This window comes from Equus quagga, chromosome 17, assembly GCF_021613505.1.
Source record: "Equus quagga isolate Etosha38 chromosome 17, UCLA_HA_Equagga_1.0, whole genome shotgun sequence".
Taxonomy (NCBI): Eukaryota; Metazoa; Chordata; class Mammalia; order Perissodactyla; family Equidae; genus Equus; species Equus quagga.
This window is the reverse complement of record NC_060283.1, coordinates 12,844,694-12,988,872: the sequence shown is the minus strand read 5'-3', so window position 1 is coordinate 12,988,872 and position 144,179 is coordinate 12,844,694. Positions and strand designations below refer to the sequence as shown.

Sequence of the window (144,179 nt, the reverse complement as noted above, 5' to 3'; positions counted from 1 at the left end):
AACCTCTTCAAGCTCCATTAATATCACCCATAAAATGGGCTTATAGTATCAGCTACTTTATAGAGTAGTTCTTCGTAGAATCAATTAGATAATCCTTATAAAGCACTGAGAGTGTGAAGTACGTGGCATGACTTCTATTAAAAGTAGGTTTAATTCATGTGTTCTGAATTGGAGTTCTTTACAACATATTATGCTGCATTACTAATCCTTCATTAAAAATATCTGCTTAAGATGATTCCCACAAAATTTTGGTTTTGTTTTTTGGGTTTTGTTTTTCCCTTTTTTTTCAGATGGAGCTCATCTACCCTGCCATTACTAGGGAAACACCTGATTTAGGAAGTTCTCATTCATGATTTGATCTGCTTCTGCTAATCCTACTTCTAGAGAGAAAAGGATGGATGGGATAAGGAGTTAATTATTCAGTTTAACACTTGCTAATTGGTCAGTAGTTATATAGTCACTCTGATAAGAATTGTAAAAAATTAATATTTTAAAAGGAACAGATTCTTAAGATAGTTTTAAAGCTATAACATCAAATGTACAGAAATTTGGCACCATGGACAAGTAGCAGTAGAAATGTTTCTGGTTAGTAAGAACCATTTTGTTCCATACATGACACTTTGTGAGCTTCAAGAAGAATTGTTGCTACCCTGGGAAGAATGTGGCAGACCTCAGTATGACCAAAGGTTTTATCTGTAAATGGGTCTAATTTATCCCCTGCCAACTGAACATGGTAAGAGAAAAAAATCAAACCTATGCAATGTAACTATGTAAAGTGTAAAATATTGTGTAAATAGTGACATAGTATATGTAAAGCTCAGTCCACAACTCATGCATGAGAAAACATCTCTTTTCAAAATTTTCTTTAAATTATACCAGCTGGACCCTGAGTCTCCATGGTACCCCACATCTGATTGCTCTGCTGCTCTCTGGTCAACTTAAGGCCTTGAAATTCCATGCGCTTAGATCTCTGAGATTCAGACTCTGCCTTCCTAGACATACCATGACAGCCTTCATTTCTGAGTCTGGCATGGTCTCTGGGAGGCTACCACAGAACATGCTTCAGGCCACGTATGCCCGGAAATTGATGACTTTGACTTCTTTCTAGCCTGTGAGAATCTCCCCAACTCTTGACCTTAAAATTGCCCCTTCTTTCTACCATTCCCTTCTCCCATCTGTTTTTCACAATTCAATTCACAAGGAGTTTCAAGGAATAAGATAGAAGGAACAATGTTATTTGGGAATAAAGCCAGAACACTATTTTTTTCTCTTTTCCTTTAGTTTCCTCTCCTGCTTTCTCCTCCTTCCCCTCCCCTTCCCTCTGTACCCATTTTTTCTGCTCTCTCTCTCTCTCTGTTTTTCTCCCTCTTTCCAATTTTCTGATTCTGTGCCATCTCTCTCACACTAGATTTCTTTCACTCTCTTTGGAATTAATAAGATAAAGTATTCACTTTTAAATTATTTTTAACATTCACATATGCAATTTTATACATTCTTTTTAAAAATTTTATTGAAGTACAAATAAATTCTCAACAATTGAAAATATATAAAAGAAAAAATCAATGAGGAAAGAACTGTCTGTGTGGCTTCCTAGATTCTTATCATTTCTCTACATGAAATATATATCAGAACTTCTATTCTCAAAGTGTAGGGTTTTATCGACCTGGGTCTAATCATGGATACACGCTTTATAAACTGAATTCAATGGTGGTGACACTGCCTCAAATAGATCACTTGATGGTGACAGCTAAACATAATGGCACCAGGAATCAAGGAGCCAGGTTTTCATTCCATCTCTCTACCTAGCTATTCTTGTGACCTACAAAGGGTCACACGTCTTCTTACTCTTGTGTTCCTCATAGGGGAAATAACAGCTGCAAAAATATTGTTCTCACTGAGGTAAATGTATTAGCCTCTTTACCACCCTCTTCAGGGCCTCTTTGAAAGCCCTTTTCCTCAAACTATAGATAAGAGGATTTAACATGGGTATAAAGATAACATAGAACACTAACAGCACGTTGTCCTGCTTGTTGGAGTGGCTAGAGCTGGGAAGTAGGCACACAGAGAGGCTTGTGCCATAGAAGATTGTCACAACTACCAGGTGAGAGGCACAGGTATTGCAAGCTTTGGCACTACCTTTGACAGAAGATATTTTCAGAATGGAAGGTGAAACGAAAACATAGGATAAGCTGATAACTAAGAAAGAACTGAACCCAACAAAAATACATACGAGAAAAAGAATGGTATGGCTGATGAAGGGATTAGAACAAGACAAGAAAATAATTTGGATTATGTCAAGGAAGAAATTTGAACTGATATTGGGCCCATGGTAACAGAGATGAAACCAAGTGGCATAGTAATAGCGATGACAGCAAGGAAACCACTCCCATAGGCCCCAGCAACCATCTTCTGACAGAGGCTGGGAGCCATGATGGCTGAGTACTGCAGAGGCCTACCAATAGCAATATATCTGTCATAGGCCATGGCAGCCAAGAGGCAGCATTCAGTCAGACAAATCTAGGACTCAACAAAATACTGGGTGGCACAGGAAATGAGCAAAATCATTTTTTGTATCTTTTAAGAAGTCCGAAAGCATCCTTGGGCTGGTGGAAGAAGAAGAACAGATGTCTGTAAAGGACAGGAAACTGAGAAAAATGTACGTGGGTGTGTGCAGATGGGAGTCCATCCTGATTAGGATGATGAGACCCAGTTTCCAAATTAGGATCACAAGGTAGATCCCTAGGAAGAGTGGAGAGAGGATAAGCTTCACCTTTTTTTCATCGAAGAGTCCCAGGAGAACAAACACGACTTCAGAGGTTGATTTCTATCTCCTTCCAGGGACCTGGTTGGTACCATCTGCAGGGAAAAAGATGGGACAAGGAAATTATTTCATTTTCAAAAGACAAAAAGAAATACTCTTAATTTCTTTCCACTCTGCAGCTGGCTACACATATATCTTAATCATCAACTTTGAGTTAATCAGTGTCTTCCATTTATAATTACCAAACTCAACTTAAAAAATTCTCTTGCGTAAATACTGTAATTCTCTTTGGGGACAAAGACAATAAATGGACATCATTAGTACATTATCTTCTAAAATGCCTTAATTTCATATTTTCCCAATCCATAGTTTACGAACGTATGAGGATTGGAAACAAAGTAATTAAGGAAAATACTCTCATCTCTTTATATGGTAAAAGAGAAAGAATCTGATCAGTCATGGCTCTGAAATTAATTAAGTGCTTGAAAAAGCCCCTGAATTATGCTGGACCATAGTTAAATGAGGATGGTGAAGTAGGTGCTCTTTAAAATCCCCTTGGGAACTAATACTCAATTAATTTGTAATCAGGGAGGGTGGAAAGTTCTGTAACTGCCTTTCTGCTTTCACAAAGCCAAGAGAGATATAAGAAAAATATAATGAAATGGTAGAAAGAGTCACACGCCAAGACACAGCTTAGAAATGGATGTGACTTACCCAACTTAATGACACCAAGAAGGCTCCTGAGGAGCTAGAAAAGATCAAGTTGTAAGAGCCATTATCCACCCATCCTTGCAGGTACAGATTTTTATTTCCTCTAATCAGAGATACTTATGAATTAAACTGTCTAAGACAGTGATTCTTGATCTTCTTTGGTCAGTGATACTTTCAAAAGTCTATTGGAAACTCTGGACCCTCTACCCAGCAAACTGCAACCTCTTATCACTTTTGCATATGGTTTTATTGGATTCTCAATCACCCTTGGTTCTATTCATTGTTCTTATGTTCAAGGCTTCTCCTACAAAGTAGAGTGACTTGAATCATGAAAAGGTTACGATGCTTAGGCAATGGACACAGGGATGGGAAACTTAGGCAGGGTTTCTGGAAGTTCTTTCTCTTTTTGTTCTTTGGAGCCAGTCCAGGGAAGGAAAGCACTAGACCTTCAGGCCAAATGCTAAATAACCAAAGAATATTTTTCATCAGGCACGGTAAGCCTTCTTCAAGATAGCTGTCATCTTTCCAGATGGTCACAGAACATCTCCCATCAAAAACACATTTTTATTCAGATAATCTCAAAATAGAAAGCAAACCATGGGAAGCCATGAAAAGTAGAAAACAGATGTCAAATGTAGCCTGGCAGTCATGTATATGGGTAATAGTAGAAGTCATGGAGATTTCCCTGGAAAAGGGCTGTGTCTTTAATGGAATAAACTTTGTCTATGGGCTGCAATCATTGGTCAGCATTAGGCATCCCGAACTTCTTCCTACTTCCTAAACATTTCCCATTCTCCTTGTTCCAAAGATGAATGAAAAGAGAAAATCCTTATAGAAGCATAAGGTATAGCCTGATAAATAAGGTAAAAGGGTTCCTTTCCCCAAATATGGATGCAGCTAGGAATTCCTTGCTCTCTAGAGATACTTAGACTACTGAGGCAGATAGACCATGAGCAGAGGGAGAAGGGAGATCAGGTTAAAAGGCAGATAGGAATATCAGAGAGAATTAGAGGAATGCAAGGGCTCATGATTTCAGCAGGAAGTCCTCCCATGAGGCCCCAGGAGTACCTCACCAGAGGATTACCCCACCACATCCACAGGAATGCCCAAAACTCCAGTGCCAAACCCACACTTCTCTCCACTCTGCAACTGGCTCCTTGTGCACATTCCTGAATCTGGCAAACAGACTGCTCTCAGAAAAACAGAACTGGCCTTTGTACAAGGGAGAAACTGCAAACATGAGCTAGAGCACCACCTTCTGGAACAGAAAAGAGGTTTCCAGTAGCCAGCCTAGTGAGTGGTAACAACCAAAGACACAATAACTTAAGAATTCAGCCGCAAGAGGGAACAAGAAGAGTGAACCAGGAGTACCCAAAGAAAGGCAGAGCAAACTCTAGATCCCTTACTCACAAAACTCACAAAACTTAACTTGCAATGAACTAAAGATTTAAACATAAGACCTAAAACCATAAAATAGAAGAAAAAATAGAGGAAAACTCCTTGACATTGATCTTGCAATGATTTTTTCTGTATGACACCAAAAGCACAAGAAACACATGCAAAAATCAACAAGTGGGACTAGATCAAACTACAAAGCTTCTACAGAGCAAAAGAAACAATCAAAAAAATTAAATGCAGCCAACAGAATGGAAGAAAATATTTGCAATCCATATATCAGATAAGGGCTTATTATATTCTATATTTAAAGAACTCCTACAACTTAATAACAAATAATCTGATTAAAAATGACATTGAAAATAAATAGACATTCTTTCTATAGAAGACATTCAACTGCCAAAAGGAACATAAAAGATGGTTGATATCACTAATCATCAGAGAAATGAAAATGAAAACCATGAGATATGACGTCACACCTGTTAGAATGGTCGTCATCAAGAAGACAAGAGAGAACAAGTGTTGGCGAGAATGTGGAGATAAGGGAACTCTCATATGTTGCCTTGGAATGTAAACTGGTCCAGCCACTAAGGAAAAAAGTATGGAGATTCCTCAAAAAATTAAGAATATAACTATCATATGATCCAGTAATTCTACTTCTGGGTATATATCCAAAGGAAATGAAAAAAGGATATCAAAAAGATCTCTTCATTCTCATGTTTATTGCAACATTATTCACAATAGCCATGATATGGAAACAACCTAAGTGACTTTCAATGCATTAATAGATAAAGAAGATGTCACACACACACACACACACACACACACACACACACACACACACAGTGGAATATTACTCAGACAAGAGAAAGAAGGAAATTCTGCCATTTGCAGCAACATGGATGGACAGTGAGGGCATTACACTAAGTGAGATAAGTCAGACAGAGTAAGACAGAACTATATGATAGTAACATGTGGATTCTAAAAATGCCGAACTTGTAAAAACAAATGGAATGGAAGTTACTAGAGACTGGGGTTAAGGGAATTGGAGATATGTTGTTTAATGGTACAAACTTTTAACTCTCAGATAAATCCTAGAGACCTAATGCACAGTATAGTGATTACAGACAGCAATATTCTATCTTAAACTTCAAAGTTCCTAAGAAACTAGATATTTTATTTATTTATTGAGGTGACATTGGTTTATAACGTTATATAAATTTCAGAGGTACATCAGTATATTTCAAAATCTGTATAGGCTAGATCTTAATTGTCCCCACCACAAAATAATAAATATAATTATGTGATATGATAGAGGTGTTAGCTAATGCTAGAGTGGTAAGTGCATTGCAATATGTAAATGTATCAACACATCAAACACCTTAAACTTACACAATGTCATATGTCAATATTATCTCAATAAAAATAAATTTTAAAAACAGAATTATCAAGGAAGACTCTTTTACTTTTTCTCTTTCTCTCAAACCAAAGCTGAGGGAGGTGTGCTTATCACTGTCTCATTTTGTGCATAGTTTTTTCTTTTTTCTAATAGTTTGCCTTCTGAGAATGTCACTCCTGGAGAGTCCCTGTTTTCAGTGGCATTGAGGGGAAAGGGTGTTGTCTCTAAGTCAATCTCACACATTGTCTTTTTCTCCTAACTCTTATATATTTGCTCATTAAAACCCATAATGAGGCTACCAGAGATTAGCAGATCCTCTGGGGAAAATACTGGCCCCAGCTCACTACCTCTGAGGTTTGTGCTTTTTCTTCTCATTTCTGAATCTTTATAAGTTTATTTGCTTTCTCACTGACTCAGCCTTTAAAAAATTCTTTTAAATTTTATCTGGCATTACTAGTTTCCTTGAATATATAGTCCACAGTACTAACAGTAACATCTTTACAAATAATATTTCTGTGAAAGAGTTGAATACTGCAGCTTACTCCTGGCCATTTTTTTTCTAAAACGCAAAGCTACTTGATTTGCTTCATTTTTTTCTGCTTCTAATATGATTGAATTTGCCAGAAGATCAAGTATATTTTTAGGTAGCTAATATTTATTGAGTATGTACTATGTTCCAGGTGCTATCCTGAATACTTCTACGTTTTATCTTATTTTAGTTTTCAACTAAAATTTATGAGATATGTGCACTTGTTATTGCCATTTTACAAATGAGAAGACCTTGGGTCAGAGCAGCAAAGAACTTAAAGGACACACAACCCATGAAAGGCCAAACTGGGATTCAAATCCTGGCAGTCTAACTCCAGAGCCACGTTTTAAATATCTGCACTAAAACTGCACACTAAAATATGTTAATTGCTGCATTAATCTTGTTTCTAAACACTGGAGAGTGTAAAGGACTATACTTGGTGCGTTGGATGATGTAAACGATCCAATACGGAGCTTATAGCCCAGGAAGAGAGATAAGAAATGTACCCATAGAGACATAGCACAAAACGAGAGATGATGTGTGGCATGGGAAAGACAGAGATAAATCCTTGTAGGTGATCACTGACAGGATGTGGGCAAGAGATTAGAGATTGGGGAATGCCCCCGCATAGTCATTGCAAGAATTTCTCACAAAAGATCTCTAGAATGACAGACACCATTTCAGATGCATTATTATAAAAATGGACAGGGCAATGAAAATGTAATTGAGCATGCTTTCAATAACATGATCACCACATCTTTTCACATAGATGCACTTTCAGGAAATGAACAGAAAGGCTGTAATGGTGACTGCTTGCCAAGTCAGTGAGATAAACTGAAGGAGAATTTACCTTCTTTCAGGAAGAAGAAATAAGGGGATATTAAAATGTTTTGCAATACGTGCTGGTATAACTGCCAGAAAGGGAAATCTCAGGTTTAGACGGTGAACACTGCAAAGCTTGTACCCACAGATGTCTAAGATAAAATTACCGAGGCCAATTGTACCACACACAGAGAACTATGTCAGACTAGTGATGCTATTCTTTATCCCAGAGCACCTTTTAATTGCCACATTGCTTTTCTCAACCAGCCCAGATTCTATCATTTCTAATTAAACCTTACTTTTAGTTTCCTCTTCTTTATTAAGGACTCCTAAGCTTTCTACTTTGTTTTGGATAAAGTTTATCTTGGGATAAAGCTTATGTGGATTCTCTTCCTTCAATTTTTCTCAAGTCATTTCTGACATCAGATAGTCCCCCTCCACATACTGACCTCCATTTTACTCTGCTTAGTAAATTAAAAAAAAAACAAAGGAAATGGAAGGAGACTATTAAAAAGTGGCCCATTTGACAAGCTCTGCTTCTTTAAGATATTTCATCAATAATCCTTCCTAATATTTAGTTAGCTGACTTTGGAAAAGTTCACCATATTTGTAGAGCAGGAAACAAAATCTGAAGAGCTTTGTTTATCAGGAACAATATGGGCAGGATCACTGTCAGAAAACCAAGCATTGCATTTATTCTCAACTGGTGGTCCCTCACTTCCTCAAGAACTGACCTGTTCATCAAAGTTGAACTGAGTCCACTCAGTTAGGGAGACTTCTGTAGAATGCTCAAATTTGACTTGTTAGTGGAACAAATCAGGAAGTATAGGCCTCTCAATAATTACCCACACCTTTTCTTCTGGCTCTTTGTTTTCTCCTTTTAAATATGAACAATAGTCTCAGAGGGGTTCCAGCTCCCCATTTTATGCCAAAGTGTATTGACACAGCCTATAAATTTAGATCATCCCTCTACAGATTTGTCTTTTCAGGCTAAATGAGCCACCATAGAAGAAGACTCCTTATAAAAATTAGACTTGAAGTACAATGATATTGAGTTGTTTGAAAACCTTTGAGATTCTTCCTGGGTCCTAGGCCTTCATATTCCTTAGAGCAGAGTCCCTAATTACTTACGTAAGAGTGCTGTAAAGATTTACTCTTCTTTTTATTGTGTGTGGTGTACCCAGGTATTCAGAAAGAGCCCACACATATTTCAACTTCCAGGTTCTGTGAGTATCCTACTCCATCACTACTCTGAGATGAGCGCATGGTCTTTTGTTAGTAAGGTTTGACTCACTCAGCCTCCCTCAAGAATGATCCAGCTGTGGGGGAAGAGGACCTTAAAAGCTTATGAGGTTTCTCTCACATCTAAAAGAGGACTTGGGAACACAGCTTGCAATAAAAAAGGAGCAATTAAAATCATGCAAGCTGTAAATAACCTCCCTCCTGGGTGATAGAGGGGAGACCAACTCTGTTAATGGGTTCCTTTTTTAGGCTCCGAGATCTTGCTTCAGGGTGTTCAAATTTTGAGACATGTTTATGTCAAGGAACCCTCCATTCACCCTGGAAGAATCATGGAGTTCATTTAGAGATCACTTCCATCCTACGCCCAAAGCATAGGAACAATCATCAGAGACCTCTGTCTGGGAAACATGCCAGGAAGTAGTGAACCTCCAGCAATGCTGAGTCAGACTCTCTGTGGTATAGGGAATCTCAGCTCTCTACTTTCTTGTTTTGGACCTTTTTTTTGTTTTTACTTTTAGATGGGACTTCTTGGGAGGGTTATATTCAGAAAGACCTTCCAGAGATTTGGAGTATGGAAGTAGAAACATAAATGATTCTCTTCTTCTCTCCCATGGCTTTGACTGCTTGTTTTAAAGGAAGAAGTGAGTAGAAGAGTGAGAATGAGAGAAGAAGAAAATTATTTTATGGAGAATGGCAGAGACAGGGAGGAAAAGAGGAATAATGGGGTAAAGTATGTATAATATTTCACCTAACATTTCCTTCCCCACATCTCTGATCATTCCTTTTTCTCAAGTACGTAAGTTATTAGGTTCTCAAGCTTCAGAGAAGGGATGTGGCAGTGAAAAGAAATCGAAGCAGAGATGATGTGGCCAAAAACATAAGTAAGTCTCAGAATGGCTTAGAGACAGCACAACTATCAAATAACTTTAGAGACACCAAAAACAGAGGGACCCTAACCAAAAGATTGTTAGGGCCTGAGTTGGCAGGCCAAAACTTAAGAAAATGTGGTCATGGGAGTCCAGGGAGATAGCAACTGGGCACTGAGGGCTTACACTCTACAGAATTTTCTGTGCCGTAGTCAAAGATGGGAGCAACAGAACAATTCCCATTTAACCAAGACTCGCTGTGAGCAGCAGAATCATCAGATCTTACAAGTCTTTAGGATGAGGATAAATGGAATTCAGTAGCAATTCATTTGTGATTTGACAGCTGAGGATCTGTTGAGGTAACATATTTCACAAGATGCTGCTATGGAGGGAAGTCAAGGACCCGATTCCCCTGTTGCTGTGGTATTATTCAGCCCTCTAGAACTTAGACACAAATGTAGAGAAAAGAAGAAACGATCCTTTAATTGACTAAGCTTTTTTCACAGAGGAGAAATAAGAAGAGTGCAAAGTAGGAATAGTGTGATGGAAACATAATGAAAATTGTATTTCTTGAATTCCTGATTTTGTAGATTGATTTTCAAAACCTGTCACATGCATCATAAGTATTATTTTCCTTCATGTGTATTATAATAGATCAATTCATTATATCCTAATGTATTTAACCTTTTTCTTCATGTAGCATATGGGTTATTTCCAAGTTGTCAATGAATATTTTTGAATATATCTACTCTGAAGCATTTCTACCATCCGAGTCCCTCCAAAATGGTTCCCAATGACCCTAGCTTCCTGGTATTCATAGGCTTGTGTATAACCCTACAATATTTAATAGGGCTATCCCATGTAACCAAGAATATTGGCCTCCTGTCATAAGCCAGCTCCAACTTGACAGCTATGTGAGAGATCTACTTTGGAAGTGGACCTGTCAGCCTTGATCTAGCTTCAAAGGACTTCAGCTTTGACCAACTACTTGAATGGAACCACATGAGGCTCCCTAAGCCAGAATTACACAGCCAGGTTGCCCCTGAATTCCTGACCCACAGAAAATATATGAGGTAATAAATGAATATTTTTGTTTGAAACCACAAAGTTTTGTAGTAATTTGTTGTGCATCAATAGATAACTAATATACTACAGGAAGAGACCAGTTACTCAAGGAGAGTCACATTTTTGTGATTCTTGGTATAAATTATAACATTTTTTTCAGAATTAGGAATCTTTCATGTTTAATGACAAAAGAAAAGAACTGAAACTGGTTAAAACAATCAAGTGAATCTATTAGCTCATAAAATTGAAGTCGTCAGAGAAAATTTGATCCTGTGGCTCAAACAATATTATAAATAAATGTCCAATTTCTTCCACAATATCTTCTTTAACTGAGTGTTTTAATTTTGGAGTTTTAGTTTTTTGAATACCCTAATGCTCCCTGCATCACCTTTGTGTCCTCTGAATTCTTTTCCTTTTATTACTCTTTGTTTATTTTAGAGCCTCTGTGTGGTTGTTCTTTGCTGTCCTTTCCCATTGCAAAGTGAGGCACTAAAAAGCAACATTTCAAGCATGGTTTTTCTGGCCAGATATTGTCCTCTGGTGGGGTTTCTGCTGGGCAATCTGGGGAGGACTTCACAATTGCTTTGATGGGCCCCAGCTTTAAGCATCAGGAGATATATATTTTATCTTGGGCGGGTCTTTCTCCAGAAAGGAATTCTCCAGTCTCCTGCCAAAGAGAAATCATCCCAGCTGGGAGTGTTCTGAGAGTTGAATGAGTGAATGCAGTAGGTGTGTGGTGGAAGGAGGGGCTCAAGCAGGGAGAATCTCCTTTTTCACTGTGCGTTTATTATCTTAATTCCTCTGTTTTTAGCATCCCCCCTTAGATATGTGTGATGACTCTAAGCCCATACTTCTTGGTTCAATTCTCCAGAGAATAAACCTTCAGTCTTCTGTTAGAGCAAGGGAAGGATTAGGAGGGAGGGACAGGAGTTTCTTGGATGCAAAAGCGGGGGAAGGCCTTGTCTAGTAGTCTAATTGTTCTTAGCAGATTTTTTTCAACCAAATATCCAGTTTTAAGCCCCACTCACTGTGCAGGTCCATAATGCCTTCAATTACTGATCCTTATTGAGGTCTTACAAGGGGAAACAACTTGTTGCTTCTTGTTTTTTGCTCTCCACTCTACCCAGGACCCATGGCTTCCTGATTTCTAGAATCTGAGTTGGTTATTCTTCATAAATCTGCCTCGCAGTTTCCAACCTTTGTTGTCACATTTCCTGTTATCCATATCTTCATGACTTTATAGGTTTTTTCTAAAAAACTTTTATTATCATTTTAGGTGGCCTCCAAGAATGAGCAAGACAAACATTTGGATTCAGCCCACAAGGTTTAACCAAATATCACAACCACATTTTCAAATTTCTTAAACCATTTAATATTTCCACCAGAAATAAGTTACAACATACTATTGCTCATTGTATTGTCCCCAGCATTCATATACTGTAATATTTAAATTATTTCAACATTTATTTTTTACTGATATTTCATTAGGTAGAAAAATTGATTTAACTTCCCTTTATTACCTTTGATATGAAACTTTTTGTATTTATGTTTATATATTTTTAATCATATTTATTTTCATCCTAATTTCTATTTATCTTATCTACTCATAAAAATGTAATTAGTTTATGCTATTATCTTACTACTGTCTATAACCTACTGATTATTCACTATCATATTTTCTAATGTTCCTAAGGCCTTATATCTGAGTAATAAATATATATACATATAAAAATGTATGTTATTTAATATATGATAAAAGCACATTTTGCTGTCATTCAGAAACTATAATTAGGCCATAGTTTTAAAACTTAAATTGCAGTATGTCAGGGTTGACTGAAAAACTGAGAAATTCTGTATCCCATGAATAAAGTAAAAAATAAATAATTTTACTTACGTATTTTAATAGATCTGAAAAACAGTTTTGTTGAATCACAATTTTGATTAATTTTACTATAAAAGGTCAGTTATTTTTGTTTTTTTTTTTTTGAGGAAGATAGCCCTGAGCTAACTGCTGCCAATCCTCCTCTTTTTGCTGAGGAAGACTGGCCCTGATCTAACATCCATGCCCATCTTCCTCTACTTCATATGTGGGATGCCTACCACAGTAGGGCATGCCACGTGGTGCCATGTCAGCACCCAGGATCTGAACCAGCGAACCCCAGGGCACCAAAATGGAATGTGGGCACTTAACTGCTGTGCCACCGGGATGACCTCATAGGTCAGTTATTTTTAAAACAAAAAAGTAAAGCATATTGTCACAATATAATATAGTCTAATATTTAAATAGTCATGATCTCCATGTTTCTCTCAGAAGAAGTCTACTGAGAACTTATCTGTAATGTGAATTATTCATTTTATTTTTGTTAAACACTTTCAGAAACTTTGTTGAAGGTTGGTTCTTAAATTGTTGTACTGTACTTACTGACTTAGTAAGAACCAAAATGTTAAGATTTGTGCTAAGACACAAGGTTAATTCATTTGACAAATATTGATTAGGGGCATACAATCTACCAGGAATTATTCAGATACTGGAATATTGAGGGTTCTGGTAAGTGTAAGTGATAGAAGCCAAGATAACTAAGAGTGTGCTGTGAACTAATCTTCCCCTCTTTCTTAAGAACCCAAAACAGACAGGTAGATAATGTCACAGAAAGTTTTATTGAAGCAAGTCTCCTCCATATCCTACTCTGAACTCATAACAACTCCTAGAAGAGGCAGGCTACCCTTTGAGGGTGGAGAAAAGATATTGTCAAACACAACTTTAAAGAAACATGCTCAGGACATTCAAATGGTCAACAGGTGCATGAAAAGATGTTTGTCATCACTAATCATCACGGAAATGCAAATCAAAACCACAATGAGATATCACCACACCTGTTAGAATGGCTATCATCAAGAAGAGAAGAGATAACAACTGTTGGTGAAGATATGGAGAAAAGGGAACCCTTGTACACTGTTGATAGGAATGTCAATTGGTTCATTCACTAAGGAAAACAATAAAGAGGTTCCTCAAAAAATTAAGAAATAGAACTAAAAGATTATCCATCAATCCTACTTCTGAATATATACCCAAAGGAGAGGAAAATAGGATATCATAAATATATATGCACTCCCATGTTTATTGCACCATTATTTGCAATAGCTGAAATACGGAATCACTGTAAGTGCCCATCAGTGGATGAATGGATAAAGAAGAAGTGATACACACACACACACACACACACACAATATTATTCTGCTATGAAAAAGAAGGAAATCCTTCCATTTGAGACAACATTGAAAGACTTTGAGTACATTATACTAAGAGAGAGAACACACACAGAGAAAGATAAACCCTATATGATATCACTTATATGTGGAATCTAAAAAAGCTAAACTTGTAAAAACAAAGAGGAAAATAGTGGATACCAGGGCCTTGGTTGTGGGGGAATATGAGAGAAGTTGTTTAAGGGTACAAATTTGCAACTAGTAGTAAATACGTCCTAGAGATCTAATGAAAAGTACAGTGACTATAGACAACAATATTGCCTTATAATATTCAAACTTAAGAGATTAGATCTTAATTATTCCAAACACATATTAGACATGATAATTATGTGACGTGATAGAGGTGCTAATTATCACTACAAATGCAATAATATCACAATATAGAAACATATCAAATCAACATGTTGTAGAATTTAATTTAACACTTGTATATCAAATATATTTTGATTTAAATTTTGTTTTTATTTTGAAAACAGACACAAGCTGAATATCAAAAAACAAAAGGATAAGAAATTAATGGTGAGTTGCCCCCAATTGTAATTGTAAAATAAAAGTAAATGAAATGCAATGACATCATCATCATGGCAGAGTAAGTTATTCTCTTTGTCTTTGCTTTCTAAGTTACAAACCATTGGAGTACCATTGACCAACAGAAGATCCCCTACACAGCATCACAGGAAAAATAACAGATCCCATACCTATATACAACTGAAGGCAGCTGGCCTGGACCCACAGGAGGCAATGGAACCAGAGTAGCAACACCCTCCTCCTCCTTTGGTATCAGTAATCCAGGGAATGGACCCCAGGATGGAAAGTGTAGGATCTCAAATACAATAAGAAGCAGATCAAAACCAAAGTAATCCAAGCTATACCCAATTAAGAATGGTAGTACTATCACAAGTGCCCCAGCAGAGACTTAACTCACCAAATACTGTGAATAACTACAGTAACATGGTACAAGAGAATGAGAAGGAAAACTCTCCAGAAACCAAATTTGAAGTCACAGAAGAATATAATCTAACTGAAAGAGAATTCACAATAGCTCTTCCACAGTAAATCAATGAGTTACAAGAAAACTCAGAAATATCGTTCAATGAGCTCAGGATTAAAAAAATAAAAAAAAACCAAACAAATGTTGGAGATGAAGAACACAATTATGAGATTAAAAATAAGTAAGAAAGCATTAAAGATAGAGCAGAACATATGGAGGGGAGAATTAGTGACCTCAAAGATAGAAGCTTAGAATTGATTCAGGTGGAGGACGAGAGAGAATGAAGATTTTAAAAAGTGAAGAAATTCTTCAAGAAATATCTGACTCAATTAGGAAAAGTAACATAAGGATAATAGATATCCCAGGAGGAGAAGAGAGGGGAAAAGGAGAAGAGAGCTTATTCAAAAGAACAGTAGCTGAGATCTTCACAAACCTGAGGAAGTAACTGGACTTACAATTACTTGAAACCAATAGAACTCCTAATTACATCAAGGCAAAAAGATCTTATCCAAGGCATATAATACCAAAGCTGTCAAAATTCAATGACAAAGAAAAAATATTAAGGGCCACAAGACAGAAGAAAATAACCTACAAAGGAATATTTATCAGGCTTTCAGCAAATTTACAAGTAGAAATCCTACAGGCTAGGAAAGAGTGGAATGATATATTCAAAATACTGAAGGACAAAAACTATCTGCCAAGAATACTCTGTCCAGCAAAATTATCCTTCAGATATGATAGGAAAATAAAAATTTCCCAAACAAGATCTGAGGGAGTTCATCATCACTAGGCCTATTGTAGAAGAAATGATGAAAGGGACCCTCCTACCTGAAACGAAAAGGAAAAATTATACAAAGCTTTGTGCAAAGAGATAAATAGAGAGAAAGAATCAAAATATTGCAGTTCTATATCAGAATAGGTTTGTATAAACAATTATAACACAAAAAATAAAGGGAAAGAAAGCATCAAAAAACAACTATCGATACTTCAATTTGGTCACAAACTCACAACACAGAAAAGAATAACTCATGACAAAAAAAAAAAACATAGGAAGGTAAGAGGAAAAGGGCTGAACCTGCATAGGCTAATAGAGATAAGAGGCTATCAGAAAAAAGTACTATCTCAATTATGAGATCTTTTATACAAATCTCATGGTAACCACAAAACAAAAAATCAGAGTCACAATTCAGAAATAAAGAGGAAACTGAGAAAGACATCACAGAAAAGCACCAAACTGAAACGGCAGAGAGAAATACAAGTAAAAAGAAACAACTTAAACATAAAACAACCAGAAAACAAAAACAAAAGATAAAATGACAGCAGTAAGCCCTCATAAGGCAATAATCCCTCTAAATGAAAATGAATTGATTCACCAATCAAAAAATGCAGAGTGGCTGGATGGATTACAAAAGAAGACCCAACAATATGGTGTCTCCAGGAAACACATCTCAGCTCTAAAGACAAACATAGACTCAGTGTGAAGGGATGGAAGATGATATGCCAAACAAATGGCAAGCAAAATAAAGTGGACAGAGTCATTCTTATATCAGACAAAACAAACATCAAGACAAAAAATATAACAAAAGACAAAGATTGGGATAATATAATGATAAAAGGGACATTCCACCAAGAATACATAACACTTATTAACATAAATGCACTTAACAAAGGAGCACCAAAGTACATAAAGCAACTGCTAACAGTCTGAAAGGGAGAACTTGACAGCAACACAGTAATGGTAGAGGATCTTAACACTCCACTTATTTCATTGGATAGGTCATCCAGACAGAAAGTCAACAAGGAAACAATGGCCTCAAATGAAACTCTAGGTCATATGGACTTAATAGATTTATATAGAACATCCCATTCAAAAACAGCAGAATACACATTTTTCTCAAGTGCATATGGAATATTCTCAAAGATAGACCATATGTTGGAAAACAAAGCAAGCCTCAGTGACTTTAAGAAGAATTAAATTGTATCAAAAGCCTTTTCTGACCACAATGCTATGAAATTAGAAATCAAGTACAAAAAAGGCCAGAAGTCACAAATATGTGGAAACAAGCAACATGCTACTGAATAACTGTTGAATCAATGAAGAAATCAAAAAATACCTCAGGAGAAATGACAGTAAAACACAGTGTACCAAACCTTATGGGATGCTGTGAAAGCAATACTAAGAGGGAAGTTTACATAACTACAAGCTTATTTCAAGAAACATGAAAAATATAAAATAAATAATTTCAAACTATACCTAAAAGAACTAGGAAAAGAACAAATGAAGCCCAAAGTCAGTAGAAGAAAGGAAATAATAAAAATCAGAGCAGAAATAAATGAAATAGAGACTAAAAAAATCAATAGAAAGGATCAATGAAACTAAGATCTGGTTCTTTGAAAAGTTAAACAGAATTAATAAGCCCTTATCCAGACTCAGTAAGGAAAATAGACAGAAGGCTCAAATAAATAAAATCAGAAATAAAAGTGGAGAAATTCCAATGGACACCACAGAAATACAGATTATAAGAGAATACTATGAAAAGCTATGTGCCCACAAAACTGGGTAATCTAGAAGAAAGGAATACATTCTTAGAAACATGCAGCCTCCTAAAACTGAATAAAGAAGAAATAGAGAATCTGAATAGAGCAATCACAAATAAAGAGATTGAAACAGTAATAAAAAATCTCCCAAGGAACAAAAGTCCAATACAAGGAAGTTTTACTGGTGAATTCTACCAAACATTGAAACAAGATTTAATACCTATCCTCAAACTCTTCCAAAAACTTGAAGAAGACAGGATGTATCCTAGCTCATTTTATGAGGCCAAAATTATTCTGATTCCAAAATCAGACAAGGAAAACGAAAAAGGGAACATTACAGGCCAATATTGCTGATGAACATAGATGCAAATCTCCTGAACAAATGTTAGCAAATCAAATACAACAATACATTGGAAGGATCATACAGCACTATCAAGTGAGATTTATTCCAGGGACACAGGGATGGGTCAACATCTGAAAATCAATTAATGTGATACACCATATAAACAAAGAAGAACAAGAATCACATGATCATCTCAGTAGATGCAGAGATAGCATTTGACAAGATTCAAAATACATTTATAATAAAAAAACTATGAATAAAATGGGTATAGAAGGAAAATAACTCAACATACTAAAGGCCATATATGACATACCCATAGCTATCACCATAGTTAATGGTGAAAAACTCAAAGCTATTTCTCAGAGGACAGTAACAGGAAAAGGATGTGCACTCTTGCCACTCATTCAACATATTAATGGAAGTTTTGGCCAGAGCAATTAGGTAAGAAAAAATAATAAAAAACATCCAAATTGGAGAGCAAGGTGCAAAACTGTCATTATTTGCTGATGACATAAATCAATATATAGAAAACCCTAGCAAATCCACCAAGAATCTATAAAAAACAATCAACAAATACAATAAAGTTGCAGGGCAAAACATCAACATAGAAAAATCAGTCACATTTCAATATGCTAACAGTGAACTGTCAGAAAGAAAAATCAAGACTACAATAGCAATAAAATATCTAGGAATAAATTTAACCCAGGAAGTAAAAGACCAATACGCTGAAAGCTATAAGACATTATTGAAAGAAATCAAAGAAGATATAAAGAAATGGAAAGATATTCCATGTACTTTGAGTGGAAGAGTAAACATAGTAAAAATATCCATATTACCTAAAGCAATCTACAAATTCATTGCAATTCCAATCAGAAACCCAATGACACTCCTCATGGGAATAGAGTAAATAATCCTAAAATCTATATTGAACAAGAAAGGACCCTAAATAGCCAATGCAATCCTAAGAAAAAAGAACAAAGTCAGAGGTATCACACTCACTGAATTCAAAATGTATTGCAAAGCTAGTAATCAAAAGAGCATGGTATTGGCACAAAAACAGATACACAGATCAATGGAAGAGAATTGAGGGCCCAGAAATAAAACCACACAACTACGGACAGCTAATCTTCAACAAAGGAGTAAAGAATGTGCAATGGAGAACATAAAGTCTCTTCAATGAATTGCATTGGAAAAGCTGGACAACAAAATGCAAAGGAATGTAAGCAGGCCATCATATTACACCATATCCAAACATTAACTCAAAATGGATTAAAGACTTCAATACAAGACCTAAAACCATAAAAGTCCTAGAGGAAAATATAGGCAGTAAGCTCTTTGAAATCGGTATTAGCAGTGCCTTTTTGAATACCATGTCTACTCAGGCAAAGGAGACAAAAGCAAGAATAAACAAATGGGACTGATCAGACTGAAAAACTGCATTGCAAAGAAATTACCAACAAAAGGAAAATATAACTCACCAACTGGGAGAAAATATTTGCAAATCATGTATGAGACAAGGGGGTAATCTGCAAAATATGCAAAAGAACACATACAACTCACCAACTTGGATACAATATTTGCAAATCATGTATGAGACAAGAGGGTAATATGCAAAATATATGAAAGAACGCATACAACTCAACAACAAAAATACAAACAAGCTAATCAAATAATGTGCAGAGGATATGAACGGACATTTTTTTCAAAGAGGATATATGGATGACCAACAGGTATATGAAATGATGTTCAATATCACTAATCATAAGGGAAATGCAAATCAAAACTACAATAAGATATCACCTTACTCCTGTCAGACTATCTATAATTACCAAGACAAAAATAACAAATGTTGGAGAGGATGTGGAGAAAAGGGAACCTCATACGTTGCGAGTGGAAATGCAAACTGGTACAGCCATTATGGAAAACAGTATAGAGATTTCTCAAATAATTAAAAATAGAAATACCATATGATCCAAATAGTCCAATCCCGGGTATATATCCAAAGAACATAAGAACACTAATTCAAAAAGATATATGCACCCATATGTTCATTGCAGCATTATACACAAAAGCCAAGACATAGAAGCAACCTAAGTGCCTATCAGTGGATGAATGGATAAAGAAGATGCAGCATATATACACAATGGAACACTACTCAGCTATTAAAGAAGATGAAATTTTACCATTTGCGACAAGATGGATGGACCTTGACTATATTATGTAAGCAAAAAGTCAGACAGAGAAAGTCAAATATCGTAAGGTTTCACTCATAAGTGGAAGATACAAGCAGTAACAACAATAAACAAACACAGGGAAATACAGATTAGATCAGCTGTTACCAAAGGGGATGGGTTGTGGGGCAAGGGGTGAAAAGAGTAAAAGGGCACATGAGTACAATGACAAATGGTAACTATTCTTTGGGGGGTGAACATGATGTAGTCTACATATAATTTGAAATGTAATGATGTATACCTGAAATTGATATAATGTTCTAAATCAGCATTACCTCAAAAAAATATATAAATAACAAGCCAAAAATAAGAATTCAATGAAACTCTAAGAATAACATGTAAATGTAATGACATGTTTTGTACCAGTTTGTTCAAGTCAGAGCAATCTCGAAAGTCAACATTCAGTGTTGCTACACATCTTTTTTTTAACCTGACCACAACTTTCTCTCCTACTTCACACAGCAAAAACTGTTCAGAGTTGAGAACCTTGCTTGTACCACCATCTATCTCCTTTCCTGGCCCTTGAAGTTTGCTGGAAATATCAGCATTAGAGTAACACAAACCATTCTACTTCATCTATAATATCACCCCAAAAAACCATAAATCTCTAAGACATAAAATGTTGAACAAAATGATAGGAAAGAAAGTATATCAATTTTCCATATTTGCTCTTTGTCTTTGCAATACTGAATATTCAGTAATTCTGTTATTATGACGAGCTGTCACATGTATTCTCACACCAAATAGTTTCAGATGTTTGAGATATGAAAAATGATTTGGTAGTGTGATCCCATTGGCTATGTGAACCAAGGGTAAATTTTCCAGATTGGATGGGGTAGAAAAAGGGAGAGTTGAGTCCCACAATATCAGAAATTGCTATTGGCTGTGACATGGATTTTGAATATCATCTCCCATCAGAAATCCCCACTGGACACTATGTGCAAAAATTAACTCATCAGATTCATAAATAAACGGCATTGAAGGGACAAGATACTTCCTTCCATTCCTTTTATGATTCAAATCACCTCCTCCTTCCTTAGACTATAGGTGGTATAGACTAGGATGTAATCAAAAATTTATTAGATGATTAGCATTGAAAGAGGCCTTAGACAAACACTAGCTAGGTAAGATTGGTCTTTGCAGTAGGCACAACCAGACCAATTGCACAGGATTGTTTCTGTCCAAAGTCACATCCTTGCTCTTTGTTCCTTCCTATTCTGGTCAGAAACACAAAACAAACATTGGTCACTTCTGTGTCTTAGTCATGCTGCTGCATCAAAATATTTGAGTGACAAAGTTTCTATATCCAAGAGGACCTCTGTCTGTTACCTTTCCTTTCATGTCAGAGTCCTGCAATTGGGCAGGGTTCAATCTCAGAAACTAAAGGAAGCAACAAGCTTTTAAACCTGATGTTTCATAAATGATGGAAAGATTGATATATAAATAAATGATCAATCTACTCCTCATGTAAGCTGATGTTCATGAACCTCTAGGACTTAAAGATATTGTGTTTGCATGGCATTGAGTCACCTATTGGTCCATTTTGGCATATTATTTGTGTCAAATTAAGTCTTCTTTTTCCAAAGGCAGTATGAATTTTGTTATAGTGCATTCTTGTGCATATTATTGTGGGTTAAGGTGATTCTGATAGGATAAATATGTCAAAAATCTCATAATCTGTGACCTCAGCAATACTTTCTCTTCTTTTGCAACCTCTTCAAGGCGTCTTTGATTTCTTTGTTCCTCAGACTATAAATCAAGGGATTCAACATGGGAATCACCACAGTGTAGAAGACTGATGCAAATCTGTCAAAGCTGGAGGAACCGCCAGAGCTGGAACTCAAGTAGACAAAGATACTTGAGGAATAGAAGAGGATCACTGCTGTCAGGTGAGAAGCACAGGTGTTGAAAGCCTTGGACCTGCCTTTAGCTGAAGTGATCTTCATAATGGAGATGACAATACAGCCATAAGATATCATGATAATTGAGACATTTATTATCCCAAAGATCACTATTAATACCGCAGTCATGAGTTGTACAAAGAAAGTGTCAGTGCAGGACAGGACTAACAGTTGTGGCATGTCACAGAAGAAGTGGTTGATGACATTAGGCCCACAGAATTGGAGCTGAAGCATGGCACACAATTGGGATATAGAACCAGAGAATCCTGCCATATAGGACCCAAGCACCATTTGAACACACAGAGTGGGTGACATGATGGATGAATAGAGAAGTGGGTTACAAATGGCAGCATATCGATCATAAGCCATGGCTGTCATGAGACAAGACTCACTCAGTCCCATGGTTGAAAAGATGAAGTATTGAACAGCACAACCCACAAGGGTGATGGTTTGCTGCTCCTGGAAAAAGTTGGAGAGCATCTTGGGGACTGTGGAGGTCACGTAGCAGATATCAATGAAGGACAGATTATGGAGGAAGAAGTACATGGGTGTGTGGAGATGGAAATCCATCCTTATTAAGATGATGAGAAACAGGTTCCAAATCAGAGTCAAAATGTACACCAACAGGAATACAACAAAGAGCACTGCTCTGATTCTGGGGAAATCTGAGAATCCCAAGAGGAGGAAATGGGTGATAGCTGTAATATTTCCTCCTTGAGTCATTGGCTTGGTGCTCCTAAAATGAGAAAAGAGTCAAAAGAATGCATTACTGACTCACGTGAAATGACAACATTATAATTCTCACATCTGCCATTTTCTTCCCTTCACTGAGCACTGAAAAATGGAAAACGCTTTACCATCCTAGAAGAAAGACTACAGTTTCCATCTAATTGTCAAATAGGACCTTCTCAGTGTTTCACGTTCCCAATTACCTGATGAGGTCTCAGAAAAATTAAAAGACATATTTTAAAAATATTAAATATTTATTAAATTAAATATTTAATATAGGACCCCAGAACCATCTGAACACACAGAGTGGGTGACATGATGGATGAATAGAGAAGTGGGTTACAAATGGCAGCATATCAATCATAAACCATGGCTGTCATGAGACAAGACTCATTCAGTCCCACGTTTGGAAGGGTGAAGTATTGAACAGCACAACCCACAAGGGTGATAGTTTGCTACTCCTGGAAGAAATTGGAGAGTATCTTGGGGGCTGTGGAGGTCACGTAGCAGATATCAATGAAGGACAGATTATGGAGGAAGAAGTACATGTGTATGTGGAGATGAAATATTAAATATTTTAAAATTTTTCTAAAAAGCAATAGAAACTCTATAATTATATGGGAGAGATCATTGTAAAACTGTAAGATTTTATAGGAATTTTGAAAATTCAATACATAACTGCTGCTTAATAATAGTGAGGTAAAACTGGCATCATTCCAGAATAAACTTGAAATAGCTCTTCTCTCCAAGATCTCATCTAGGTAGATTTTTAAAATTTTCTTCTTTTACACATAAGAAAAATTACCCTGTTTATAATAACTTCTCAAACTTTTTACAAATATATTTAATACAACACCTTCAACATGGCCTGGAAAATTATATCATAATTTATAATCCTGATATTTTCTTGGGGGATAGCATGTATGCCCAATAAAGTTATGAAGTAAGTCTTCTTAGGGAAGTCTTCATATGAACTATTCCTAAGGGAGGCTGGTACAAATATTAGCCCCAACTACTGTATCAATTGTAGGATATTTTGCATCTTAGGAAACAGCATAGTACTGTGGTTAAGGGTTCAGGCTTTAGAGTTTTTATTCTGAATGACGTCATCAAGATGGCAAAATAGGTCATTCACTTTGTCACTCTTGCCAGAAAAAATTAGCAACTACTCGTAACAACACATCATTTTGAAAATCCTAGAACACGGGGATGAGGCTGAAATATCCCCATGGGCCACAGAGAATGAGAAGAATCCTGTTAGAAAGTTAGAGGAACAGCTACACTCTGACTCCATGGTCCCTCCCCCTGCCAGCACTGATACCAAAGCCAGATAAGGACATTAGAAGAAAAGAAAACTGCAGGTCAATGTCCTTGACCTGTTGAATACAGATTCTAAATTTTCAAAAAAAAATCCTAACAAACAGAATTCAGCAGCATACTAAAAGGATCATACTCCACTATCAAGTAGGAGTCATTCTGAGGATGCACAGATGGTTTAGTATACAAAAATTAACAAAAGTGATAGTCACGTTAATAAAATGAAATATAAAAATCATATAATTCTCCATAGATGCACAAAAAGCATTTGACAAAATTCAACATACATTCCTGATAAAAATTCTCAATAAATTAGGTATAAAAGGAACTAAATTGAGCTTAATAAAGGCCATATTTAACAAAGTGACATCTAACATCATACTCAATGGTAAATGGTTGTAAGATTTTTTTCTAAGACCAGGAAGAAGACAAAGATGGCCATTCTCTTCATTCCTAAAACATGACAATAAGTCCTAGCCAACACAATAAAGTCAAAATAATAATAATAATAAAGCCTCATAAATGGAAATAAAAGATTGAAATTGTGTCTATTTGCAGATGACATGATTTTACGTATAGAAAATCCTAAAATCTTCACTAAAAACTGTTAGATCTAATCAAATAATTCACTAAAGTCCTGGGATACAAAATAAGCATTCTATATACTAACACAAATTGTCTGAAAAAGACATAAAGAACCAATCCCATTTACAATAGCATCAAAAACAATAAGATGTGTAGAAAAAAATTAAACAGGAAGGTGAAAGATCTCTTCACTGAAGACTATAAGTCACTGACCAAAGAAATTGAAAAAGGTACAAGTAAATTGAAAGGTATCCCATGTACATGGATTGGAAGAATTAATATTATTAAAAAGTCTATGCTACACAAATCTGCCAATAGACTCAATGCAATCTGCATCAAAATTCCAATGGCATTTTTCACAGAAATAGAACAAACAATCCTAAAATCCCTGTAGAACCACAAAAGACTTTGTATAGACAAAGCAATCCTGAGAAAGAAGAATAAAGCAGGCAAATGTTTCAAACTATGTTACAAAGCCATAGAAATAAAAACAGTATGCCACTGGCATAGAAACAGACACAAAGACCAATGGAACAGGATCAAGACCCCAGAAATAAAACTGTGTATATATGGTCAACTAACATTTGACAAGAGAGCCTAAAATACTCAATGGAAAAAAACAGTTTCTTCAATAAACGATGATGGGAAAATTGGATATTCACATGCAAAAGAATGAAACTAGACCCTGATCTTACCTCACTCACAAAAATAAACTCAAAATGAATGAAGACTTAAGTGTAAGACCTGTAATCATAAGACTCCTTGAGGAAAACATAGGGAAAAAACTTCTGAACATGGATTGGAAATGATGTTTTGGATATCACACCTAAAGCACAAGCGAAATTAAATAATTAAATAAATAAATACATAAGATGGATTATATCAAACTAACAGGCTTCTGCACAGCAAAGAAAATGATAAGCAAAATGAAAAGGTAACCAACAGAATAGCAGAAAATATTAGCACATCACATCTCTGATAAGGAGTTAATATCTAAAATATATAGGAACACATACAACTCCGTAGCAAGAAAATAAATAATCCAATTCAAATTTTTCATAGGACCTGAATAGATAGTTTTCCAAAGAAGACATATAAAATGCCAACAGGTACATAAATATTTGCTCAACATCATAATCATCAGGGAATTGCAAATCAAAATCGCAGTGAGATACCAACTCACAACTGTTAGAATGGCTATAATCAAAAAGGAGACAACAACTCCTGGCCAGAATGTGGAGAAAAGGGAAACGTGCACTGCTATGAGAATTTAAATTGGTATAGTGACTATGGAAAACAGTATAGAGTTTTTTCAAAAAATTAAAAATAGACCTACCATATGATCCAGCAATTCCATATCTTGCATATATATATATACACAAAGGAAATGGTATCACTGCCCCTAAAACAAACCTGTATCCCAATGTTCATTGCAGGATTATTTATTATAGCCAGAGTATTGAAACAATCTAAGCAACCACCAACAGATAAATGGATAAAAAGTCAAATTATATATTTATAAATATAAATAACACATGTATAAATAACATAAATAATAGGATGTATCATAAAGGAATATTGTTCAGGCATAAAAAAGAAGGATATCCTGGAATTTGTGACAATATGGATAGACCATCAGGATATTATGCTGAGTAAGATCAATCAGACAGAGAAAGGCAAGCACATTATGGTCTCACTGTATGTGGAATCTAAAATGAAACAAACTCATAGAAACAAAGATCAGATTTGTGGTGGCCAGAGGCAAGGAGTGGAAGGTAGGGGAATTGGGTGAAGGTGGTCAGAAAGTAAAACATTTCCAGTTATAAGGTAAATAAGATCTGTGAATATAATGTACAGCATGATGAGTATAGTTAACAATACTGTATCATATATTTAAAAGTTGCTAAGAGACTAGATCTCAAAAGTTCTCATCACAAGGAAGAATACTGTAATTATGTGAGGTGATGAAGATTAATCTTACTGTGGTAATCATTTTATTATATATATATATATATATAGTAAATTATGTTGTACACCTTGAACTTATACAATGTTGTATATCAACCGTATATCAATACAAATGGAAAAAAATAATTTTAGTTTTGATACTCTCTCATGCTCTGAACTTACCCTGGTGGTTTTAACACACTAGAAATGATTTACTCATAACAAAGTGAGGACAAGAGCCCCTTAACTGTAAGGTTAATGGGAGGGTTTTATGAGGAAATTCATGACACTGCTCAGCACACAATCCAGGACACATTAATTGTTCAATAGATGTTGGCTATTACTATCATTGATTACTTACAGATAACTATGAATGACAGCTGTACCTGTAAAAAGGAATGCCAGGGGTGCTAGAATTTATGGGTTAACTTGGGGAAATTCCTGAGACATCATCAGTTCTGTAGACAGCTAGGCATCATTACTTCTGGGCAGGTGTAGATTCAGACCTAGCATCCAGACAAATCAAACCACCTGAAGTCATAAAGACACAAATCACAGAAATGATCTTCTGTTTAGTTTGCTTCAGTTCATGCACACTTGAGTCAACAGATAACCAGCATCAAGCTATGATGAGCATTGATGTCGAGAAAGAGTCAAAGCAACTGTTTCAATTCCCAAATACAACAAAAGTATATTTCATATGTTTCTTGATACATTCAGTGTGTTATAGCTCACTAATAGATTCATAGCAGATAACAACAACTGGCTATGTTCCATATCCAAAGTGATCTTCCTTGAGTTGAAAGAGTAAATCAATATTAATGACCAAGAAAATTTTGAAAAAAGATTAATAATTAAAAAGACTTGGAGATTCAGAGTTTAAAAAATAATATAAACATTAACAATTCCTTATTCTTGTAAAAATAGACATGTCAAAAGAAGAAATAGAATTTAACAAGTAAATTTTAACATTGGTAAGAATTTAACATACGATATAGGTAGTATTTTAAACTGATAGAAAAAGGATAATCTCTGCCCGAAGTGATCGCTTAAACCTGGCTCACTATCAGTAAAAAGCATTAGAGGGATTAATAGATATGCATTTATATAATCTTAGGATGGGAAAGAAATTTCTAAACTATAACATGAAGCCAGAAACTATGAGAAAAAATATGATATAACAATTTAAACTTGGCTATGGGTGAAAAACCTACTTATATAAATACAATTGATAAACTGTAAATTGGGGAGAATAGAATCATCTATAATATAATGAGACAATATCTATAAAGGTTAACACATTGTCGATATCAAGCAGTTAATTTTGCACATTCCGCTTTGGTGGCCTGGGGTTTGCTGGTTTGGTTCCCAGGTGCAGACATGGGACCGCTCATCAAGCCATGCTGAGGCAGCTGCCCCACATATAAAGTACAGGAAGATGGGGACGGATGTTAGCTCAGGGCCAGTCTTTCTCAGCAAAAAAGAGGTGGATTGGCAGCAGATGTTAGCTCAGGGCTAATCTTCCTCAAAAAAAATAAAATAAAAATTTTAAAAAAGGCAGTGGACTGTCTAAAGTTGGGAAACACAGACAAGCATATTTTATCTTAGTTAATCCTGAAATTCAGCAAGTTATTATTTTGATTCAGTGCTCAATTATTAATATCTACAATGTGTTAGCCTTTATACATATTGTCTCATTATATTATAGATGATTCTATTATCCCCAATTTACAGGTGAAAAACAGAAATTAACAGCGTTTGAGATCATACACTTAGGAAATTGAGAACCAGTACTCAACATCCATGCCTGACAGTTTAGTTTAGAAATTATTCTTTTCACTGTATACCATAGAATTTGGGTAAGGTGAAAGAAAACCTGAAGAAGAGATATAAGTGCAGGGTGTGGAAGTGAGAAAGAGGGGAGAGTTGAAGAATGAATGAGATTGAGGACCATAACCCATGCCTCATGTACTTCCTCTTCCTACTAGAAGAATCACACAGCAATTGAGATAGCATAGAATTCACTGTTTTCTATAAATCTTGCTCTCTGACCTTGACCCAGATCCTCCAGGAAGACAAGCTTCTTGCCAAAGGTTGAAATTGCTTATTTCTTTTCCAAAGGAATTTTACAACTGGACCCTATTACACTCCAAGATGTGTGATTTTGGCCATGAAATTGGCTGTCCACTCACAGCCAAAGAGATGCGCATATCTGGAGTCCTCTTAAATATGTTATTAGGACAGAGGTGAAAGGAGAAAAGACAATTACAGGGAGAAAACTCTCCATGCACTTGCTCTCTTGAGACATAGAGTTCTTTTCCTGATAATTTCATGTCCCACTTTCTCATGTCCCTTCTGATTCAATTCCCCACTTCCCCATGGTCCTATTATGATCTCATGATTATAGCTTTTCTTTTAATACAGTTGGAGTCACTGAAGTTGGAAAGCACCTAGAGATCATCTAGTCCGATACCGTGAATTTCCTGGTGAGGATCTGAAGCCAGTGGAGCTAAGAGATTTCCCCAAGATGACACATCTGGTTGATGATACAGCCTGATAACAATAAATTAGATATGTAGACACTTACTTGTTTACAGAGTACTTTCATTTTAAGTACACTTTCTCAACTAGCTGACCTAAATCAATCATCACAGCAGCAATGTGAGGCAGATAGGGCTGATTTCCTATGCACAAATGAGGAAAACAAGTCAATAAGGAATACAGTAGAACTTATTTATTACAAAATCATAACTTATCATGGTTACAACCATGGGCATTGATATCAGCCAATCTGGTTTGAATGCCAGTTTTCCACTAGCTGATTGAGTGAACTTCAGCAAATTAAGCTCTTCAAGCCTCAGAATTTTCACCTATAAAATAAGGCTGATAGTGGTAGCTCCTTGATAGAGTAGTTTGTCATACAGAGAATCAAATTAGTTAAATGCTTATAAAGCACTGAGACTGTGTAGTACACAGTATGCCTTCTATTAATAGGTTTAATTTTGTGTTCTAAATTGGAGTTCTTTTCCACATATTATGCTGCATTACTGGGAAGAAGGCATCAAGATTGAGGTGTAGGTGGACTCTAAACTCCCCCCCTCCCATGGACACAACAAATTTACAACTACTCTTGGAAGAATTACCTCTTGGAGATCACTGAAAAGTGAATAAAAAGAACACTGGCAACAAGGGACAGTGCTGGCAGAGCTAGAAGAGGTAGAAATTCCTTACTGGAGAGAAAAAAAGCCACCTTCAAGCTATGACACTTCTCAGCTGGGAGGGAATGATCCTAAGGTACGAAGCCATTTCTGGAGGATTGGGCTGTCTGAGTAGGGGAAGATTACTGCCATAAGCAACTTTTAGATTCAACACAAATGAGATAGGTGTCATAATTTTTGGCTTTGCTGGCTATTAACTACAATAAGGAATACCCCCCAAAAGCTATCAGACATAAGGGGAACAAAAGCCTACTCTTAAAGAGCCCATGTGCAAATTCACCCATTTTGGAAAGCAACCTAAAATCACCAGAAAGAAAAGTGTACAGTCCTTTGGTGAAAAGAGAATCACTTGATAGGCTCTGGGTGGATCTCGCTGAGAAGTGAGACATCCACAGGGACTGAGACATTGGCAGTGGGCATTATTATGATCTAGTACAGGCAAGCTGACACAGAAGCTGCCAAATGCCATTGGAATTCTTCCTCTGGCCTGCCAGCACAGGGGTCTGCGCCCCCCCCCCCCCACTAGAGCACTGATTTAATCCAGTTCAGCCAGGACAGACAGCGTGCCCTTGGGACTGGCACCATCTAACAGCAAACCCGTGGACAACTTGTGGTTCCACAGATGTGGGGTGCTTGGAACCTCTGCTGCCAGGTGAGTGGGTCTATCTCTGTGGGGCAGGGCATGCATGAGGAGCAGGTCTGCATTGGCAGAGTGTGTGGAGCCTCTGCAGTGATGCAACTGTGTCCGCTTAAGTGGGTGGGGGCATGCGCACATGGCAAGACTGTGTTGATGATGTATGTGGCCCTGTGGGTGGTGGGTTTTGTCAGCTGCAGCAGACTTGTGCTTATCAAACAACCACATAGGGGATCGGCCCCATCTTCCAAAGCCTGAATAAATTGGATGCTCCCATGCCTGGGGCTGGCCCAACTCAGCTGCAATCCTGAGAGAGCTGGCAATAGCCTTGCAAGTCATAGGCCTATAGCTGTTGTCAGTCCCTCAGTCTAGCAACCAGCCACACAAGGGGAACTACTCACTTAACAGAAAAAGTGCAATAGGGACATGATATGAGACCTTTCAATCAACTGTTCTGGGGCTCCCCACACTTGATAAACTGACTAAGGTGACCATAGCAGCAACATGAAACTGAACCTTACAACCAGCCAGCCAGGGGGACAGCCTAGCCTCCCCAGGCACCTGCAGCAAGAGCAACCCTGCCACAACAGAACACATGTAGCCCCCACAGGGGACACTCCTGAAACATTTGGAACTAGTCACAAGAGGGAAAAAGACTGATGGACCTCAAGGCATCTCTTAAATAAAGCCACCTGTCTAAGATTGGGAGATGTAGGTGACCTACCTAATACACAGATATAAGCACAGAGAAAGAAGCAAAATGAGGAGACAAAGGAATATGTTCCAAATAAGGGAAAAGGACAAAACCCAGAAAAAGAGCTAAATGAAACAGACATAAACAATCTACCTGACAAAGAGTACAAACTAATAGTCATAAGGGTGCTCACTGATCTTGGGAGAAGAAGGGATGAACTCAGTGAGAACTTCAACAAAGAATTGGAAAATATAAAAAATAATCAATCAGATGTGAAGAATACAATACTGGAAATGAAAAATTCATTAGAGGGACTCAATAGCAGAGTAGGTGATACATAAGAATATATCAATGAGCTGGGTGAAAGTGTAGAGAAAATCGCTCAAGCTGAACATAAAAGAAAAAAAGAATTAAAAAGAACTAGGACAGTCTAAGGGACCTCTGGGACAACATCAAGCACACTAATATCCATATTATATTTGTCCCAGAAGGAGAAGAGAAAGAAAAAGTGGGAGAGAATCTATTTGAAAAAATTATAGCTGAAAACTTTCCTAACCTAAGGAAAGAAATAGACATCCAGGTACAGGAAGCACAGAGAACACCAAACAAGGTAAACTGAAAGAGGTCCACATTATAATTAAAATGTTAAGAATTAAAGATAAAGAGACAGTCTTAAAAGCTGCAAGAGAAAGACAACAAGTTACATACAAAGGAAACCACATAAGACTATTGGCTTACTTCTCAGCAGAAATTTTACAGGAGTCAAATCACTTGTAATGGCAAATATACAATAGAGATAGCAGATCAATAAAAAGGACATAAGACAAAAGTACTACAGTTATCTATTTCCATGATGAGGGTAACAGATACACATGCAAAAAGAAAAGAGATTAGGATGTCAAAAACATAAAATATGGGAAGAGAGGAAGAAAAGAGTAGCATTTTCAGCAAGAGGTCAAACTAAAGGGTTCATCAACTTAATATAGATTGCTATATACATAGGTTACTGTATGTGAACCTCATCATAATCACAAACCAGAAACCTATAATAAATACACAAAAAAGAGAGAAAGGAACTGAAACATAATGCTCAAGAAAGACATTGAACCACAGGGGAAGATTCAAGAGAAGAAGAAAGGAACAGAGACAAACAATTAAAACATTGAGAAAAACAGTTAGAAAATGGCAATAAGTACACTCTTATCAATAGATACATTAAATATTCATAAGCTAAATGTTCTAATAAAAAGGCATAAGGTGGCCAACTGAACAAAAAAAAGAAGATCTATATATATGCTACACACAAGAGACACACTTCAGACCTAAAGACACTCACAAGCTGAAAGTGAAAGGATGGAAAAAGAATCTCCATGCAATGACAATGAAAAGAAGGCTCTGGTAGAAATATTTGTATCAGAAAAAAATGGACTGTAAAACAAAACTGTTAACAAGAGGCAAAGAAGGGCACTGCATAATCACAAAAGGAACAATCCAATAAGATGATATAACACTTCTAATTATCTATTCACCCAACATCGAAACACCTAAATACATAAAGCCATTATTAACAGACATAAAAGGAGAAATAGGCAATAACATAATAATAGCAAGGGACTGTAACACTCCACTTAACACTCCACCAATGGGTATATCATCCAAACAGAAGATCGATAAGGAAACATTAGCCTTAAATGACATGTTAGACCAGATGGACTTAGTAGATATATATAGAACATTCCAAACAAAAGCTGCAGAATACACACTCTTCTCAAATGCACATGAAACATTCTCCTGGGTAGATCACATATTAAGCCACAAAACAAGTCTCAATAAATTTAAGAAGACCGAAATTACACAAAGCATCTTCTCTGGCCACAATTGTATGAAACTAGAAATCAACTACAGAATGCAAATTGGAAGAGCCACAAATATGTGGAGATTAAACAAAAGGTTACTGAACAATGATTAGGTCAATGAAGAAATCAAAGGAGAGATCAAAAAATACCTGGAGAGAAATGAAAATGAAAATAGGACATGCCAAAATTCATGGGATACAGCAAAAGTGGTTCTAACAGGGAAGTTTACAACAATACAGGCCTACCTCAACAAACAAGAAGAATCTCAAATAAACAATCTAACAGTATACTTAAAGGAACTGCAAAAAGAAGAATGAACCAAGCCCCAAATCAGCAGAAGAAAGGAAAGAATAAAAATCAGAGCAGAAACAAATCAAATAGAGACAACAAAAACAATATAAAAAACTGATGTAACCAAGAGCTGTTTCTTTGAAAAGATAAATAAAATAGACAAAACTTTAGAAAGACTCAACAAGATAAAAAAGACAGAAGGCTCAAATAAAAAAAATCAGAAGTAAAAGAGGAGAAATTGCAATGGACACCTCAGAAATACAAAAGATTATAAGAGAATACTATGAAAAGCTATATGCCAATAAATTGGATAATCTAGAAGAAATGGACAAATTCTCAGAATCATACAACCTTCCAAAATGTAATCAAGAAAAAATAGAAATTTGAATAGACTAATCACCAGTAAGGAGATCAAAACAGTAATCAAAAACCTCCCCAAAAACAAAAGTCCAAGACTATATGGCTTCCCTAGTGAATTTGACCAAACACTCAATGAAGATTTAATACCTAGTCTTCTCAAACTCTTCCAAAAAAGTCAAGAGGAATGAAAGCTTCCTAACTCATTCTGGAAGCCAATATTATCCTGATAACAAAACAAGACAAGGACAACACGGAAAAGCAAAATCACAGGCCAGTATCACTGATGAATATTGATGCAAAAATATTCAATAAAATGCCAGCAAATTGAATACAATTCATCAAAAAGACCAAGTGGGATTTATTCCAGGGATGCAGGGATGGTTCAACCTCCACAAATCAATCAATGTGATACACCATATAGACAAAAGGAAGAATAAAAACCATATGATTATCTCAATAGATACAGAGAAAGGATTTGACAAGATACAGCATCTATTTATGATAAAAATTCTAAATAAAATGGGTATAGAAGGAAAGTATCTCAACATCATAAAGGCCACATATGAAAATCTCACAGCTAATATAATTCTCAATGCAGAAAAACTGAAAACTATTCCTCTAAGAACAGGAACCAGAGAAGGATGCCCACTTTTGCCACTTTCATTTAACATAGCAGTGGAAGTTCTAGCCAGTGCAATCAGGCAAGAAACAGAAATAAAATGGATGCAAATTGGAAATAAAGAAGTGAAACTGTCACTATTTTCACATGACATTATTTTATATATAGAAAACCCTAAATAATTGCACAAAAAACTTTAGAAACAATAAATGAATACACTAAAGTTGCAGAATACAAAATCAACATACAAAAATCAGTTGGGTTTCTATACATTAACAACCAAGTAGCATAAAGAGAAATTAAGAATGCAATCCCATTTACAAGTGCAACAAAAAGAATAAAATACCTAGGAATAAACTTAACCAAAGAGGTGAAAGACTTGTAGACTGAAAACTATAAAATATTGTTGAAAGAAATAGGACACAAAGAAATGGAAAGATATTCCATGCTCTTGGATTGGAAGAATTAATGTAGTTAAAATGTCTATACTTCCTAAAGCAGTATACAGATCAATGCAATTCCTATCAAAGTTCCAAAGACATTTTAAACAGAAAAAGAACAAAGAATCCTGAAATTTATATGGAACAAAAAAGACTCCAAACAGCCAGAGGAATCCTGAGAAAAAGGAAAAAACCTGGAAGTATCACACTCTCTGTTTTCAAAATATGCTACAAAGCTATAGTAACCAAAACAGCATGGTACTGGCACAAAAACAGACACACACATCAATGCAACAGAATCGAGAACTCAGAAATAAACCCACACGTCTACGGGCTGGCCCCTATGAGCAGCTAATTTTTCACAAGGGGACCAAAAACATACAATCGAGAAAGGAAAGTCTCTTCAATAAGTGGTGTTTGGAAAACTGGACAGCCACACGCAAAAGAATGAAAATAGACCACTATCTTACACCATACACAAAAATTAACTCTAAATGGATTAAAGATTTGAATGTAAGATCTGGAACCATTAAACTTCTAGAATAAAAGATAGGCAATACACTCTTTGACATTGGTCTTAGCAGCATATTTTCAAGTACCATCTCTTACCAGGCAAGGGAAACAATAATCAGATGGGACTACATCAAACTAAAAAGCTTCTGCACAGCAGAAGAAATCATCAACAAGATGAAAAGACGACCTAATAATTGGGAGAATATGTTTGCAAACCATATATCTGATAAGGGGTTAATATCCAAAATATATAAAGAACTCATGCATCTCAACAACAAAAAATCCAACAACCCAATTAAAAAATGGGCAAAAAATCTGAACAGACATTTCTGCAAATAAGTTATACAGATAGCCAACAGGCACATGAAAAGATATTCAACATCACTAATTATCAGGGAAATACAAATCAAAACTACAACAAGGTATCACCTCATACCTGTCAGAATGGCTATATTTAACAAGACAGGAAATAGCAAGTGTTGGAGAGGATTTGGAGAAAAGGAAACTCTCAAACATTGCTGGTGAGAGTGCAAACTGGTGCAGCCACTATGGAAAAAAGTATGTAGATTCCTCAAAAAATCATGATCTCATAATTACAGCTTTTCTTTTATAAAACTTGGACTCATTTGAACAGCAATGGACCTAGAGATCATCTAGTCCAATAACATCAACTTCCAGGTGACTACCCAAAGCCAGTGAAGCTAAGAGATTTGCCCAATATGACACACCTGGGTGCTAATATGGCATGATAGCAATAAATTAGATATGTGGACCCTTCCCTGTTTACAAACCACTTCTATTTTAGATACATACATTTCCTCAACCACCTGACCTGAATCAATTATCACAGCAATCCTATGAGGTCAACATGGCATGATTCCATGTGCATAAGTGAGGAAATTGAAGCAATAAGAATACAATAAAACTAATTTATGGCACAGCCACGTATCATTGTAGTTAATACCACGGGCATTGGTATTAGCCAGTATGGGTAGAATTCCAGGTTTCCAAATGCTGTTTGTGTGAACTTGAGCAAATTAAACTCTTTAAATCTCTTTGTTATCACCTTTAAAGTGGTGTCGACAGTAGTAGTTGTTTCACAGATAGATTTTCATACAGTGAATCGAATTATATAATGATTACAAAGCTCTTATAAGAGTGTGAAGTACAGAGAATGCCTTCTATTAACAGTAGATTTAATTTGTGTTCTGAATTGGAGTTCTTTCCAACATATTATGCTGCATTACTAATCCTTTATTAAAAATATCTACTTAAGTTGATTCCTGAAAACTTTTTTTTCTTGTTTTTTGTATTATTTTTTTAAGATGGAAACATCTACCCTGCCATTACTAGGGATACAGCAATGCTTTAGGAAGGTCCCAATCACGGTTTGATCTACTTCAGGCAATTTTAATTTTAGAGAGAAAGGCATGGATGTGGCAATGAGTTAATTTGATTTAACACTTTCTATTTGGTTTGGAGTCATATGTTCCCCCTGATAAAAAACTGTATAGAATCTGCATACCACTGGCAAGCAATGGTAGTCATGTCTCTGGTCAGTAATAACCCATCTGTGTCCCACAAATCATGCTTTGTGAAACTCAAGATGGATTGTTGCTATGCTGGGAAGAATATAGCAGACGTCAATATGCCTAAAGGTTCTACCTGTAAAATGGGGACAATTTCTCATCTGCTAGCTTTTCATGGTAATTGAGCCAAATCACACCTATGCAATGTAACTATATGAAGTATAAAATGCTGTATAAACACTAATGTAATATGTAAGTAAATTAGTCCATAAACTCTTGCCTGAAAAATATCTCTTTTCAAATTTTCCTGAAATTCTCCTGGTTGTGCTCTGGCTTTCCATGGTACCCCCCGACATTAGCTGGCTCTGCTGCACCCTGGTAAAACTTAAGGCCTTGTAATCCCTGGGACTTTCAGATCTATGGGCTTCCGACGCTGCCTCCCAAGACACATCACACCAGCCTTAATTTCTGAGGTCTCTTGGAAGCTACCATGGAGCATGTCCCAGGCCACCTATGCCCAGAAATTGATGACTTTGATTTCTTTCCAGCCTCTGAGAATCTCCCCAAATCTTAACCTCAAAAGTGTGCCTTCTTTCTACCATTATGTTTTCCCATCTCTTTTTCACAATTCACTACACAAGGAGTCTCGAGGAGTAAGTTGGAGGAAATAACAATGTTATTTTTAAATATGCCACACCAGTCTTTCCCCTCTCCTTGCCTCTTGTCTCCTCCCCTCCCATCTCCTTTCCTCTACTTCCTTTCTCATTCTCATCATCTCTTTCTGTCTTTGTACTTTTGTTTCTATCTCTCTCTTTTTGTGTCTCTCCCTGTCACACACTCTTTCTCTTTCTCTCACTTTCTCTATTCATGAATAAGACGATAAAGTATACATTCGTAAATTATTTTCAATTTAACATATTTAATTTTGCACATCATTTTATTTTTATTCAAATATATATGAATGCTTAATATTTGAAAATAAATAAAAGACATTTTAAAAATCCTAGAGAAAAGAAGCATCTATGTGTCTTTGTATGTTCTTGGCATTTCTCTACATATACTATCAAAACCTGTATTCACAAAACAGAGAGTTTTATCTAAGTGAGTCTAATCATGGAAAAAGGCTTTGTAAACTGAATTCAGTGTTTATGATGTTGCCTCAAACGGATCACATGGTCATAGTAGCTAAACATAATGGCACCAGGAATCAAGAAAACCAGATTTTAATTTCTGCTTTTGACATAGATATTCTTGTGACATACAAAAGGTCACTTAAATATTCTAAACCCTGTCTTCATTATAGGGGAAATAGTACCTGCACAAATATTGTTCCTAGTGAAGTAAATTTTTTGTCCTCTTTACCATCCTCTTGACAGCCGCTTTGATCTCCTTGCTACTCAGACTATAGATAAGAGGATTTGACATGGGGATAAGGGTAGGATAGAATACTCACAGTACCTTGTCCTGCTTTTCAGAGTGTCTAGGGCTAGGATGCAGGTACACAGAGAAGCCTGTGCCGTAGGAGACTGTTACACCTGCCAGGTGGGAGGCAAAGGTATTGAAGGCCTTGGCAATAGATTTTATGGAGGATATTTTCAGGATGGAAGCTGCAATGGGTGGAAACCATGGATTAAGAGGATAAAGAGAAAAGAACCAAGGGCAGTAAAACAACTAGCAGAATATCAGTCTTTTGGATGATGAAAGGATTGGAGTGAGGCAAGGAAATAATCTGAGCTATATCACAGAAGAAATGTGGAATTTTATTGAGTCCACAGTAGTAGATATGAAAGCTAGGGACTGTTTGAACTAAGCTACTAGGGAAAGCACTGCCATAGGCCCCAGGAACCATCTTCTGACAAAGGCCAGAATCTATGATAGCTGAGTACTGCAGAGACCTACTGATAGCAACATATCTGTCATAGCTCATCATGGTTAAGGAGAAGGACTCAGTGAGACATATCCAGCACCCAGTAAAATACTGGGTGGCACAAACAATGAAGGAAATCATTTTTTCACCCTTTAAGACGTCTCAAAGCATCCTTGGTTTGGTGGAAGAAGAATAGCAGATATCTATAAATGACAGGAAACCGAGAATAAAGTATATAGATGTGCGCAGGTGGGAGTCCATCCTGATTAGGATGATGAGACCCAGGTTCCAGAGGAGGGTCACAAGGTAGATCCCCAAGAAGACTGGAAAGAGGGTAAGCTGCAGGCCTTTTTCATCTGAGAGTCCCAGGAGAACAAGCAGCCACAGAGGTGTGATTTCTCTTTCCTTCCGTCTTCCTACTTGGTGACATTTGCTAAGGAAATGGATTCATTCTCAAAAAACAAAAATCTATACTCTTCATTTCTTCGCAGTCATGCATCTGACTAAATATACATCTTAAGTCGTCAAAGTTGATTTAATCTGTGTCTTCTACCTAGAATCACCAACCTTAACTGAAAAATGTTCTTGCATAAATACTACCATTCTCTTTGGGGAAAAAAGAGAGTAAATGGACATCATTAGTACCTCGTCTCCTAAAGTCTTAATTTCATGTTTTCCCATTCCAATTTTACAAATATATGAGAATTTGAAATTGACTAAATTAGGAAAATGCTGTCATCTCTCTGTAGAGTGAAACAGAATGATTCTGATACAGCACAGCTCTGAAATTAATTCGGTGCTTGAATAAGTCCATGCTGAACCTTATAGTTAAATGAGGATGGTGAAGTAAGTTCTTTTATAATCCCCTTGGGAACTAGTATTCAATTAATCTGTAACCAGGGAAGTTGGACAATTCTGTAACTTCCTTTCTACCTTCATAAAGTCAGGACAGATTTGAGAATAATGTAATGAGTTGGTGGTAAGAGTCACACACCAAGAAGTAGCTTGGAAATCCATGTGACTTAAATTGATGACTCTAGGAAGGCCCCTGAGAAGTTAGATAAGACCAGGTCGTAGGAGACAATATGCCCCCATCCATACAGGTACAGATTTTTCTTTCCTCAACTCAGAGATATTTATGAGTTAAACTGCTTGTGACAGTGATTCTTGATCTTATTTTGGCAAGTGATAATTTCAAAAATGATGGAAATTCTGGAACCCCTACCCAGCAAACTGCAATGACTTACCACCTTCGCATATGGTTTTATTGGATTCTCAATCAAACACAAGTCTATTCGTGGTTCCCAGGTTAAAGACTTCTCCTACAAAGTAGAGTGGCTTGATCTCATAAAGGAGTTAGGATGCTTAGGCAATGAATACGGACATTAGGAAAATGAGGCAAAATTTCTGAAAGTCTTTCTCTTTTTCTTCTTTGGAGCCAGTCCAGAGAAGGCAAGGACTAAGACTTCATGCCAAATGCTAAATAACCAAAAGAATATTTTTGCATCAGGCACTATGTGCCCTCTTTAAGATGCAACAGCTGTTGTCTCTCCAGATAATTATTAGAACATCTACCAACACAAGCACATTTTAATTCAGATGAATTCAATATAGAGATAAACCCATGGGAGGCTGTGAAAGGTCAAAAATAGATGTTAAATATTTCCTGGAAGTTGTGTACATGGGTGAAATTAGAAGTCTTCGAGGTTTCCCGGGAGAAAGGCTGTGACATTAACAGAATAAGCTATGTCTATGAACTATAAATATTTGTCAGCATTAGACATCTGGGAATATCTTCCTTCTCCACAATTATTTCCCAGCCTCCTAGTTCCAAAAATTAATGAAAGAGAAAATGCCCATAGAAGCATAAAGTTATTTCCTGAGGGGTAACATAGAACGGTTTATTTCTCAAAATCACATCAATCATTGCTTCATGGTGCACTGTTTTGAGAAAAAAATTTGAAGGAAAGAAGAGATTATATAGAAAAGAAAATCAAGATGTTTTCCTTCAGCATGGAAGGAGAAATGATAGCAGAATATGTAATTACCAACCCATACATAGTTGTGGTTCTTTCCACAGGGATAATGAGTGGAGGGAGAATTTCATGAGAATACAGCAGAAAATTGCATTCTTCTTCATCATCACCATCACCATCTTAACCAACAGTCATAACAAAAAGGTTATTAGGGTAGCTACAATACATACTGTTCTTCTACTTCTACTCATGGACACATTCACAGCTTCCTCTAATGTCCATTCATTCAATATGGTAACCTTAAGCCTCACATGCTGTCTCCTAAACACAGATAATACTCAGAAAACTGCCTCTATATTTGTATTATATCCTTCAGGAAACTCAATTAGATGTGTGCCGAAACTTCTTCCTCTACTTTCCACATTACTGAAACATCTATTATTTATATTTCTCTGCTGTATTTTGTTTAATTTTTACAGATCTCTCTTCCAGTAAATTCATTCTATCATAAGTTGTGCAAATTGCCTGTTTAAGTGATCCATTCAACTTCAAAATTCAACCATAATATTTTGTTTTCTCTCTAGAGGTACCGTTTTCTTCGTTACCCAAATGGTCAGCTTTTTTTTTTTTTAAAGATTGGCGCCTGAGGTAACATCTGTTGCCAATCTTATTTTTTTATTTTTTTTCTTCTTCTTCTCCCCAAAGCCCCCCAGTACATAGCTGAATATTCCAGTTGTGAGTACCTCTGGTTGTGCCAGGTGGGATGCTGCCTCAGCATGGCCTGATGAGCAGTGCCATGTCTGCGTCCAGGATCCAAACCAGTGAAACCCCAGGCCACCGAAGCACAGCACATGAACTTAGCCACTTGGACATGAGGCCGGCCCCCAAATCGTCAGCTTTGATAGCTTCTTATTCTTTCATCATACTTTCCATAATATCTTTTATTTAAACGTTTGAAATGTACTCATTTAAATTATTTTCTAATAATAGAAATACATAGTTTTGCATGCCTCATTCTATAGTTGGATGTCATTGCTGACTCTACCTCAGGTGCCCTGCTTATTTGTATGTTTAGTGATTTTTATATCTTAGGTTCACTTTTCTTTGAAATTTATCTGTGGGAATCATTGATGCTTGGATTTAAAATGTATTCCTTTAGATATGATTTATGTTACTTCTATCAAATACTTTGAAGTGTTTTGACTTGTTATTTTGGGGGTAACAATCATTATAATATCTAGGCAGCATATTTCCGTAAGTAGATAGATGAGATTAAAATGATCAAATAAAAGGAGTGGCACCAGCATTTTAGCAGAGAAAGACATTCCCTGTTTTTGTAACAACGAATTGTAACAGTGAATTGGGTATCCATCCACAAACAAAAGTACCTTTGTGAATTATGGTATCCAGCATCATACACCAAGGGACACAGGAGGAATCTTGCCAACCTATGCATACAGTAATAGGCAGACAGACCTCAGTATAGGCTACAGAGCCAGCAGGATCCAGAGAGATATTCCTAACCTATCTTGGCCACAGTCAAGTAAAGCCTGAAGAGTGCTGACTTTGGCAGACAACTATGAATGAGAGAGACTTTGTGGAAGCCTAGCTAACTGAATTTATATGTTCTTTTTGTACTCTGCAATTTTACAGGTGAAAACAGAATTTAACAGAGTTCAAAAACACATCATTAAGAAATTGCAGAACTAGAACTCAACGTCTGCCCTTCATCCCACAGTAATTACTGACATTTTAGATTAGAGATTATTCTTTTCACTGAAGGTCAGAGAATTTGAGTGAGGATAAAGAGAATCTGAGGAAGAGCCCTAAGTGGAGGGAATGGAAGTGAGAAAGAGGGAAGAGTTAAAGAGTGGTAAATACTGAAGACCATAAACTTTGCTCCACTTAGGGCCTATTGGAAGAATCACATGGATATTGAGAAAGCACAGACCACTGTTTTCTATAAATCTTGCCCTGTCCTTTGCTCAGACCCTTCAGGGATAAATACTTCTTGCCAAAGATTGAAATTTCTTAATTCTTTTTCAGAGGATTTTTCCAAGTGTTCCTTTTACACTCCAAGAAGGATGCTTTTGGCCATGAAGTTGTCTGTCCACTCACACCCAGACAGATACCCACAACTGAGGATCCTCTTAAATGTGTTATTAAGGCAGAGGTGGAAGGATAAAGGACAATTAGAGGAAGAAAATTCTCCAGGTTCTGTAGTCATTGTTGTCATGGAGTATTTTCCCTGCTAATTTCACACCCGACTTTACCATGTCCTTTCTTATTCAATTTCCCACTTCCCCATGGTCCCATTATAATCTCATGATTATATCTTTTCCTTTTATAAACTTGGAGTCATTTGAGCTGGAAAGGAGCTAGAGATTATTTTTAAGACGAGGAACTTGAAGCCAGTGGGGCTAAAATAATTGTCAAAGATGACAAAGCTGACTGGTAATATAGCTTGATAACAACAAATTAGATATGTGGGCTCTTCCCTGTTTACAAAGCACTTTCACTTTAGATAAATACATACATACATCTTCTTAAATCCCTGATCTGAATCAATCATCACATGCCTCCCTGTGAGGCAGCTATGGTCTGATTTCCTATGTGGCTAGGGCCGCAGGTTCTCATTGCCAGTGCTGGTGTGTGTGCTGGTGGTGTCCTCTGAAACTTCTATTCAGGGCATCCCACTTCTGCCTGGGAAATTCACACCTTTGATGTTGCCCCCACTGCTGGAAATACTAGCAATAAAATAATTTCAAAAAATTATTTTCAATTTTCACATGTAAAATTTTAATGACTATTTTATTCTATCCTTGCTGAAATATAAATAAATGCATATCAATTAAAAATAAACTTTAAAAAATAGAATAAATGAAGAATCATCTGTGTGGCTTCCAAGATTCTTGTCATTTCCCTACGTATAACATCCACCAGAACCTCTGTTCTCAAAACGTAGAGTTTTATCTACCTGAGTGTAATCATAGACACAGGGTTTTTAAACTAAATTCAATGGTGATGACACTGTTTTAGACAGATAACTTGGTTGTGGCAGCTAAACATTACGACACCAGGAATCAAGGACGCAGGTTTTAACCCCTTCTCTCTACCTAGCTATCTTATGACCTAAAAAAGGCCACTTGCATCTTCTTACCCTGTCTTTCTTAAGAGGAAATAACAGCTGCACAAATATTATTCCTAGTGAGGTAAATATGTTAGCCACTTTAACACTCTCTGAGGGCCTCTTTGACCTCCTTGTTCCTCAGATTATTGATAAGAAGATTTAACATGGGGATAAAGATAACACAGAACACTGACAGCACCTTGTCCTTCTTGTTGGAGTGGCTAGAGTTTGGAAGTAGATATACAGAGAGGCTTGTGTCTTAGAATAGTCTCATAACTGCCAGGTGGGAGGCATGGGTATTGAAGGTCATGGCATTACCTTTGACAGAAGATATTTTCAGGATGGAAGCTACTATAAAAACCTACAATAAGATGATAACTAGGAAATAAAAACCTAACAAAAACACATATCAGAAAAAGAATCAAGTGGCCGAGGAAGGAATTGGAACAAGACAAGGTAATAATCTGGGCTGTGTCACAGAAGAAATCTAGAATGATAGTGGACCCACAGTATTAGAGAAGAAAGCAAGTGACTGTTTGAAGTAAACTATCAAGGAAACCACTCCCATAGGCCCCAGCAACCATCTTCTGACAGAAGTAAGGAGCGATGATGGCTGAGTACTGCAGAGGCCTACTTATAGCAACATATCTGTCATAGCTCATCATGGTTAAGGAGAAGGACTCAGTGAGACATATCCAGCACCCAGTAAAATACTGGGTGGCACAAACAATGAAGGAAATCATTTTTTCACCCTTTAAGACATCTCAAAGCATCCTTGGTTTGGTGGAAGAAGAATAGCAGATGTCTATAAATGACAGGAAACCGAGAATAAAGTATATAGATGTGCGCAGGTGGGAGTCCATCCTGATCAGGATGATGAGACCCAGGTTCCAGAGGAGGGTCACAAGGTAGATCCCCAAGAAGACTGGAAAGAGGGTAATCAATGTTTCTCATGTACAATCAGCAACCTTAACTGAAAAAATCCTCTATGATTAATATTGCCATTCTCTTTGGGAACAGAATGAGCAATAGGCATCATTAGTACATTATCCCCTAAAGTATCTTAATTTCCTGTTTTCCCATTCCAGAGTTTACACATATATGAGAATTGGAAATAGACTACATTAGGAAAATAGTGCCATTTCTCAATATGGTGAAAAAGAATGATTCTTCTAAGGTTTGGCTCTGATATAAATTCAGTGCTTGAGGAAGTCCCCAAATCATGCTGGACCTCATATGCAAGATGAGATTGGTGAAGTAGGTACTCTTTGAAATCTCCTTGGGAACTAATATTCCATTAATCTCTAATGAGGGAAGGTGGACAATTCTGTAACTCTCTACTTTCATAAACCCTGGATAAATATAGGAGCAATGTAATGGGATCATGGGAAGAGTTACACACCCAGAGCAGCTTGGAAATGGATATGACTTACCCAAGTTAACGACACTAGGAAGGCTCCTGAGAAGTTAGAAAAGACAGGGTTGTAATAACCATTATGCTCTCTTTGTTAAAAGGGCAGATTCTTTTTTTTTTGAGGAAGATTAGCCCTGAGCTAACTACTGCCAATCCTCCTCTTTTTGCTGAAGAAAACTGGCCCTGAGCTAACACCCATGCCCATCTTCCTCTATACATGGGACGCCTACCACAGCATGGCTTTTGCCAAGTGGTGCCATGTCTGCACCCGGGATCCAAACTGGCCAACCCTGGGCTGCCGAAGTGGAATGTGGGCACTTAACTGCTGCGCTACTGGTCCAGCCCTGCAAAATGTATTTAATGAAATAATCCTGAGAACTTCCAAAACCTGAGGAGATATTTAAACATCCAACTTCATAAAGCTAACAGATCATCCTATTATATCATGCCAAAGCACCTTCTCCATACACTTTATATTAAAAATGTCAAAAACAAAGAAAATGAGAATACTAGAAATAATCCAGGTCAAAAGATTATATCCTACAAATGAATCCCCTTTAAGCTTTCAGCAATTTTCTCAGCAGACATTCTACAAGCCAGGAGAGAGTGAATGACATGTTCATTGTTGAAGGATAAAATGGCCAGTCAAGAATACTCTCTCTCACAAAGTTGTACTTCAAATATGAAAGAGAAATAAAGACTTTCCTAGAAACACAAAAGCTGAGGTTGTTCATCACCACAAGACCTGCCTGGCAGGAAATACTAAAAGGAGTTGTTTAAGCTGAAAGAAAAAGACACTAATCAGGGACATGAAAACATACGAAAGTATAGAAAAGAGTGATAAAGGTAAATATACAGTTACATATAACAACCCCTAATTCTGTAACAGCATGGTGTGTTAATCACTTCACTATAGTATAAAAGTGAAAAGTGAAAAGTATTAAAAATAATTATAGCTACTATAATTTGTTCAAGAATATACAATATAAAGGTAAAAAATTACATAAAAATATAAAAGATGAGAGTAAAACAGTACAGTTTTTTTAATGAGGAAGATTCACCCTGAACTAACATCTGTTGCCAATCTTCCTCTTTTGTTGTTTGAGGAAGATTAGCCCTAAGGTAATATCTATGCCAATATTCCTACATTTCTGCCCGACATTCAGGGCACTGAGGCAGAGCATGATGAACTTAACCACTATACCAGGATGCTGGCCCCAAAAGGGGACAGTTTTTGTAGACAATTGAAGTTAAGCTGGTATCAGCATAAAATGGACTGTTTTCTCTATGAGATGTTTATGCAAACCTCATGGTAACCACAAAGCAAAAATTGAGAGTAGATTCAAAAAGTGGAAGAAAGAGGAAAAAGAGCATACCACCTCAAAAAATCACCATTGTACAAATGTAGGCAGAAACAGATGAAAAAAAGAAAGAAGGGAATTAAAAGACAACCAGAAAGCAGTGAATAAGATGGCATTAGAAAGTTCTCGTGAATGAGTAATCACTGTAAATGTAAATGGATTGAATTCAGCAACAAAAGGCAGAGGACTGGGGATGCATAGAAAAACAAGACCCAACTATATGCCACCTACAAGAGAATCACTATAGCTTTAGGGCACACATAAGTTCAAAGTAAAGGAATGGAAAAGATATTCCATGCAAGTAGAAACAAGAACAAAGCAGACATTTTATATCAGACAAAATAGACATTAAGCAAAATATGGAAATAGGAGACAAAGAAGTTCATTATATAGTGATAATGGGGTCAATTCATAAGAAGATAAAATAAGTGTAAATATAAAAACACCAAAAATCAGAGCACATAAATATATTAAGCAAATACTCACAGATCTGAAGGGAGAAATAGGTAACAATACAATAACCATAAGGACTTTAATAGTCCACTTTCAGCAATGGATACATCATCCAGACAGAAAATTAACAAGGAAATGTTGGACTTGAAACATACATTAGACCAAATGGACCTAACAGACATTTATGGAACACTGCCTTCAATAGCAGTAGAATGCACATTCTCCTCAAGAGTAAACAAAAATATCCAGGATAGATTATACAACAGGACACAGAAGATTCTTACAAAATTTAAGATCAAAATAATACAAAGTACCTGTTTTGACAAAATAGGTGAAACTAGAAATCCACAAGAGGAAAGCTGGAAAACCTAAAAATATGTGGAAACTAAACAACACACTCCTGAACAACAAATGAGTCAAATCAGAAATCAAAGGGAAAAGAACAAATTAAGCTCAAAATGAGTAGAAGGAAGGAAATAACAAAGATCAGAGCAGAAATAAATGAAATGGAGAGCAGAAAAACAATAGAAAAAAATCGACAAAGAGCTGGGTTTTTTGAAAAGATAAACAAAACTGACAAACCTTCAGCTAGACTAAGAATAAAAGTTAGAAGACTCAACTAAATGAAACCAGAAATGAAAGAGGAGACATCACAAGTGATAGTACAGAAATATATAAGATCATAAGAGACTATTATGAGGGATAATATGCCAACAAATTGAATAATCTAGGAGAAATGAATGATTTACTCCAAATATACGTCCTATTAAGACTGAATCAGGGGCAGATGTCATCAAGATGGCGGCATAGGCAGACTCTGAACTCATCTCCTCCCATGAACAGAACCAGGTTACATTCATTTTTGGAAAAATTACCCTGGATAGAAAACTGAAAACTGGATAAAAAGAACCCTCACAACAAGGGACAGTCCTGACTAAGGCAGAAGGGGCAGAAATTCCTGCTGGAGAGGAAAAAAGCCACCTTCAGAAGCAGCAGAGTTTCTCATCCAGCCAGGCAGAAGCCACCCTAAGGTAGGCAGCCCTCCCTGGAAGAGTGATGTCTGGAGCGGGGGCCTGATACTGCTATAAGCATCCTTCAGACTCAGCACAACTGAGATGAGGGTCTTACTATCTGGCTTTGCCGGATATTAACTGCCGCAGGGAATACCCCCAGAAAAGCTATTGGATGAAAGCTGAAAAGACCCAGGTCTTAAAGGGCCCATGCACAAACTCACTCTTCTCAGCAACCTAAAACCACCAGAGAGAAGGGTGACAGACCTTTGGTGAAAAGAGACTCACCTGGTGGGCTCTGGAGGCATCTCAGTGAGAGGAGAAATCTCTCCAGATACTGAGACATTAGTGGTGGCCATTGTTGTCACCTATAAGTATCAGAGATACTTAAGAGTTAAATTATCTAAGGCCATGATCCATGATATTCTTTGGGTCAGTGATACTTTTGAAATCTCTTGTAAACTTTGGGATCTCTTCCCAGCAAAATGCAACCACTTTCCACCTTCACGAATGGCTTATTGGATTCTTAATCACCCGCAATTCTATTCATGGTTCCTAGATTCAAGATTTATCCTACAAAATAGAGTGACTTGAACTCATGTAAGTGTTAAGACGCTTAGGCAATGGACATGGGGATTATGAAACTGAGGCTGCATTTCTGGAAGTTCTCTCTCTTTTTCTCATTGGGGCCAGTCCAAGGAAGACAATCACTAAGTCTTTAAGACAAAGGGTAAATAACCAAAGCAATATTTTTGCATCAGGCATTGTGTCTCCTCTTCTAGATGCAATAGCTGTCATCTCTTCAAATGGTTGTTACAACATCTCCCAACACAAACACTTTTTTATTCAGATGAACTCAAACTAAAAAAAATATCCTTGGAAGCCATGAAAGTAGAAAATAAGTGTGAAAATTAACCTGGGAATTGTGTATGGGTAAAACTAAAAGTCTTAGAAATTTCTCTGGAGAAAGGCTGTGACATTAATGGAATAATCCCTGTCTATGAACTACAAAAGATTTGTCACCATTAGCCATGGAGAATATCTTCCTTCTCCCCAGCCATTTCCCAGCCTCCTAGTTTCAAAAATATGTGAAAGAGAAAATCCCCATAGAAGCGTAAGGATATAGCCTGAGAAGGAATGTCGAAGGGTTCATTTCCCAAAATCAGATCAGTCATTGCTTCATAGTGCACTCTTTTGAGAATAACTCTGAAGGAATGAAGAGATGAATTAGAAAAGAATATTAAGCTGTTTGCCATCAACATGGAAGGAGAACTAGTCACAGACAGACTACGTATTTATCATCCCACACTTTGATGTGGTTCTGTCCACAATGAGACTGAATGGAGGGAGAATTTTGTGAGAACAGAGCAGGAAATTCCATTCTTTATCATCACTGCCATCATCATTATAATAAACAATCATGGCAACGAAAAGATTTATTGAGTAGCTACAATATATACTGAATTCTACTCATGGAAATATTCCCAGGTTTCTTTAACGTCTATTTGTTTGGTATGGTAACCTCAAGCATGCTGTGATGTCTGCTAAACACAGAGAGTACTCTAAAAATTGCCTCTATATGTCTATTATATGCCCATGGAATTCCAGTTAGATGTATGTTGAATCTTCAAGCTCTACCCTCTACATCACTGAAACATCCATTATTTGTGTTTATCTACTTTGTTTTGTTTAATTTTTCAGATCCTTCTTGCAGTAAATCAGAAGTTGTGCTAATTGGGTGTTTAACCCACACATTGAATTTCAAATTTCAATCATAATATTTTGTTTTTTTTCTAATATTCTTTTTGTTCTTTTCCCAAATATTCAGTTTTGATAGTCTCAATGTTTTTCATAATTTCTATAGTATCTTTTACTTAAACATATTCAACATGCTTGTTGAAATTATTGTTATTTAATGATGTAAATGCATAGTTTTGCAAGTCTGACTCTCTAATTTAATGTTATTGCTTACTCTTACTCAAGGTGCCCTGTTTGTGTGTTTAGTGATTATTTTTATCTTAAGTTCATGTTTCTTTAAAAGTTATCTATGGGAACCACTGACACTTGAGTTTAAAATTTGTTTCTTCAGTAACGATTTATATTATATTGTGAGATGCCTTGGGGGCGGAACCAGCCCACAATCCCTTTAAACAAAAATTTTGATTTTCTTTTAGTGTCAAAATAGTGAAAATATTTAGGCTGCATATTTACAGATGCAGATATATAAAAATAAAAACTACCAGAGGAATGAATTACATCAGTGTCATTGTGATGAAAGACAGTCCTCCTTTTTGTCCCCCTTTTGTAACAATGAATTGAACATCCATCCATGAAGAAAAGAGCTTTTGTGCTATCTAGCATGATATGCCAAGGGATGTGGAAGGAATCTCACCCCACCTGTGCATCCAATAATAGGCAGACAGACCCTAGCATGGGCTACAGAGCCAGCAGGAGACAGAAAAATAGCCCCAACCCGTCTTGGTCAGAGTCCTGTAAAGCATGGAGAGGGCTGACTTGGGCAGACACCCATGAAGGAGAGAGACTTTGTGGAAGTCCAGTCTTCCTGAGAAGGTATTCCAGTGTACTGCTGGAGTAGAAAAATAGGTGTGAGATTGGTCACAGTGGAGACAGTGAAAGGAGCTTTCCTAGCACCAACCACTTCAAGGTACACTGCAGAAGCTGAAGCATTTAGCAGTGGCAAACTCTTCTGGTGAGGAAAAAGATCAGTGAGTTAGTACCCACCTACCCCAGGGGTGCTGGAGGCAGCTAGAAAATCCATTTCTCTCTAGAAGTACAGAGATTACTGTGGTGAGTAGACCACGACCAGAAAAAGAAGGGAGATCAGGAAAGAGGCAGTTGAGAATATTAAAGGGGCACACAGGCTCAGGATTTCAGGAGGAAGTCCATCCATGAGCATTGAGGAGTAGCTCACCAGAGAATCTCCCCACCAGGTCCACCAGAGCCCTCAACCTCCCAGTGCTAAACAAACACCTCTTACCCCTCTGCAACTGGCTCCTTATGCACATTCCTGAGTGTAGCAATAAGAGCAAATCTGGTAAACTGAGTCTCAGAAAAACAGACCTGGTCTGTGGACAAGGCAGAAACACAAATGTGAGCTCTAGTGCCACCTTCTGTAAAATGGAAACACAGGGTTCCAGGAGCCAGCATGGTGAGTGACATAAACCAGAGGAGACACAATAGCTTAAGAAGGCGCAGCAAAGGAAACCATCAACAAAATGAAAAGACAACCTAACAACTGGGAGAAGATATTTGCAAACCATATATCTGATAAGGGGTTAATATCCAAAGTATACAAAGAACTCATACAGCTCAACTGCAAAAAGACCAACAGCTCAATTAAAAAACAGGCAAAAGATCTGAACAGAGATTTCTCAAAAGAAGATATACGGATGGCCAACAGGCATATGAAAAGATGCTCAACATCATTAGCTATCAGGGAAATGCAAATCAAAACTACAATGAGGTGTCACCTCACTCCAGTCAGAATGGCTATAACTAACAAGACAGGAAACAACAAATGTTGGAGAGGGTGTGGAGAGAAGGGAACCCTAGTACGCTGCTGGTGGGAGCACAAACTTGTGCAACCACTATGGAGAGCAGTATGGAGTTTCCTCAGAAAATTAAGAATAGATCTACCATATGATCTAGCTGTCCCACTGCTGGGTATTTATCCGAAGAACTTGAAAACACAAAGGCATAAAGATACCTTCGCCCCTATGTTCACTGCAGCATTACTCACAATAGCCAAGACTTGGAAGCAACTTATGTGCCCATCAAGGGACGAATGGATAAAGAAGATGTGGTATTTATACACAATGGAATACTACTCAGCCATAAGAAATGATGAAATACGGCCATTTGTGACAACACGGATGGGACTTGAGGGGATTATGCTGAGTGAAATTAGTCAGAGGGAGAGAGTCAAATAACATATGATCTCACTCATAAGTAGAAGATAAGAACAACGACAAACAAACACATAGAAGTGGAGACAGGAGTGGTGGTTACCAGAGATGAAAAGGGGGAACGCAAAAGGGGTGATGAGGCTCACATGTGAGGGGATGGACTATAATTAGCTTTTGGGTGGTGAACATGATGTAATCTACGCAGAATTTGAAATATATTATGATGTACATCTGAAAGCTATATAATGTTATAATCCAATGTTACTGCAATTAAAAAAATAGATATGAAAAATTTTAGATACTTAATTTAAAAAGTAGACAGTACTTTCTTTAAAAAAGCCATGTTGAAAAGTGTATTAAAAAAATCACTATTTATCTGAAAAAAATAAAAGAATTCAGCCACAAGAGGGAGCAAGCAGAGTGGAGCATGTGTACCCATACAAAGGCAGAGAAAACTCCAGACCCCTTACTTAAACTACTCATGAAACTTAACTCGAAGTGAATTAAAGATTTAAACATAGACATAAAACCATAAAACTCTTAGAATGAAACCTAGAGGAAAAACTTGTTGACATTGACCTTGGCAATGAGTTTTTGGATATGACATCAAAAGCACAAGTAACATCAGCAAAAATCAACAAGCGGGACTACACCAAACTAAAATGCTTCTACACAGCAAAAGAAACAATCAAAAAAAATTAAAGGCAACCTACAGAATGGGAGAAAATATTTGCCATCCATACATAGGATAAGGGTTTATAATCCCATGTATTTAAAGAACTCACACAACTCAGTAACAAATATCAAAAATTTGATGTAAAGAAATGGGCAGTAGAACTAACTAGACATTTTTCCAAAGAAGACATTCAATGTCCAAAAGGAACACAAAAATATACTCAATATCACTAATCATTAGGGGAATGCAAATCAAAATCACAATGAGATATCTTCTCACACCTGTTAGAATGGCTATCATCAAGAAGACAAGAGAGAACAAGTTTGGCAAGGATATGGAGATAAAGGATCCCTCATTCACTATCAGGGGATTACAAATTACTTCAGCCACTATGGAAAAAAGTAAGAAGTTTCCTCAAAAAAATAACAATAGAATAACAATATTGTCCAGCAATTCCACTTCTGGCTATTTGTCCAAATGAAATGAAAAAAGGATATCAAAAAGATATTGCACTCCTATGTTTCTTGCAACATTATTCACAATGGCCAAGATATGGAAACAGCCAAAATATCTGTCAATGAATGAATGGGTAAAGACGATGTTATACACACATACACACACGGTGGAATATCAGTGAGTCACAAGAAAGAAGAAAATCCTGCCATTTGCAGCAACATGGATGGATCTTGAGGGCATTACATTAAGTGAGATAAGTCAGATAGAGTAAGACAAGGCTGTATAATATCACTTATATGCGGGTTCTAAAACAGTCAAGTTCATAAAAACAGCAAACAAACTGGGGCTTATCAGAGACTGGGGATGCAGGAATTGGAGATATTTTGTTTAACGGTACACACTTGCAACTCCCAGATAAATCCTACAGATCTAATGCCAAGCATAGTGATTATAGACTACAATACTCTGTTATAAACTTCAATATTCATAAGAATAGATCTATTTCCATTATTGAGGTAACATTGGTTTATAAGATTATATAAATTGCAAATGTACATCACTATATTTCAAAATCTGTACAGGCTGGATCTTAATTGTTCCAACCACAAAAAAAGAAATCTACCTATGTGACATGACAGAAGTGTTAGCTAATGCTAGCATGGTAAGTATGTTGCAATATGTAAAAGTTTCAAATCAACACGCTGACTCTCTTAAACTTACACACTGTGATATGTGAATTTTATCTCAATAAAAATAAATTTTACAAAAAGAATTATCAGGGAAGTCTTTTTTACTTTTTTTTTAAGAGTGGCAGCTGAGGTAACAGCTGTTGCCAATCTTCTTTTTTTTTTTTCTTCTCCCAAAGACCCCCAGAATATAGTTTTATATTCTAGTTGTGAGTGCCTCTGGTTGTGTTGTGTGGGATGCTGCCCCAGCATGGCCTGACGAGTAGTGCCATGTCCGCGCCTGTGATCTGAACCTGCAAAACCCCGGGTCGTCAGAAGTGCAGTGCACAAACTTCACCACTCAGCCACAGGGTCAGCCCCAAGGCTTTTTTACTTTTTGTCTTTCTTTCACAATAAAGCTGAGAGAGGTGTGCATATCACTATCTCATTTTGAATGTAGGTTTTTCCTAGTTTGACAACTGAGAATGTTACCCTTTGAGAGTCCATGTTTTCAGCGGCAGTGGGGGAATGAGGTGTCTCTAAGCGAAGCTCACACATTGTCTTTTTCTCCTACCCTTCATACATTGGCTTATCAAAACCCAGGACTGAGCATACCAGAGATTAATAGATACTCATGGGAAAATAATGGCCCCATCTTACTGCCCTCTGAAGTTTGTGCTTTTTCTTGTCATTTGAGTACGTTGATAAATTTATTTGCTTTCTCACTGGCTTCTGCATGAAAAAGCATATTTTATCTACTGTTAGTAATTTCTTTGAACATATGATCCACCATATTACCAGAAACACTTTTACAAAGAATACTTCTATGAAGTTTTGGTTACTCTAGCTTATCACTGGCCATTTGTTTTTCTAAAACCCCAAGCTACTTGATTTGCTTTTTTTTTTTTTTTGGCTTCTAAAGTGATTGCATTTGCCTGAAAATTAAGGTGTGGTATTAGTTAGCTAATATTTATTGAGTGTGTACTATGTTCCAAGAGCTATTCTGAATACTTTCATGTTTTATCATATTTTAATTTTCAACAACTTTATGAGGTATGTGTTCTTACTAGTCCCATTTTTCAGATGAAGAGACTGTGGGTTAGAGTAGTAAATAGCTGAAGGTCACACAACTCACAAAGAGCAGAACTGGGATTCAAACCCAGGCAATATAGCTCCAAAGCCACATCTTAAATATCTGCACTGAACTGCACATCAACATGTGTTCATTGCTGCATTAATCTTATTTCTAAACACTGTAAAGCACTATCTTTGTGTTTTGGATGATGTAAATCATCCAATAAGGAGCCTACAGCCCAGGAAGACAGGTGATAAATGGACCCATAGAGACATAATGTAAAACAAGAGATGATGTGTGGCATGAGAAAGATGGAGATAAATTCTTGTGGGTGATCACCAGCTGGATGTGGTAAGAAGTCAGAGACCAGGGAAGGCCCATACATATTCTTTGACATACCTCTCTTCTTTAAGATATTTCATCAATAATCCTTCCTAATATTTACACAGTTGACTTTGGAAAAATTCAACATATTTATAGGACAGGAAACAAAATATGCAGAGCTTTATTTATCAGGAGATATGGACAGGGTCAGTCTCAGAAGACCAAGTATTACAGTTTTTCTTGACGGGTGGTCCTCCAATTCCTCAAGACCCAAAATGTTCATCAAAGGTGCATTGAAATCACTCAATTTGGGAGTCTTCTGTAGACTGCTCAAATGTGACTTTTATATGGAACAAACCAAGTAGCATAGGCCCCTCAAAAATTACCCACAACTTTTCCTTTGGGTCTGTGTTTTCTCCTTTTAAACATTAATCAAAGGTGTCAGAGGTTTTCCAGCTCCCCATTTTGTACCAAAGTATATTGACACAGCCTACATATTTAGATCTCCCTCTCCAGAATGCTTTTCAGGCTAAATGAGTTGCGATGGAAGAGGGACTCATAAAACTTAGACTTCAAGGACAATGATATTGAGCTATTTGTAAAACTATGAAATTTTTCCTGGGTCCCAGGCCCTCACATTCCTCAGAGCAGAGCCCCTAATGACTCACCTAAGAGTTCTGTAAAGCTTTACTCTCCTCTGTTCTAACTCTTTCTTCTTTGTGGTTTACCCAAGTATTCAGAAATAGCCAAAAAATATTTCAGCTTCCAGCTTCTGAGAGTATCCCACTCTATCAGAATTCTGAGATGAGTTCATGATTTTTATTAGTAATGTTTTGCTCACTCAGCCTCCCTCAGAAATGATCTAGCTGTGGGAGAAGAGGACCTTGAAAGCTTATGAGGCTTCTTTCACATCTAAGAGAGGACTTTGGAGCACAGATCCCAACAATGAAGGAGCAATTAAAATCATGCAAGTTGTAAATAACCTCCCTCCTGGGTGATAGAGGGGAGACCAACTCTCTTAATTGGTCCCTTGTTTATTTTCCAAGTTCTTCCTTCGGCATGCTCATCTTTTGAGACATTTTTATGTCAAGGAAAGCTCCATTCACCCTGGAAGGATAATGGGGATAATTTAAAAAACACTTCCAACCTTGTTCTCTGTAAAATAAATTATGTCTTCAAAGCATATGGACAATCATCAGAAACCTCTATCTGGGAAAGACACCAAGAAGTGGTGAATCTCCAACAATGCTGAGTCAGACCCTGCAATAGAGGGAATCTCAGCTCTCTACCTTCTTATTTTGGACCAGTTTTTTGTTTTCTTTTACTTTTGTTTTGTTTTGGTTTTTTACCTTTAGATGGGACCCAAGCATGGGTCACATTCAGGAAGACCTTCCAGAAGTTTGGAGTAGGGAAGAAGAAACAGAAATTGATCTCTTCTTCTCTTCCATGGCTCCATCTTCTTATTTTAAATGGAGAAATAAGTAGAAGAGAGAAAATGAGAGGAGACAACAATTGTATGAAGAATGGTAGAGACAAGGAGGAAAAGAGGAAGAACTGGGCAAAGAGCATAAGGAACTTTGAAAAGAGAAATAACATTCAGTCTTCCCAAAACATGCACCAAAAAGGAACTCTTGCATCTCCCTCCACCCTACTTTGCTATCACCTCTCACCAAATGTACAAGAAGCAATTCTTTATTTGGGGTGTTTTTTAAAAAATTTATTTTATTGGGGTCTCATTGGTTGATAACATCATATAAATTTCATTTGTACATCACTGTATTTTGATTTCTGTATAGACTACATTTTCTTCCCCACCAGAAGGCTAGCTCACCATATTTATGTGCCCCTTTACCCCTTTCTCTCTTCCACTCTGTTAACCACCTATCTGTTCTCCATATCTATGTGTTTGTTTGGTTATCTTCCACATATGAGTGAAGTCATACAGAAATTGCCTTTCTATGTCTGACTTATTTCACTTAGCATAATACCCTCAAGATCTACCCATGTTGTCAGACATGGCACAATATCATCTTTTTATGACTGAGTAGTATTCCATTATTTATATATCTCTATGTGTGTGTATATATATATATATATATATATATATATATATATATATGTACACACACACCACATCTTCTTTATACATTCATTCACTGAGAGAAGCAATTCTTGTTTTGCACCCAAGACACTAAACCCTTGTCCTCTGGTCCTCAAGGTCTGAGTTTTCCTTCTCCATATGCTACATGGAAAGAATAACTTAGAGGAGATAGAAGAGGCCATGCTATGGAGAATGTCAAGCAGTCAGTGACAATATGTTAGAAAATAAGGTCTGTTCATGCCTCTAATATGTCTTTAGTATCTTGTCAAATCCCCATCCAACCTTCCTTTTTAAATTTTTCACTTAGCTGTATGTAACAGCTAATAGAAAATATTTTTGTAATAATATTTAGCTTTTTACTTAATATTTCCTTCCTCCTATCTCTGACCATTCCTCTCTTTCAGTCAGGCAAGTTGTTATGTTCTCAAGCCTCAGAGAAAGGATGTGACAGCAAAAAGAATTTGAAACAGAGATCATGTGCCCAAAAACATGAGTGAGTCTCCAGAATGGCTTTGAGATACCACAACTATCAAATAAGTTTAGACACACCAAGAACAGAAGAGCCATACCAAAAGATGGTTAGGGCCTGTTTTGGCAGACAGAAACTTCAGAAAATGTTTTCATGGAGGTCCAGGGAGACAGCCACTGGGCACTTAGGGCTTGAGCTCTACAGAATTTCCTGTGCCAGAGTATAGGATGGGAATAACAGAACAATTCCCATTCGACTAAGACCGTTCATGAGTAGCAGAGTCACCAGACCTAACAGTCTTTAGGATGCGGATAAATGGAATTCAGCAGTAACCCAATTATGATTTGACATCTTGGGATCTGTTGAGGCAATAGATATCTCAGGAGATGCTGCTGTGGAGAGAGATCAAGAGCCCAATAGCTCCTTTGCCCTGACATCATTCAGTCCTCTAGAACTTAGACACAAATGTAGGGAAAAGACAGAAGGACTCACAAATTGACTAAGTTTCTTCCCAGTGAAGAAATAGAGAGTGCAAAGTAGAAATTGTGTTATGGAAAGTTAATGAAAATAGTGTTTCCTGAATACCTGAATTTGTAGATTGATTGTCAAAATCTTGTGCCTGCAGTGTAAGTGTTACTTTCTGGCATGTGTATTTTAATGAGCCAACTGGCTATATCTCACTGTATTTAACTATTCTTTTCATGTAGCATAGAAGTTGTTTCCAAGTTTTCAATGAAAGTTTTTGAATATATTTACTCTGAAGCATTTCTAACAGCTGAGGGTGATAGGCAGCCTTGAAGATCGTCTCCAATGACCCTGGCCTTCTGGTCTTCATGGGCTTGTGCAGAACCCTCCTACATTTAATAGGCCTAACCCATGTAAGAAGTATATTACCCTCCTTCCATCAAACAGCACCAAATTGCCAGCAATGCGAGGCATCCATTTTAGAAGTAGATCCTCCCACCTTGATCTAGCTTCAGAGGACTCCAGCCCTGACCAATGACTTGAGTGCAACCTCATCAGACCTCTTAAGCCAGAACCACACAGCCAAGTTGCACTTGAATTTCTGACCCACAAAAACTATAAAAGGTAATAAATATCTATTTTTGTTTGAAACCACAAAGTTTTGTACCAATTTGTTGTACAAAAATAGGCAAATAATATACAAATAATAGAGAACACATTCAAAAAATCACATTTTTGTTATTCTTGGTATATATTACAAAATGATTTTCAGTAGGAATCTTTCATCTTTTATGACAGAAAAAGTATGAAACTGGTCAAACAATCAAGTGAATCTGTTAGCTCATAGAACAGAAGTAATCAGAGAAAATTTGATCCAGTGGCTGAAACAATATTATAAATGTCCAGTTTTTTCTTTTTTGTTTAATATGCTGTGGAGACTAATTGTTCTATCCTATGGATAATTTCTCTTATGGTAGAAAAATTGTATAAATTCTAGAGATCACAGTCTTACTTCACACCATCTAAAAGAAGAGAGTATCTCTTCTGGTAGCTTCCACAGAAGAGAAAAAGATTTTCTTTCCCAGAAGCCCCAGAAAACATCTTCTTGCATCTTTCTTGCATTAATTTGTTCATATCCCTCACTTCTACCCTAAGCTAGTTGCAATAGCTATTGGATATTTTCTAAGTGTCTTAAACCAATCTGGGTTCAACCCTGAAACCCAGAGTTGGGACGAATCTACTGAAACAATGATGTTTAACAACAGAAAAATCATCCTCTCCATATATATATATATTTCAGTATATTTCTCAGAGAAAGAATGATTATGAATGTTAGAGAGCAAGAAATAAGCCACCACTTTTTGTAATTTAACTATTAATGTAATAAATTATACATAGTTATAAACAGTTCCATACATATATGCAATATACGTGTAACAAATGCTTATAATGGAAATATATTTATAATGGAAATTTTTGTATTTTGTATAAAAGTATATTTATAAAAATTTGAAATCTGTATGATTTCACCTGGAAGTGGAAGATAAAAACCATAACAACCAACAAAATCATAGAAATAGATATTACAGTGGTGATTACCAGAGGTGATGGGATTTGGGGGGAGGGTGAAAAAAGTAAAGGGCACACGTGTATAGTGATAGATGGTAATTAGTCTTTGCGTGGGGAACATGATGTTTTTTACATAGAAATCAAAATATCACGGTGTACACCTAAAATTGATATAATGATGTAAATCAATGTTACCTCAATAAAAAAAAATAGAAGCAAAATAAAAAAGAATCCAATGACTCTTCAAGGATAATATGTAAATGTAATTATATCTTTTTTACATTAGTTTATTCAAGTCTGAGAAATCTGGTAAATCAACAGTCAGTGTTGTTAGGCATCTTGATCTATTTTTTAACTATACCACAAGGACCACAACTTTATGTCTTACTTCAGACAGTGAAAACTGGTCAGAGTTGAGAACCCTGCCTATCCCACTATCTATTATCACTCCTGGCCCTTGAGGTTTCCCAGAAAATACGAGCATTAAAGTCACTCAAACTGTTCTACTCCATCCATTATATCACCCCAAACAATCGCCAATCTCTAGGACTTAAAATGTTGAACACAAACAGTAGGAAGGAATGTAGACAAGTTTTCCATATTTCCTCTTTGTCCCTGCAATACTGAATATTCAGTAACTCTATTATTATAATGAACTCTCACACAAGTCTTCTTACCTAACATGTTCAGATGCTTTAAATATCAGAAATGATTTGGTAGTGTGATCCCATTGTCTATGTTAACCAAGGACAAACTTTCTAGATTGAATGGAGGATAGAAAGAGAGGTTTGCATTTCATAATATCAGAAACTGCTATTGGCTGTGACATGGATTTTTAATATCATTTCCCAGCAGAAATTCCAACTGGACACTAGATGCAAGAAACTAATTCATCAGAATCATAAATAAATGGCACTGAGTGGAACAGATGCTTCATTGATTCCTTTTATCATTTAAATCACCTCATTCCTTAGACCAAAGCTGGTGGAGACTAGGATGTAACTAAAAACTTATTAGATGATTAGCTTTGAAAGAGACCTTAGACAAATGTTAGCTATCTCAGACTGGTCTTCCATGAGGCACAACCAGGGCAACTCTATAGCTTTGTTTCTCTCTAAAGGCACACCCCCTCTCTCTGTTCATTCCCATTCTGTTCAGAAACACAGACCATACATTGGTCACCACCATGTTTAGATAATGCTGCATCAAAATATTTGGGAGACAAAGTTAGTACACCCCCAGGAGCCTCTGTCAATTATCTTGCCTTCAATGCCAGAGGCCTGCAATTGGACAGAGGTCAATCTCAGTAGCAAAAAGAAGCAACGAGTTTTTAAACTTTAATGTTTCACAAATACTTTCAGAAAAAATAATAAATGATGAGGCCACTCCTCATGTAAGATGAAAGTAATGAACCTCCAGGACATAAAGTTATAGTGTTTGTGTGGCATTGAGTCACCTATTGTTCTATTTCCTCATATTATCTGTGTTAAATTAAGCCTTCTTTGCCCAAAGGCAATATGAGTTTTGTTATAGTGCAGTAGTGTGCATACTTTTGTGGATTAAAGTGATTCTGACAAGACAAATTGGTCAGAAATCTTATACTCCGTGACTTCAGGAATACTCTCTCTTCTCTTGCAAACCTCTTCAAGGCGACTTTGATTTCCTTGTTTCTCAGACTATGAATCAAGGATTCAACATGCGAATCACCACAGAGTAGAAGACTGATGCAAATCTATCAAAGCTGGGGGAGCTACTAGAGCTGGAACTCAAATAGAAAAAGATATTTGAGGGCTAGAAGAGGGTCACTGCTGTAAGGTGAGAAGCATAGGTGTTGAAAGTTTTGGACAGTACTGTAGCTGAAGTGTTCTTCATAATGTAGATGACAATATAGCCATAGGATATCATAATAGCTAAGGCATTTATTATCCCAAAGATCATTGCTAATATAGCAGTTATGAGTTGTACAAAGAAAGTGTTAGTGCAAGACAGGACTAACACTTGGGGCATGTCACAGAAGACGTAGTTGGTGACATTAGGCTCACAGAAGTGGAGCTGAAGCATGACACACAATTGGGATATAGAACCAGAGAGTCCATCCATATAGGACCTCAGTACCATCCAAACACAGAGGGTGGGTGAGTAGATGATTGAATAGAAAAGTGGTCTACAAAAGCAGCATATTGGTCATAAGCCATAGCTGTCATGAGACAAGATTCACTTAGTCCCATGGTTGAGAAGGCAGAGTCATGAATAACACAACCCACAAAGGTGATAGTTTGCTGCTCCTGGAAGAAGTTAGAGAGCATCTTGGGAACTGTGGAGGTCACATATAGATATCATTAAGGGCAGAATACTGAAGAAGAAGTACATGGGTGTGTGGAGGTGGGAGTCCATCCTTACTAAGAGGATGAGGCACAGGTATCACATTAGACTCATAACCTAGGTCAACAGGAATACAACAGAGAACGCTACTATGATTTCAGGGAAATCCAAGAATCTCAAGAGGATGAAAGGGTTGATATCTGTAATATTTCCTCCACAAACCATTGACTTGGTGTTTCTAAAATCAGAAAATAGACAATATTCAGGTAAATTGGTGGCTTTACAATTTTCATTCGTGCCATTTTTTTCCCTCCATTCATCAGTGGAAAGGGGGAAATACTTCACTGTGCTGATGGAAAGACCCCAGTTTTTCATATTGAATATCAAAAAGTACCTGCCTTGTGCTACAGGTTCTCAATTATTTCATGAGGTCATGAAAATTAAAAATGATATTTGAAGATTTACTGATAACTATTCCAAAGGGAAGCTATTACAACTAACTATTGACCCCAATTCTTTTCTCAATTTTAGGATATTTTGTGTCTTAGTAAACAGAAAAGTACTGTGATTAAGGGTTCAGACCTTAGAGTTTTCATTCCTAGTGACATCATCAAGACAGCAAAATAAGTTGTTCTTGACTTCAGTCAGCTTTACCAGAACAACTGGTAACTATTCATAGAAAAGATATCGTGGTGAAAATCCTAAATGTGCTTATGAAGCTGAAGCATCCCCATGGACCATGTAAAATGAGAAGGACCACACTAGAACAGTAGAGGAGTAGCAGCACTCTGACCCTATTGCCCTGCCCCCTGCTCACACAGTGCCAAAACAAAAGGACTCCCTTTGTCCTATGGTTTCTTCCAAAAATGAAACAACCTAGAAGAAATAGGTAAATTACTAGAAACATACAACATAAAAAACTGAATCATGAAGAAATAGAAAACCTGAAGAAACCAATAACAAGTAAGGAGATCAAATCAGTAATTGAAGCCTCCCAACAAAGAAAAGCCCAGGACCAGATGGTTGCATGGGAATTCTACCAAATATTTAGAGAAGAATTAACACTAATCCTTCTCAAGCTCTTCCAAAAAGTTCAAGGGGAAGAAGCATTTCCAAACTCATTTTATAAGTCCAGCATTGATACCAAAACCAGATAAGGACACTACAAGAAAAGAAAATTATAGGTCAATATCCCTGATGAATACAGATTTTAAAATTTTCATCAAAATACTAACAAGTAAACTACTCAGCTCATCAGCATATGAAAAGGATCATACACCATGGTCAAGTACGGTTCTTTCCTAGAATGCAAGAATAGTTCAATATACAAAAATTAACAAATGTAATACATCATATTAATAGAATGAAATATAAAAATCATATAATCCTCAATAAATGAACAAAGATCATTTGACAAAATTCAACACCATTCGTGATAAAAACTCTCAATAAATTAGGTATAGAAGGAGCCAACCTCAACATACTAAAGCTCATATATAACAAGCTGATACCCAATAACATACTCAATGGTGAATAGTTGAAAGTTTTTTTGAAAGATCAAGAAGAAGACAAAGGTGACCATTCTCCTCATTCCCATTCAAAATAGTAATAGACCCCAGCCACTGCAATCAAGTCAAAGAAAAATAATATAAGGCATCAAAGTTGTGGAAGAAAAGAATTGAAATTGTGTCTATTTGCAGATGACATGATTTTATTTGTAGAGAACTCTAAAAATGTCACCAAAAAACTGTTAGACCTAATCGATGAAATTAGTAAAGTTTCAGGATACAAAATAAGCATTCTATATACTTACACAAATTCTAGGAAAATGAAATAAAGAAAATCCCATTTACAATAGTATCAAAAACAGTAAAATACTTAGTGGTAGATTTAACCAAGAAGGTGAAAGGTCTCTTCACTGAACACTATAAGACATCAACGAAAGAAATTGAAAAAAAATACAAGTAAATGGAAAGGTATCCCATGTCCACGGACTAGCAGAATTAATATTGGTGAAATGCCCATACTATCAAAAGCCATCATATATCCAATGCAATTTCTATCAAGATTGCAATGATATTTTTCACAGAAATAGAATAAACAATCCTAAAATTTGTATGGAACCACAAAAGAAGTTGAATAGACAAAGCAATCCTGAGAAAGAAGAATAAAGCTGGCCAAGAGATATTACCTTTCCTGATTTCAAACTATATTACAAAACTAGAGTAATCAAAATCATATGATACTGGCATAGAAACTGATACATAGACCAGTGGAACAGAATCAAGAGCCCAGAAATAAAATTGTGCATATATGGTCAACTAACATTTGACAGGAGATCCTAAAATACTCAATAGAAAAAACACAGTCACTTCAATAAATGGTACTGGGAAAATTGGATATTCACCTGTAAAAGAATGAAACTGGATCCCATTCCCACCACCACCCCCCCACCAAAAAAAAAAAAAAACTCAAAATGAATTAAAGACTTAAATGTGAGACTTGTAACCATAACACCCCTAGAATAAAACATAGGGAAAAAATGAACATGGATTGGGTATGATTTTTTGGATATCACATCTAAACCACAAGCCAAAAAAATCAAAAGTAAACAAGAGAGATTATATCAAACTAAAAAGCTTCTGCATGGCAAAAGAAGTGCTAAACAAAATGAAAAAGCATCCTACATAATGAGAGAAATTATTTGTAAATCACCTATGTGACAGGGTCTTAATATCCAAAATATATAAGGAACCCATACAACTCGATAACAAGAAAATAAATAATCCAATTAAAATTTTGGCATGGAATCTAATTAGATATTTTTCCAAAGAAGACATCCAAAATACCAACACATACATGAAAATGTGCTTAACATCACTAATCATCAGGGAATTGCAAATCAAACTCAATAAGATATCAACTCACACCTGTTAGAGTGGCTATCATCAAAAAGACAAGAGATAATAACTGCAGGTGAGAATGTGGAGAAAACAGAACCATGTCTACTGTTGTGAGAATGTAAATTGGTGTGGTTACTATGGAAACCATAGTTTCCTAAAAAAATTTAAAACAGACCTGTCATATAACCCAGCAATTCCATACCTGGGTATATATCCAAAGGAAATGTAATCACCAAAATATATGTGCACTCTCATGTTCATTGCAGTATTATTTATAATAGGCAACACATTGAAACAATCTAAGTGTCCGTTGACAAATGAATGAAGAAATCATACTATAAATATATAAATAATATGAATAACAAGTATACGTATAAATATGTATAAATAACATAAATTATATGTTTAACAATGGGATATTATTCAGGCTTTAAAAAAAGAAGGAAATCCTGGCATTTGTGATAATCTGGACAGACCTTGAGGACATTATGTTAAGTTAGGTCAGTCAGACAGAAAAAGACAAATACTGCATGATCTCTCTGTATATGGAACCTAAAAATGCCCAACTCAGAAACAAGGATCAGATTTGTGGTTGTCACAGGCAGGGGCCAGAAAGTGGGGGAAATAGGTGAAGATGGTCAAAATGTAAAATTTTCCAGTTATAAGATAAATTCTGGTAGTGTAATGTACAGCATGATGACTATAGTTAACGATATTCTATTGTATATTTGAAAGTCAGTAAGAAAGTAGATCTCAAAAGTTTTCGTCACAAAGAAGAATACTGTAATGGTGTGAGATGATGGATGTTAACTAATCTTATTGGAGTAACCATTTGACAATATGTACATATATAAAATCATTACGTTGTACACCTTAAACTTATACAATGTTATATGTCTATTATATCTCAATAAAGCTGAAGAAAAGAGTTTCAGTTCTGATGTTCTCTCACTCTATGAACCTGTCTCAGTGGCTTATACACACTAGGTTCGATTTACTCCTAACAGATTTAGGGCATCAAGAGCCCCTGAAACAGAAGGTTAATGGGAGGGTTATATGAGGAGATCCATGCCAACACTCAGCAGTCTGGTACACATTAATTGTTTAATAGATGTTGGATATTATTATCAGTGATTGCTTACAGATAACCACAAATAACAGCTGTACTCATGAATAGGAATGCCATGGGTACTAGAGTTTTATTGATTAATTTGGGGAAACTTCTGAGACATCATCAACCCTGCAGACAGTCAGGCATCATTACCTCTGGGCAGCTGTAGATTCAGACCTAGTGTCCAGGCAAGTCAAACCACCTGGAGTCGTATAGACAGAAACCACATAAAAGATTTTCTATGCAGTTTGCTTGAATTCAGGTACACTTGGATCAGTTGACAGCCAGCAACAAGCTATGATGAGACGATGTCAAGAAAGAGTCAAAGTAGCTATTTCAATTCCCTAAAACAACGAAGATATATTTCATATATTTGTTGATACGGTCAGCAAGTTAGAGCTCACTAAGAGATTCAGAACAGATAACACCTATTGGCTATGTTCCATACCCAAACTGATCTTCCTTGAGAGGAAAGAGTAAATCAATGATAATGGCCAATAAAATTGTGAAAAAGATTAATAATTAGAAAGATTTGGACTTTCAGATGTTCAAAAGCATTATAAACATTGATAATTGATTATTCTTGTAAAAATAGACATGTGTCAAAAGAACAAATACAATTTAAAAAATAAATTTAAATACTGATAAGAATTAAATAGATGATAAATTTAGTATTTTCAACTGATAGAAAAGAATAAACTCTTCCCTAAAGGGTCTATGAGACCTAGCTTACTATAAATAAAAAGCGTTAGAGGAATCAATACATACACAGGTACATAATCTTGGGATGGGAATGCAATTTCTGAAATATAACATCAAGTAAGAGACCATAAGAGACAAAATATGATATAACAATTTAAACTTGATTATGGCTGAAAACCCGCTTATATAAAACACTTTTGAAATACGATTGATGAACTGGGAAACCTAGTCACAAAATATATGAATGCCAATGTGGCAATGCTTTTAATATAAAAAGCATAAATCAATAAGGGATAGGCACTCATGTATACTGCTGATGTTTGCAAAACATGGTTCTACCTTTCTAGAGGAAAACGATTACTTTATATAATCAATCTCTCTCTCTCACAGACACACACACACATACACACAAACACACACACACACATGTGAACCAATTACAATTGACAAATGTAATAAGTGGTATGATTTTGATTTTCTTCTCTATTTTTATCTGTATTTTTATTTTCTACAACTCCTATATTTATAATAAAAAGTTATTAAGATATAGAAATCCTTAATAGTTAGCACAGTGAGAGAGAAAGAGGGAGAGAGAAAGGGAGACGGAAAATAATGGAGAGAGAATGAAAGAGGGAGAATGACAGAGAGAATAGATTGTCAGACTTTCCTTACATTTACTCACTGGTTGTGTGATCCTAAGCAAGTTATTAACCTTTCTGTGTCTCAGTGGAGTCATCTATAAATGGGGATAATAATATTTACCACTTCATATGGTTGTTTCAGGAACTGAATGACACAAAGGGTTTAAAATAGTAAGGGCTCAATAAATGTTAGCAATTATCATTCCTTTCTGTGAAAGAAAAATAAGGCAGAACTAATACTATAGCATCAAGGAGCTCTTCATAAAATTCTTTGCTAAATTAGATGCTCTCTAAGCTAAGATTCAAGAATATCGGTTATATGATTACATTTATCTCTATCTTGTATTATTCCGTTATCTTCCAGTCAGCAGGATTGTAAACACATGGCGCTATTTTTCATGTTCCACCACCACCAGGTCCTCTTGAATTGATGATACTCTATTATAACAGTATATGGGCTAGTGAAGATGTTTTCCTATTTAGTGATAAGCATCTCATATACTAATATTTATATAACTCAGTAAATATATGCTGAAGATGTTCGTGAACGGTTCTTTCACCCAGCTTTGGAGGAGAAACTGAAAATATATGATTTTCATTTCATTTCAATTATGGTTTTATGAATGTTGAAATCTTTCTGTTTACTCTTAGAATAGAGTGCTGTCTATATAATTCATCACATGTTTTATCCAAGATGAATTCAATTCAATGAAAATATTTTGAAAATATAAATTCACGCCCAACATCCCTGAAACAACAAAATAATTGATCAATTCAATGAAAATGAATCAAGCTTTTGATCAATTGGTTGCACTAAAATTCACTTTTTTGTTACATTCTGTTAACAGAGTCAGCCGTAACTAAATGTATTCCATGTACCTCATCATTCCCAGAAAAAATGTGATGAGTCGTGGATTGTTTAACTTGTTCATGAGAAAAGTTATCCTAAAAATGTATGTTTTTAAAATTTGATAAGCCAGAAGAAAAACAAAATAAAATCTGAATATACTTACTCTCTTTGATTATTTTTTTGCATGTGTTTGCCATCTCCCAAGACAGTTTGTAGAGGAAAAGATAACTGAGGTAAATATTGGTTGGCGATATTGCTGTGGAGATACAGTTAATCAAAACCTTTTCCAATCTCATCTTCTAAGGACATGGCCATTTGCAAGTTTGTGCAGGGTAGAAAATCAGGTTAAGAAATCAATCAGGTTGAGGAAGCCAGGAATGTTGCTGAATGAATAACAGCACAGTAAAAGAAGGATAAAAGGAACAGTTAGATCAACACTGCCTGTGCTTGCAGCGAGGCATCTCTGATTTCTGTGTCACCCGTGCTCCGGACCACCAGGGTTTTCAAAGATGACAATGCACAACTATATGGATTATTTCAAAAGATCAATAGATTTGTACATGAGTACTTTATTATATAATTATGAAATGACCAGCTTGGCTTTGCTGCTCAGAAATAATGAATAAAAGGTGTATACTGAAATGGAAATCAAATTAATTATTATTATATGAAAGCAGAATTCTCAAGGGAAAAATTAAATTAAAAGAGTCATGGAATGGCTGAAGTTGGGAAGCACAGGCAAGTCGGTTTTACCTTAGTTAATTCCCCTGAAATTCAACAAATTATTATTTTTGATTCAGAGCACAATTATTAATTTCTACAATCTATTAGGCTTTATAGGTTTTGTCTCATTAGATTCTAGATGATTCTATTATCCCCAATTTACAAAATAAAAACAGAAATTAACAGACTTCAAGATCATATACTTAAGAAATTGGGAACTAGAATTAGACATCTATGCCTCACCACAGAGTAATACCTGAAATTTCAGTTTAGAAAATATTCTTTTCACTGAAGTTCAAAGAATTTGAGTAAGGGGAAAGAGAACCTAAGGAAGACCCCTAAGCGAAGGGTGTAGAAGTGAGAGAGAGGGAAAAGTTAAAGTCTAGGAGAGACTGAGAACCATAACCCTTGTGCTGTGTAGGTCCTAAAGGAAGAGTAACATAGATATAGAGATACACAGAATCCACTGTTCTCTATAAATCTTCCCTTATGAGCTTGGCCTAGATCCCACATGAAGATGGAGTTCTTGCTAAAGATTGAAATTGCTTATTTCTTTTCCAAAGGAATTTTTCAGGTGGGCCCTTGCACTCCAAGATGTGCACTTTTGGCCATGTGATTGGCTTTCCACTCACCCCCAGAGAGATGCCCACAACTAGAGATCCTCTTAAATGAGTTATTAGGTCAGAGGTGAAAGGAGAAAAGACAATCAGGGAGAAAACTCTCCAGGTACTTGCTCTCTGGAGTCATGGTTGTCATGGAGTTTTTTCCATGCTAATTTCACACCCTACTTTGCCATGTCCCTTCTGATTCAATTCCTCACTTCATCACGGTCCTATTATGGTCTCATGATTATAGTTTTTCTTTTAATGAACTTGGAGTCATTTGAGCTGGAAAGGACCTAGAAACCATCTAGTCAAATGCCATCAATTTCCAGGTGAGGACCTGAAACCAGTGGAGCTAAGAGATTTGCCCAAGATGACACAGCTGGTTGGCAATATAGACTGACAACAATAAATTAGATGTGTGGGCACTTACCAGTTTACAAAGTACTTTCATTTCAGATATGTACATACATACATTTTCTCAAATACCTGACCTGAGTCAGTAATCAAAGCAGCCCTTTGAAGCAGACATGGCATGATTTCCTAAACATAAGTGAGGAAATCAAGGAAATAGGGAAGAAATAAAACTAATTCGTGACAGGGGGATGAGTTACCATGGTTACAACCATGGGCATTGGTATCAGCCAGTCTGGGATGAATACCAGCTTTCCACTTGTAGGTTGTATGAACTTGAGCAAATTAACCTCTCCAAACCTCAGTACTATCACCTGTAAAATGGAGCTGATAATAGTAGATACATCTCAGAGTAAATTTTCATAGAAAGAATCAAATTAGTTAACAGTTATCCAGCACTTACCACAGTATGTAGTACAAACGACGACTTCTATTATCAGAAGGTGTAATTCATGTGTTCTGAATTGGAGTTCTTTCCAACATATTATGCTGCATTACTAATCCTTCATTAAAAATATCTACTTAAGATAATCCCCATAAACTTTTGTGTTTTGTTTTTGAAAAATGGAGCTCACCTATCCTGCAATTCCTAGGAATACAGAGATATTTTCAGAAGATCTCCTTCTTGGTTTGACCTAGTTCAGCTAATCTTACTTTTAGGGAGAAAAGGATGGATGGGGAAATAAATTATTTCTTTGATTTAACATTCACTAATTGGTTAGCAGTTACATATTCCCTCTGATAAGAACTATACTAATTTAATCTTTTAAACTGAATAGATTCTTAAGATAGTTTAAAGATATAACACCAAAAGTATAGAATTTGGGTTCCAAAGCTAAGCATTGGAAGACGTGCTTCTGGTCTATAGGAACCACTTATAATCCACACATGAAAATTTGCGAGACTCACCATGGATTGTTGCTACCCTGGGAAGAATGTGGCAGACCTCAATATGCCCAAAGTTTCAATCTGTGAAATGGGAATAACTTCTCATCTGCCAACTCACATGGCAATAGAAATAAATCACATCTGTACAATGTAACCATATGAAGTATAAAGTGTTGTGTAAATACTAATGTAATATGTATGACATATAGTACACAAACTTGTCTGAAAAAATATCTATTTAAATTTTCTTTAAATTCTCTTGTTGGAATCTGAGTCTCTAAGTCAGCTGGCTTTGCTGCTCCCTGATCAAACTTAAGGCCCTGGAATCCCTGGGAGGTTCACATCTCTGGGACTTTGACGCTGTCTCTCAAGACACATGACAACAGCCTTAATTTCTGAAGTCTTGCTTTGACTCTGGGAAGCAACCATGGAGCATGCTTCAGGTGAACTACGTCCATAAATTGATAACTTTGACTTCTTTCTAGCCTCTGAGAATCTCCCCAACTCTTGACCATAAAAGGGCCCTTTCTTCCTACCATTCCTCTTTCCCACCTCTTTTTCACAAGCCACTACACAAGAAGTTCTCCAGGAGTAAGATGGAGGGGATAGAAACATTATTTGGGAATATGCCAGACCAGTCTTTCTCCCTCTCCTCTCCTGTTGTCTCCTCTCCTCCCTTCTCCTTCCCTCTGTTTCCTTTCTCACTATCATTCTCTCTCTCTATCCTTCTTTTTCTTTCTCTCTCTCTGTCCATGAATAAGATGATAAAGTGTGCATTTGTAAATTATTTTTAATTTTCACATATTTGTAAATTATTTTTAATTTTCACATATTTAATTTTATACATTATTTTATATTATATTTATTGAAATATACAAATGCTTAATGGTTGAAAATAAACAAAAGACGTATTAAAAATCGTAGAGGAAAAAACAGTCTATGTGGCTTCCTAGGGTCTTGACATTTCTGTACATAAAATATCTATTAGATTCTCTGTTCTCAAAACGTAGGGTTTTATGTACCTGGGTCTAATCATAGAATCAGGTTTATAAAGTAAATTCAATGTTGGTGACACTGTCTCGAACAGATCACCTGGTGGTGGTAGCTAAGAATAATGACAGGAGGAATCAAAGAGCAATGATTTCACTTCTTCTTTCTACCTAGAAAGAAGACCTGTGACCTACAAAAAGTCAAATACATATTCTAAACTTTGTCTTCATTATAGGAGAAATAGCACCTGCATAAATATTGCTCTTAGTGAGATAAATGTGTTGTCCTCTTTACCACCCTTTTGAGGGCCTCTTTGATTTCCTTGTTCCTCAAACTATAGATAACAGGGTTTAACATGGGGATTAGGATAACATAGAACACTGACAGCACCTTGTTCTGATTCTTGGAGTGGCTAGAGCTAGGATTCAGGTACATAAAGAGGCCTGTACCATAGAAGATTGTCACAACTGCCAGGTGGGAGGCACAAGTATTGAATGCCTTGGCACTACCTTTGGCAGAGGATAGTTTCAGAATAGAAACTGCAATAAAACCATAAGATAAGAGGATAAAAAGAAAAGACCTGAATCCAGTAAAAAATGCTACCAGAAAAATAATCATGTGGATGATAAAGGGATTGGTGCAAGACAAGGAAATAATCTGGATTATGTCACAGAAGAAATTTAGAATGATATTGGGCCCACAAAAGTGGAGATGAAAACTAGGGACTGTTTGAACTGAACTACAAGGAAACCACTCCCATAGGCCCCAGCAACCATCTTCTGACAGAGGCCAGGAGCCATGATGGCTGAGTACTGCAGAGGCCTACCAATAGCAACATATCTGTCATAGGCCATGGCAGCCAAGAGACAGCACTCAGCCTGACCCATCCAGCACCCAACAAAATATTGGGTGGCACAGGCAGTGAAGGAAATTGTTTTTTCATCTTTTAAGAAGTCTGAAAGCATCCTTGGGCTGGTAGAAGAATAGCAGATGTCTAAAAATGACAGGAAACTGAGAAAAAAGTACATAGGTGTGTGCAGGTGGCAGTCCACCCTGATTAGGATGATAAGACCCAGATTCCAGACTAGGGTCATAAGGTAGATCCCTAGGAAGATTGGGAAGAGGACAAGCTGCCACTCTTTTTCATCTGAGAGTCCCAGGAGAATAAACACGGCCACAGAAGTGTAATTTCTATCCCCTTCCATGGACATGCTTGGTGCCATCTGCTGAGAAAATGATTAGAAATGGAAATAAATTCATTCTCAAAAAATAAAAACAAACATTTTTTTCTGTTCACACAGCTAACTAAATATCAATCTTAAATCCTCAATGTTGAGTTAATATAGTCTTAAATGTGAAATTACAAGCCTTAACTGAAAAATTCCCTTGGATATTGTCATTTTCTTAGGGGACAAAAGGGAGTAAATGGACATTATTTTTACATTATCCTCTAAAATCTTAATTTCATGTCTTAACATTCCAGAGTTTACAAATATATGAGAATTGGAACTAGACCAAATTATAAAAACTGTCATTTCTCAATATGGGGAAACAAAGATTCTGCTCGGTTGGATCCACTATTAATCAGTCCTTTCAGAAGACCCTGAACCATGCTGGGTGTCATCTGTCAAATAAGGATGCTGGAGTAGGTGCTCTGTAAAATCTCCTTTGGAACCAATGTTCAATTAATCTGCCATCAGGGAGGGTGGACGATTTCGTAACTGCCTTTCTACTTTTATAAAGCCTTCAGAGATATAAAAGTAACGTAATTAAATGATGGAAAGAGTCACACACCAAGATATAGATTGGAAATGGGTGTGACTTAACCAACCTCATGACTCTAGGAAGGCTCCTGAGAAGTTAGATAAGACAAGGTTGAAAGAGCCATTATGTTCCTTTCCTTACAGTTGCAGCATTTTCCTTTCCTCAAATCAGGGATATTATAAGTTAAGTTATCTAAGACAGTGATTCTTGATGTTCTTTCCATCAATGATACTTTTGAAAATCTGTTGGAAACTCTAGAACCTCTACCCAGCAAACTGCAACCACTTGTCACCTTTGCATATGGTTCTATTAGATTCTTAAATCATCCTGGAGTTTATTCATGGTTCCTAGCTTCAAGACTTCTCCTACAAAGTAGAGTGACTTGAACTCAAGTAAAGGTTAAGACGTTTAGTTAATGGACATGCGTATTATCAAACTGAGGCAGAATTTCTGGAGATTCTTTCTGTTTTCCTCTTTGGAGCTAGTCCAGAGAAAGAAGGCACTAAGTCTTCAGTCCAAACAGTAAATAAGCCAAAGATTATTTCTGCATCAGATACTATATGCCCTCATCAAGATGAAATAGCTGTTATCTCTCCAGATGGTCATTAGAACATCTCCCAACAAAGCTATTTAAATTAATATGACTCAAACTAGAAAGAAAATCATGGGAAGGTAGAAAGGTAGAAAATGTATGTCAGAGATGGCCTGGGAGTTGTAGATGGGTAAAAGTAGATGTCTTGGAAATTTCCCTGGAGAAAGGCTGTGACCTTAATGGAATAACCTATGTCTATCAACTACAAATATTTGTCAGCATTAGACTTCCTGAATGTCTTCCTTTTCTACAATCATTTCCAAGCCCTCTAGTTCCAAAAATGAATGCAAATAGAAAATCCTCATAGACGCATAAGGCTACAGCCTGAGAAGTAAAGTAGAAGCATTCATTTCTCAAAATCAGATCAGTCATTGCTCCGTGTTGCACTGCTTTGAAGAGTATTCTGAAGAAATGAAGTTATTAATTAGAAAAGAAATACAAGACTTGCCATCAATATGGAAGGAGAAATGGTAGCAGACATGCTGCACAGTCATGCACCATGTAACAACATTTTGGTCAATGAAAGATCACAGATACAACATTGATCCCATAATATTAGTGCCATATAATATAGGTGTGCTGTAGGCATAACATGTATGTTTGTCTAGGTACACTCTATGATGTTTAGACAAAGACAAAATAGCCTAACAAGGCATGTATAAATGTATCCTTGTAATTAAGTGATGCATGAATGTATTAACATTCCCAGACTTGAATGTGGTTCTGTCCATAGTGAAACTGAATGGAGGGAGAATTTTGTGACAACAGAGCAGAAAATTACATTCTTCATCACTGTTACCATCATCATCATAACTAACAATCAGGACAGCAAAAAGATTTATTGTGGAGCTACAACTTATACTGTTCTTCCTCTACTCATGGACATATTCACAGCTTCCTGTAATGCCTAGTTGTTCAATATGGTAACCTTAAGCCTCATGTGCTGTCTACCAAACACAAATAATACTCTGAAAATTGCCCATATATTTTTATTATATGCCACTGGAACCCCAATTAAATGTATGTCACTGAATCTCCTTGCTCTATCCTCCACATCACTAAAACATCCGTTATTTGTATTTCTCTATTGTCTTCCGTATAATTTTTACAGACCTCTTTTCCAACAAATTTATTCTAACATGAATTGTGCTAATTGGCTGTTTAACTTATCCACTTAATTTCGAATTTCCATCATAATATTTTATTTTCTCTCTGGAGTTCCCATTTAGTTCTTTTCCCAAATGGTCACCTTTGACAGCCTCTTATTCTTTCATCATACTCTCCAAGCATCTGGTATTTAAACATATTAAACATATTTACTTCTCATTAATAACTAAAGATTTAAATATATAGTTTTGCAAATCTGATTCTATAGTTAGATGTCATAGCTGACTCTTAGTCAAGATGCCTTGTATATTTCTGTGCTTAGTGAATTTTTTTTAACTTAAGTTCATGTTTTTTAAAAATTTGTCTGTGGGAATCTTTGATGCTTGTGTTTAAAATATGTTCTTTCAGAAATGATTTATATTATTTCTGGAAGATACCTTGAGGGCAACACCAACACAGTCTCCCTTTAAACAAGAATTTTGACTTTGTGTCTTTTGGTGTCAGAACAGTGAAAGATTCAGGCTGCATATCTATGTAAGTCAGAGTATGAGACTAAAAATTATCAGGGGAAGGAGGAACGTTAGCATCTTAGCTGTAAAAGACAGTCTTCCTTTTTGTCCCACTTTTGTAACAGTGAATTGGATGTTCATCCATGAACAAAAACACCTTGTGGGAGTTGTGGCATCCAGGACCAAAAACCAAGGGAGCCAGGAGGAATCTTGCCCACCTGTGTATCTGGTAACAGGCAGACAGACATCAGAATGGGCTACAGGGCCAGCAGGAGACAGTGAACTTAACCCAAGCCACCTGGGTTATGATTGGTTAAGCCTGGAAAGTGCTGACTTTGGCTGACACCCATGAAAGAGAGAGACTTTATGGAAGCCTAGCCTTCCTGAGAGGGGACTATAGCACATTATTGGAGGAGAAAAAAAATATGAGTTGGTCACAGCGGAGAAGGTGAGAGGAGCATTCCCAGCACCACCTGCTCAAGGCAACAACGTACAGACTGAAGATTTCAGCAGTGGTGAACTATCCCACAGGGAAAAAGAGCCACAAGTGAGTGCCCAGCTACCATTGTAGTGCTGGAAGCATCTGGAGAAACCTAAGTCTTCCCAGAAGTACCTAGTGTACTGAGACAGGTAGTCAGTGATTGGAGGAAGAGGGAAGAGCAGGAAAGAAACAGTTGAGAATATTAAAGAGCTTTAAAGTGGCATAGTTTCTTCCTCCTGACTCAGGATTTCAACAGAAAGTCCACCCATGAGGCTCCAGGAGTACCTCACTCAAGAATCTCCCCACCAGGTCTGTGGGAACCCCTAAGTTGCCAGTGCTAAACCCACACTTCTCCCCACTCTGCAACTGACTTCTTTTGTATATTTCCAAGGGCAGCAGCAACAACAAATCTGGTAAACTGAGTGATCTAGGAAAAATAAACTTGAGTATGTGGGCAAGGGAAAAAAGACATACATGAACTGTAGTGCCAGCTTCTAGAAAACAAAAAAGAGTCTTCCAGTAGCCAAATTGGCAATTGGTAACAACCAGGGAAGACACAATAGCTTAAGAATTCTGCCACAAGTGAGAGCAATAAGAGTGGAGCACATTTACCCATATAAAGGCAGAGAAAACCTCAGATATAACACCACCAATAACAGGATACCCCATCTGAAGGCAACTAGCAAAGATTTGAAGAGGTGTTTTCTATTTCAAGTGCAAAAGCAGCAACCAGAAGCTATAAGAAACATGAAATATCAAGGGAACATGTCATCATGTAAAGTTAACAAAAATCGCCAACAACAGAATTTTAGAAGCACAGAATTTTGTGACTAAGCGAATAAAGAATTCAAAATAGCTTTTCGAAGAATCTCAATGAAAGAAAATAAAAGGCAAAAGAAGATAATAAGATAAGGAAATAAAGACACAAAATGAGATATATAACAAGGAAATAAAAATTATAAAAAAGAACAAACAAATTCTGGAGATGAATAATTCAATGAATGAAATGAAAAATACAATAGAGAGCATCTTCAGTAGAGTAGAGAACATGGAAGACAGGAAAGTGAGCTAGAGGGCAAGACGTTTGAATTAACGCAGTCAAAGCCAAGGAAACAAAACAGAAGGAAAAAGAGCAAAGAAAGCCTACGTGATCTATGGGATTTCATCAAAACAAAATTAGAAGAATTGAGGTTCAAAAGGAACAAAGAGGGAGAAGGGGGCAGAAAATTAATTTAGGGAATAATACTACAGACTTCCAAAACCTGGAGAGACTTAGACAGGTAAGCTCACAATCACAGATCACCCTATGTTCTCATTTCAAAAGACATTCTCCAAGACAAATCAAAATAAAACTGTTAAAGATCAAAGACAAAGAGAGAATCCTAAAAGCAACAAGGGAAGAAAAGATTGTACCTTCAAGGGAATCTCATTAGCTATCAGCAGTTTTCTCAGCAGACATCCTATAGGCCAGGACAGAGGGGAACGGTATATTCAGTGTTGAAAGAAAAACTGCCAGCCAAGAATACTCTATCCCACAAAGTTATCCTTCAGATACGATGGAGAAATAAAGACTTTCCCATAAAACAAAAGCTGAGATTATTCATCACCACTAATCCTGCCTTAAAAAAGTTTTTCACATTGAAATAAAAAGACACCAACCAGCAACATGAAAACATACAAAAGCACGTAGGATAGCATAAAGGTAGGTATATAGGCAGGCACAAAAAACTCTAATTCTGTAATAGGATGGTGTGTTAACCACTTAATTCTAGTATAAAGTTTAAAAATGATGAGTATTAAAATGTTTATAGCTAGAATAATTTGTTAAAGAATACTTGATGTAAAAAAAGGTAAATAACGACATAAAAATATAAAAGAGAGGAGTAAAGGGGTACAGCTTTTGTAGAAAATTTAAGTTGCTATCAGTTTAAAATGCAGTGTTTTCTTTATAAGATGTTTATGTAACGCACATGGTAATCACAAAGAAAAGGCCTAGAGTAGATTCACAAAAAGACAAGAGGAAACACAGCATACCACCAAAGATACAAAGTCAGGCACACACAAGGAAAAAAGAGACAATGGAAATACAAAACAATCAGAAAACAATGAATAAGATGGCATTAGTAAGTGCTTATATATCAAAAGTAACTCTACATGTAAATGGATTGAATTCACCAATCAAAAGGCAGAGTCCTGGATAGATAAAAACAAGACCCAACTATATGCTGCCTACAAGAGATTCACTACAGCTTTAAGGACAGCCACAGGCTCAAAGTGAAGGAATGGAAAAAGATATTTCATGCAAGTGGAAACCAAAAGAAAGCAGGAACAGCTATCTATACCAGACAAAATAAATTTTAAGCTAAATATGGAAACAAAGAAGGTAACTATATAACAGTAAAGGGGCCAATTCATCAAGAAAACATAATAAATGTAAATATACATGCATCCCAAATCAGAGCACCTAAGTATATTAAGCAAATACTAACAGATCTGAAGAAGGAAATAGAGAGCAACACAATAATAGTGGGAGAACTTAGTATTCCACTTTCAGCAGTGGATAGATCATCTAGGCAAATAATCAACACAGAAATGTTAGACTTGCATCGTATTAGACCAAATGGACTTAACAGACATTTATACAACATTTCATCTAATAGCAGCAGAATATATATTCTCCTTAAGTGCACATGGAACATTTCCAGCATAGATCATATGACAGGATACAAACATATTTTAAAATTCTTAAGCCTGAAATCATACCAAGTATCTTTTCTGACCACATTGGTATGAAACTAGAAATCAACTTAGGGAAAGCTGGAAATTTTACAAATATTTTCGTGTACAGAAAATATACAAAAAAAAACCCCTGAACAACCAATAAGTCAAATAAGAAATCAAAAGAGAAATCAACAAATATCTTAAAACAAATAAAAATAGAAATATAACACACCAAAACCAATACCATCATAAAAAAAATCAGTTCTGAGAAGGAAGTTTATAGCAATAAATTCATATATTAAGACTATAGAAGAATCTCAATAAAAACCTAACATTACACCTCAAGGAATGAGAAAAAAAGAACAAATTAAGACCAAAGTGAGTAGAAGGAAGGAAACAAGAATGATCAGAATGAAAATAAATGAATTAGAGACCAAAAAACAATAAGAATAATCAATGAAGTTAAGAGGTAGTTTTCAAAAAATAAACTATTCTGACAAATCTTTAGATAGGCTAAGAAAAAAAGTATACTGAAATAAAATCAGAAATGAAAGGGGAGACATTACAAGTGATATTACAAAACTACATAAGATCATAAGAGACTACTATGAACAACTATATGCCAATAAATTGGATAATCTATAAGAAATGGATAACTTCCTAGAAATATGCAAGTTATCAAGATTGAATCAAGAAGAAATAGAAAATCTGAACAGAAAAAGATGAGTAAGGAGACGAAATCAGCAATCAAAAACCTCTTGATACAGAAACCCTCAGAACAAGATGGCTTCTCTGGCAAATTCTGCCAAATTAATGCCAATCCTTCTTGAACACTTTCAAAAAATTGAACAGGAAGGAATAGTTCCCATCACATTTTAGGAGGCCACTATTACACTCACACCAAAGCTATGACCAAGTGGGATTTATCCTTGGAGAGGAAGAAGGTTCAAGATGTCCAATTTAATAAATGTGATACATCACATTTAGAGAATGAAAGATAAAAATCATATGATCATCTCAATAGATGTAGAAAAAGCATTGGACAAAATATCACATCCTTTCATGATTAAAACCCTCAAAAATTAGATATACAAGGAACATACCTCAACATAATGAAGGCCATATAAAACAAACCCACAGCTAACATTATGCTCAATGGTGAACAACAAAGTTTTTCCTCTGTTAGGAACAAGACAATGGTGCTCGCTCCCACTACTCTTATTCAATTTAGTACTAAAAGTCTTAAATAGAGTAAACAGGCTAGATAAAGAAATATAAGACATCCAAATTGAGAAGGAAGAATTAAAATTGTCGTTATCTTCAGAGGATATAAACTTGGATGTAGAAAATCCTAAAGACTCAACCAAAAAAGGGTTGGAAGTAATCAACCAATGCAGTAAATTTGCGGGATATAAAATCACTGTTCAGAACTCAGTTGTGCTCCACGAGCACGAAATATCATTCCATTTGTTTCTATCATCCTTGAATTATTTCAACACTGTGTTATAGTTTTCTGTGTACAAGTCTTTCACTTCCTTGGTTAAATTTATTTCTACGTATTTTATTGTTATTGTTACTATTTTAAATGAAATTATATTTTTTATTTCTCTTTCTGCTAGTTCATTGTTAGTGTATAAAAAAGCAACTGATTTTTGTACATTGATTTTGTACACTAAATTTTACTCTACTCATTGATTATTTCTAATTGTCTTTTCATGAATTTTAGGTTTTCTTATACATATAATTGTGTCAACTGCAAATAGTGATGTGTTAACTGCTTTCTTTACGATTTGGATACATTTTGTTTCATTTTCTGAACTGCTCTGGTTAGAACTTCTAATACTATTTTGAATAAGAGTGGTGAGAGCAGCATACTTGACAAACGTTTTGATATTAGCTAATTTCTCTGAAATTGAGAAAATTGTCATTTTTGATTCAGTGCTGTACTATTATCTTCTACAGTGTCTTAGGCTTTATAGATATGGTCTCACTACATTAAAGATAATCCTATTATCCCCATTTTACAAGTGAAAAACAGAAGTCAACAGAGTTCAAGACCACATAATTAAGAAATTGCAGAAGTAGAACTCAACATCCGCCTCTCACTCCAGAGTAATACCTGATATTTCAGTTTAGAGATTCCTCTTTTCACTGAAGGTCAGAGAATTTGGGTGAGGAGAAAGAGAACACAAAGAAGAACCCTAAGTGGAGGGTGTGGAAGTGAGGGAGAAGGAAGAGTTAAAGAATGGCAGATAACATAAATCTCATGAAACTTATGAGAACCATAAATCTTACTCTACCTAGGTCTTACTGGAAGAATCACATGGATGTTGAGATAGGACAGAATCCACTGTTTTCTATAAGTCTTGCCCTCTCACTTTGACCTACATCCCCCTGGATAAAGAGTTCTTGCCAAAGTTGAAATTTCTTATTTCTTTTCAAAAGAATTATTTAGGTAGGCCACACTGCACTCCAAGATGGGGACTTTTGGCCATGAAATTGGCTGTCTACTTACAGCCAAAGAAATGCCCACCACTGGGGATCCTCTCATATGTGTTCTTAGGGCAGAGGTGAAAGGAAAAAAGACAGTTACAGGGAGAAAACTCTCCAGATACTTGCTCTCCGGACTCATGAATGTCATGGAGTTTTTTCCATGCTAGTTTCATGCCCCAATTTGCCATGTCCCTTATGATTCAATTCCACACTTCCCCATGGTCCTATTATTAGCTCATGATTATAGCTTTCCTTTTAATGAACATGGAGACATTTGAGCTGGAAAGGACCTAGAGATCATCCAGTGGAATACCATCATTTTCAAGGTGACTACCTGAGGCCAGTGGAGTTAATAGATTTGCCAAAGATGACACAGGTGACTGACAATACAACTTGATAACAAAAATTAGATGTTTGGACACTTCCCTGTTTACAAACCACTTTCATTTTAGATACATATATTTTCTCAACTCCCTGACTTGAATCAATAACAGCAGCCATGTGAGGCAGACATGGCATGATTTGCTACACGTAGGTGAGGAAATTGAAGCAATAAGGAATACGATAAAAGTAACTCAAGACAGAGTCACAGATCATCATGGTTAATACCATGGGCATTGGTATTAGCTAATCTGGGTTGAATTCCACCTTTCTATTTCTTGGTTATGTGACCTTGAGCAAATTAACCTCTTCAAGCCTCACTATTGTCACCTGTAAAATGGGCTCATAGTATCAGCTATTCATAGAGTAGCTCTTCATAGAATCAAATTAGATAATGCTTATAAGGCAGTTATCAGAGAGTGAAGCACACAGCATGCCTTCTATTAAAATAGGTATAATATATTTACACTGAATTGGAGTTCTTTCTGACATATTATGCTGTATTACTAATCCTTCATTAAAAATATCCACTTCGATCATTCTCACAAACTTTTGCTTTTTGTTTTTTTGTGTTTTTTTTTAAATGGAACTCATCTACCCTGCCATTATTAGGGATACATACATGTTTTAGGAAGTTCCCACTCATGGTTTGATGTCCTTCAGGTAACCTTACTTTTAGGGAGAAAGGTATTGATGGGTTAATGACTTAATTATTTGATTTAAAACTCGATAATTGGTTAGTAGTTATTTATTCACTCTGATAAGAACTTTAAAAATTTAATGTTTTAACCTGCATAGATTCTTAAGATAGATTTAAATATGTAACACCAAAAGTGTAGAAGTTGGGCGCAGGGACAAGCAATGAAGGACATGTTTCCTGTCAGTAAGAACCATTTATGTTCCACACATGACACTTTGTGAACTCAAAGATGGATTGTTGCTACCCTGGAAGGAACGTGGCAGAACAAAATATGCCCAAAGGTTCTATCTGTGACATGGAGATAATTTCTCACCTGCGAACCGCACATGGTAGTAGAAAAAAATCACATCTATACAATGTAACTAATTAAGTGTAAAGAGTTGTGTAAATAATAATGTAACATGTACGAAGTTTAGCCTACAACCTCTTGTCTGAAGAAAAATCTCTCTTTAAAATTTTCTGTAAATTCTCTTAGTTGGACTCTCCAAGGCTGGTGGCTCTGCTTCTCCCTGGTCATACTGAAGGCCCTGGAGTTCCTGTGAAGCTCCCATCTCTGGGACTCAGGCTCTGCCTCCCTAGACATACCATAACAGCCTTCGTTTCTTAGTCTTGCATGATCTTTGGAAGCTACCATGAAGCTTGCTCTAGGCTACCTATGACCAGAAATTGATGCCTTTGACTTCTTTCTAGCCTCTGAGACTCTCCCCAACTCTTGACCTTAAAATTGCCCCTTCTGGGAGCCAGCCCAGTGGCATAATGCTTAAGTTCTGTGCATTCTACATTGCAGCCCAGGTTCACGTGTTTGGATCCTGGGCATGGGCATACCGCTCATCAGCTGTTCTGAGGCGGCAGCCCACACACAAAATAGAGAAAGACTGGCACAGATGTTAGCTCAGGACTAATCTTCCTCAAGCAAAAAATGAAGAAGGCTGGTAATGAATGTTAGATCAGGGTGAATCTTCTTCAGGAAAAAAAAAAGCCCCTTCTTTCTACCATTCCTTTCTCCCAACTGTTTTTCACAATTTACTTCACAAGAAATTTCGAAGAGTAATATAAATGGAACAAGATTATTTGGAAATAAAGCCAGACCAATCCTTCTCCCTCTCCTCTCCTGTTGTCTACTCTCCTGCCTTAACCTTCCAGCCTCTCTCTTTCCCTCTCTTCCCTTTCTCTCTCCTCTCTTTCTCTCTGTGTATGTGTCCCTCTCTGTTTCTTTCTCTCTTTCCAGCTTTCTCTTTCTGTATCCCTCTCTCTAATGCTGACTTTCTCTCTCTCTGTTTAGAATTAAGATGATAAAGTATTCACTTTAAATTATTTTTAACTTTCACACATAAAAATTTATACATTATTTTATTTTCTTTTTATAGAAATATAAATAATGCTGAAAAATTGAAAATAAATAAAAGCAATCATAAAAACTGTAGAGGAAAGAATCATGTGCATGACTTCCTAGGGTCTTGTCATTTGTCTGCAATAGTGATAACAGCTATTGGAAGCTGTGTTCTCAAAAGAAAGCTTTTCATCTACTTGGGTCTAGCAAACTGATTTCCATGTTGATGACATTGCCTCAGACAGATCACTTGCTGGTGGAAGCTAAATATAATGGCAACCGAAATCAAGGAGTCAGGTTTTCACTTCTCTATACTTAGTCTTGTGACCTACAAAAGTTTACTTGAATGTTCTTACCACTGTTTTCCTTATTAGGGTAACACCTGCTCAAATATGTTCTTACTGAAGTAAATGTTTTGCCCTCTTTATCACCCTCTTGAGGGCCTCTTTGATCTCCTTGTTCCTCAGACTATAGATAAGAGGGTTTAACATGGGGATAAGGATAACATAGAACACTGACAGAACCTTGTCTTGTTTCTCAGAGTGACCAGAGTTAGGATGCATGTACACTGAGAGGCCTGTTCCATAGAAGATTGTCACAACTACCAAGTGGGAGGCACAGGTATTGAAGGCCTTGGCACTACCTTTTACGGAGGATATTTTCAGGATGGAAGCTGCAATGAAACTATAGGACAAGAGAATAACAAGAAAAGAACCGAACCCAATAAAAAAAGCTACCAGAAAAAGAATCATTTGGCTGATGAAGGGATTGGAGCAAGACAAGGATATGATGTGGGTTATGTCACAGAAGAAATTTGGAATGATATTGGGCCCACAGTAGTAGAGATGAAAGCAAGGGATTGTTTCCGCTAAGCTACTAAGGAAACCACTCCCACAGGCCCCAGCAACCATCTTCTGACAGAGGCCAGGAGCCATGACCGCTGAGTACTGCAGAGGCCTACCAATAGCAACATATCTGTCATAGGCCATGGCAGCCAAGAGACAGCACTCCGTCAGACACATCCAGGATGCAACAAAATACTGGGTGGCACAGGCAATGAATGAAATCATTTTTTCATCTTTTAGGAAGTCTGAAAGCATCCTTGGGCTGGTGGAAGAAGAATAGCAGATGTCTATAAATGACAGGAAACTGAGAAAGAAGTACATAGGTGTGTGCAGTTGGGAGTCCATCCTGATTAGGATGATGAGACCCAGGTTCCAGAGGAGGGTCACAAGGTAGATCCCTAGGAAGACTGGGAAGAAGATAAGTTGCAGCTCTTTTTCATCTGAGAGTCCCAGGAGAACAAACACGGCCACAGAAGTGTGATTTCTATTTTCTTCCATGGTCCTGCTTGTTGAGATCTGCTGAGAAAAAGTTGAAAGAAGGAAATGGATTCATTTTCAAAAAACTCAAAAAAATTGTTTTCATTTCTTCCCAGTCACACAGCTCACTAAATATACATCTTAAATCATCAGTGTTGAATTAATCTGTGTCTTTTATGGATATTCACCAAACTTAACTAAAAGTTTTCTTGCATAAATAGTCATTTTCTTTGCGGGCAAAACACAGTAAATGAACATGATTAGTACATTATCTCCTAAAATGTCTTAATTTCATGTTTTTCCCTTACAATTTTACAAATATATGAGAATTAGAAATAGAGTAAGGTAGGAAAATGCTGCCAGATCTCTATATTGTGAAACAGAAGGAGTATGATAAGTCCTGGCTCTGAATTTAATTCAGTGCTTGAAAAAGTCCCTGAATCATGCTGGACCTTATAGTTAAGTGATGACAAAGTAGGGGCTCTTTAAAATCTCCTTGGGAACTAATATTCAATTAATGTAATCAGGAAGGTGGACAATTCTGTAACTGCCTTTCTGCTCTCATAATGCCTCAAGAGACATAAGAATAATGCAATGATATGGTGGGAAGAGTCACATACCAAGAGGCAGTTTGGAAATGGATGTGACTTACACTTCTTAATGACGCTAAGAAGGCTCAGAGAAGTTAGATAAGACAAGGTTGTAAGGGTCATTATGCACCCATCATTGCAGATGAAGATTTTTATTTCCTCAAATCAGAGATACTTATAAGTTAAACTGTCTAGGATAGTGATTCTTGATCTTCTTCGGGTCAGTGATACTTATGAAAATGTTGGAAACTTTAGACACAGTACCCAGGACACTGCAACTACTTACCACCTTTACATGTGGTTTTATTGGATTCTCAATCACACTCCAGTCTATTCATGATTCCCAGGTAAAAGACTTCTACAAATAAAAGTGACTTGATCTCATGTAAGAGTTGAGATGTTTAGGCAATGGATATGGAGATTAGGAAGCAGACGCAGGATTTCTGGAAGTTCTTTCTCTTTTTCTTATTGGAGCCAGTCCAGGGAAGGCAAGCACTAAGTCTTCAGGCCAAATGATAAACAGCCAAAAAAATATTTTTGCCTCAGGCACTGTATACCCTCTTCAAGATGCAATAGCAGTCATCTCTTCAGATAATTATTAGAACATCTCCCAACACATACACATTTTTATTCAGATGAACTCTAACTAGAAGGAAAATAATGGGAAGCTGTGAAAGGTAGAAAATAGATATCAAATATTGCCTCGGAGTTGTGTACATGGATAAAATTAGAAGTCTTGGAGATTTCACTGGAGAAAGGCTGTGACATTAATGGAATAAGCTATGTCTGTGAACTATAAACATGTGTCAACATTAGCCATCCATAATGTCTTCCTTCTCCAAAAACATTTCCTAACCTCCTAGTTCCAAAAATTATTGAAAAGAAAAAAAAATCCCCATAGAAGCATAAGGCTGTAGACTGAGAAGTAATGTAGAAGTATGAATTTCCTAAGATCAAATCAGTCATTGTTTCATGGTGCACTGTTTTGAGAAAAATTCTGAAGGAATTAATTAGAAAAGAAAATCAAGATATTTTCCATCAACATAGAAGAAGAAATGGGAGCAGATAGACTATATATTTACCAACCTAGACATAGATGTGGTTCTGTCCACAGAGAGACTGAATGGAGGGAGAGTTTTGTGAGGACAGAGCAAAAAATTGTGTTCTTCATCATCATCACCATCACCATCTTAGCCAACAGTCATGACGACAAAAAGATTTATTGAGCAGTTACAATATGTGCTGTTCTTCTCCTTCTACTCATGGATAAATTCATAGCTTCCTGTAATGTCTACTCATTCAATATGGTAACCTTAAGCCTCACGTGCTGTCTACTAAACGCAGATAGTACAATGAAAATTGCCTCCATATTTGTATTATATTCCTCTGGAACCCCAATTAGAGGTGTGTTGAAACTTCTTCCTCTACCTCCCACATCACTGAAACATTCATTATTTGTATGTCTCTACTGTGTTCTGTTTAATTTTTACAGATCTATCTTCCAGTAAGTTCATTCTATTATAAGTTGTGCGAATTGCCTAAGTCATCCATTGAACTTCAAATTTCAATCATAATATTTTATTTTCTCTCTAACGGATCTATTTTCTTCATTACTCAAATGGTCAGCTTTGATAGTCTCACTCTTTCATCACATTTTCCATAGCATCCTTTATTTAAACATTTTTAATTTACTTATTAAAATTATTATTTTCTAATAATAGAAATACATGGTTTTGCATGCATCATTCTATAGTTGGATGTTATTGCTGACTTTAGTTAAGGTGACCTGTTTATTTGTATCTTTAGTAATTTTTATATCTTTTTTTTCCCTATGGATTGGCACCTGAGCTAACATCTGTTGCCAAGCTTCCTTTTTTTCTTCGTCTTCTTCTTCTCCCCACAGCACCCCCAGTACACAGCTGTATATTCTAGTTTTGAGCACCTCTGGTTGTGCTATGTGGGGCACTGCCTTAGCATTGCTTGATGAGTAGTGCCATGACTGTGCCCAGGATCAGAACCAGTGAAACCCTGGGCAGCTGAAGTGGAGAGCATGAACTTAACCACTTGGCCATGGGGCCGGCCCCTGGCATCTTAAGTACATGTTTTTTTAAAATTTATCTGTGGGAATTCATAATGCTTGAGTTTAAAATCTGTTGTTCCAAAAATGATTTATGTCACTTGCCAGATGCTTTGAAGGCAACACCAACCCAGAATCCCTTTAAACAAAAAATTTTGACTTGGTGTTTTTGAGGTCATAATCATGATGATATTTACATGGCATATTTCTATAAGTAGATGGATGAGAGTAAAATGATCCAAGAAAGGAGTGACATCAGCATTTTAGCAGAGAAAAACATTCTCTGATTTTGTTTTGCTTTTGTAACAATGAATTGGATATCCATCCACAAACAAAAGCACCTTTGTGAGTTGGAGTATCCAGCACCATGCACCAAGAGGCACAGGAGGACTCTCACCCACCTGAAAATCCAATACTAAGCAGACAGACCTCAGAATCAGCAGGACTCAGCAAAATTGCCCCAACCTATCTTGGCCACAGTCAGGTAAAGCCTGGAGAGTGCTGAAGACTTGGGCAGACAACCATGAATGAGACAGACTTTGTCTCTCAGCAACGAAGCCCAGCCCTGCGAAGAAGGGATTCCAGCACCATAATGGAGCAGAAAAAACACGTGAGTTTGGTCACAGTGAAGACAATGAAAGGAGCTGTGCCAGCACCACCCCTCTCAAGGCACACTGTGCAAGATAAACTTTAGCAGTGGTGAACACTTCCACAGGGAAAAATAGCAGTGAGGGAGTACCCGGCTACCCCAGTAGTACTAGTCGCAGCTGGAGAAACCCATTTCTCTCCAGAAGTACCTAGACTACTGGGAATGGTAGTACATGACAGGAGGGAGAAGGAAGATCAGGAAAGAAGCAGGTAAGAATATTAAAGGGCAATAATGTTACACAGTTTGTGCTGATTGCATTCAGGATTTCAGCAGAAAGTTTAAACATGAGCCTCCAGGAGTACCTTATGCAGGATCTCCTGACTGGATCCATCACAAATCCCAACCTCCCAGTGCTAAACCCACACTTCTCCCTACTCTACAACTGGCTTTTGTGCACATTTCCATGGGTAGCAGTGAGAGTAAATCTGGTAAACTGATTGCTCTCAGAAAAATAGACTTGAGTCTGTGCGTAAGAGAGAAACCAAAAACATCAGCTGTAGCGTCACATTCTGGAAAACAAAAAAGAGACTTCAGATAGCCAGCCTGGTGAGTAATAAGAACAGAAAAGACACATTAGCTTAAGAATTTTGTTACGAGAGAGAGGAAGAAGGGTGGGGCAGATTTACCCATACAAAGGAGAGAAAACCTCATATATAACACTACCAATGACAGTATACCCTATCTGAAGTTAACTAGCAAGCTTTAAGGAGATGTCTGCTGCCTCAAATGCTTAAGCAGCAGTGCAAACTTACAAAAAACATGAAATATAAAGAAAACATGCCATCACTAAAGTTAACAATGATTCTCCAAGAATCAAGCTCCAAGGCACAGAATTTTGAGACCTATTTGATAAAGATTTTAAATAGCTCTTTTGAAAAAATTCAATGAACTGTAAGAAAACTCAGAAAACCAATTTATTGAGATCAGAAAAAAATGAACAAAATGAGATACTTACCAAAGGGTTAGCAATTATAAAAAGGAACACAACAGTAATTCTGCAGCTGAAGAATTCAGTGAATAAAATGAAAAATGCAATAGTGAGCATTTGTGGTAGAGTGGAGCAAATGGAAGACAGATAAGTTATGCTAGAGGACCGAAAATTTGAAATAACCCAGTCAGGGCAGAGGAAAAAAAAAGAATGAAAAAGTGCAAAGAAAGCCTACATGATCTATGAGATTCAATCAAAACAAAATTAGGATAATTGGGGTTGAGAAAGAGAAAAGAAACAGAAGGGGGTAGAAAATTAATTAAATAATTCCAAAAACCTCTAAAACATGGGGAGACACTAGGCATCCAGTTCATGAAGCTAACAGGTTAACCTATTATCTCACGTCAAAAGACCTTCATCAAGACACTTTGTAATAAAACTGTGAAAAATCAAACATAGAGAATCCTAAAAACAATAAGAGAAAAAAATTGTAACCTACAAAGGAACCCCCATTAAGCTATCAGTAGTTTACTCAGCAGACACCCTATTGGCCAGGAGAGAGTGGAATGACATATTCAGAGTTGAAAGAAAAAATTGCCAGCCAAAAATACTCTATCCAGCAAAGTTATACTTAAGATATGAAAGAGAAAAAAAGACTTCCCCAGAAACAAAAAAGCTGAGATTGTTCATCACTATTGCACCTGTCTTGCAAAAAAACGCTGAAAGGATTTTTTCAAGGTGAAATAAAAAAGACATTAATCAGTGTCACAAAAACATATGAAAGTATACAAAACAATGATAACATAAATATATAACCAGATTATAAAACTCTAATTCTGTAAAAGGATGGTATGTTGACCACTTCACTATAGTATAAAGCTTAAAAGTGTATTAAAAATAATCATAACTACTATAATTTTTAAAGAATACTCAATATAAAAGGAGGTAAACAATGGTATTAAATAATATAAAAGGGGCTCCCTGGTGGCACAGCAGTTAAGTTCGCACGTTCTGCTTCTTGGCGGCCCGGGGTTCGCCAGTTCGGATCCCAGGTGTGGACATGGCACTGCTTGTCAAGCCATGCTGTGGTAGACGTCCCACATATAAAGTAGAGGAAGATGGGCACGGATGTTAGCTCAGGGCCAGGTGTCCTCAGCAAAAAGAGGAGGACTGGCAGTAGTTAGCTTAGGGCTAATCTTCCTCAAAAAAAAGAGGGAAAAAAAGGGGGGGATTAAAATGGTACAGCTTTTGTAGACAATCGAAGTTAAGTTGCCATCAACTTAAAATGGACTGCTTTCTCTATGAGATTTTTATATAAGCCTCATGGTAACCACAAAGCAAAAACCTAGAGTACATTCACAAAAGACAAAGAAAGAAGTAACAGCATACAACCACGAAAAATCACTAATGTACAAACGTAGGCAGAAACAGGGGAAAAATAAACAGTGGAAATATAAAACATCCAGAAAGCAATTAATAATAGGACATTAGTAAGTCCTTACATATCAATAGTCTATCTAAATGTAAATGGATTGAATTCACCAATCAAAAGGCAGACTACTGGATAGATAAAAGAATAAGACTCAGGGTCAGCCCTGTGGCCGAGTGGTCAAGTTTGCGCACCCTGCTATGGCGGCCCAGGGGTTCACTGGTTCGGATCCTGGGTGTGGACATGGGACCGCTCATCAGGCCATGTTGAGGCGGTGTCCCACATGCCGCAACTAGAAGGACCTGTAACTAAGATATACAACTATGTACTGGGGGGATTTTGGGAGATAAAGCAGAAAACAACAACAACAACAACAAAGAATAAGATTCAACTATATGCTGCCAACAAGAGAAACACTACAGCTTTAAGACACACATAGGCTCAAAGTGAAGGGATGTAAAAAGATATTCCACACAAGGGGAAACCAAAAGAAAGCAGAAATAGCTATATTTATATCAGACAAAATAGACAAAGGCAAATATAGAAACAAGAGACAAAGAAGGTCATTATATAATGATAAAGGGGTCAATTCATCAAGAATACATAAAAAACATAAATCTATATTCACCCAAAAGAGAGCACATAAATATATTAAGCAAATACAAATCTAAAGGGAGAAATAGACAACAACACAATAATAGTAGAGGGCTTTAGTACTCCACTTTCAAGAATAGATAGATCATCCAGACAGAAAATCAAAAAAGAAATGTTTGAGGTGAGCCCTGGTGGTTGTTTGGTGTGCTCTGCTTTGGTGGCCTGGCTATGGTTCCCAGGCATGGACAGACCTACACACCACTCCATCTGTCAGTGGCCATCTGTTGTGACAGCCCATATACAAAAAAAGAGGAAGCTTGGCAACAGATTTAGCTCAGGGCGATTCTTCCTCAGCAAAAACCGGGAAACATTGGACTTGAAACACATTAGAACAAATGGACTTAGACATTTATGGAACACATTATTCAATAGCAGCAGAACACACATTCTCCTGAAGTGCACACAGAATATCTCTAGGGTAGATCATATGACAGGACACAAAACACGTGGTGGCAAATTTAAGATTGAAATCATACCACGTATCTTTTCTGAAAAGATTGGTGTGAAACTAGAAATTCACAAGAAGAAACCTGGAAAATCTACAAATATGTGAAAACTAAACACACTTCTGAACAACAAATGGGTCAAATGAGAAATCAACAGAGAAATCAAAAGAGAAATCAAAAATATCTTGAAATAAATGAAAATGGAAACATAACCCACCAAAACCAGTGGGATGCTACAAAAGCAGTTCTGACAGCGAAGTTTATAGCAATAAATGCATGGGTTAAGAAAATAGAAGACTCTCAATAACAACCCAAATTTACACCTCAAGGAAATAGAAAATAAGAAAAAAATAAGCCTAAAGTAAGTATAAGCAAATAAATTACAAAAATTAGAGTGGAAATATGAAATAGAGACCATAAAAACAGTAGAAAAAAATCAACAAAGTTAAGAGCTGGCTTTCAAAAAGATGAACAAAGTTGACAAACCCTTAGTGAGACTAAGAAAAAAAGACAGAATACTCAAATATGTACAATCAGAAATGAAAGAAGTGACATTACATGTGATATTACAGAAATATATAAGATCATGAGACTACTATGAACAATTATATGCCAACAAATTGAATAGCCTAGAAAAAATAAGTAATTTCCTAGAAAGATACATCCTACTAAGACTGAATCAGGAAAAAGTAGAAAATCTGAATACAACAATAGTGATTAAGAAAATTGAATCAGTAATGAAAAACCTAATACTGACAACCCCAGACCCAGACGACTTCTCTGGCAAATTCTACCAAATATTTAAAGTAGAATTAGTTCCAATCCTTCTCAAACTCTTCCAAAAAGTTGAACCAGAAGAAAAGCTTCCAATCATATTTTATGACGCCAGCATAACTCTGATACCAAAGCCAGATAAGGACACCACAAGAAAAGAAAACTATGGACCAATATCCATCATGAATATAGATGCAAAAATTCCCAATGAAATATTAGTAAACTGAATTCAACAACATAGTAAAAGGATTACACCACTTGACCAACTGGTATTTATCCCTGGGATGGAAGGATGCTTCAACATGCACAAATTAGTAAATGTGATACACCATATTAATAGAATGAAAGATTAAATTCATATTATCATTTCAATAGATGAAAAGAAAGTATAGGACAAAATAGAACGTTCCTTTCATGATTGAAACCCCAAAAAATAGGATGTGGAAGGAACATACCTCAACATAATAAAGGCCACATAAACAAATCCATGGCTAACATTATATTCAATGGTGAATAACTGAAAGCTTTCCTCTAACATCAGGAACAAGACAAGGATACTCACTCTCACCACCCTCATTCAACGTAGAACTGATAGTCTTAACTAACACTATGAAGCAATATAAAGAAATAGTAGACATCCAAATTGGGAAGGAAGAAGTAAAATTGTCATTATTTGCAGAGTGCGTGAACTTATATATAGAAAAATCCTAAAGACTCAACCAAAACACTGTTGGAAGTAATCAATGAATTCAATAAAGTTGTAGGATATAAAATCAACATTCAGAAATCAGTTGTTATCCATGAGCATGTAACAGCTTTCCATTTCTTTGTGGCTTCATCAATTTCTTTCAAAAATATCTTACAGTTTTCACTGTGCAGGTCTTCCACTTCCTCAGTTAAATTTATTTCTAGGTATGTTTTTGTTTTGTTGCAATTGTAAATGAGATTTTATTTTTGATTTTTCTATCTGCAAGTTTATTGTTAGTGTATAGAAATGCAACTGAATTTTTATGTTGCTTTTGTACTCTTCAACTTCGCTGTACTCGTTTTTCATTTCTAATACTTTTTTGATGGATTCTTTAGGGTCTTCTGTTGTAAAATCATGTCACTGCAAACGGTGACAGTTTTACTCTTTCCTTTCCAATTTGGATACCTTTTATTTCCTTTTCTTCCTTAATTGCTCTGGTTAAAACTTCCAACATTATATTGGATAAAAGTGCCTAGAGTGAGCATCCTTAGAAAAGCATGTTTTGATCTTAGTTAAATCCCCCGAAATTGAGCAAATTATTATTTTTTATTCAGTGCTCAATTATTAACTTCTACAGTGTGTTTGGCTTTATAGACATTGTCTCATTAGATGCTAGATAATCCTATTATCCAAAATTTTGCAGGTGAAAACAGAATTTAACAGTGGGATAACATCATTAAGAAATTGCAGAACTAGAACTCAAGATCCACCCCTCACCCCAGAGTAATACTGACATTTTAGATTAGAGATGATTATTTCCACTGAAGTTTAGAGAATTTGAGTAAAGAGAAAGGATCTGAGGAAGGGTGTAGAAGTAAGAGAGGGAGGAGCTAAAAATGAGAGCGACTGAGGACCACAAACCTTGTTCCACTTAGATCTTATTGGAAGAATTACATGGATATTGAGAGAGCACAGACCACTGTTTTCTATAAAGCAAACCCTCTCACCTTCCTCCAGACCCTCCAGGAAGAAACAGTTCTTGCCAAAGGTTGAAATTGCTTAGCTCTTTTTCAAAGGAATTTTCCAAGTGTTCTTATTGCACTCCAAGATGGATGCTTTTGGCCATGAAATTGGCTGTCTGCTCACAGCCAGACAGATGGCCACAACTAGGGATCCTCTTAAATGTGTTACTCGGGCAGAGATGAAAGGAGAAAGAACAATTAGAGGGAGAAAATTCTCCAGATACTTGTTCTCTGGTGTCATGGTTGTCGTGGAGTTTTTTCCCTGATAATTTCATGCCTCAATTTACCATGTCCCTTCTGATTCAATTCCCCACTTCCCTATGATCCTATTACTACCGCATAATTATAGCTTTTCTTATAACAAACTTAGAGTCATTTGAGCTGGAAAAGACCTAGAGATCTTCTAGTTCAATACCATCGTTTTCAAGTGAGGAACTTGAAGCCAGAGGAGCTAAGAGATGTGCCAAAGATGACACAGCTTGCTGGTAATATAGCTTGATAACAATAAATTAGACTTGTGGACACTTCGATGTTTACAAAGCACCTTCATTTTAGATATATGCATACACGCATTTTCTCAACTGCCTGATCAGAATCAATAATCACAGCAGCCCTGTGAGGCACACATGGAATGATTTCCTACGGGGCAGGGCCACAGCCTCTGGGTTCTGGCACTGGCATGTGTGCCAGTGATCTGCTCTGAAACCTTGGATGAGGGTAACCTGTCCCTGCCAGGAAAATTCGCACCTGGATGTTGCCCCAGTGCAAGAATGACCGGCAATATAATAATTTCCAAAAAAATTTGTCTTTAATTTTTACATACCAAATTTTACAGATTATTTTATTTTACTGAAATACAAATAAATGCTTCACAATTAAAAGTAAATAAAAGAAATAAAGAAAATCAATGAGGAAAAAACTATCTGTGAGGCTTCCTAGGTTCTTGTCATTTCTCTACATATAGTATTTATCAGAACCTAAATTCTCAAAACATAGGGTTTTAGATATCTTGGTCTCATCAAGGACAAAGGCCATTTAAAGTGAATTCAGTGTTGGTGACACTGCCCCAAAAGATCACTTGGTGGTGACAGCTAAACATAATGGCACCAGGAATCAAGGAGCCAGGTTTTCACTTCTCTCTACCTAGTGATCTTGTGACCTACAAAAAGTCACATACATATTCTGTTCCTTGTCATCCCTACAGGGAAAAGAACTCCTGCACAAATATTGTTCATACTGAGGTAAAAGTGTTAGCCTTTTTACCACCCTCTTAAGCACCTGTTTGATTTCCTTGTTCCTCATACTATAAATAAGAGGGTTTAACACAGGGATAAAGATAACATAGAACACTGACAGCATCTTGTCCAGCTTCTAGAAGTGGCTAGAGCTTGGAAGTAGGTACACGGAGAGGCTTGTGCCATAATAGATTGTCACAGCTGCCAGGTGGGAGGCACAGGCTTTGAAGGCCCTGGCTCTGCCTCTGATAGAAGATATTTTCAGGATGAAAGCTGCGATGAATCCATACGATAAGATGATAAGTAGGAGAGACTTGAACCCAATGAAAATACATACCAGAAATAGAATCATTTAGCTTATGAAGGGTTTGGAGCAAGACAAGTTAATAATCTGGAGTGTGTCACAGAAGAAATTTGGAATAATATTGGGCCCACAGTAGTAGAGAAGAATTCAAGTAATTGTTTGAAATAGCTACCAAGGACATGACTCCCATAGACCCCAGCAGCTATCTTCCCACAGACACCAGGAGCCATGATGGCTGGGTATTGCAGAGGCCTACCAATAGCAACATATGTTATAGGCCACAGCAGCCAAGAGGCAGTACTCAGTCTTTTCCACCCAGGACCCAGCAAAATACTGGGTGGTACAGCCAATGAATGAAATTGTTTTTCCAACCTTTAAGAAGTTTGTTTTTTGTTGTTGTTTTTTTGATAATTTGTTTATCTCTATTTGTGGTCATCGCTTTCCCACTTAAATAAGTCCCTTTAGCATTTCTTGTAGAACTGGTTTCTTGGTGATAAACTCCTTTAATTTATGCTTGTCTGGGAAGCTCTTTATCTCTCCTTCCATTCTGAATGACAACCTTGATGGATAGAGTATTTTTGGCTGTAGATTTTTTCCTTTTAGCAATTTAAATACATCGTGCCCTTCTCTTCTCACCTGTAGGGTCTCGGCTGAGAAGTCTGCAGACAGCCTTATGGGCTTTCCTTTGTATGTCACTTGTGGCCTTTCTCTTGCTGCTTTTAGGATTCTCTCTTTATCTTTAATTTGGGACATTTAAAAGAACTTGAAAACACAAAGGCATGAAGAGACATGAACCCCTATGTTCACTGCAGCATTATACACAATAGCCAAGACTTGGAAGTGACCTAGGTGCCCATCAAGGGGCAAAAGGATAAAGAATATGTGGTATTTATACACAATGGAGTACTACTCAGCCGTAAGAAATGATGAAATCTGGCCATTTGTGATAACATGGATGGTCCTTGAGGGCACTATGCTGAGTGAAATTAGGCAGAGGGAGAAAGTCAAATACCGTATGATCTCACTCATAAGTAGAAGATAAAAACAATGACAAACACATAGCAATGGAGATTAGATTGGTAGTTACCATGGGGAAGGGGGAGAGGGCAAAAGGGGTGACTAGGCTCAGATGTGAGGGGATGGACTATAATTTATTTCTGGGTGGTGAACATGATGTAATCTACACAGAATTCAAAATATATTACTATGTACATCTGAAAGCTATATAATGTTATAATCCAATGTTACTGCAATTAAAAAAAAAGAAGTCTGAAAACATCCTTGGGTAGGTGGAAGAATAGCAAATGTCTATAAATGACAGGAAACTGAGAAAATGTACATAGGTGTGTGCAGGTGTGAGTCCATCTTGATTAAGATGATGACACCCAGATTCCAGATTAGGGTCACAAGATAGATACCTAGAAAGATTGGGAAGAGGACAAGCTGCACCTCTTTTTCATCTTAGAGTCCCAGAAGAACAAACACGACCACGGATGAGTGATTTCTATCTGCTTACATGGACTTGCTTGATATCATCTGCTGAGAAAAAGATGAGATAAGGAAATGTTTTCATCCTCAAAAAACACAAAGAAATACTCTTAATTTTTCCAGGAAAGCAGGTGACTAGATATACAACCTTGAATCATAAAGTTGAGCTAACCTTGTGTAATCTCTGCATATATCCATGTATAATCACCAACCTTAATAGAAAACTTCTTTTGGATAAATACTATCATTCTCTCTTTGGGCTCAAAAGAGAGTAATGGACATCATTTGTACATTGTCTCCTAAAATGTCTGAATTTCATGTTTTTCCATTTCATATTTAAGTAGTATATGAAAATTGGAAATAGCCTAAATTAAGAAAATACTGTCATCACTCTATATGGTGAAACAGAATGATTCTGCTCAGGAATCACTCTAATATTAACTCAATGCCTCAAGAAGCCCCTGAATCATCCTGGGCCTCATATGTCAAATGAGGATGATGGAGTAGATGCTCTTTAAAATTTCCTTGGGAATTAATATTCAAATAATCTCTAATTAGGGAAGGTGGACAATTCCATAACTGTCTTTCTGCTTTCATAAATCTTGGAGAGATATAAGAATAGTGCAATGGGTTGGTGGGTATAGACACAAACCAAGAAGCACGTTGGAAATGGATGTGACTTAACCAACTTTTGACTCTAGGAAGGCTTCTGAGAAGTTAGACACGGCAACGTTGTAAGAGCCATTATGCTCCCTTTCTTGCAAGTGCCAATTTTTCTTTCTGTGAATCAGAGATATTCATGAGTCAAACTGTCTAGGACAATGATTCTTGATATTCTTTGGGTCATGGATACTTTTGAAAATCTATTGGAAACTCTTGACCCTCTACCCTGCAAACAGCCACCACTTCCACCGTCGCATGTGGTTTTATTAGATTCTCAATCACCCTTGATTCTATTCACAGTTCCTAGGTTCATGGCTTCTCCTACATAGTAAAATGACTTGAACTCAAGTAGGAGTTTGGATGTTTAGGCAATGGACATGGGGATTAAGAAACTCAGGCGGGATTTCTGGAAGTTCTTTCTGTTTTCTCATTGAAGCCAGTCTAGGGAAGGTAAACACTAAGTGTTCTGGCCAAATAGTAAATAACAAAACCAATATTTTTCATTGGGCACTGTTTGCCCCCTTCGGGATGCTATAGCTGGCATCTCTCCAGATGGTCATTAGAACACCTCCCACCACAAACACATTTTTGTTCAGATGAACTCAAACTACAAAGAAAATCATGGGAAGCTGTGAAAGCTAGAAAATAGATGTCAAATGTAGTGTGAGAGTTGTGTATACAGGTAAATGTAGAAGTCTTGGAGATTTCCCTTAAAACGGGCTGTGGAATTAATGAAATAACTTATGTCTATGTCTATGCACTATAAATATTTGTCAGCATTAGCCGACAAGAATATTTTCCTTATTTCTAACCATTTCCCAGTCTCCTAGTTCCAAAAATGAGTGCAAAGAGAAAATTCCCATAGAAGCATAAGGTAAGTCTGAGAAATAAGTTAAAAGGGATCATTTCCCAAAATCTGATCACTCATTGCTTCATGGTGCACTGTTTTGAGAAGAATTCTGAAGTAAGGAAGAGATTCATTAGAAAATAAATTCAAGATGTCTGCCATCAGTACAGAAGGAGAACTGGTAGCAGACAGACTATGCATTTACCATCTCAGACCTAGGTGTGGCTTTCCACAATGAGACTGAATGGAGGCATGATCTTGTGAGAATAGTGAAGAAAATTGCATTCTTCCTCGTCATAACCAAAAATCAAGACAACGAAAAGATTTATTGAGCAGCTTCGGTTTATAATGTTATTCTCCCTCTACTTGTGGACATATTCACCGCTTCCTCTAATGTCCATTCATTCAATATGGTAACCATAAGCCTTGTGTGCTATGTACTAACCAACGATAGCATTCTGAAAATTGCCTCTATATTTCTGTTCTATGTCTCTAGAATACCAATTAGATGTATTCTTGCTCTGCTCTCCACATCAGTGAAACATTCATTATTTTTGTTTCTCTACTGCGTTCAGTTTAATTTTTAATAGATGTCTCTTCTAGTAAATTCATTCTATCATAAGTTGTGCTAATTGGCTGTTTAATTCATCCATTAATTTCAAATTTCAATTATAATATTTGATTTTCTCTCAAGAGTTTCCATTTTGTTCCTTTCCCAAAGAGTCAGTTTGGTTAGTCCTTTATTGTTTCATCTTACTTTCCATAGCATCCTTTATTTAAACATATTCAACATATTATTTAAATTATTATTATCTATAATTCAAATACATAGTTTTGCAAGTCTGATTCCATAGTTTAATGATATCGCTGCCTCTTATTCAAGCGCCCTGTTTATTTGTGTGCCCAGTGATATTTTTCATCTTAAGTTCGTGTTTCTTTAAAAGTTATCTCTAAGAATCTATGATTCTTATGTTTAAAATGTATTGCTTCAGAAATGATTCATATGACATCTGTCAAACACTTTGGGGGTGACACCAACCCAGAATCTCCTTTGATAAAAATGTTGACTTGGTGTTTTTTGAAGTCACAATAATGACAATATGTAGGCTGCAATCCACATAAGTAGATGGATGAGATTAAAATTTATGAGGGGAAGGAGTGGCAATAGTAATCCAACACTTGTTATTTATTGTCCTGTTATTGTCCTTCTTTTTGTTCCATTTTTTATTTTAAAGATTTTTATTTTTTCCTTTTTCTCCCCAAAGCCCCCCGGTACATAGTTGTGTATTCTTCGTTGTGGGTTCTTCTAGTTGTGGCATGTGGGACGCTGCCTCAGCGTGGTCTGATGAGCAGTGCCATGTCCGCGCCCAGGATTCGAACTAACGAAACACTGGGCCGCCTGCAGCGGAGCACGCGAACTTAACCACTCGGACACGGGGCCAGCCCCTTTTTTGTTCCATTTTTGTAACAATGAATTTGACATCCATCCACCAACAAATGCCTTTGTGGAAGCTGTAATATCTAGCACTAAATGCCACGGGTCCAGGAGGAATCTCACCCACCTGTGCATCCAGTAATAGGCAGACAGATCTTTGTATGGGATGCAGAACCAGAAGGAGCCAATGAACCTTCCTAAAACCATCTTGATTATGGCCACATAACGCCTGGAGAGTGTGATGACAACCATGAATGAGAGAGACTTTGTTGAAGCCCAGTCTTCCTGAAATGGAAAGCCAGTTCACAACTGGAGCAGAAAAAAAGTGTGAGCTGGTCACAGTGGAGACACTAAAAGGAGCTTCCCCAGCACCACCCTCTTCAAGATAACACTGCATAGGCTGAACTACTCAGCAGTGGCAAACACTCCTGCACAGGGAAAGAGCCGTGAATGAGCACCCAGCTACCCTGGCAGTGCAAGACACAGATGAGGAAATCCTTTCTCTCTAGGGTTATGTAGACTACTGACCAGGTAGACCGTGAGTGTAGGGAGAAGGGAAATCAGGTAAGAGATAGAGAGAAATACCAAAGGGAGTTAAAGGGGCACAGGGGCTCAGGATTTCAGTAGGAAGCCCACTCATGAGCCTCTAGGAGTATCTCACCAGAGCATCTCCCCTCCAGATCCATGCGAACCAACAAGCTCTCATTGTTAAATCCACACCTCCTCCTCATCTGCAGCTGGCTCCTTGTGCACATTCCTGAATGTAGCAGTGAGAGAAAATCTGGTAAACTGAGTGCTCTCAGAAAAAAAGGAAACAGCCTATGGAAAAGGGAGAAACCACAAACGTGAGCAGTAGTGCCACCATCTGGAAAACAAAAAAGAGATTTCCAGTAGCCAGCCTGGTGAGTGACAAAAACCAGAGAACACAGAATAGTTTAGGATTTCAGCCACAAGAGGGAGCAAGAAGAGTGCAGCAGATCTACCCACAAAAGCAGAGAAAACTCCAGACCCGTTACTTACACTGCTCACAAAACTTAACCTGAAATGAGTTAAAGATTTAAACATAAGAACTAAACTCAAAAACTCTTAGAAGAAAAAATAGAGGCAAAGCTCCTTGACACTGATCTTGGCAATGATTTTTTTGATATGACACCACAAGCACAAGCAACAGAAACAAAAATCAACAAACGGGAATACATTAAAGTAAAAAGCTTCTATACAGCAAAAAACAATTTTAAAAAAATGAAAAGAAGCCTACAGAATGGGAGAAAATAGTTCCAATCCATTCATCAGATAAGAAGTTATGATCTAATGTATTTAATGAACGCTTGCAACTTCATAACAAATATCAAGGAACCTGATTTAAAAATGGGCAGTGGAACTAAATGGACATTTTTTCTAAAGAAGACATTCAATGGCCAAAAGGAACATAAAAAGATGCTCAATGTAGTTAATCGTCAAGGAAATGCAAATCAAAACCACAATGAGATATCATCTCACACCTCTCAGAATGTTTATTATCAAGAAGAGAAGAGAGAAACTGTTGGCAAGGATGTGGAGATATGGGAACCCTCATACGCTGCCATGGGAATGTAAAAGGTTCAGCCACTATGGAAAAAAGTATTAAGTTTCCTAAAAAAATTAAAAATAGAACTACCATTTGATCCAGCAATTCCTCCTCTGGATATATATCCAAAGAAAATGAAAAAATATATATCAAAAAGATATCCTCATGCCCATGCTTATTGCAGCATTATTCACAATAGCAAAGATATGGAAACAACCTAAGAGCCTGTCAATACTTGAATGGATAAAGTAGACGTTATACACACACACACACACACACACACACACACACACACTGGCATATCACTGAGTCATGAGAAAGAATGAAATCCTGCCACTTGCCGCAACATGGACAGACCTGAGGGTGTTACACTAAGTGAGATAAGTCAGATACAGTATGAGAAAACTGGATGATATCACTTATATGTGGGTTCTAAAAAAGCCAAACTCATAAAAACAGCAAACAGAATGGTGGTTACCAGAGACTGGCGGGTGGTGGAATTGGAGATATGTTATTTAAGGGTACAAACTTGTAACTACCAGATAAATCCTAGAGATCTAATGCACAGCATTGTGATTATAGACAACAATGTTCTATTATAAACTTCAAAGTTCCTAAGAGACTAGATATCTTTTATTTATTGAAGCAATATTGATTTATAATAGTATATCAATTTCAGTTATACAGCATTATATTTCAAAATCTGAATAAGCCAGAACTTAATTGTTCTCACCACAAAAAAAGAAATCTACTTATGTGACATGATAGAGGTGTTAGCTAATGCTAGGGTAGCAAGCATACTGCAAAATGTAAATGTATCAAATCAATACAATGAACACCTGAAACTTACACAATATAAGGTCAATTTACACCAATAAAAATAAATTTAAGGGGCCGGCCCCATGGCCTAGTTGTTAAGTTTGGCGCACTCTGCTTCGGCGGCCGGGGTTCAGTTCCTGGGCATGGATCTATACCTCTCATTGGCTGCCATACTTGGCAGCGACCCACATACAAAATAGGGGAAAACTGGTGCAGATGTTAGCTCAGGGTGAATCTTCCTCAAGCAAAAAGAGGAATATTGGCAATGGATTTTAGTTCAGGGCAAATCTCCCTTAGGAAAAAAAAAATTATCAGGAAAGACTTTTTTTTTTACTGCTTGTCTTTCTCTCAAACTAAAGCTGAGAAAGGTGTGTGGATAATTGTCTCATTTTGTGAAGTAGTTTTTTTTTCTGGTTTGCCCTCTGAGAATGTCACCCATTGAGAGTCCCTGTTTTCAGTGTCCTTAGGGAGAAGGGGTAGTGTCTCTAAGACAATCTCACACATTGTCTTTTTCTCCTACCCCTCATAGATTTGCTCATTAAAACCCAGGACTGAGCCTACCAGAGATTTGTAGGTCCATCCTGGCAAAATGATGGATCCAGCCCAATACCCTCTTTGGTTTGTGCTTTTCATGTCATTTCTGTACCTTGAAACATTTGTTTTCTCACTGGCTCAGCAATGAAAAAAGTGTTTTAGTTTTTATCTAGTATTATTGGTTTCTTTGACCATATAGCCCAAGATATTACTAGAAACACCTTTACAAACAATATTTCTAAGACATTATTGGGTATTCTGGCTTCTCACTAGCCATTTTTTCCAAAACCCCAAGCTACTTGATTTACTTAATTGTCTTTGCTTCTAATATGATTGAATTTTCCTGAAAATCAAGGCATCTTATTAGGTAGCTAATATTTATTCAGTGTGTACTATGTTCCAGGTGTTATTCTGCATGCTTTTATGTTTCATCTTATTTTAACTTTTAACAACTTCATGAGATATGTACTCTTATCATTCCCATTTTTCAGATAAGGAGACTTGGATCAGAGGAGGAAATAAGGTCACACAAACCATGAAGGGAAGAACTGAGATTCAAATCCAGGCAGTCTAGCTCCAGAGCCGTATCTTAAGTATCTCCACTGAACCGCTCACTAAAACGTGTTCACTGCTACATTAATCTTATTTCTAAAAAACTATAGAGTGAAGAGTACTATACTTGGTATTTTGGATGATGTAAATTATCCAATAACGAGCCTATAGCCCTGGAAGAGAGAGAGAAATGAGCCCATAGAAATATAATACAAAACGAGAGATGATATGTGGTATGAGAAAGGCAGAGATAAATTCTTATGGGTGATCACCAGCTGGATGTAGGCAGGAAGTTAGAGATTAGGGAAGACCTCTTCATATTTTTTGCAATAACAGATCACAAAAGATCTCTAAACTGGCAGAGACCATGTCAGACACATTATTGTACAAATGGACAGGGCAATGACAGTGTAATTGAACATGCTGTCAATAACATGATCACCACATCTTTTCACATATTCTTTCAGGAATTGAACAGAAAGGAGGTAATGCTGATTGCTTGACAAATAAGTGAGACAAAATGAAGAGAATTCATCTTTTAGGAGGAAGAAATAAGGAGATATTAAAATGTTTTGCAATATATGCTGTTGTAACTGAGGGAAGGGAAATCTCAGTGTTTGGATGGTGACCACTGCAAAGCTTTTGCCCACTGATGCCTAAGAGACAAAATTACCCCAGAAGATCCTACTGTACACAGAGAAATATGCTAAACCAGTGATACTGTCTCTTATCCCCGAGCACCTTTAATTGTCACATGGTTTTACTCAATCACCCTAGAGTCTATCATTTCTAATTCAACCTTGTTTTTAGCTGCTTCTTATTTATCAAGGACTCCTAAGCTTTCTTCTTTTGTTTTGGATAAAGTTTATCTGGGCTCCCTTCCTTTGGTTTTTTCAGATGTCATTCTTGGCATCAGATACTCTCCCTCCCCATACTTATCTCCATTTGATCCTGCTTAGAAAGTGAAAAAAAAAGAAAGAAATGGAAAAAGTAAATGAAAAAGTAACCCTTTTGGCATGCCCCTCTTCTTTATGATATTTATGTATAAGCCTTCCTTATATTTTCTTAGATGACTTTGGAAAAGTTCAGTGTAATTATAGGGCAAGGAACGAAATCTGAAGAGATATGTTTATTAGGAAGAATATGGGCAGGATCACTCTCAGAAGACCAAGTATTACAATTATTCTTGACTGGTGGCCCCTCACTTCCTCAAGACCTGGCATGTTCAACAAAGTTACATGGGAACCACTCAACTCAGGAGCCTTCTGTAGACTGCTCATATATGACTTTCTAAATGGATCAAATAAGATAGTATAGGCCCCTCAAAAATTATCCACAACTTTTTCTCTGGGCCTGTGTTTTATCCTTTTAAACACTAAAAAAGTTCTCAAAGGTTTTCCAGTTCCCCATTTTATGCCAAAGTGCACAACAAGACACATAAGAGATCCACGCATATATATCTGAAGGTGGGTGGAATGGACCCCCAGGGTGCAGTGGAACTAGGGGAGCAGCCCCCTCCACCTCCTCCAACAGCAGTTATCCAGGGTGTAGATCCTCACACCAGTGTATGTGCCTGCAAGCAGTTGCTGCAAGAGCAGAAAAGCAGGTGCCATAGATCACTACTGTCATGTGAGTGGAAACAGTAGGTGCCATGACTTACATAACTCTGGGCAGACACAACGGAAGCAGAAACAGCAGGCACTGGAGCTCGTGTAACTGTGAATGGTCATGGCAGGAGCAAAACCAATAGGTGTCCCTGCCTGTCCCTAAGTGGATCTGCCCCACATGTCTGTAAGTGGTCACTGGGGGACAGAGAAAACAGGGGCAGCTTGCTCCCTGCCTGTCTCTCAGCAGATCCCTCCCCCTCTACCTGCATTGGACAGGTCTTTCCAACATTGGGAGCAGTATACAAAACTCATATTTTCCCAGGTAGGGCAGGGGACCCTAACCTCAGTTTGCAAAACAAACCAACTAGCTCTAGAAACCAGAGGCTGCACAAGCAACAACCTCTCCCTGCTTAGCCCCTCCAAACCCCCAGTGGTGGCAGGTGGAACCTGTGACCAGAGGCTTCAGGAAATACAATGGAACTAGTTACCCAGCCCCCAGTGGCAGAACCCCCAATATCAGTTCCACCAGCAGCAGGGGCTGCATACAATCTTCAAGTACCAGAGGCCCCAGAAGTGACAGTGACACTCATGAACCCAGCACCCAGGCATTGGTGCAAACAGTAACCCTAGACAACCTTGGAGCAGCAGTGTAGATGGTATATAATGCAGCAGTATCCTCTCCCATGGAGAGCCCAAGGAGAAGCAGTGGAGAAGCATGACACCCAGGAGACCCCAGAAGCAGCAGAAGTGTATGAAGCCTGGTGACCCCACTGGTGACACCTGAGACTGCAGTGACATCATAAGCAGCAAGTCACTAGCAACCTCAGAGGCTAAAGTAGCACAAGGAGGGCACTGACTACACCACCAGCAGAGGTAGTAGAGGGTGGAAAGTGCAGGGTATCAAATACAAACAAAAGCAACTCAGAACCAAAGTAACCAAACCCATACCCAATAGGAAATGTGGTTACTACCACAAATGTGCCAGCAAAGAATCAGTTACCATGAAGAACTAAGTAACACGGAAGAAGAGAAAGAGAATAACAACCCTCTAGAAATCAAACTTGAAGTTACAGGAGATTACAATCCCAGTAACAAAGTACAAAGTCAACAGAAGGAGGGAAGAAACAAAAATTAGAGCAGAAATAGATGAAATAGAGACCAAAAAAAAAAAACGTAGAAAGAATCAATAAAACTAAGAACTGGTTCTTTAAGAAGATAAACAAAATTGACAAGCCCTCAGCCAGACTCATTAAGGAAAAGAGAGAAGTCTCAAATAAATAAAATTAGAAATGAAAGAGAAGAAATTACAATGGATATTACAGAAATGGAAAGGATTATAGGAGAATACTATGAAAAACTATATGTCAACAAATTGGATAATCTAGAGGAAATGAATAAATTCTTAGACTCATACAACCTCCCAAAACTGGATCAATAAGAAATAGAGAATCTGAATAGAGTAATCACAAGTAAAGAGATTGAAACAGTAATCAAAAACCTATCAAAAAACAAAAGTCCAGGATCAGATGGCTTCTCTGGAGAATTCTACCAAATATTCAAAGATTTAATACCTACCATTCTCAAACAATTCCAAATATTTGAAGAAGATGGAGCACTTCCCAACTCATTCTATGAGGCCAACATTACCCTGATACCAAAATCAGACAAGGACAACACAAAGAAGGAAAATTACGGGCCAATATCACTGATGAACGTAGATTCTAAAATCCTCCACAAAATATTGCCAGACCAAATACAGCAATATGTGAAAAGAGTCATACACCAGGATCAAGTGGGATTTATACCAGGGACGCAGGGATGATTCAACATCTGCAAATCAATCACACCATATTAACAAAAAGAGGAATAAAAGTCACATGATAATCTCAATAAATGCAGAGAAAGCGTTTGACAAAATCCAACATCCATTTACAATACAAATTCTCAATAAAATGGGTATAGAAGGAAAGTACCTCAACACAATAAAGGTCTTATGTGACAAACCCACAGCCAACATCAAACTTAATGGTTAAAAACTGAAAGCCATCCCTTGAGAAGAGGAACAAGACAAGGGTGCCCACTCTCACCACTCCTTTTCAACATAGAACTGGAGGTTTGGGCCAGAGCAATTAGGCAAGAAAAAGAAATAAAAGGTATCCAAATAGGAAAAGAAGAAGAGAAACTCTCTCTGTTTGCAGATGGCATGATCCCATTATAGAAAACCTAACGAATCCACCTGAAAACAATTAGAAATAAGGAACAACTACAGCACAGTTGCAGGGTACAAAATCAACTTATAAAAATCAGTTTCATTTATCTACGTTAATGAACTAGCAAAATAAGAACTCAAAAATACAATACCTTTTACGACCACAACAAAAAGAATAAAATACCTCGGAATAAATTTAACCAAGGAGGTGAAAGAGCTATACACCAAACATTCTAAGACATTATTAAAAGAAATCAAAGAAAATATAAAAAAAGGAAAGATATTCCATGCTCTTGGAGTGGAAGAATAGACGTAGTTAAAATGTCCATATTACCTAAACCAACCTACAGATTCAATGGAATCTCAATCTGAACCCAATGACATTATTCACAAAAACAGAAGAAAGAATCTTAAAATTTATATGAAACAACAAAAGACCCTGAATAACTAAAGCAATCCTGAGAAAAATGAAAAAAGCTGAAAAATCACACTCCCTGAATTCAAAATATACTGTAAAGCTATAGTAATCAAAACAGCATGGTTATGGCACAAAAATAAACACTCAGATCAATGAAACTGATTTGAGAGCCTAGAAATTAAACCACATATCTATGTATAGCTAATCTTTGAAAATGGAGCCAAGAACATACAATGGAGAAAAGAAAGTCTCTTCAATAAATACTGTAGAGAAAACTGGATAGCCATGTGCAAAAGAATGAAAGTAGATCTTCTTACACCCTACAGAAAAATTAACACAAAATGGGTTAAAGCCTTGAATATAAACCTGAAACCATAAAACTCTTTGGATAAAACATAGGCAGTACACCTTTTGACACTGGTCTTAGCAGTATCTTCTTGAATATCATGTCTTCTCAGTCAAGGGAAACAAAAGAAAACATAAACGAATGGGACCAAAAAACTCATGCAAAGCCAAGGAAACCACCAACAAAAGGAAAAAAATCCACCTACCAGCTGGCGAAAAGATTTATAGATCATATATCCACCAAGAGGTTAATTTCCAAAATATAAAAAGAACTCATGCAATTCAACAACAAAAAATGAACAACCCAATCAAATAATAGGCAGAAGATAGGAAAAAATTTTCCAAAGAAGATATGCATACGGCCAACAGGCACTTGAAAAGGTATTCAACATCAATAATTTTTAGAGAAATGCAAGTCAAAACTTCACTGAGATAGCACCTCACACCTGTCACAATGGCCACAATTAACAGGATAATAAATAACAAGTGTTGGAGAGGATGTGGAGAAAAGGGAACCCTCATACACTGTCAATGGGAATGCAAACTGCTACAGCAACTATGGAAAACAGTATTGAGATTTCTCAAAAAAATTAAAAATAGAAATACCATATGATCCAGCTATTCCACTACTGGGTATTTATCCAGAAAATTCGAAATCAGCAATTCAAAGAGATTTATGCATCCCTTTGTGCACCACAGCATTATTCACAGTAGCCAAGATGTAGAAGAACCCAACTGCCCATCAATGGATGAATGGATAAAAAAGATGTGGTATATACACACAATGGAATTCTACTCACTCATAAAAAAAAATGAAATCCTGTTATTTGTGACAACATGGGTGGACCTTAAGGGTATAATGTAAGTTAAGTATGTCCAACAGAGAAAGCCAAATATCATATGATTTCATTCATAAGTAGAAGATAAAAACAATAACAGCAACAAAAAATACAGAGAGATAGAGATTAGATTTGTGGGTATCAGAGGGGATATGATGGAGGGAAATAGTGAAAAGAGTAAAAGGGTGTGTATATGGGGACAGATTGTAATTAATCTTTGGGTGGTGAACATTATGTAATTTACACAGAAACCGAAATATAGTCATGTACCTGTGAAACTGTTATTAATCAATGTTACCTCAATAAAAAATAAAGAAGCAAAAAGAAAAAAGGGATCCAATGAATCTCCAAGGATAATATGTAAATGTAAAGACATCTGTTTGATAATAGTTAGTTTGGTCTGAGTAATCTCACAAATCAATAGTCAGTGTTGCTATACATTTTGTTCTTTTTTTTAACCAGCACACAAGGACTGCACTTTATGTCCTACTTCAGACAAGAAAAACTGGCCAGACTTGAGAACCCTGCCTCTTCCACTATCTATTTCCTTTCCTGGCCCTTGAGGTTTCCTGGAAAATATGAGCATTAAAGTAATTCAAACCATTCTATTCCATCTATTATATCACCCCAAACAACCATAAATCTCTAAGATATAAAATGTGTTCAACATGAACAATAAGAAATAATGTATACCAGCTTTTCATATTTGTTCTTTGTTCCTGCAGTATTGAATATTCAATAACTCTATTATTACAATGAACTCTCACAGAAGACTTCTCACAGAAAAGATGTTCAGATGCTTGAAATATCAGAAATGATTGGGCAGTACCATCCCATTGGCTATGTGAACCAAGGGTAAAGTTTTCCAGATTTGATGGGGGAGAGAAAGAGATGTTTGAGTCCCACAATATCAGAAGCTGCTATTGGCTGTGACATGGATTTTGAATATCATCTCCAATCAGAAATCCCCACTGGACAATAGATGCAGGAAATTAACTCATCAGACTCATAAATAAATGGCAGTGAAGGGAGCCAATACTTCATTCCATTCTTTATATGATTCAAATCACCTCTTCCCTCCTTAGGCTACAACTATGGAGACTAGGATGTGACTAAAAATTTATTAGATGATTAGCATTGAAGAGACCTTAGATAGACATTAGCTGTCTCAGACTGGTCTCCCCAGGAGACACAATCAGGCCAATAGTATAGCTTTGTTTCTGTCCAAAGGCACATTGCCACTCTGTGTTCACTCCCACTCTGGTCAGAAACACAGAACAAGCATTTGTCACCATGATGTCTGGATAATGCTACATCAAAATATTTGGCAGACAAGGTTTGTACACTCCTGGGGACCTCTGTCAATTATCTCTCCTTTAAGGTCAGAAGCTTGCAATTGGACAGAGCTTAATCTCAGAAGCAAGAAGAAGCAAAACGTTTCTAAACCCTGATGTTTCACAAATACTTGCAGATAGATTAATAAATGATAAGGCCACTCCTCATGTAGAGTGAAAGTAATGAACCTCCGGGACTTAAAGATATTGTGTCTGTGTGGCATTGAGTAAGCTATTGGCTCATTTTGGCATATTATCTGGGTCAAACAAGCCTTCTTTGTCCAAAGATAGTATGAATTTTGTTATAGTGTATTAGTGTGCATATTGCTGTGGGTGAAAGTGATTCTGACAAGACAAATTGGTCAGAAATCTCATAATCTGTGACCTCAGCAATACTCTAACTTATTTTGCAACATCTTCAAGGCACCTTTGATTTCCTTGTTCCTCAGACTGTAAATCAAGGGATTCAACATGGGAATCACCACAGTGTAGAAGACTGATGTGAAACTGTCAAAGCTGGAGGAACCGCCACAACTGGAACTCAGGTAGACAAATATACCTGAGGTACACAAGAGGGTCACTGCTGTCAAGTGAGAAGCACAGGGGTTGAAACCTTTGAACTTGCCTTTAGCTAAAGTGATAATATAGCCATAGGATATCATAATAACTAAGACATTATCCCAAAGATCATTGTAAATATAGCAATTATGAGTTCTACAGAGAAAGTGTCAGAGCAGAACAGGACTAACAGTTGGGGCATGTCACAGAAGAAGTGGTTGATGACGTCAGCCCCACAGAAGTAGGATTGAAGCATGACACATAATTTGGATATAGAACCAGAGAGTCCAACCATATAGGACACAAGCACTATCTGAACACAGAGGGTTGGTGATATGATGGATGACTTAGAAGTAAGTTACAAATGGCAACATATCAGTCATAACACATGGCTGTCATGAGACAAGACTCACTCAGTCCCATGGTTGAGACAAAGTCCTAAATAATACAACCCACAAAGGTGATACTTTTCTGCTCCTGGAAGAAATTGGAGAGCATCTTGGGGACTGTAGAGGTCACATAGCAGATATCAATGAGAGAAAGATAACTGAGGAAGAAGTTCATGGATGTGTGGATGTGGGTAATCTATCCTTGTTAAGATGAGGAGGCACGGGTTCCAAGTCAGAGTCATAATGTAGATCAACAGGAATACAACAAAGAGCACTCCTATGATTCTGGAGAAATACGAGAATCTCAAGAGGATGAAATGGGTGATATCTGTAATATTTCCTCCCCAAACCATTGGCTTCGTGCTCCTAAAATCAGAAAAGAGACAAAAGAATGGATTGCAGACGCAGGCGAAACAATAGCATTACAATGCTCATAGATGCCATTTCTTTTCGTTCATTGAGCACTGAAAAAGGGAAAACACTTTATTGTCCTGGTGGAAAGACCCCAGTTTTCTTCTCCAATTGTCAAGAAATACCTTCTCAGTGTTTCAGGTTCTCAATTACTTCATGAGGTCTCAAGAAAATTAGAAGAGATCTGGGGCTGGCCTGGTGGCATAGTGGTTAAGCTTTCACTCTCCACTTCACCGGCTCGGAGTTTCCCAGGTCAGATCTCAGGCAAGGACCTGTGCACTGCTTATTAAGCAATGCTGTGGCAGGTGTTCCACAGATAAAGTAGAGGAAGATGGCCACGGATGTTAGCACAAGGCCAATCTTTCTCAAAAATAAATAAATAAAGAAATAATATTTAAAAAGTTGATAGAGAACTTTTTAAAAAGCAATAGAAATTCAGTGAATTATCCATGATAGACATCATTGACTAAAATCAATTTTTAAAAGACTTTTAATAATTAAAAATATAATTGTGGCTTTATAATAGTAAAGCATAAGTGGCATCATTCCAGAATAAACTTGTAATAGCTCTTCTTTCCCAGACAGTCATCTAGATAGATTTTTAAAAATTTCTTCTTTCACCTATAAGAAAAATTATCCTGTTTATAATAACTTCTCAAACCTTTTTACAAATATATTTAATATAATATCTTCAAAATGGCCTGGATAATTGCATCATAATTTATAATCCTGATATTTTCTTGGTGTACAGCATGTATGCTAATAAAGTTATGAAATGTCTTCTTAGGGAAGTCTTCATAGGAGCCAGTCTTAAAAGGAGGCTAGTAAAACTCACAATTACAATCAAATATTGTCTCAAATGTAGGATATTTTTCAACTTAGCAAATAGCATAGTACTGTGGTTAGGGTTCAGACTTTAGAGTTTCTGTTCTGAGTGGCATCATCAAGATGGCAAAATAGGTCATTCTTGACTTTGGTAACCCTCATAAGAACAATTACCAACTATTCACAGACAGGACATCATTGCAAAAATCCTAAAACATGAGGATGAGGCTGAAGCACCTCCACTAACCACAGAGAACAAGAAGAACCACATTAAAAGGGTAAAGGAGAAGCTGTACTCTGACTCCATTGCCCCTCACCCTGCTGGCACAGTGCCACACCAAGAATACTCTCTTGTCCTATGGTTTCTTCAGCAAGCTAAACAACCTAGAAGACATAGATAAATTACAAGAAACATACAACCTAGAAAAACTGAATCAGGAAGAAACAGAAAATCTGAACAGACAAATAACAATTAAGGAGATTGAATCATTAATCAACAGCCTCCCAACAAAGAAAAACCCAGGACCAGATGGTTTTATGGTGAGTCTGTCAAATATTTAAAGAAGAATTAAGACCAGTCTTTCTCAAACTCTTCCAAAAAACTGAAGATGAAGAACCACTTCTAAATTCACTTATAAGACCAGCACTGACACCAAAGACAGATAAGGACACTGCAAGAAAAGAAAACTACAGGCCAATATTCCTGATGAATACAGATTTCAAAATTCTCAAAAAATACTAAATGATAAAAACTCTCAATAAATTAGGTATACAAGGAACTAAATGCAACATAATTAAGGCCCTATCAACAAGCCAACATCTAACATCATACTAAATAGTGGATGATCAAAAGCATTTTTCTAAGATCAGGAAGAAGACAAAGTTGGCCATTCTCAAGATTCCTATTCAAGATAGTACTTGGTCAGAGCCAGTGCAACTGGGTCAAAAAATAATAATAAAAGTCATCAGAATTGGAAATAAAGAATTGAAATTGTGTCTATAAGCAGATGACATGATTTTATCTACAGAAAATCATAAAAACTTCACCGAAAACCTGTTAGATCTAATCCATCAATTTAATAAAGTTGCAGGATACAAACTAAGCATTCTAGATATTAACACAAATTGTCTGAAAAAGAAATAAATAAGATAATCTCATTCACAACAGCATCAAAAAACAAAATACTTAGCAATAAATTTAACCAAGAAGGTTAAAGTTCTCGTCACTGAACACTATAAGACATTGACAAAAGAAATTGAAAAAGACACAAGTAAATGGAAAGGTATCCCATGTTCATGGATTTGAAGAATTAATATTATTAAAATATCCATACTACCCAAAGCCATCGATATATTCAATGCAGTCTCTACCAAGATTCCAGTGACATTTTTCACAGAAATAGAACATACAATCCTAAAATTTTTGTGGAAATACAAAAGGCCCTGAACAGACAAAGCAATCCTGAGAAAGAAGAATAAAGCTGTCAAAGAGGCATTACGCTTCCTGATTTCAAACTATATTACAAAGCCATAGTAATCAAAGCAGTATGGTACTAGCATAGAAACAGACACTTAGACCAATGGAACAGAATCAAGAGCCTGGAAATAAAACTGTGGGTATATGATCAACTAACATTTGAAAAGAGAGCGTGAAATACTCAATGGAAAAAATACAGTCTCTTCAATAAACGGGTTTGGGAAAATTGGATATTCACATGCACACAATGAAACTAGACACCAATCTTACACCACTCACAAAAATAAACTCAAAAAGAATTAAAGACTTAAATGTCAGACCAGTAACCATAAAACTCCTAGAAGAAAACATAGAGAAAATTCTTCTGATCATGTATTGGAAAAGACTTTTTTCAATATTACACCTAAAGCACAAGCAAAAAAATTAAAAATAATCAAGAAGGATTATATGAAAATAAAAAAACATCTGCACAGCAAAAGAAACGATAAGCTAATGAAAAGGTAATCTACAGAATGGGAGAAAATATTTGTAATCACGTATCTCATAAGGGGTTAATATCCACAATGCATAAGGAACTCATACAATTCAACAGCAAATAAATAATCCAATTAAAATTTTGGTATAGGACCTGAATAGATATTTTTATGAAGAAGACATCCAAACTAACAACAGATATGTGAAAATGTGTTCAGCATCACTAATCATCAAGGAATTGAAATCAAAACCACAATAAGATATCAACTCACATCTGTTAGAGTGGCTATCATCAAAAAAGACAAGAGATAAAACTACAGGTAAGAATGTAGAGAAAAAGGAACCGTATGAACTGCTGTGAGAATGTAAACTAGTATAGTTACTGTGGAAAATAATGTGGATTTTCCTCAAAAAATTAAAAATAAACCTATCATATGATCCAGCAATTCCATCCTGGGTATATATCCAACGGAAATGAAATCACTGTCCCAAAAAGATACCTGAACTCCCATGTTCAATGCAGTATTATCTATAATAGCCAGGACGTGGATACACTCTAAGTGTCCATCAACAGATGAATGGACAAAGAAATCATATAATAAATGTAAAAATAATATAAACAACATGTGTATGTATAATTATGTATAAGTAACATAAATAATATGTATAATAAGAGAATATTATTCAGGCATAAAAAAGAAGGAAATCCTGGCATTTGCAACAATCTGGATAGACATTGAAGGAATTGTGCTGAGATTAATCAGACAGAGAAAGACAAGTACCATATGATCTATTTGAATGTGGAGTATAAAAAAAAATAATAACCTCATAGAAGCAAAGATAAGATTTGTGGTTGCCAGATGCAGAGGGTAGAAAGTGGAGGAATTGAGTGAATGTGGCCTAAAGGTACATATCTCCAGTTATAAGACAAATAATTTCTGGCAATATAACATACAGCAAGATGACTTGGTTAACAATATTGTATTGTATATTTGAAAGTGCTAAGAGAATAGATGACAAAAGTTCTCATCACAGGGAAGAATACTGTGACTATGTGGGGTGATGGGTGTTTAATCTTATTGTGGTAATCATTTTACGATATTTACATATATCAAATCATTGTGTTGTACACCTTAAACTTATGCAACGTTATATATCAATTACATCTCACTAAAACTGGAAAAAAAATTTAGTTCTGATACTCTCTCACTCTATGAACTGGTCCTAGTCACTTAAACACACTAGGTATGATTTACTTTTAACAAAGTGAGGACGACAAGAGCCTCTAAACCATAAGGTTAATGGGAGGCTTTTATTAGGAAATTCGTGCCAATGTTCAGCACATAATCTGGTACACACTAATTTTTCAATAGATGTTGGCTGTTATTATCATTGACTGCTTACAGATAACCATGAATGATGGCTATATCCGTGAATAGGAATGCTAGGTGCGATAGAGTTGTACGGGTTAATTTGGGGAAATTTCTGAGACATCATCAGCTCTGTAGACAATCGGACATCATTACCTCTGGTCAGGTATAGATTCAGACCTAGTGCGCAGGCAAGCTAAACCACCTGGAGCCATGCAGACACAAACCACATAAATGATTTCTACTTAGTTTGCTTTGATTCATGTACACTTGGGTCAGTTGACAACTACCATCAAGCTATGATGAGCTTTGATGTCGAGAAAGATTTTTGTTTCATTTGCGCTATGGTTTTATGAGTGTCAAAATTTTTCTGTTTACTCTTAAATAGACTGTTGCTAATATAATTTATCAGCTATTTATCCCAGATGCATTACATTCAATGAAAACATTTTGAAAGTATAAACTCTCATGCACAACATCCCTGAAACAACAACATAATTGATCAATTTGGTGAAAATAAGTCAAACTTTTGATCAAATAATTGTACTAAAATTCTTCACTTTCTTACTAACATTCTGGTAACAAAGGCAGCCATGACTAAATGTATTCTATGTAGCTCATCATTCACAGAAAACTGTGAGGAGTTGTGGATTGTTTCACTTGTTCATGAGAAAATTGATCCTAAAAGTGTATGATTTTATAATTTGGTAAGCTAGAGGAAAAGAAAAAAAACATTCTGAATATACTCACTCTCTCTGGTTAATTTTTTGCGTGTGTTCACCATCTGCCAAGGCAGTTTGTAGAAGAAAAAATGATTGATGTAAATTTTGGTTGGAGATATTACTGTGGGGATACAGCTAACCAAAACTCCTTCTAAATATGATCTACTAAGGACATGACAATTTGCAATTTTGTGCAGGATATAAAATCAGGTTAAGAAAGCCAGGAATGTTGCTGAATGACGAACAACATAGTAAAGAAGGATAAAAGAAACAGTCCCACCAACACTACCTGTTCATCTTGTGGGTCATCTCTAATACCTGGGTCACCAGTGCTAGTGTCTCCAGACCCATAGGGTCTTCAAAGATGACAATGGATGGTTATTTGGAGTATTTCAAAAGACGAATAGAATTGTACGTGAAAACTTTGTCATATCATCATGAAATGACCAGCTTGGCTTTTGCTGCTACTCAGAAATTATGAATCAAAGTTATATACTGAAATAGAAACCAAATTAATAATTATGCAAAAGCACAATCCCCAAGGGAAAATTAAATTAAAAAGATTCATGGAATAGATAAAGTTGGGAAACAGACAAATATGTTTTACCTTAGTTAAGTCCCCTGTAATTCACAATTTAATATTTTGATTGAGTGCTCAATTATTAACTTCTGTAGTGTGTAGGCTTTATAGACATTATCTCATTGGATTCTAGATGATTCTATTGTCCCCAATTTATAAGTAACAAACAGAAATTAACAGATTTCAAGATCATATACTTAAGAATTTGAGAACTAGAACTGAACATCCACTCCTCACCAGAGTAATACCTAATATTTTTGTTTTGAAGTTATTATTTTGATTGAGGGTCAGGGAAATTGGGTAAGGAAAAAGAGAACCTGAGAAAGGGCCCTAAGTGGAGGGTGCATAAATGAGGGAGAGGGAAGAATTCGAGAATGAAAGAGACTGAGGACCATAACCCTTGCTCCACAAATGTCCTACTGGAATTATTACACGGCTATTGAAATAGCACAGAATTCACTGTTTTCTGTAAATCTTGTCCTCTCATCTTGACATAGATCCCCCAGGAAGACAGAGTTCTTGCCAAAGGGTGAAGTCACTTATTTATTATCCATAGGAATTTTCCAGGCGGACCAGATTGCATTCAAAGATGAGTGATTTGGGCCATGAAATTGGCTGTCCACTCAGAGCCAAAGAGATGCCCACCACTGGGGTTCCTCTTAATGTGTTGTTAGGTGAGAGATGAAAGGAGAAGACAATTATAGGGAGAAAACCCTCCAGATACCTGCTCTCTGGAGTTATGGTGATCACGGAGTTTTTTCTGTGCTAATTTCATGCCCCACTTTGCCATGTCCCTTCAGATTCAATTCAGCACTTCCCCATGGTCCTCTTATGGTCTCAAGATTGACGTAGCTTTTTTTTTTTTTTAACAACCTAGGAGTCATTTGAGTAGGAAAGGACATAGTGATAACATAGTCTAATATCATCAATTTCCAGGTGAGGATTTGAAGCCAATTGATCTAAAGGATTTGTCCAAGGTGACACAACTGGCTGGCAATAGAGCCTAATAATAAGTTAGGTATGTGGACACTTCCTTGTTTACAAAACTCTTTGATTTCAGATAGATACATACATACATATTCTCAAATATTTGACCTGAATCAATCATCTTAGCAGGTCCCTGAGGCAGATATGGCATGATTTCCTATGCATAGGTGAGGAAATCAAGGCAATAAGGAATACAATAAAACTAATTCGTATCAGAGTCACGACTTATTGTGATTAATGCCTTGGGCACTGTTATCAGCCAATCTGGGTGGAATTCCAGGTTTCCACTTACTGGTTGAGCAAATTAACCTCTCGAAGCCACAGCCTTATCACCTATTAAATGGGGCTGATCATAGTTGCTACTTCACAGAGTAGCTTTTTATAGAATCAAATTAGATAATGCTTATAAATCACTTATCAGAATGTGAAGTACACAGCATGTCTTCTATTAAGAATAGGCTTAATTTATGTGTTCTGAATTGGAATTCCTTTCAACATATTATGCTGCATTATTAAGCATTCATTAAGAATATCTATTTAAGATCATTCCCACAAACTTGTTTGTCTTTTTTTGTTTAGATGGAACTCATCTACCTTGCTGTTACTAGGGATACAGAGATGTTTTTGGAATGTCTCATTCTTTGTTTCATCTACTTCAGCTATCATTAATTCTAGAGAGAGGAGTGGGTGGGGCAATGAGTTAATTATTTAACTCTTGCTAATAGGTTAGTAGTCATATATCCCCCTGGTAAGAACTGTAATAATTTAATCTTTTAAATTGAACAGGCCCTTAAGATGGTTTTAAAAATACAACATCAAAGTGTAGAATTTGGGTGCCATGGATAAGCAATGGAGGACATTTTTATGTCACTAAGAACCATTTGTGCTCCACACATGACACTTCATGAGATTCAAGATGGATTGTTGCTACACTGAGAAGAATGTGGCAGACCACAATATGCCCAAAGGTTCTATCTGTAAAAGGGGAATAATTCCTCATCAACCAACTGCACGTGTTAATAGAAACGAATCACTTCTATGCAATGTAACCGTATGAAGTTGAAAGTATTGTATAAATACTAATATAATACGTATGAAGATTAGTACTTAAACTCTTTCCTGAAAAAAATATTTCTTCTTAAATTTTCTTTAAGTTCTTTTGGTTGGACTCTGAGTTTCCATGGTACCCTCAAGTCTGGTGTCTCTGCTGCTCCCTGGTCAAACTTAAGGCCTGGGAATCTCTGAGAGGCTCAGAGCACTGGGACTTAGACCCTGTCGCCCACACTCACGATGAAAGCCTTCATTTCTGAGGTCTTATATGGTCTCTGGGAAGCTACCTTGGAGTATGCTCCAGGCCACCTATGCCCAGAAGTTGATGACTTTGACTTCTTTCTAGTCTCTGAGAATCTCCCCAACTCTTGACGTGAAAAGTGCCCCTTCTATCTACCATTCCTTTCTCCAATTTTTTTTTCATAATTCACTTCACAAGGACACTCAAGGAGTAGGATAGAGGGAATAAGATTATTTGAGAATAAAGCTAGATTATCTTTCTCCTTCTTCTCTCCTCTCATCTCCTCTTTCTCTTTCTCTCTCTGACTTTTTCTCTCTTTCCATTTCTCTTTTTTCTGTGTCCCTCCCTCTCACACCCTCTGCCTTTGGGATGAAATTATAAAAGTATTCATTTTAAAATTACTCTTAATTTTCACATCTTTAATTTTATACATGATTTTGTTTTATTGTAATCAAAACATAAATAAATACCTAGTTAAAAATAAATAAAAGACATTTTAAGAATTGTAGAGGAAAGACCTATTTGAGTGGCTTCCTAGGTCTTCTCATTTATCTACATATAATATCAATCAGAACTTCTAATCTCGAAACACTGTTTTACCTGCCTAGGTCTAATCATGGAAAAAGACCTTTTAAACTGAATTCAATGTTGCTGACACTGCATTAGGCAGATCACTTGGTGGTGGCAGCTAAACATAATGGCATTAAGACATGAGAAGCCAAGTTTTCACTTCTTCTCTCTACCTAGCTTTCTTGTAACCTATAAAAGGTCACTTGCATATTTTTACCCTTGTCTTCCTTATGGAGGAAATAATATGCCTTCTTTACTACCCTCATCAAGGCCTCTTTGATCTCCTTGTTCCTCAGACTATAGATAAAAGGGTTTAACATTGGGATGAGGATAACATAGAACACTGACAGAACCTTGTTCTGCTTTGTGGAGTAGCTAGAGCTAGGATGCAGGTACACAGAGAAGCCCATGCCATAGAAGATTGCCACAACAGCCAGGTGGGAGGCACAGGTATTGAAGGCCTTGGCACTACCTTTTATGGAGGATATTTTCAGGATGGAAGTTGCAATAAAACCATAGGATAAGAGGATGAAAGGAAGGAAGTGAATCCAATAAAAATAGATTCCAGAAAAAGAATCATTTGGCTCATGAAGGGATTGGAGCAAGACAAGGAAATAATCTGGGTTATGTCACAGAAGAAATTTGGAATGATATTGTGCCCACAAAAGTAGAGATGAAAGCAAGAAACTGTTTGAATTAAGCTACCGAGGAAACCACTCCCATAGGCTCCAGCAACCATCTTCTGACAGAGGTCAGGATCCATGATGGCTGAGTACTGCAGAGGCCTACCAATAGCAACATATCTGTCATAGGCCATTACGGCCAACAGGCAGCACTCAGCCTGCGCCATCCAGGACCCAACAAAGTACTGGGTGGCACAAGCAATGAACGAAATTGTTTTTTCATCTTTTAAGAAGTCTGAAAGCATCCTTGGGCTGATGGAAGAAGAATAGCAGATGTCTATAAATGACAGGAAACTGAGAAAAAAGTACATAGGTGTGTGCAGGTGGGAGTCCATCCTGATAAGGAGGATGAGACCAAGGTTCCAGATTATGGTCAGAAGGTAGATCCCTAGGAAGATTGGAAAGAGGATAAGTTGCAGCTCTTTTTCATCTGACAGTCCCAGGAGAACAAACATGGCCACAGAAGTATGATTTCTATCCTCTTTCATGGACCTGCTCAGTACTATCTGCTGAGAAAAAGATGAGAGAAGGAAATGTTTTCATCCTCAAAAAGCAAAAGAAGACACTATTTTTTTCCAGTGATGCTACTGAGTGTGTATACATCTTCAATCATGAATGTCAAGTTAATCTGTGTTTCATGTATAATCAAGAAACTTCACTAAAAACTTCTCTTAGTTAAATATTGTCATTCTCTTTGGGGACAAAAGACAGTAAACAGGCACCATTAGTACATTATCTACTAAAATGTCTTGATTTCATGTTTTTCTGTTCCAGATTTTAAAAATATAGGAGGGGTCAGCCCGGTGGTGCAGCGGTTAAGTTTGCACATTAAGCTTCAGTGGCCCAGGGTTCGCCAGTTCAGATCCCAGGTGTGGACACGGCAGCGTTTGGCAAAAGCCATGCTGTGGTAGGCGTCCCACGTATAAAGTGGAGGAAGATAGGCATGGATGTTAGCTCAGGGCCAGTCTTCCTCAGCAAAAGGAGGATTGGCAGTAGTTAGCTCAGGGCTAATCTTCCTCAAAAAAAATAGGAGACTTAGACATATAGTAAAACAGAAAAACACTGTCATCTCTCTATATGGTGAAACAGAACGATTCTGCCAAGGCATGGCTCTGACATTTATTCGGTGATTGAAGAAGCCACTGAATCCTGTGAGCCTCATACGTCAAATAAGGATGATGAAATACATGCTCTTTAAAATCTCCTTGAGAACTAATGTTCAATTAATCTGTAATCAGGGAGTGTGGACATTTCTATAGCTGTCTTTCTGCATTCATACAGCCTTGAAAGATATAAGAATAATGCAATGGGATGGTGGGACGAGTCACACACCAAGAAGCAGCTTGGAAATGGATGTGACTTACTCTTATTAACGATGCTAAGAAAGATACTGAGAAATTAGGTAAGAAAGATTGAAAGAGCCATTATGCTCTTTTCCTCAGAGGTGTATTTTTCTTTCCTCAGTATAGAAATACTTATGAGTTAAATTATCTAGGACAGTGATTTCTGATCTTCTTTGAGTCAGAGATATTTTTGAAACTCTTTTGGAAATTCTGGACCATCTACCAAGCAAACTGCAGCTACTTACCGCCTTTGCACATGGTTTTGTTAGATTCTCAGTCACCCTCCATTCTATTCATGGTTCCTAGGTTAAAGACTTCTCCTACAAAATAAACTGACTTTAACTCATGTAAAGGTTAGGATGCTTAGGCAGTGGATATGGGGATTAGGAAACTGAGGCAGGATTTCTGGAAGTTCTTCCTCCTTTTCTCTTTGGAGCCAGTCCAGGGAAAGTAAGCACTAAGTCCTCAGGCCAAATGGTAAATAACCAAAATAATGTTTTTGCCTTAGGTACTGAATGCCCTCTTCAAGATGCTGTAGTTGTCATCTCTCCAGATGGTCATAGAACAACTACCAACACAAACACATTTTTATTTAGATGAACTCAAACTAGAAAGAAAATAATAGAAAGCTGTGAAAGGTAGAAAATAGATGCCAAATACAGCCTAAGAGTTGTATATGGTTAAAAGTAGAAGTCTTAGAGATTTCCCTGGAAGTAGGCTGTGACATTAATGGAATAAACTGCGTTTGTGAACTACAAATATTTGTCAGCATTAGCTACCCAGAGTGTCTTTCTTTTCCCCAACTATTTCTCAGCCTCCTAATTCCAAAAATGAATGAAAAGAGAAAATACCCATAGAAGCATAAGACTATAGCCTGAGAAGTAAGGTGGACAGTTTCATTCCCCAAAATCAGAACAATCATTGCTTCATAGTCCCTTGAACATGTTTTGAAAACAGTTGATTTATGCACTGTTTTGAAAATAATTCTGAAGGAATGAAGTTATTAATTAGAGAAGAAATTTAAGATTAGTAGTCAATACGGGAGGAGAAATGGTAACAGACAGATATGTGTAATTCATCCCAGACTTAGATGTGGTTATGTCCACAGTAAGACTGAATGGGGAGAGAATTTTGCGAGAACAGAGGAGACAATCACATTCTTCATTATCGTTACCATCATCATCATGACCAATAATCATGACAACAAAAAGATTTATTGAGCAACTGCAATATATACTGTTCTTCTTGCAATCACGGAGACATTCACAGCTTCCTCTAATGTTCATTCAATCAATATGGTAGCCTAAGTCTGGTGTGCTCCTACTAAACAAAGCTAATACTCTTAACATTGTCTCTAGATTTCTATTAATATTTCTATTATATGCCTCTGGAACCCCAGTTAGCTGTATCTTGAATCTTCTTGCTCTACTTTCCACATCACTGAAACATCCATTGTTTGGATTCCTCTACTGTGCTCTGTTTAATTTTTAAAGATCTCTATTCCAGTAAATTAGTTCTCTCATAAATTGTGCTTGTGGGCTGTTTAACTCCTCCATTGAATTTCAGATTTCAATCATAACATTTTGTTTTCTCTCTAAAGGTTTCACATTGTTCTTTATCCACATGGTCAGCTTGGAAAGTCTCATATTGTTTTATCTTACTTTCAATAATATCCTTTATTTAAACTTTTAAAATGTACTTATTGAAATAATTATTAGCTAATAATATAAATACATAGTTTTCCAAATTGCACTCCATAGTTTGATATTGTTTCTTACTCTTGCTCAAGTGCCTTGTTTAATTGCGTGATGAGTAATTTTTTTTATCTTAAACAATGTTCCCTTAAAATTTATCTGTGGGAAACATTGATGCTTCAGTTTAAAATGTGTTCCCTCAGAAATGATTTACATTACTTCTGTCAGATACCTTAGGGACAACACCAAGCCAGAATTCCTTTAAACAAAAATTTTGACTTGATGTTTTTTGATGTTATAATATTCACATCAAATAGACTGCATATCTACATAAGTAGATAGATAAGATTAAAAATTATCAGGGAAAGGAGTGATATCAGCATCTTAGCACTGAAAAGACATTCCTCCTTTTTCTCCTGCTTTAGTAACAATGAATTAGAAGTCATCCACAAACAAAAGTACCTTTGTGGGAGTTGTAGTATCCAGCACCAAATGCCAAGAGACCAGGAGGAATCTGCCCACCTGTGAACCAGTAACAGGCAAACAGACTTCAGTATGGGCTACAAAGTCAGCAGGATCAGTGTGAGCCTGCCCCAACCCATCTTGGTCAGGGTTGAGCAAAGGCTAGAGATGATTTGAGCGCCACCCATGAATGAGAGAGACTTTGCAGAAGGTCGCACTTCCTGAGAGAGGATTCCAGCACACAATTGGAGCTGAAGAAAAATACGAATTTGTTTACAGTGAAGACAATGAAAGGAGATTTCTCAGCACCACCTTTCCCAAGGCAACACTGCAGAAGTTAAACAATTCGTCGTGGCAAACTCTCCTGCAGGGGAAAAAGAACAGTCACTGAGTACCCAGGATACCACAGTTGTGCTAGATGCATTCAGAAACCTCTTTATCCCTAGAAGTACCTAGACTACTGAACAAGTAATCCATGACTGGAGAGAGAGAGGAGATCAGGAAAGGGATCAAAAAAACATATATCAAAGGTATTAATGAAGTATAGTTCCCTATTTCAGCAGGAAGTCCACCAAGGAGCCACTAAGAGTACCACAACAGAAGATCTCCTGACCAGATGCACGAGAAACCCCAGCCTCCCAGTCTTAAACCCACACCTCTCCCCACCCTGCCACTAGCTTCTTGTGCATATTCTTGAGAGCAGCAGTGAGAGCAAATCTCGTAAACTGAGTTCTCTCAGAAAGAGAGATCAGGGTCTCTGGGCAAGGGAGAAACCACAAACAGGAGCTCTAGAGCCACATTCTGGAAAACTAAATAGAGGTTTCCAATAGTGAGACTGGTTAGGTGGTAAGAACCAGAGAAAATACAATAGCTTAAGAATTCTACAACAAGAGGGAACGAGAAGAGTGGAACATGTGTACCCATACAAAGGCAGAGGAAAACTCACCTATAAAATCACAAAAGATGGCATACCCCATCTGAGGCAATTAGTAAAGATTTAAGGAGATGTCTGCTACTTCAAATACTAAAGCAGCAATACAAACCTACAAGAAACATGAATTATCAAGAAAATATGTCATCACCTAAAGAGAACAATAATTCTCAAAGTACAAAGCTGAAAGGCACAGAATTTTGCAACCTGGCTGATAAAGATTTTTAAAACAGCTGTTTAAAACAACCACAAGAAAACTCGGAAAAACAATTGAATGACATAAGGGAGGAAAAATGAGCAAAATGAGATACTCACCAAAGAGATAAAAATTATAAAAAGGAACCAAACAGGAATTCAGGATCTGAGGCGTTCAATGAATGAAATGAAAAATGCAATAGAGAGCATCTGCAGTAGAGTAGAGCAGATGAAAAATGAAAAAGTGAGCTACAGGACAGGGAGTTTGAAATAACCCAGTCAGTGCTGAGCAAAGAAAAAAGAATGAGAAATAACAAAGAAAGCCTACGTAATCTATGGGATTCCATCAAAACCAAATTAGAATAATAGACGTTAAAAATTAGAAAAGACAGAGAAGGTGGCAAAAATTTTATTTAAATAAATAATCCTGAGAACTTCCAAAACCTGGGAGAGATTTAAACATCTAAGTTCAGAAAGCTAACAGATAACTCCATTATCTCATGAAAAAAGAGCTTCTCCAAGACACATTATAATAATGCTATCAAAAATCAAAGATAAAGAGAGAATCCTTAAAAAAAAAAGGAGAGAGAGACTATAACCTAAATATGAATCTTCACTAAGCTATCAGCAGTTTTCAAGCACACATCCTACAGGTCAGGAGAGAGTAGAATGACACAGTCAGTACTGAAAGAAAAACTGAAAGCCAAGAATACTCTATCCCACAAAGTTACACTTCAGATACGAGTATGACTAAAGACTTTCCTAGAAACACAAAAGCTGAGGCTGTTCATCACCACTAGACCTGCCTTGGAAAAAATGCTGTAAGAAGTTTTTTCAGCTGAAACGAAAAGACATTAGTCAGTGACATTAAAACATCTGAAAGTATACAACACAGTAATAAAGGGAAATACACTATCAGGCTTAAAAAGATTCTTATTCTGTACTTGGGTGGTGTGTAAACCACTTAACTATACTTTAAAATGTTAAAAGTGAAGAGTGTTAAAATAATTGTAGCTACTATGATTTGTTAAACAATACATGTGAAAAGAAATAATGGCATACACAACATAAAAGGGGAGAATAGACAGGTACGGCTTTTGTAGACTAAGTTAAGTTACTATAAGCTAAAAATGGACTGCCCTCCCTATGAGATGTTTATATAAGACTTATGATAAGCACAAAGCAAAAACTTGGATTAGATTCACAAAACACAAAGAAAGAGAAAATAGAGCATACGACCCAAGAAAATCACCAATGTACTATGGTACACAGAAACAGAGGGGAAAAGAAACAACTAAAATAAAAACCAACCAGAAAACTATGAATAAGATTGCATTAGTAAGTCCTCAAATATCAATAATCACTCCAAATGTAAATGGATTGAATTCACCAATCAACAGGCAGAGTGCTGGATGGATTAAAAAGCAAGACCCAACTATATGCTGCCTACAAGAGACTCACTACAGCTTTAAGACACACATAGGCTCACAGTGAAGGGATGGAAAAGACACTTTATGCAAGGAGAAAGCAAAATGAAGCAGAAATAGCTACATTCATATCAGACAAAAACACTTTAAGCCAAACACAGAAACAAGGACAAAAAAGATCACTATATAACAATACAGAGGTCAAGTCATCAAGATGATAAATGTAAATATATATGCATTCAAAATCAGAGCAATAAAGTATATTAATCAAATATGAACAGACCTGAAAAGAGATTTAGACACCATACAATAATTATAGGGATTTTAATACCCATCTTTTAGCAATGGGTAGTTCATCCAGACAGAAAATCAACAAAGGAAATGTTGGACTTAAAACACACATTAGATGAAATGGACCTAAGACATTTATAGAACATTCCATCCAATAGCAGCAGAATACATGCACTCCTCAAGTTCACACAGAATATTTCCAGAATACATCATATGATAGAACACAAAACATGTCTTACAAAGTTTAAGATTGAAATCATACCAAGTATCTCTTCTGACAACATTGATATGAAACTAGAAATAAAGAAGAAGAAAGCTGCAAAATGTATACATATGTGTAAACTAAACAACACACTCCTGAACAACCATTGAGTCAAATGAGAAATCAAACAGGAAATCAAAAAACATCTTGAAACTAATTGAAATGGAAACATAATACACCACAACCAATGGGATGCTACAAAAGCATTTCTGAGAGGGAATTTTATAGTGATAAATGCATATATTAAGCATATAGAAGAATCTCTAATAACAACCTAACATTATGTCTCAGGGACTAAAAAAGAACAAACTAAGCCCAAAGTGAGTAGAAGGAAGGAAATAACAAAGGTCAGAGTGGAAGTAAATAAGTTACATACCAAAAAAACAATAGAATCAATCAATGAAGTTAAGAGCTAGTTTTCCATATGACAAAAAGAATTGACAAATCCTTAGACTAAGAAATAAAGTCAAAAGTCTCAAAATCAGAAACGAAACAGGAGACATTACAAGCAATACTGCAGAAATATGTAAGATTATAAGGAACTACTATGAACAATCATATGCCAACAAATTGAATAATCTAGAAGAAATGGAGAACTTCCTAGAAATATACAAGCTATCAAGAATGAATCAGGAAGACACAGAAAATTTGAATAGAACAAAGACAAATAAGGAGATTGAATCAGTAAACAAAAACCTCCTAACACAGAAACCCACAGAAGCAGATATCTTCCCTGGCAAATTATACCAAATATTTACAGAATAATTAGTGCCAATCCTTCTCAAACACTTTCAAAAACAGGAAGGAATACTTCTAATGGAATTTTAGGAGGTCAATATCACCCTGACACCAAAGCCAGATAAGGACACCACAGGAAAAAAAAGAAAAAAACTATAGGCCAATATCCATCCTAAATATAGATGCAAATATAGTCAGGAAATATTAGCAAATCAAATTCAACCACACAGGAAAAGGATTATATACTATGACCAACTGGGATTTATCCATGGGATGGAAGGATAGTTCAACATGCACAAATCAATAAATGTGACACACCACATTACTAGAATGAAAGATAAAAATCACATGGTCATCTCATAGATGCAGAAAAAGCATAGGATAAAATACAACATCCTTTCATGATTAAAACCCCCAAAAACTGGAAATAGAAAGACAATACCTTAACATAACAAATGCCATCAAAAACAAACCCACAGCTAATGTTATACTCAATGTGAAAAACAAACTTTTTCCTCTAACATCAGGAACAAGACAAGGGTGCTCACTCTCACCACTCTCATTCAACATAGTACTGACAGTCTTAACCAGAACAAAAAGGCTAGATAAAGAAATATGAGAAGAGGTTAAGAATGAGAGATAACATAAACCTCATAAAACTTATGAGGACCATAAATCTTACTCCATGTTGGTCTTACTGGAAGAATCACATGGATATTGGGATAACACAGAATCCACTGTTTTCTATAAATCTTGCCCTCTCACCTTGACCTAGATCCCTCAGGATAACAAGAGTTCTTGCCAAAGTTGAAATTCCTTATTCTTTTCAAAAGAATTATTCAGGTGTGCCCTATTGCACTCCAGGATGGGCGCTTTTGGCCATGACATTGGTTGTCCACTCACAGCCAAAGAGATGCCCACAACTGGAGATCCTCTTAAATGTATTATTAAGGCAGAAGTGAGAGGAGAAAAGACAATTATAGGGAGAAAACTCTCCAGGTACCTGCCTTCTGGTGTCATGGTTGTCATCAAGATGATTTCCCTGCTAATTTCACATCCCACTTTGCCATGTCCCTTCTGACTCAATTCCCCACTTCCCCATGGTCCTATTATGACCTCGTAATTATAGCTTTTCTTTTAATGAACTTAGATTTCTTTGAGCTGGAAGGGACCGAGAGAGCACCTAGTTTAATACCATCATTTTCAAGGTGAGGATTGAAGCCAGAGGTGCTAAGACATTTACCAAAGATGACACAACTGGCTAACAATACAGCTTAAAAACAATAAATTAGATATTTGGACACTTCCCTGTTCACAAATTGATTCCATTTTAAATATGCACACTTTCTCAACTCCCTGACCTGAATCAATTATCACAGCAGCCCTGGGTGGCTGACACAGCATGATTTCCTATGCATAAGTGAGGATATAGGAGCAACAAGGAATACAATGAAACTAATTCATGACAGAGTCACAGATCATTGAGGTTAATACCATGGGCACTGGTATCAGCTAATTGGGTTGAATTCCAGCTTTCCACATCCTTGCTGTGTGTTCCTGAGCAAATTAACCTCTTCAAACCTCACTATTATCACCTTAAAAATGGGGCTTATAGTATGAGCTACTTGATGGAGCAGTTCTTCATAAAATCAAATTATACAATGCTTATGAAGCACTTATCAGAGCGTGAAGTAAACAGCATGCCTTCCCTTTAAGTAGGTGCAATTTAGGGGCTGGCATGGTGCTGCAGTGGTTAAGTTCATGTGCTCCTCTTTGGCAGCCTGGGGTTTGCAGACCCAGAACCTGGGTGCAGACACACACACAGTTTATCAAGCCATGCTGTGGCAGGCATCCCACATATAAAGTAGAGGAAGATGGACACAGATGTTAGCTCAGGGCCAATCCTCCTCAGGGAAAAAGAGGAAGATTAGAGGAGGATGTTAGCTCAGGGCTAATCTTCACCAAAAAAAAAAAAAAAGTAGGTGAAATTTATGTGTTCTGAATTGGAGTTCTTTCCAATATATTATGCTGCATTACTAATTCTTCATTAAAAATATCTACTGGGGCTGGCCCTGTTTTGCAGCGGTTAAGTTCGCACATTCCACTTCGGCAGCCTGGGGTTCGCCAGTTCGGATCCCGGGTGTGGACATATGCACCACTTGGCAAGCCATGCTGTGGCAGGCATCCCACGTATAAAGTAGGGGAAGATGGGCATGAATTTAGTTCAGGGCCAGTCTTCCTCGGCAAAAAAGAGGAGGATAGGCAGCAGATGTTAGCTCAGGGCTAATCTTCCTCACAAAAGAAAAAAATATCTACTTAAGATCATTCCCACGAACTTTTGGTTTTAGTGTTTTGGTTTTTGGTTTTTTAATGGAGCTCATCTACCCTGCCATTACTAGGGATACAGAGATGTTTTAGAAAGGTCCCCATTCATGTTGGATCTACTTCAGCTAATCTTACTTCTAAGGAGAAAGGGATGGATGGGATAATGAGTTAATTATTTGATTTAACTCTTACCAATTGGTTAATAGTTATGTATTCACTCTGATAAAAACTGTGTTGTGAATATTTTCAACGAACAGATTCGTAAGATAGTTTTAAATATATAACACCTAAGGTATAGAAATTGGGCACCATGGCAAAGCAATAAATGACATGTTTCTGATCAGTAAAAACAATTTATGTTCCACATCTGATACTTAGTGAGCTTCAAGACGGATTCTTGCTACCCTGGGAAGAACAAGGCAGACCACAATATACCCAAAAGTTCTATCTGTAAAATGGGGATAATTTCCCACTTGCCAAGTGCACATAATAATAGAACAAAAATCACATCTATGCAATGTAACTAGTGAAGTGTAATATGTTGTGTATACACTACTGTAGTATGTATGAAGCTTAGTCTATAAACTCTTGTCTGAAAAATATCTCTTTTTAAAATTTTCTTTAAATTCTCTTGGTTAGACTTTGAGTCTCCATGGTACCCTCATACAGGCTGTCTCTACTGCTCGCTGATCATACTTAAGGACTTGGAATTCCTAGGGGGCTCACATCTCTGGGACTCAGACTGTGAGTCCCTAGACATAACATGACAGCCTTCGTTTCTGAGTCTTTCGCTGTCCCTGGGAAGCTACCATGGAGCATGCTTCAGGCCACCTGTGCCCAGAAATTGATGACTTTGACTTCTTTCTAGCCTCTGAGAATCTCCCCAACTCTTAACCTGAAAAGTGCCCCTCCTTTCTACTATTCCTTTCTCCCATCTGTTTTTCACAACTCACTTCATAAGGAGTTTCAAGGAGTAAGATGGAGGGAACAAAGTTATTGTGGAATAAAGACAGATCAATCTTTTCCCCTCTCCTCTTCTTTTGTCTCCTCTCCTCCCTTCCCCTTCCCTTCTCTCTGTTCACTTTTTCACTCTCTCTTTCTTTTCCCTCTGTGTGTGTGTCTCTCTCTCTATTTCTCTTTCTACCTATCTCTTTCTGTGTTCCTCTTTCTCACACTGACTTTCTCGCTCTGTGTTTGGAACTCAGATGATAAGGTATTCTTTTTTAAATTATTGTTAACTTATACATATGTGATTTTATAAGTAATTTTATTTCTATTTAAATATAAAAAGTGCTTAACAACCAAAAATAAATAAAGGACATTTTAAAAATTGTAGAGGAAAGAACCATGCATGACTTCCTAGGTCTTGTCATTTATCTACATATAATATCTATCAGAACCTCTGTTGTCCAAACATCAGATTTTATCTACCTGAGCCTAGTTATGTAAATAAGCCTTTTAAATGCAGTTCAATGCAGATGACACTGCCTCAGACAGATCACTTGGTGGTGGCAGCTAAACATAATGGCACCAGGAACCCAGAAGCCAGGTTGTCACATCTTCTCTCTACTTAGCTATTTTTGCGACATACAAAATGTTATTTACATATTCTTATCCCTCTTTTCCTTATAGGGAAAATAACACCTGCACAAATATTGTTCTTACTGAAGTAAATGTGTGGTCCTCTTTATCACCCTCTGGAAGGCCTCTTTGATCTCCTTGTTCCTCAGACTATAGATAAGAGGGTTTAACATGGGGATGAGGGTAACATAGAACACTGACAGCACCTTGTTCTGCTTCTTGGAGTGAGTAGAACTAGGGTGCATGTACACCAAGAGGCCTGTGCCATAGAAGATTGCTTCTACTAACAGGTGAGAGGCACAGGTATTGAAGGCCTTGGCACTACCTTTGATAGAGGATATTTTCAGGATGGAAGCTGCAATGAAACCATTGGATAAGAGTATAACAAGGAAAGAACCAAATCCAACAAAAAAAGTTATGAGAAAAAGAATCATTTGACTGATGAAGGGATTGGAGCAAGACAAGGATATGATGTGGGTTATGTCACAGAAGAAATTTGGAATGATATTGGGCCCACAGTAGTAGAGATGAAAGCAAGGGATTATTTCAGCTAAGCTACTAAGGAAACCACTCCCATAGGCCCCAGCAATCATCTTCTGACAGAGGCCAGGAGCCATGACCGCTGAGTACTGCAGAGGCCTACCAATAGCAACATATCTGTCATAGGCCATGGCAGCCAAGAGACAGCACTCCATCAGACACATCCAGCACCCAACAAAATACTGGGTGGCACAAGCAATGAATGAAATCGTTTTTTCTTCTTTTAAGAAGTCTGAAAGCATCCTTGGGCTGGTGGAAGAAGAATAGCAGATGTCTATAAATGACAGGAAACTGAGAAAAAAGTACATAGGTGTGCGCAGGTGGGAGTCCATCCTGATTAGGATGATAAGACCCATGTTCCAGATGAGAATCACAAGGTAGATCCCTAGGAAGATTGGAAAGAGGATAGGCTGCACACCTTTTTCATCTGAGAGTCCCAGGAGAGCAAACATGTTGACAGAGGTACGATTTCTATCCCCTTCCATGGACCTGCTTGGTGACAGCTGCTGAGAAAACGATGAGAGAAGGAAATGGTTTTATTCTCAAAAAACACAAAGAAATACTCTTCATTTCTTTCCAGTCATGCAGCTGACTAGATATACATCTTAAATCATCAATGTTGGGTTAATCTTTTTGTTCCATGTATAATCACCAAACTTAACTGAAAAATTTTCTTTCATAAGTACAGTCATTCTCTTTGGGGCAAAAGACAGTAATGAACATCATTGGTACATTATCTCCTAAAATGTCTTAATTTCATGTTTTACCATTTCAGGTTTTACAAATATATGAGAAGTGGAAATAGATTAAATTAGGAAAATACTGTCCTCCCTCTATATGGTAAAACAGAATGATTCTGATCAGCCACGCCTGTGAAATTAATTCAGTGCTTGAAAAAGCCCCTGAATCATGCTGGACCTCATAGTCAATTGAGGATAGTAAAATAGATACTCTTTAAAATCCCTTTGGGAACTAATATTCAATTAATCTGCAGTCAGAGAGGGTAGACAATTCTATAACTGCATTTCTGGTTTCATAGAGCCTGGAGAGAAATAAGAATAATGCAATGGGATGGTAGGAAGAGTCACGCACCAAGAAATAGCTTGGAGCTCGATGTGACTTCAACTTAATGGCTCTATGAAGTCTCCTGAGAAGTTAGACAAGACCAGGTTGTAAAAGCCTGGTCATTATATGCCCATCCTTGCCAGTGCAGATTTTTATTACCTCAGATCAGAGATACTTATGAGTTAAACTGTCTAGAACAATGATTCTTGATCATCTTTGAGTCAGTGATACTTTAAAAATCTGTTGGAAACTCTGGAACCTTTACACAGCAAATTACCACCACTTAACACCTTGCATATGGTTTTGTTGGATTCTCAATCATCCTGGATTTTATTATTGATTCCTAGGTTCGAGTCTTCTCCTATGAAGTAGAGTAACTTGAACTCATGTAAGGGTTAGAACGCTTAGGCAATGGGCATGGGGACTAGGAAACAGAGGCAGGATTTCTGGAAGTTCTTTCTCTTTTTCTCTTTGGAGCCAGTTCAAGGAAGGCAAGAACTAAGTCTTCAGGCCAAATGGTAAATAAGCAAAACAATATTTTTGCACTAGGCTCTGTATGCCCTCTTCAAGATGAAATAGCTGTCTTCTCTCTAGATGGTCGTTAGGACATGTCCCAATGCAAACACATTTTTTATTCAGATGAACCACACTAGAAATAAAATCATGGGAGCCATGAAAGGTAGAAAATAGATGTTAAATGTAGCCCAGATTTTCCATATACGGGTAAAAGTAGAAGTCTTGGAGACTTCCCTGGAGAAAGGCTATGATATTAATGGAATAAGCTATGTGTATGAACTACAAATAAATACAGCATTAGCCGTCCAGAATGTCTTCCTCCCTCCCAGCCATTTACCAGCCTCCTAGTTGCAAAAGTGAATGGAAAGAGAAAATCACCATGGAAGCATGAGGTATAGCCTGAGAAACAATGTAAAAGTGTTCATTTCCCAAAATCAGATCAATCATTGCTTCTGGGGGCACCGTTTCGAGAAGAAATCTGAAGGAATGAAGACATTAATTAGAAAAGAAAGTCAAGATGTCTGCCATCAGTACAGAAGGAGAAATGGTAGCAGACAAACTATGCATTTACCATCTCAGACTTAGGTGTGATTCTGTCCACATGGAAACTGAATGGAAGGAGAATTTTGTGAGAACAGAGCAGAAAATTGCATTCTTCATCATCAACCTAACCAATAATCATGAAAACAAAATGATTTATTGAGCAGCTACAGCATGTACTGTTCTTCTCTTTCTACTCACAGATGTATTCACAGCTTCCTCTGATGTCCATTCGTTCAACATGGTAACCATAACCCTCATATGCTGTCTACTAAACACAGATACTCCTCTGAAAATTGCCTCTACATTTCTATTATATGTCTCTGGAACCCCAATTAGATGTACACCATTGGATCTACTTGCTCTACCTGCTACATCACTGAAACATTCATTATTTGTATTGCTCTACTCTGTTCTGTTTAATTTTTACAAATCTTTCTTCCAATAAATTCATTCTATCATAAGTTGTGCTGATTGGCTATTTAACTCACTCATTAATTTCAAATTTCAATCGCATTTTTTTTCTCTTGAGATTTTCCATTTTGTTCTTCCCAAATGGTCAGTTTTGATAGTCTCTTGTTGTTTCTTCATACTTTCCACAGCATCCTTTATTTAAATGTATTCAACATACTTATTGAAGTTATTATCTAATAATTTAAATACATATATTTGCAAATCTGATTCCATGGTTTAAGGATATTTCTGACTCTTACCAAAGGCGCCCTGTTTATTAGTAGTCTTAGTGAATTTTTTATCTTAAGTTCATATTTCTTTAAAATTTATCTGTAGGAATCATTGATGCTTGTGTTTAAAATTTGTTTCTTCAGAAATGGTTTATATCACTTCTGTCAGATTCCAGGGGTAAAATATCAATCCAGAATCCCTTGAAACAAAAATTTTGACTTGGTGGTGTTTTTTTTTTTGAAAGATTTTTTTTTTCCTTTTTTCTCCCCAAAGCCCCCCAGTACATAGTTGTATATTCTTAGTTGTGGGTCCTTCCAGCCGTGGCATGTGGGATACCACCTCAGCGTGGTTTGATGAGCAGTGCCATGTCTGCGCCCAGGATTCGAACCAACGAAACACTGGGCCGCCTGCAGCGGAGCGCGCGAACTTAACCACTCGGCCACAGGGCCAGCCCCTGACTTGGTGTTTTTTTGACAACACAATAGTGATAATATTTAGGCTGCAATCTACATAATTAGATGGATGAGAGTAAAAATTATAAAGACAAAGGCTGATAGCAGCATTACAGTGACTAAAGACATCCCCCATTATTGTCCTGCTTTAGTAATAAAGAATTGGACATCCAACCATGAACAAAAGAGCCTGTGTGGAAGTTGTAGTAACCAGCACCAAATGCAAAGGGATCCAGGAGGAATCTCACCCACCTGTGCATCCAGTAATAAGCAGACAGACTTTGGTATGGGCTAGAGAGCCAGCAGGAGCCCACAAACCTGCCCCAAACCATCTTGGCCATGGTCAGGTAAGCCTGGAGAGTGCACACTTGGGCAGACAACTGTGAATGAGAGAGATTTTGTGTAAGGCAAGTCTTCTGGAGATGTGATTCCAGCACATTACTGGAGCAGAAAAAAGGTGTGAGTTTGGTCACAGTAAAGATAGGCAAAGGAGATTTCCTGGCACCACCAGCTTCAAGGCAACACTGCAGAAGATGAACTACTCAGCAGTGGCAAACTGTCCTGCCAGAGAAAAACAGCAGTGAGTTAGTGCCCAGGCTACTCCAGCAGGGCTGGACACAGCTGGAGAACCCGGTTCTCTCTAGAGGTATGTCGACTACAGGGGTGGATAGATCATGAGTGGAGGGAGAACTGACATTAGGTAAGAGAGAAGATACTAATATCAAAGGGAATTAGAGGGGCACAGGGGCTCAGAATTTCAGCAGGAAGTCTACCCATGAGCCTCAAGGGGTACCTCAGCAAAGGATCTCCCCTCCAGATCCACTGGAACCCCCAACCACCCAGTGTTAAACCCATATCCCCCTACACTCTGCAACTAGCTCTTTGTGCACATTCCTGTGACAGCAAATCTGGTAAATTGAGTCATCTCAAAAGAACAGATCTGTTTTGTGGACAAGGGAGAAATCACAAACATGAGCTGGAGTGCCACCTTCTGGAAAACAAAAAAAAAGTTTCCAGTACCACCTGGTAAATGGTAACAACTAAAAACACAGTATCTTAAGAATTTGGCCACAAGAGGGAGGAAGAAGAGTGGAGCAGATGACCCCATACAAAGGCAGAGAAGACTGGAGACCCCTTACTTACACTACTCAGAAAACTTAACTTGAAATGAATTAAAGATTTAAACATCAGACCTAAAACCATAAAACACTTAGAAGAAGAAATATAGGAAAAGCTCCTTGACATCGATCTTGCAATGATTTTTTGGATTTGACACCAAAAGGACAAGCAACACAAGCAAAAATCACCAAGTGGGACTACATCAAAGTGAAAAGTTTCTACAAAGCAAAAGAAACAACTGAAAAACTGAAAGGCAACCTACAGAATGGGAGAAAACAGTTGCAATCCATATATCAGATATGAGGTTATTATTTAATACATTTAGAGAAATTTTTCAGCTCAGTAACAAATATCAAGCAACCTGATTAAAAAATAAGCAGTGGGGCTGGCCCCGTGGCCGAGTGGTTAAGTTCGAGCGCTCCGCTGCAGGCGGCCCAGTGTTTCGTCGGTTCGAATCCTGGGCGCGGACATGGCGCTGCTCGTCGGACCACGCTGAGGCGGCGTCCCACATGCCACGGCTAGAGGAACCCACAACGAAGAATACACAACTATGTACCGGGGGGCTTTGGGGAGAAAAAGGAAAAATAAAATCTTTAAAAAAAAAAATAAGCAGTGGAACTAAATTGACATCTTTTCTAAAGAAGACGTTCAATAGCCAAAAGGAACATATAAAGATGCTCAATATCATTAATCATCATGGAAATACAAATCAAAACCATGATGAGATATCAACTCACACCTGTTAGAATGGCTATCATCAAGAAGACAAGAGAGAACAAGTGTAGGCAAGGATGTGGAGATAAGGGAACCATCACACATTGTTGTGGGAATGTAAACTGATTCAGCCACTGTGGAATAAAATATGGAGTTTCCTCAAAAAAATAGCAATAGAACTACCTTATGATCCAGCAATTGCACTGCTGGGTATATATAAATGAAATAAACAACAGATATCCCATGTTTATTGCAGCATTATTCAGAAAAGCCAAGATATGCAAACACCCTAAGTGTCCGTCAATGCATGAATGGATAAAGAAGATGTTACACACACACACACACACACACACAATGTAATATTACTGATTCATGAGAAAGAAGGCAACCCTGCCATTTGCAGGAACATGGAAGGAACATAAAGGCATTATCCTAAGTGAGATCAGTCAGATAGAGTAAGAGAAAACTGTATGATATCACTTATGTGCGGATTTTAAAAGAGCTGAACTTGTAAAAGCAAATAGAATGGTGGTTACCAGATACTAGGGGTGGGGGAATTGGAGATACATTCTGTAAGGGTACAAACTTGTAACTACCAAATACATCCTAGAGATACAATGCACGGCCTAGTGATTATAGACAACAATACTCTGTTATAAACTTCACAGTTCCTAAGAGACTACATCTTTGTTCACTGAGGTAACATTGGCTTCTAACATATAATTTTCAAATGTACATCATTACATCTCAAAATCTGTATAAGCTAGACTTTGATTGATCCCACCTCAAAAGAAGAAACATACTTGTGTAATGTGGTAGAGGTGTTAGCTAATGCTACGATGGTAAGCATATTGCAATATCAAATGTATGAAATCAATCTGTTCAACAATTTAAACCTTCACAATGTTATAAGTCAATTTTATCTCAAATAAATTAAAAAAAAAAGAACCAGGGAAGACTTTTTTACATTTTCTCTCTCTCTCAAACTAAAGCTGAGAAAGGTGAGCATATCACTCTCATTTTGTGTAGTTTTTTTCTAGTTTGCCCTTGAGAATATCACCCTTTGAGAGTCCCTATTTTAAGTGGCATTATGGGGGAGGAATGTTGTCTCTGGGCCATTCTCACACATTGTCTTTTTCTCCTACCCTTCATACTTTTCTCATTAAAACTCAGGCCCGGGGATGCCAGCGATTAGAAGATCCCTCCTGGGAAAATACTGGTCTCAGCCCACCACCCTGTGAGGTGTGTGCTTTTCTTTTCTTTTCTGTACCTTGATAAATTTATTTTATCAAGGTACTGATAAAGTACTGGCTTAGCCATGAAATAAAGTGTTTTAGATTGTATCTAGCATTATTGGTTTCCTTGAACATATCATCCACCATATTACCAGAAACACCTTTACAAATAATATTTCTATGAAAGAATTGGTTAATCCAAATTATCACTTTTTTTCTAAAACCCCAAACTACTAGATTTGATTAACTTTTTCTTTGCTTCTAATATGATTGAATTTTCCTGAAAATCAAGGCATGATATATTTATTGAGTGTGTTCTGTGTTCCAGGTGCTATTCTGAATATACTTTTACATTTTACCTTATTTTAATTTTCAACAAATTTATAAGACATTTATTATTCCAATTTTACAGTTGAGGACACCATGGGTCAGAGCATTAAATAGCTCAAGGTCACACAACCCATGATGGGCAGAACTGGGATTCAAATTCAGGCAGTATAGCTCCAGAGCCACATCTTAAATATCTCCACTGAACTGCTCACTAAAATGTGTTAATTGTTACATTAATCTTATTTCTAAACAGCTATAGAGTACAGAGCAATATAGTTGGTGTTTGGATGATGTAAATGACCCAATAAGGAGCCTATGACCAGAAAGAGAGGTGAGAAAGCCCATAGAGACATAATACAAAACAAGATATGATGTATGGCGTGAGAAAGACAGAGATAAATTCTTGTGGGTGATCACCAGCTGGATGTCGGCAAGAAGTTTCAGAGTGGGGAAGGCCCCTTAATATGCTTTGCAAGAAGTTCTCACAAAAGATCTCTAGAATGGCAGAGACCACTTAAGACACATTATTGTACAGGTGGACATAGTAATGACAATGTAATTGAAGATGCTGTCGATAACATGATCACCACATCTTTCCACATAGATTCTCTTTCAGGAAATGAACAGAAAGGCTGTAATGCTGACTGCTTGCCAAATAAGTGAGACAAACAGGAGGAGAATTTATCTTCTTTCAAGAGGAAGAAATAAGGAGAAATGAAGATGTTTTGCAATACATGCTGATGTAACTGAGGGAAAGGGAAATCGCAGCCTTTAGATGGTGACCGCTGCAAAGCTTTTGCCCACAGTTGCCTGAGAGACAAAATTACCACAGCAAACTCTACTGTACACAGAGACTTTGTTAAATTTGTGATGCTGTTCTTAGTCCCAGAGCACCTTCTAATTGCCACATTGTTTCCCTCAAGCACCCCAGATCCTATCATTTCTAATCAATCTTATTTTCAGTTGTCTCTTCTGTATCAAGGACTCCTAAGCTTTCTTCTCTTGTTTTGTATAAAGTTTATCTTGGGATAAAGTTTATCTTGGCTCTCTTCCTTCAGTATTTTTTCGCATTATTCTTGGCATCAGATATTCCCCTATCCCCTGCTAACCTCCATTTGACCCTGCTTAGCAAATGGAAAAAAGAAGAAAAATGAAAGAGAACATGAAAAAGTTGCCCCTTTGGGTGCTGGGGTAGTGGTTAAGTATGCATGCTTCAGTTTGGCAGGTTCACAGGTTCCAATCATCAGCATGGACCTACACACCACTCATCAGGTCATGCTTTGGCAGTGTCCCATATACAAAGTAGAGGAATATTGGCACAGATGTTAGCTCAGGGCCAATCTTCCTCATACACACACCAAAAAAGTGCCCCTTGACAAACCTCTCTTCTTTAAGATATTTCATCAATCATCATTCCTAATAATTATTTACTTGCCATTGGATAAATTCAACATATTTGAAAGGTAGGAAACAAAATCTGAAGAGCTTTGTTTATCAGGAACAGTGTGGACAGGATTATTCTCAGAAGACCAAGTATTACTTTTATGTTTTCACCTCCTCAAGACCCAACATGTTCATCAAAGATGCTTTCGATACACTCAATTTGGGAGTCTTCTGTAGACTGGTCAAATTTGACTTTTTAAATGGGACAAATCAGGTAGTATAAGCCCCTCAAAAATTACCCACAATTTTTCCTCTGGGTCTGTGTTTTCTGCTTTTAAACACTAATCAAAGGTATCAGAGGTTTTCCAGCTCCTCATTTTATGCCAAAGTATATTGACACAGCCTATATATTTAGCTGATCCTTCCATAGATTTGCTTTTCAGGATACATCAGCTGCCATGGATAAGGACCCTTATAACTTAGACTTCAAGTACAATGATATTGAGCTATCTATAAATCTTTGAAATTCTTCCTGGGTCTTAGGCCTTCACATTCCCTAGAGCAGAGCTCCTAACGACTCACCCAAGAGTTCTATAAAGCTTTAGTCCCCTGTGTTCCAACTCTTTTTTCTTCGTGGTGTACCCAGTATTCAGCAACAGCCAACAAATATTTCAACTTCCAGATTTTGAGATTATCCCACTCCATCAGTGCTCTGAGACGAACTCATGGTCTTTTGTTAGTAATGTTTGGCTCACTCAGCCTTCCTTAAAAATGATCCAGCTGTGGGAGAAGAGGAGCTTAAAAGCTTATGAGCCTTCTCTCATAAATAAGAAAGGTCTTCAGAGCACAACTCCCCACAAAGAGGGAACAATTGAAATAGTGCAAGAGGTGAATAACTTCTCTCCTGGGTGATGGAAAAGAGACTAACTCTGTTAATTGGTCCCTTGTTTGGGGTGTTCATCTTTTGAGACACTTTTACATCAACAACCCTACATTCAGCCTGGAAAAATCATGGGGCCGATTTAACAAACAATTTCAACCTTTTTCTCTATAAAATAAATTATGTCACCAAAGCAGAGGAATAATCATCATGACCTCTGTCTGGGAAACACACCAGGAAGTAGTGAGCATCCAGCAATGCTGAGTCAGACTCTTGACAGTAGAGGGAATCTTGACTCTCTAACTTCCTATTTTTGACTTTTTTTTTTTTTGCTTTTATGTGGGACTCCATGGATTGTTCATATTTGGAAAGACTTTCCAGACATTTGGAGCAGGGAAGAAGAAACATGAATAGATCTCTCCTTCTCTCTCTTGGTTCCAGCTGCTTTGTTTCAAGGAAAAGATTAGTAGAGGTGGGAGAAAAAGAGAAGGATAAAATGATTGCATGAAGAAGGGCAGAGATGGGAATAAAAAGGGGGAAGACTGAGCAAGGTGTGTAATAAAATTTGAAAAGATAAATAACATTCAGAATTCTCAAAACACACACCAAGAAGGAATCCTTCCACCTCCCTCCACCCCACTTTGATTTCTTCTCACTCCAAATGTACAGGAGAAGCAATTCTTCATCTTTTTGGTGTTTTCTTAAAATTTACTTTACCGAGGTCACACTGTTTATAATGTTATATAAATTTCACGTGTACATCATTGCATTTCAACTTCTGTATAGGCTGCATTGAGTTTACCACCAGAAATCTAGCTCACTATACATATGTGCTCCTTCACCTCTTTTGCCCTTCCCTTCTGTTAACTACCAATCTTTTATATGCATCTATGTGTTTGTTTATGAGTAAGGTTATACAGTAATTTTCTTTCTCCATCTGACTTATTTTGCTTAGCATAATACACTCAAGGTCGATCCTCATTGTTGCAGGAAATGATTTCATCTTTTTATGGCTGAGTAGTATTTCATTGTATATATGTGTGCTACATCTTCTTTATCTTCTTATTCATTGAAAGAATCAATTCTTATATTGCATCCCAAGACACTAAGTCCTTGTCCTTTGGTCCACAAGGCCTGGTTTTCTTTCTCTAGACACTCCATGGAAAGGACATCTTAGAGAGAATAGAAGAGATCAGGCTACGGAGAAAGCCAAACAGTAAATTGCCATATATTAAAAAATGATGTCTGCTCATGCTTCTAAAACATCTTTATTATCTTCTTTTAGCCCCAACCAAAACTCTATTTAAATTTTTGACTTAGCAGTATGGAACAACTTATGGGTAATATTTTTGAAATATTATCTAGCTTTTTACCTAATATTTATGTCTCCACATCTCTGACCATTCCCTTCTTTCAGGCAGGTAAGCTGTTAAGTTTTCAAGCCTCAGAGAAGGGATGTGATAGCTAAAAGAAGTTGAAGCAGAGATTATGTGGCCAAAAACATGAGTGAGCCTTCAGAATGACTTACAGACAGCACAACTATCAACTAAGTTTAGAGATACCAAGAACAGAGGGGCCCTAACCAAAAGATGGATATGGCCTGAGTTTTCAAGCAGAAACTTAAGAAACTGTGGTCATAGGGGTCCAGGTAGACAGCCACTGGACACCGAGGGCTTGAGCTCTACAGAATTTCCTGTGCCCTATTGAGGATGAGAACAACAGAACAATCCACATTTAAGCAAGATTGGCTATAAGAAGTCTACAGAGAACTTACCTGACACATGCATTATTCATTTTATTTTTTGTTAAACACTTTCAGGAACTTTGTTGTAGGTAAGTTCCTAACTTACAGTGCTGAAAAATAATTTTGATTTAGTAAGAACCAAAATATTAAGATTTGTATTAAATGCTAATGTTCATTCATTTGGCAAATATTGATTAAGTGCTTACAGTGTGCCAGACAATATTCAGATACTGGAACACTGAGAGTCCCATTAATGTAAGTGACAGAAGCCAAGATAACTGAGAGTGTGGTGTGAAACAATCTTCCCTCTTTCTTCAGAATCAAAGATGAACAGTAGATAATGTAACCAAAAGTTTTTCTGAACTGATACTCCTCCTCATCCTACTCTGAACTCTGCTATCAACTCCTATTAGAGGCAAATTACCCTTTGAGGGTGGAGAAAAGATACTGTCAAACAGCTTTACGGAAACATGCTGAAGACATCCAAATGGCCAGCAGACACCTGAAAAGATGTTCAACATGGCCAGTCATTTGGGAAATGCAAAGCAAAAGCAGGATCCCAGTCCTGAGATCTTGTCAAGATGGTGGTGTAAGCAGACTCTGAACTCATCTCCTCCCACAAACACAAACATGTTAAAACTATTTTTGGGAAAATTACCCTG

The 144,179-nt window shown here is 36.9% G+C and overlaps 5 protein-coding genes and 6 pseudogenes across 5 annotated transcripts; all 11 read right to left on the bottom strand.

Annotated features, from left to right (window-relative positions):
* Positions 1-1,891: 1,891 nt before the first annotated feature.
* On the bottom strand, positions 1,892-2,856 carry LOC124228631 (olfactory receptor 1440-like; annotated as a pseudogene).
* Positions 2,857-21,845: 18,989 nt separating this feature from the next.
* Positions 21,846-22,784, bottom strand: LOC124228333 (olfactory receptor 5AN1-like). Its single transcript, XM_046642733.1, has one exon. The coding sequence runs from the start codon at positions 22,782-22,784 to the stop codon at positions 21,846-21,848; it is 939 nt and encodes a 312-aa protein (XP_046498689.1).
* Positions 22,785-38,242: 15,458 nt separating this feature from the next.
* LOC124229052 (olfactory receptor 5A2-like) lies at positions 38,243-39,090 on the bottom strand (annotated as a pseudogene).
* A 4,776-nt stretch (positions 39,091-43,866) lies between these two features.
* Positions 43,867-48,554, bottom strand: LOC124229051 (olfactory receptor 5A2-like; annotated as a pseudogene).
* A 12,662-nt stretch (positions 48,555-61,216) lies between these two features.
* On the bottom strand, positions 61,217-62,277 carry LOC124229050 (olfactory receptor 5AN1-like; annotated as a pseudogene).
* Positions 62,278-72,140: 9,863 nt separating this feature from the next.
* Positions 72,141-73,099, bottom strand: LOC124229048 (olfactory receptor 1440-like). The gene is given in 2 exon segments (XM_046644170.1): positions 72,141-72,619; positions 72,622-73,099. Coding segments are annotated over 2 exon segments (957 nt in total).
* An 11,253-nt stretch (positions 73,100-84,352) lies between these two features.
* On the bottom strand, positions 84,353-85,309 carry LOC124228619 (olfactory receptor 1440-like). The gene has a single exon (XM_046643150.1). The coding sequence runs from the start codon at positions 85,295-85,297 to the stop codon at positions 84,353-84,355; it is 945 nt and encodes a 314-aa protein (XP_046499106.1). The 5' UTR covers positions 85,298-85,309.
* A 10,367-nt stretch (positions 85,310-95,676) lies between these two features.
* On the bottom strand, positions 95,677-97,608 carry LOC124229047 (olfactory receptor 1440-like; annotated as a pseudogene).
* Positions 97,609-111,115: 13,507 nt separating this feature from the next.
* Positions 111,116-112,029, bottom strand: LOC124228356 (olfactory receptor 5AN1-like; annotated as a pseudogene).
* Positions 112,030-120,556: 8,527 nt separating this feature from the next.
* LOC124229046 (olfactory receptor 5A1-like) lies at positions 120,557-121,566 on the bottom strand. Its single transcript, XM_046644169.1, is given in 2 exon segments — positions 120,557-120,915; positions 120,918-121,566. Coding segments are annotated over 2 exon segments (996 nt in total). The 5' UTR covers positions 121,555-121,566.
* Positions 121,567-132,395: 10,829 nt separating this feature from the next.
* On the bottom strand, positions 132,396-133,352 carry LOC124228644 (olfactory receptor 5A1-like). The gene has a single exon (XM_046643224.1). The coding sequence runs from the start codon at positions 133,338-133,340 to the stop codon at positions 132,396-132,398; it is 945 nt and encodes a 314-aa protein (XP_046499180.1). The 5' UTR covers positions 133,341-133,352.
* Positions 133,353-144,179: the final 10,827 nt, after the last annotated feature.

What these genes read in the sequence shown, in the direction of transcription:
- LOC124228333 (XM_046642733.1), bottom strand. Translation starts at nt 22,784, where the DNA reads ATGACTCAAGGAGGAAATATTACAGCTATCACCCATTTCCTCCTCTTG.
- LOC124228619 (XM_046643150.1), bottom strand. Translation starts at nt 85,297, where the DNA reads ATGGAAGAAAATAGAAATCACACTTCTGTGGCCGTGTTTGTTCTCCTG.
- LOC124228644 (XM_046643224.1), bottom strand. Translation starts at nt 133,340, where the DNA reads ATGGAAGGGGATAGAAATCGTACCTCTGTCAACATGTTTGCTCTCCTG.